Here is a 129,284-nt window from a genome sequence, read left to right on the forward strand (position 1 = left end):
CACATCACTACATAATGTTCTATGTTTTTAACAGGAAAAGACAGAAATATTTGTAATAAAATCAAATCCCTTCAATTTGTATAGCATAGTATGGTTTGGTGTTTCTAAATAATTGGCATTTTGGAGAGTGCTGCTAGCATTGTACTAGGGTGTGATGGATGCATTTAAAACCTAATACTGACAACTTTCAGTCTATTCCCATCTTGCCTAGTAGTCCAACTGTAAGAAGCTTTGTGTTTGTATTATTCATGCTGGGGATAAGTCTAAAGGAACCTGTGGAATTCATTAAGGAATGAGGGTTTTTTCCCCCCATATTTTTCATCATCCAGTGAGATTTTAGAGGACCTGGGTCCATCTGTGCTCAGAGTCATCCCGTCTTGTGTATTGGAGGTCTCACCCGGGTGTCTGAGATGACCTGAGGACACACAACTGGCATTGATTGCATCAGACTGCCTCCGGTCTCAAGCCTCAGTGACCAGAGATCTGGTTGCGGTGGCTTTGCCGAAGGCAGCTTTCTGCACAGGTTTGGAGGGACGCTTCTGCTCCGGGTTCCCTGGCTGCACGCTGGCGGGCTTCGGCTGCTCTGCTGCCCTGTTCCCTTGCTCCTGAATAAACATTGATCAACAGCCTAACAAGAACAGAGGGAGAAAATGATGTGAAAGCTGTCCCTGTGCCGCTTTCATGCATGTTCAGTGTTAAACGGTAACCTGCCTCTCCACTGGATTTGGTTTTTTCCTTTTGCAGACAGGCCTGTTTTCCTTGGCTTTTACTCTGAGCAGATTTAACAAAAACTAGTTCAGAACTGAAAGCTGTGCTGTCGCCTTCTTGTTGTATAAGTTATCCTCTAGTAGCTAGTTACACACAGAGTATTTGTTGTTTCTCATATTTCATGTAGATGTATGTAGACAAATACCTATGTGTGCAATTACATATCTGGATGTTGCACATTGATATACATATATGTGTACACAAACACTTACGTATATGTACCTGTATGCATTAATATGTCACTTGAAGTGAACCGCCGTGGATCTTTATATTGTACCATGAATTTGTTGGCACTTCAGTCTTCCATTTTGAACACTGTAGATACACAGCCATTTGTTTTTTCCTTATTTCTTTTTATTGGTAACAGCTAATTTGGAACAAATCCTTTTCCTGAATTTTTATAAATGCTTCTTAACTTCTGTGTGAAATCTGCCTCTGAGCCAGAATTTTAACTGGCACAGCGTCACCTCTCTACACTGAATTTGGTGGAGGTGTATATGCCCCAACATTAAGCAAAAAGATGATGATTTTCATATATATAGTAGGCAGCACATATAATTATATGGGCTGTAACATTTTTGTTAATTGCATCTCTTTTGACAAATACATGTAACTACTGTCTCACCTAAAATCAGACCAAGAAATGTAGGTATTTTTATCTCAAGATTAATATGCAAGTTTTAAATGAGACAGTTTAATTCTAAATGGTCTCAGAGTTTTGTACCTCGTAGTTAAGGCCTAAATTAGAAGAAGATAGTGGTCTAGACAGTATCTGCTCAATCTCTTCTGGGCAGCAGCATCTGGAGCTAGTTCATTATTGAAATAAGTTTTTTTAAATATCCCTTAAAATACATACATATAAAAAGCAAAACTGTTACTGAAAGTTGATATATTTTTAGAGAAAAAATTATTTTTATTTTGGGTTATATCTCCAGGGATGTTGTTACTGGTCTGTATTATTAATGACCTTCCTTTCATTTTCAAAGGCAACGAGGATGTATTTCCCTCAAGTACTAGTTTCAGCCAAGCATAAGGTTTGCCAGTCAGGAGTGGCAGTACAGAGGTTCTAATCTTAAAATGTAATGATGAGATACAGCTGTAGGATTTTAGTAGATAGTCCTTAAAACACCTGTTGCAGCAACAAGAAAGCAACAGCTAGGGATCGTTTTGCTGTTAGGACTGAGATTTCGGGCACTATGGCTAATTTCGAAGAAATTAATAACATTGGTGGGATCAGATGCTGTTCACTGGCTATTTTAAATAAATTAAAATATGAAATTGCTGAACCACTAGCCGTTATTTAGCTAGCTCTGGCAGTTGTCCCAGAAGACAGGGGGCAACAAATGGGATGCCAAGTTTTTCCAAAAGCTCCAGGGGCACCTGCATGGCTTTGCCTCCCGGGAACACATGCTGCACAAACCTAATAGCATTCTTTCAAAAAGTTAGTGAGCAGTGAGCATATGAATAAGGGTGATTTGGCTTCTGCAGTGTGTACCTGGATTTCTGAAAAGCCTTACACAAGCTCCTCACCAAGAGCTTTCAAAGCAACTAATCAGTCATGAAATGACAAAAGAGGCTCCTTTTTCGATTAACAGCTACTAGCAAGATCCATCAAGGGCTATTAAACATAATTGTCCAGTTGCAACCTCTATTCAGGAAATCCTTAAAATGGTAATTGCTGGAACTGGGATGGCAAAGCTATCACCACCACCTGCTTGTCCTTCACTTACACCCTTTCCTGCAGCATTTGCTGTTGGCCTCTCAAGGTTATAATGCTGGGCAAGGCTTTTACCCTGACCTAGTGCAGCCTTTCTGATATTCTTAGCCAAGTGTCGTATTATGCACTGAGTAATAACAGCTATCTGTATTTTCCTCTTTTTAATTATAAAATGACTCTTCCTTATATAATTTAATAATTTAATTTAAAAATAGGGCAACATTTTCCACATCAATAGCTTCTTTTATGGAGGGTATCAAACTTCCAAAATTTGAGCCCTTGTTGTCATTTGAACTGCGGCAGCACAATGTAGGGGGCAACACAGAAATCAGTCATTCCTCTCGTTTTTAGAAGATTTTGGAGAAGGGAATGTGGTGTCTGCAGTTTAGTAAATTGTGCCATGAGACCTCCTCTTCAGAGCCCTGGGAGACCGGCAGGGACAGGGGTCAGCTGTAATCCTTCAACCTCAGAGCTGCACTTGTGCGGGGAAAGCAAAGGTGGAATTTGTACACTTGTGCTTTAGTAATGTGCACAGCCACAAGCACTGAAGTGCTGAACACGAGGGAAGTCCGGACTACAACATGAACTTTGCATCTGTATAAACTCACACTAAGAGAGAAAATCACTATTCAAGTCAAATTTTGTGAACGTGAGCATTCTACCTCACTACAGCTCCTTTCCCACGGCAACCATATATATGTATGTTAGCAACAGGTTCACATGTAGATGCAAGCAGGCCTGTCCCTTAAACAAAGCTGTTAGGAGAGAAGATTTATGTCTGTGTACTAAAGGGGCGAATTGCTCTCGCAGTCTGTTAAGCTGTCAGTATGATCTCTTGGCAAGCTGGAACCGTTCGCTGCTGTTTTTTGGAGTGGTACAAATTGCCTGTGTGCAAATACAGCCTAACAGTAAAAGACACCACAGATAACACTGATCAATGCATCCAGGGAAGTAAATCAGTGTTCATCTTCACAATCCTTTGACTTCATATGGAGCCAGTTTTTAAACAGAGAGAAAAAGAGTCAAGGTTTTTAGAGGTGAATGCCTAAATTAATATGTAAATAAGTTCTCTGCAGTCCCATTAACTTCAGCGGAACTTGCTGATTCTCTGGACCTCCAGCTAGTAGACCATCCAGGCCACCCAGAAATCATGCCTAACTTTAGGTCCCCATTTACAAAAGAAACTTGAGAAAATGCTTAGAGCCAGAATTAATCTTTAACAATTGCTTCCTTGTGATGATGGGCAGTTTATTTTGCAGAAACCAAAATTAAACTGATTTAAATACCGTGAAAGAAAAAACCACACTGAACAACAAAAACATCTGCCCTGGTTTCAGTTGGGATGGAGTTAATTTTCTTCTCAGTAGCTGGTGCAGTGCTGTGAGTTGGATTTGCGGTGAGAACAATGCTGCCAGCACTGATGGCTTTGGTTGGTGCTGGGTGATGTTTATACTGAGTCAAGGACTTTTCAGTTTCTCAGGCCCTGCCAGCAAGAGGGCTGGAGGGGGACGGGAAACTGGGAGGGGACACAGCCAGGACAGCTGACCTGAACTAGCCAAAGGGGTATTCCATACCCTGTGATATTAATGCTGAGTATATAATCTGGGGGAAGAAGAAGAAGAAGGAAGTGGGGGACTTGCTGGGCATTATGGTGCTTGTTTGTCTTCCTGAGTAACTGTGATGCATTATGGAGCCCTGCTCTCCTGGAGGTGGCTGAACCTGCCTGCCCACAGAAGGTAGTGAATGAATTCCATGTTTTGCTTTGCTTGCGTGCGTGGCTTTTGCTTTACCTATTAAACTGTCTTTATATCTTTTACTCTTCCAGTCCTTTCTCCCATCGCACTGTGGCAGGAGTCAGCGAGTGGTTGCGTGGTTGCTGGCCAGAGTTAAACCACAACAACATCCCACTGCCATTCTTCTTCTCTGGCCTGACAGGTTGCTTTGAAGAACAATGTTGTTTTACAGCTAAATCTGAGATTCATCATTCACGGTGTCCTGCACTGGAGTAATGGTATTGGAGCCGTCATTTTGTAATAATGATGGAAGAGCAATGGGCTAGAGGAAGCGTTCAGAAGCATTGGTGTTTCTGTGACTGCTTTGGAATATGTTCAGCACTGATTTCCTCTTTATGCATATGAAATTACCCAAGCACAGCGGGGGTTTGTTGCATACACTCATGTGGAAGCTAGTTACAGGAATCTCAGTGATTTTCTTTATTTACTTAATACAGACTTTCTATCAACAGAGTCACCACTTATTTCAAAGTGTTTAAGTGCTGTTGAGGGACCAGAGCAGAACCCTTTTTGGTTCACAGACAACAAAAGCCCAGCTGATGGGTAGGTGGGACTGCCAGATATCCTGACCACTCTGTGAAGCTTGGTTCTTGATGGCATGCCCTTCTGCTCATATGACCAGCAAGCTCCAAGGATGATGGTGTCTCAGGTACAAAATTGTGACCTATAACTGCCTTTGATGGTCAAGCATTGACTCACAAGACAGTATCAAGAAAGATGTAAGTACTAGCAGATATTAAAAGTAAAGGTATTTGAGGTATCTACTTAAATACAAATAAACTGTATTTCTTGGCTGAGGTCTACTGGATAATATTCTGGACAATCCACATGGCTTCGCAGATACAACTTAGAAACAAGGAGGGTTTTGTTTGGAGGCACTAACACTTCTCTTTCCCATTTTGTTAACTATTCTAAGTTTTGTCTTTAGACTGACATTTTACCTGTATTTATTTCTCTAACTATGACAAATGATTCTTTTTCTCCTTGAAGCCTTTATGATATGGAGGGACACTGGTCAAGTACCATACAATGATAACGGTGTCAGGAAATGTTCGTGTAGTCTGCTGTGAATTCAACATGTCCCCTGTAGGATCCATTTCTTGTACATAAAAATTCTGATGTCTGAAAACAAGAGAAGGAATGATTTAACCATGCAAGAGTTTAGGAGGGGTCTATCCAGCGTACTACCACAAACGTGGCAATACATCTTATTCATTACTAGTAGCTTCTTAATTTCTTCTTGATCCCAGTTGCAGATTGGTTTGTTGTAACCTAACGCAGGAAAAGGAATCACTGCGACTTTTGTTTCTCCACCAGCACAAGATTTTGTACTTTTTTCACATTGGTGCAGTTTCATCTGTCTCACATAAGTGAATGACAAACATTGATTTTATAAGTCATTGATGATCTATTATATAAACACTGTCTGGTCTAGATTTGTTTTCTTAGGTTTTCCAGGCTTTCCTAGGATATTATCATGGCAAATTTGCTTGATATGTTCTCTATCTTTTATATAAATAATTTATTTTAAATGGATATCCTTTCAGATCCAGATTGAAAAGTATTTTTCTTATCTTGTCAGTTGACTTTGATGGCAACTTAACTTTTATCCTAGAAAACATCTGTCTTCAATGACAACATGTGCCAGTGGCAATATGTGGCAACCATGGAGAAAGTGTTCATTTAAAGGAAATACTACCTGACCTCCCTCCTTTTCTGGGCTGTCAGGGCTCTAGCCTGTGGCAACTGCCAGCTCCTCTGGCTCTCCAGAACCTGCACTAGTCAGCAGCATGATCAGGACAACTTCTGCCAGTTCCTAATTCCACTCTCATCTTACCCCTTACCACAGTCCGTCCCAAGCAGCCATACTGTTTCATACCTACCCTGACATGAACCTTTCAATGCTGAACGAGAATAACTCCTGGTTTGACTCTAGGGCTAAAGCTAAGAGAGTCATGCCTGTGTTGTGCTGTCTCCTAGTGGGGATTTGCATTACGGTTCTCAGCAGCCTCCCACCATTTCTGGAATGCCCCCAGACAAGCTTTGTTTCTGGGCAAAATAATATGGTGAAAGCTGACCAAGTTGCAAATAGCATTTGCCCATCTCCATGTAGCAAACCTATGTTATGTGGGCATGCAAGCTCTCATAAAAAAGGCAATGAGATTTGCTGCCAGCTCTGAGCAGTGAATCAGAGCTTGGGGACAAAAATGTTTTCTTGTCCACCTGCCTGATATCCAGGTAAGAAGAGCTCCAGGCTACTCAACAGTAGATGCGTATTTCAATCTCAGTTCTCCAAGAAAAAGAGTAACATGTAATTCGTTTTCTTTCTGGGGTGGTAAAATCTGTAACAGCAGTGTGTCAAGTGAGGCAGATGATACAAGAGATCTGAAGGAGGTCAGTGGTGGTTTCAGGGTGATGTGGATGGTGAAAGGTCTAAGTGGTACTAGTCCAGGTGGTGTTGCAGGTGAATGAAAGGTCACTACCCAATGTCTGTCATCCTGGGTTAATTAGAGGCTCAGAAATGCCCTTGTCTATCTCTTGCAACATGCCAAATTGAAGGCCACTCTAAAGCTTTCTTAATGCTGTCTTAAATGATGTGCCTTAGATAAACATCTGGTTCCCAAGCTCCCCTAGTAGTCAGTGAGCAGAGGACAGTTAACCTGCTGCCGTTTTTCTCACTGATGTAAGCGTGGAGTCTTGGGGAAGAGGGCTTGGGACTCCAGCATCTTGGTGAGAGGACTCCAAGCCTCAGGACTGGAGGTGTGTTTCAGGAGGCTCACGGTCTCCTTCCTGCCTGTATATCCTAACCCAGATGATGTAGAATGAAAGTGGAGAGCACCCTGCACTCCAACGAGTAGTTGGTGTCAATCCAGACTTGCACTTGCAAGCAGGTGCATTCTGGTGTCCTAGCATGTGTGACCTGGATTGGGCCTACAAATATGCAGCCTATCTTTGTATATAAACCACAGACATTAGTGCAAAAGAAATACATTAAGCTCATGATGAACATTTTTATACCATGCTTATAAATTGAATTTTCAGTGTTACATTTTTATCCTTATCGTCTTAGCTAGTGACAGATGCCATCCTGGACCCCAGGTACCATCCCTAGCTTTCCATTTAGTAGCAGATATTTTCATATTCAAGCAGTATAAATGCTGATCCTTGCTGAAACTCACATTTATACAAGTGTTTATGCAAATCTTTCTAAAGAAAAGGCCACAGACAGTCAAGCTTAGGAGGCTGGGAGCCATTTCATAGATCACTCTGGCATTCTCGTGTCAAGACTCGATATGCCATTAGCAGAAAAAATGTTTTTAAAGCTGACTGCAGGAAAGGAAAAAGGTCAGTCACAGAAACTTTCACACCTGGTTGAAATGAGAAGAAGGGAGCAAACTATAGATCCTATGCTGGCACATCAGTGACCATCTCACAGAGATTTTGTGGAAGGGAGTCTTAAAACAGCAATGCCTCCTTAACTGGCACTGTGTGATCAAGGAGCAAAAGAAAAGCTGGATGAAATAAGAATATAATGAACATGGAGGAGAATCACCTACACCAAAAATGTGTATTGAAACAATCCAGCCTAAGCTAGTTTCACCTAACTTTTACTGTGTATGTTTGGTACCATATATTTTAGTTTCAGCTCCTGATATTTGTAGCATTACCTGGTTATCCAGTTAATGCTTAACCGCAAAATAATTAAAAGGCTGATACACATTTAAATGTCTATAGAAGTTTTTTAAAATGGAGGAAAACCCTGTGGAAGTTATATCTTGCCAGCAACATTTCTCTTTTTTTCTGAATACAATGTTGTCATACTTTTGCTTTGGATGTGGGGCTGTAACCTAATAGATGCTAATTAAAATTTAAAAAGTTTGGAAAATGTTCTTCCCCTATGTTTCAGTGTTTCAGTGAAAATTTTTTTCTTTCTATCAGATTTTCTTTGCCCTTAGTTTTCTATTTAAAAAAAACCACAACCACAAACAAACAAAAACCCCCACAATATCCCAAAACTTATAGGTTTTGCATAATTTTTAATTTTTCAACAAACTTAGAATTTTTTCAGTGAAAGTAAAGGTATAGGCTCAGGATGTCATATTGTTTATCTTATAAAAGCTGGAAAGACAACAGCATAAGATGCCATGTTTGAAATCTCTGCTTTTGTATGCTTCCTTTATGTATTTAATATTGCCAGCATTAACATTTATATTTCATGGGACTCACTATGGAAATCAATGTTCATGGAAAATTAGAAAAGCATTCATCATGTAACCGGTTGTAATTGATTCCCTTTCCAATGAAATGTTGGACCAGACGATCTTTTGAGGTCCCTTCCAAGCTGAGATATTCCATGATTCTATGAATGATGCACTAGCACTAATTTACAGCCAAACCTATATATCAACATTACAGTACCAAGCTCTTGCAGTATTTGTGGGTTTTGTTCTTTTCACTTGCTGGTTCCAAATATTACTCTTTCAAGATCAAATTGAATTGACCTAAATTAACTAAACTCAAAAACCCATCAACCCTAAAAAAATATATTTCAGATTTTCTGATTGGCAACATCTTTTTGCTATATATTTATATATTTCAGATTTGTAGTGTAGTAGAGAAAACTCTGTTTTGTATTCTGTTGTGTTGCACGAAGCCCAAACAGAAACAATTTAAGTCAGTATTTATCACTTTTCATGTAGCAAGGACCACTTTTTCTGTCTTCTAGGTGAAGACTTACTTACAGGAGCAGCTCTATTAAATTTAGAAGTGCATTCAAGTTAGTAAACATTGCATAAACTCTAAACAACATAGCAAATGAACTTTCTGGTGACAGTCCCCTAGATAATTTGGTTTATTAATTTGCAAGACCAGCCATATCTGCATATTGTAAGTAGTCCAGAGTACGTCTAGAACTCTGAAGAGGAAATAATGTTTTTATAGTGGACAATTGTGGAAACATTTCTTTCAGGGATTATGAGAGTGGAAAAAACCTCAGGCTGTGTGTCTTCTACATAGTGATGATTTGAAAATTTTGCATTCTGCAGTAACCAAGCTCTTTACTGTTGCTAAATTGTTGTGGCAGGAACTTCACAGTAAGTTTGAATATGGAAAGACTACATGCATCATTTCTGTAGTCATCGAACGTTTGTGTGAATCATTACAGGTCTTCTCAGAATCACGGGAAGGCTGCAGGCAGAGGTGCTGCTGTGGCATCCTAATAAGATGAATAAGTTGGAGATACACCCATTCATTGGTTCTGGATGAAGATATGATTTCTGATTGGTAGCTTTGGACTACATCCAACTTTTATTTGAATATGATTTTCTGTTGCAACTGTTTTGGTAGTTTTGGTTGGGCATTCCACACTTTAATTACCATTGGGGGAGAAATATTTCAGGTTTGCTTCTTAAAAGCTCATCTCTTTTCCCAACCGTTCACTGATGGTCTTTTTGTGAGGCAGATTCTTGCTCAAACTGCCTGCCTCAGAATTGATCAAATATCTGTTAATCTCTTCCCCTATGGCCTCGTTACCTAGTATAATGTTTTGGACCTTCAAATCCACAGCAATCATTCTCTTAATGCTTTTCTGATTTATTAATATTCCCATTTTACAGAAGCTCAGAGAGTCTTGTATAAGGTTCTTTAAGAGGGTCAGCCTCTATCTTCAAATCCATCATCTATGCCCTAGTTATGTTCTGCCCCCGAGCTTTCTAAGGAAAAAACCTTTTGCTTTCTTAGCATATTCAGAACTATAATTCTGGCTGAGACTAATAAAAACACAAAGTTTGTTCTTCAAACCTTCAGAAGTTTGATCTTCAAGGATGCTTAAATTTGAGATTAATTTTGTGACTAGGTGAAGATTATTTTTTTAGGGGAAACAGTCCTTTTAAAGCAGAGACCATTTAATGAAGGGAGCAAGAATAAGACTATAGGTGATCAGTCACACTGCTGGACAGCCAAATTATAAAGATTAATTCTCCAGTAATGCTGGCGAGCCACTTTTGAGAAACTTCCTGAAAGAAATTAATTCACTGATTCACTGAAGGTTTCTGAATGGTGAATACATAGGAACAGTCTGTTTTGTAAAGCTAACTTGACACACTCCAAAGAGCTGATTCATTCTGAGAGGTTCTTTCATGAAACATCTTCTCTTGGCTTTTTTTCAAGGCAAAATGTCCTTTCACCCCTCTTCAGAACTGGTTTTTGCTGCTTTTCAGTATCCATGTGCTCTCTCCTTGGAGACTCCTCTGAGCCAGCCATGAAATGAGTACCCCCCAGAAAGACACAGTGCAAGTTTATTACTGCTTACATCATCCCTGACTTAATGACCTCTACATTTGAAGTGAGAAGTTGGATTCAAGTCCATTCTATTCTCTGATTTTTTTATTCCAATTTGCTTGTGTTGTGTCTTCTTTATGTGGAACTTTTTAGTCCAGATTACTCAGATACCAAATTAAAAAGACAGCTAATGCCAAATTAATAGATAGTCATGTGCTTGGATGTCTGTAATAATTTTAGTTCCCTGATCACCTAGTGATGACATGCAGATAATTCTCCACAATGCTGTTTCTCGTCTTTTGTCTCTCTACTGGCATGTGCTTCATTCCTCATTAATGCATCTCAGGGCTTGTTTGCTCTTCTAGCTGTTGCAGCCGCTGAGGGACTGGTTTATATCCTTTTATAAGCTCCAGCTCCTTTATGCAGTGCTTACTGAAGAGTGCTCCCTAGTCAAGAAAAGTCTGCGGAAGAAACCATCTTTTTGGAGGTGAGAAAGGTAAGCTGGGTACCTTAACGTGGCATTTGTTTAGCTGGGAGTGGCACTCTGAAAAGAGCAGTGCTCCAAATCCCTGGGAATGTATAGTTGAAAGAGAAGTTATTACTTGCTTTGCTTAAAGAACCCCAAAAACCAGAAAAAAAAAACCCCAAAACCAAAAAAGAAGAAAAAAGGGAGAGAATAATTTTGTGAAACAGTTGCAGAAGTCTCAAATACATTATAAATTGCATCAGAAGTAAGAACTGACGGAGGATGTCACTGCAGCCTATATACTCGTAACACAAACAAATGACAACACAGTGTCCAGTTATTTAATGAGGAAATAAACAAGTGTGTTATTTTGGGATGGTACTGTAACTCTTCTAGCCTTATTTCTTGTGACTGACTCAGTGTATGATGCTATACAAGCTGTCAGTGCTGCTGGTGGAGTTAATGTGCTGCCAGGAGCACTGGCTGCCTGTGGTTGCTGTTAGACTGCATATGCTGTACCTTGTCTGCCGTATCACGCCTGTGCTTGCTGCGCAGGCAGAAGGGGTGTCCGGCAGCTGCTTTTGCCTTCCTGTGGTTTGAGCAACGTGTGCTTGCGACAGGCATGTGCTTTATGGGGGCAGGTCAAACACCCCTGGAAGAGGGAAACATGGAAGGGGAAAGAGGGATGCTATGAACCTGTCCCTTTTCAAGTGAGAAAACTGGAGATTATTCTTTGTATTCAACTTCCCTCCCCCACCCTGCACAAAGTTCTCTGCCTTTTTAGCAGCTTTCCTCAGTAATTACAGCTTGTTCTGAACATCTGACAGGATCGGTTCTGGTAGGACAATTTCCCAATGTTTGCAGCTGGTCGCTATCCTCATCCCATATGATCCTTTTGTCTAACTGCTATGGTGTGCAGAGGACAGATAGCTCAGAAAAAGGGAAAATGTTCAGCCCAGGAATTCATACAGTATGTAACATCACTGCAGCAGCCAGCGTGAGCAGTCCTGGAAGGCTGAACTGACTTCAGTCATAAAGAAACACCTTGCAGGCAGCCCTACAAGTAAATGTCTTCTGGATTCCTTAAACCTTTAGAATGAGGAAAAATGAATAAAAGGATAAATGTAAAAGGATCTGGTGCATTGAAGGTATATTTGTACCAGAATCCCATACCCTGGAGATCGATCAGGAACTGTGTAAATCTTCCAGCTGAGCTGACTTGCTAGATAATTTATATCACCAGGGAGCCTGGGGTCACTGACTAGACAAGATGAAATCATGCACTTCAAAGAGCGTTAAGAAACTATTTCACAAAACAAAAGCAATTTGCATTGTTTTTCTCACTGCTATAAAACAAGCAGGCAGCAATCTTCTGGTGCTTGCATTGTACCTCTCCTGTGCTTCATGCTGCAAAACTCAATTATTAGGAGACAGGTAATGCACAGCCACTGTTCTGCACTGCTTCAGTTGTACTAAGAACTTAGAGATGTATGATGCAAGGAATCAGTGTCTTCTCTTTAAACGCTAGTGCATAAATTGGACATTTTATCCCAGTGAAGGGCAACGTCTAAGCACACTCCATCTAGTCATGCATCGCTCAGCACTGTAGAGGAATGAAGCTGGGTTAATTAGCATTGATAATATACAGCTGTGGGCTGGCTTCAGGGGCGGTGGGTTGGCCAATGTAGACAAGGTGCAGCTGTGGCTGGCTCTGTGAAGAGGCTGGGCGGCTGAGGAAAAGAGAGCAGCTTAAGAAAAGAGGAGGAAGGAGCAGAGAGAGGGAGAGTGCAGCCGGGATGAGGAGAGGCGAGGAGAAGGCAGCAGAGGGACTGGTATCAAGAGTACGCTGGTATGAGATGGTAAAAGACCTTGTTGCAGCCAGTTAGTTTGGAGAGTGCTGTGACACTGCATCATCAACCTAGTTCTAGAAGACACACCGAGTGATTAATTTAAGCGCATGGAGATGGTTGCAGCATAGCAGAGCTTGAGTGGAGACTGTGCTTTTGTGATACTGTTCTGGCAATATTCATTAGTGCCTGTGGCCCACCCTATGCCTCATTTGCTGCTCCAGTTTACAGTGTGACCCCCCCCCAGGCAGTTGTACAGGTCAACTGAGGAGATGATGCCCCATTTCAGGGAGCTAAAATCAGCTGTCTGTGAAGTGGGTGTGGGGGGCAGAAGAACTCCTTAACTCAAATGTCACCAGCACACTCATACAATGAAAACATAGTCTCAGCTGCTTGTTATTTCAGTTGTGACATCACAGTAATACATGATAGGCCTGAAAGATGCTTCACAAAGCTCTAGAAAGGCTCATGAACACCACTGCTTTGGGTCTTCTGAACCTGCATGCAACGCTACTGATTTCCAGAAGCCCAGCAAGTCAAATTTGAGACTCTACCTTGCCTTCATTGTTTTTTTGGGAATGGACTTAGAGCTCTGTTGCTGTGGTTTATCACTTCTGAGCAAAATGTTTGTCTATTTATTGATCTGAAAAGGAGATGTTTCCTCCCCAGCTGGACGAAACATGGGAACAGCCTGGGGAATGACTGCAAACTATTGCGATTCTCTCTATTTTTTGGACATCATCTTTTTTCCCCTTATTTCATATTTTCACCCCAGTTAGCTTTTGTGGGTTAGGGTGTTTATTTCAGAGGTATTCCTTTACTAAGTGTGATGCTTTGTGAAATTGTCAGCTAAGCATTAATCACCGTTTAGTCAGTCATTTTGGCTGTGCCTGACATTAAACTGTACCTCAGGATATACACATCTGGCAATGACAGTAATTCGTTAATTGAATGTGACTTGTAATGAACTTTTCACCCAACAGGCTATTCCAGGGATTTATGGGCAACTGTATTTATTACAAGTGTTTCTGTAATTTTTGGTAGCAAAGGATCAAACAGTGTAGTGACTTTGTGGTAGCTGCTGCAGCATGGAGGGTTGCATGTATTTTGTCCAGTTACCCCCACAGCTACCAGATTCACCGAAGTTATGTCTGACTGGACAAATGCAAACTCCTGAAGACTGGTGTTTCATAGCCACTCTCAAAGGTGTCATCTGAACATGGCCATTTATCACAGCAGCCATCACAGCGAGCAGCCTCCTCAGGGGCAGTATCTATCACCAGCCTGATTTGTCTTCCTTCTTCTCCACTCTTTGAAGAGAAGACTGCTGTTGATGGCATGGTGTATATGCTGCTGGTGAGGCTGCGTGTGTGCCTGTGTTCTCCATAGAGGTGACATGGGAACAGCTTGCTTTCCCTCAGAAAGCAGGAACAGGCTTCAAAGGGTAATGCATATTTTTCTTATGGAAGAAGGGAGGATGACCAAAATGGTATGACGCAGCCCAGCATGTGTATATCTGGCATGCAAAAAAGCAAATTTACAGTGGGAATGGTCCCTTTCCTAATTCTTTTGGTTCTGTTTCTAATGAGGATTTGTTTGTAACAACTTGCTCAAGTGATGCCTCTATCTCAATTTCTGATTGTCATTATTTACATTCCTTTGGAAGAACTGGAGATCAAACACAGAACAGGATGAGGGAAGCTTTGGAAATTAGCTATATATACAGAGACTTGGCAAGAGCATTTATAGATGCAAAAGAAAATTGCAAAAAGAAAGAAAATAATTTAAATGAAGGCAACTCACAATATGAATATCAAAAGAGAACGAGTTTGGAAATAGAAATACAGCACACTTGGAATTAATGTAGACTCATTCGAGGCCTGGCATGATTCATACAGTGCCAACAGGCTGTACAATTTGCATCAGTATCTATGTTTCAATACAACTTTGTAACTAGGCTATTTAAATGCTCTGATCCTTTTATGAACGTGTGTGGGAGCCTGGAGCTGAGGAAGGGTAGGAGGCAAGAGCTGGATATCTGCAAGGGCATATCTCACATGCAGCCTATCAGGGCCAACTCCAGGCTGAAAAAGCAGCATCTCTGCTCAGACCCTGGCATTGACATTCTGATACAAACACACATTTCGGCTGCAGATCCTCTGGGTAGACTTTTCTGAATCTAGGCGATGTAATCTCGCTTCTCCTCAGAGTGCTTTAATTCAAAGCACGTATGTAGCTGTCAGTTCTGACGTTGGTCACCGCAAGATGTGAAGCCTGATACTGTATCACAGACAACAGGCTGCTTGCGTGTGGAGGGTTGCATGTGTTTGGACGCATACATGTAATCTCGTGCGTCAGAAGCTTGGTTTTTTGCTTCATACTTGCTTTCAGCTTCTGTGGAGTTAACTCTTGCTTCATACGAATTTAGAGGCCATCTGCTGGAGGCCAATATGTTGAAGGCCTTCTCCTGGTTTTGATCCACATGAGGGTGTGATGGTAGCAAGAGAAAGATGTTGCCACTTAGAGTAATTGTGCTGTGCAAACTAGGAAGGGCTCCATGCAGTGCTCGTGCTGTTGGTATTTTAATGAAAATGCTGGTAAATAAGTAAATAAAAAATCTAGCATTCCTAATGAAGAAACACCTTTTCCAACTAACATTCTCCCCAAGAAGATTTCTGGATGTCTCCAGGGTCTGAGCTTCCCTCAAGCAAGCACAAAGACTGCAGGCACTGAAGCTGCAGGGAGCTGAGACACAGATGATGCACTTGCTTTTCTGGTTCTGCAGCGCATTGTAAGCCTTGTTGCTTTCAGTCATTTATTAGAGGCTACACACATATAAAGAACTGGAATTCTGAATTTTTGTATTTAATTGCACCTGATGGATATTTCTTTCATATTTTGCACTTCTTTACCCATTTATGATTTTTGTTTCTACATCATTCTCTGATTATGTGGGCAAAATGTCATTTAATAATGTGCTGTGTGGAACAAATACTTCCTTTTATTTGTTTCAAACCCACTGTCTGAGGATTTCATTCAGTGCCTTTTGTGTTGTGACCCAGAAGTTGCATCTGGACCATTTTCTTTAATATCCGGGGGGGGGGGGGGGGGGGGGGGGGGGGGCTTTTAAGCAGTTATTAATCCTTTTCATCTCAAGATGGCTGAGTTTATTTATAAGGTCTTCATAGGTCTTTCCTAAAAGACCTTGACAGAAGTATTAATGGTATTTAGAAGTCCTGTATAAGCTGGATCACTTACATACGAAGGAGCTTGATGAAGCCTTCAGCAGATAGGGAAGAGGCGTGGCTTCCTTCCACAAAAGGTAGGTTGCTGCTTCCCCTTTAGTTCAGAATTATTCACGTACCAATTGATATCATATTCTTTAGGATATTTTTAAGTGGATTGCCCCAAATACAAATACCCTCTAGAGCCCTTTTCAAGATTTGGTACCTTCTGTTTGAATGGTAGATTTACACTTCAGTTAGTGGAACAGCTGTTTAGTATCTGACCTCTCTAGATACTTCTGGGTAAATACAACTGAGGCCAGCTGGTTTTATTATCCATTTTACTTATCTGAGCTTTTTGTTTCTTTTTCTTTTCTTCCAGCCACTGAATGTGAGGTACCTCTTCAGACCTGATTTTTGTACGAAAAATTATGGATATGAACGCCTGCAAGCTCTTTGGTAGTCAACACTGCAACAGAGAGTTGTGTTAGCCCCTCTTCTGTGCCCTTTGTTATGACCCTCCTACTCCTTGATCATCCCTTAGCTCTGCAGAACCTCCTAGTTCTTGTGCTATAAGGTTTTATTAGTAACTTTTACACTTGCCTTCAGCAAGTTGTTCTTTGAAAACTTTATATTTTTAAACCTAATTTGTCTGGGTTTATGATCTGTGTAAGTTCCCTTGTTTGCACACAACTTCCACTTTTTGAAAAATGCCTTTTGCCTTCAGCTAAGGCCTCTTCCTCTATTTAGCTCTGTCATCTTATTTATAGCCCTCTAAGAGTATTTTTTTTTTTTACAGGGAATAATAATTTATGCTGCATCTCTTAAGACAATGCTTTTAAGGAGGGCAAAATGTCAGCTTTCTAAAGACAGTTCTCTAGAAGAAAGGAGAGAATTTGGAAGCCTTTACTCAGGCAAGACTCTGCCTTCAGCTTCAAAGGCAACCTGAGCCTCTCATACTATATCCAGTACTGTGGCTGCTCAGATCCTACGAAAAACCAGCTCAGTATAAGCTCTATTCCCAGTTCAGGAAAGGGGCGTCGGTAGGAGGTTTGGTACGTGGTCCATCCAGTGAGGTGGCCAATGGAGAAGGATCGTGGTCCTGCAGCTCCCCACTGCTCCCCAGGTGTAGTCCCCTTCCTCTCCTGGCTGGCATCGCCAGTGACCCCTGCAGTGGGGGGGAGCACTGCACAAAAAGCAAAATAATCATAAAAGTGTGCATTTTGCTTTTGTTTCATGATTATTTATATCCTGCTTAACTTACAAACTTCAGATGCCAGGTGGTCACAGGACTAGCAGGGATCTGGGCCACTGAGTTCATTCCCTGACTTCTAGGCATCACAGTAAAACATAATCTTCATAAGTTTCTCAACTAGATTTAAAAAGTAATCATCCACAGTATTTTCCTCACTGGCTTGTTTCCTGTGATAGCAATCTATTTCATTAGAAGATTCTTTGGGATTTAATGTTATATTATTTTCTATCGGAAACACTCAACAATATTTACAGTATAATAGAAAGAAAGAAAGGCTTGGCATGAGTATTATTAAAGTACACTAGGATTTTTTCCTAATCTTCCAGGTGTCTAAAAATAAAGAAACTGCACAGAGCTACATGAAGTTTCTCAGCAAGCCTTACAGGTATAAAACCTGTTTTTCAAGTTACACTAGTTTTGCTACAAGGAGGGAAAAATTATACTAAATCAAAGAAATAGCGCTTTATGATAAAGAAAGGGAAGAGAAACGCTGCTGTAGCTCTAAGAGGGATGCTCCAGGTTTCTGTCAAGGCATGGCCACAGCAGAAAATATGTTGATGCCAACTGCTTCAAAACAGCTTTCCACTACTGAACATCACTAAGGTGATTGATTTGCTCCTTTGCAGAAAGGATTTTTCTCTCGGTGCCACAGTGGAAACATGCACATCCCTGAAGGACTTGTTGCCATACAGTAACCATGTCACTTATTGGCATCAGGTGATTCTTCCAGGCGTTTGTGCTGGGTCTAATTCAGAACAGGTGTCTGAAGTGCTCCACACCAAACACCACATGTGAAATCCCACCTGTACACAGCCGACACTGGCTGCATGAGGAAAGGTGAGCAGCATCCCATGCCACCTCAGAAGTGCTACCACTACATCAGCCTGAAGGGGTACACAGGTTGGATTTTCCCTCAGAAGACGTACAGATGGGCTAAAAAGATGTCAAGGCCTTAACGCAGTATTACCAAGCTAAGTCCAGGACTGTATCTTGGCACTAATATCTGTAGTGGTGTTACACGTGGTGCTTGGGTGTATTCTTCTTTCCTCATGTGTCCTCACACCAATGAAACACTGCAGGTGATCAGCACACTGAATTCCAGTTTCTGCCAGAAAGATGAGCTGCTGAAAATGTAAATCTATAGCATAAATACTAGCTTCATGGGAGAATAACTTCAGGTTCATTCTTCTGAAGAAACCTTTCTTAAACCACAGAAAATGAAAGACATCTGCCAGTTATTTCTATCATTAAGCTAAAGATAGTAGTCATAAGAGGGTTTTGATAAATCAAACCATCTACTCAAATAATAAAATAAATGACAAAGAGACTAATCATTAAAGGAGATATAGTAAATTATATGCTAAGAAAAATATTTTAGAAGGAGTATTGGCATGACTCCAGACTACAGCTCTTACACTTTAAGAGGACATTTGGAACAATCTAATCAAAACACAAGATCAACCAATTCTAAGCCATCACCTGAGTTATTAGGTTTTTTAAATTCCCATTGTGAATTGGATTACTATAATAACATGGCTTACATGGTCTTAAAATTAGATCCTAATTATTCTAGGTCACACCAGAAAAATAAAAAGTAAACCCAAGGGATTTTAGGCTCAGGAACACCAACTTCAATTTCAAAATGAAATAAAATTCTAACCCTGTGACTCCCTTTATTTTTTATCATAAATAAATATGATAAAAAGCTTGACATAGTTTGTAGTGTAAGCACTGGAAAACCCAGGTATGATACGCATCTTTAGCTGAATCTGTCTCGTTCTCAGGATATCAGGTATGAATGGAAAACCCCTGTGCTTGCTTCCTTGTCACGCGGCTGTGACTGGATCTAGGGAAATGGTTGAGATAGATACGGATTGGCTGTGGTGAGATTTTCAAAACAGTTTGAAGGGATTTCAGAGTAGATGGTCTAGAGTCCTTTTGGTACAATGTAAAAAAAATATCTTAAAAATCAATGCTAAACATTTCTAGATCTTTTAAGAAGCTTTCAAAGCCTGTTTGGTATAATATGGTCCTACACATCCAGCTGTAGGGAATGTGCTGGTGCCTTGACAGACGCTCAGATGCCAGGTGTTTCCACTGAAATGCAGTAATTAAGACAGAGAACTTGCAATACTCTTCAGAGGGCAACATTTTAAGAGGACAAATGCAAAGACTGCTGATTTCAGGCCCAGGTTGTATTATTTCAAGCTCCTGCATCACGGCACATCCCAGAGGCCAGGAGCCTGATGACAGGCCGGTGCAGCTGTGCCACCGCCTCTGCCGGGCCAACGGAACAAAGCTGCAGCCACGCAGGGTCACATATGGCCACATCCAGGTGCCACCCTTGTGCATTGTTTTCACACCTGAGTCAGGCTGACGGGAGGATGTCCTGTGTCACTTTGCTGGTGCAGTTTGAGGGACTGCAGCCAACACAGCAGGTGTACCGCGGGGAGCTGGGGCTAAAGCCAGCAAAGCTCCAGGTAAGAGCCGTGTCTTTCCCCGCTGTTTTTGGGTCACAGGGCACCGGGACCCGCTCTGGCCACCGCCACCAGTTTGCAGAGGGACAGCTCGGTGCCTCTGGGAGGGCCCCGGGACCCTCGGCGGGCAGAGCCCTCCACCCACGCCTGTTGCGGGGGGGGAGCCGGCCAGGGCCCCTCTCCCGGCTGCAGAGCGAGCTGGGGCGGGGTGGGGGCGAGCGGGGCCGCCCCACACTCGGTGTTTTGGGACGTGGCGCCCCCCGGCCGCCCCCGCCAGGCTCGACAGCGCCCGGGGTGCCCCTCTGCGGCCACCTCATGCGCCGGGGGAGGCCGCGCCCCCCTGCGCCGCTCGCTGCCGGGACGGGCGGCGGGGACGGGCGCGCCGGCCGGGGGGCGGCGCGGCTCGGCTCAGGGCGGGCGCGGCAGCCCGTCGCCTCCGGGCTCGGCCGCGGCTGCCGGCGGAGGGAGGGCTGAGGGCAGGGCCCCGCCGGCCGCGGGAGCGGCACCTCCGGCCCGGGTGAGGGCGGCGGGCGCGGGGCGAGTTGGGCGGGGGAGCGGCGCGGCGGCCCCGGCCGGGCGGGCGGCCCGGGGGGGTGTCGGCGGCGGACACAGCGGCGGGAGCGCGGGAGGGGCCGCCCGCCCTGCGCCCGCCAGCGGTGCGGTCCCGCCGGCCGAGCCCTGCGGAGCGGCGTGTCCAGGTAACGTGCGCGTCCCCCCCGGCCGCCGGCGCAGCGACCCCGGCCCCGCGGCGGCCGCCCGCCCTGGGCACCCCGCTGGCGGCCCGGCACCGCGGGGCTTGGGGAAGGGGCACGGGCAGCCCCGGTGCCCCGAGAGGGAGAGCAGAGAGCCAGTGGCTGCGGGGGGTGCGCCGGGGAGCGTGAGGTCCGGTGCCCGGCCGTGTCCCGAGCGCTTCGGTGGTCGCGGATAAGTCACGGGTGCGCCGGGGGTGGTGCGTGCCCGAGGTGCCTCCGTGCGGCCGGAGCGACCGGCTGGGGTGCGTGTCCTCGTTGGGGGCATCCTTAGGGAGCGCCCGGGAAGCGGGAGCGGGTGCCCCGAGCAGGTGCCTCTCGGCACGCAGGGAACTGGAACGACTTTTCCTCCGGCAGAAACGCCACCAGAAGCGCTCCAGGTGCAGTTTTTATCTACGTCTCCCTTCTGAAATTATGTTTGTATGGTCAGATCAATCCGTAGTAAGAACGTGAAGGCTACAGAGTAAAAACATCGGCTTTATTTACATAGTGACACTGCTTAGTTGTTTAACGTAACTAATACGTTTACGTTAATACATTTCTGAAAAATAACCCTTGTACATCGGGACCGTAATTAAAGTTGTACGGACAAGAGAATGAACAACTAACCTGCAGTTTGTTGATGCAAAGGCTGTTTCTATAAAATCAAATACATCACTGGTTGCAAGGACTGTCCTTGTACTTCGATCACTCACGAGGCAGGAATTTTTCTTTCTGATTGCAACAAAACGTTGGCAGTAAGAGAATTGTTTCATAATTCAGTTATGAATGATGCTCCTCTGCATTTGTTAAAAGTTATTTGTGGACTGAAGAGCAGACAAGTGCTTCGCGTGAAGGAAGAAGTAAAAGAGTACCAAAAATATTTCCGAAGCAGTAGATAAAATGAGCTTCAGTGTGCTGTTTGTCTTGTTGGTACAGATGCACTCAGTTCTTAAAGGTTTGAATTTTGGAAAGTAATGAGCGTTCTGTCATTCCAAGAAAATCCTAGCTTTCTTTGGGAGTATTGTGGTTAGTATTGATAAATGTGAAAATGCATAGGGCGTGTTGAGTTACCCCATATAACTTCATTACCTTTTGTAGCTAGAAAGAAGTTTGGATTAAATACTTGATCAGAACAGAGACCTTGAAGCTGAAGGAAAGAGCATGACACTTTGTTTACCTTTCCTCACTGAAGAAGTCAAGGGAATGAGAATGGTCTGGTTTTTTTCTTGCTTCAGTTGTTAATATTCCCTTTGAAATTATGAACTTCAGTGTTTGTGCTATGATGTGTATGAAATGTTAGTAGTAGAAATGTAGTGGATAAAAAATACTTATATGGAAGTTAGATGAATTGAAGCGTCACTAGAAATACCCAAATAACTTCTAAAGGCAATCACTTTATTGGACTAGTAGAGTGAAATTTTAGTTCTGTAGATTGGTTTTGAAATACACCCTGTTGGAACAGAGACCAGTCGACTTTATTTTTTGTCTTATAACAAATCTAAGCAAAGCAGCATAACATAGATCAGTATGCTGTAAAAATATACATGACCTTCAAAATCTTGACAAATTTAAAAGATATTGATGCAAATCATGAAATGCAGAGAGAGAGAGAAACTCAGCCAGGTCACATTTTTAATCTGTCTGGAAGTGCAAAATTGTTCCCTTGTGGCCATTTATTGATATGCCCTGTTCAAACTGTGTTTTCTGTTAGTGTGACAAGTGTTTTTAATGAATCATTTGGAATGTTCCTGCTTCCTTCGATTTCTAACACCTGGGATGAATCTGTGAAGAATCATACGTGTAGTTTTCTCCATCAGCTAAAGATCACTATTGTGAGAGACTGTACGTGGGACTTCACTGATTTTTCTGGTGAAGTTGCTCCAGGAGCTTGCTCACTTCTCTGGGCATGGATCCCTCTTGGCTGGTTTTGGGGAAAAAGCAAGGGAAATTTCCGTGTGGTCTCCATATCTTGATGCCCAGAGAGCCTCCATTTACTGCGTCTCCCTAGCATGCTCCTTATTCCCTCAAACAGTTTTGTGAGCAGTGAAACAATGCAGGATTTCCGGTGGATGGCTTGATTTGTGCCACTCTGTGGCATCCAGGTCGGCTACTCAGACTTATGGGATAACCACCAGCACTGAAAGGGAAGAATTACAAAAGTAAATCTAAGCAATCTTTTCTGGCAGAAGTATTTGGACAGTAAAACATCAGCATTAGAATGGTTTAAGAGTATGGCTTTGCAGAAATCCTAGAAAGTCAGAAATGGTGATCTGATATGAAAACCTTCCAAATCTGGCTTTCCTCACATGAAATAATGTGTTCTGCACTTGACTTAATAATTCTGGTTTTAGAAAATTTTCCTATTTGAGATTTCTGTTTGTTATTTCTTCCCTTTGGTCCTGACTATATTCTTTTCAACCTGGTTTCCTAAGGAGATGAAGCTAAAATAATAATAATGCTGTTTGACTGATAGCTCCCCTCATTGCCCCAGAGTAATTTTTTACCCCGGGGCATCAATTTCAACTGATATAAATAGAAGAGTAGAGATTTCAAAGTGATGAAATTCTTACAAACCTCAAGACTGCTGGTGACCAGGGAGATGAGAGAGATGAGGTTGATGCCCCCACTGAAGGAAGAGTTGTAGCAAGCATTCAGCTTATTAGACATCAGAAAATTCATCTGGTGATCCATAGGATTCTGAGCTTCATAGCGTCTGCTACTACTCAAGGGTTGGTGATTATATTTTTCAATTTCTTTGCTCCTTGGGAGTGCAGTCTTGGGAAGTTTTGATCATGCTTTTTCTTCTCCAAATAAGCTCTGTTTGTCTGAGATGTTTCTGTATATGAGATACATATAAACACTGTTCCTCAACTTCAAAAACTAACTTTTTGTTCCTAGCCCATAATTTAACACTTCTAGGTACAGGGTTGATAGTCGATGGTGCAGTAATTTTCTTTTGTCATCTTGGCTCAGTGCAAACACTCAGTTACTGTCGTCACAATAAAAACTACTTCCTTCCACAGTCAGTTTCTCTGAATTGCTTACAAGTTTTGGATGAGACTTTAGTTTGCTTCCTGCTGCCACTACTGTTTCTTCTGGTTATGGCTGCAGTCGAATGTCCTCTTCTGCTTTCTCCGCACAGCGGGATGCTCTAACACTGTCCCCATGTCATTACAGGAGAAGGATAATGGAAGAGAAACATGAAAAGGTATTGTGAGTTTATCTAGCAAGACCTTTATAAATACGCACTGCTTTTATTGTCTTCTAAGTGGTGGTTATTGTTCTGATTATTTGTTCTGTTACATAACTAAAGGTAAGAGCTATATTTATGTGTAATTGCACATTTTCTCCTTGTCTTTCCAGCACTAATACCATCACAATACTTGTCATTCTTCTCTCTTTCATTACCTCCCTATAAAATTGCTGCGGGTGGGGTTTTTTTGGTTTTGGTGGTTTGGGGTGTGTGTGTGTTTCCATTTTGTTTTGTAGGAATAGTGTAGTACCTTGATTTGCTAGGGTTTTTTCCTATTGCAGAAATCCTATCAGCTGGACTTGCTCTCTGGGCATGAATGTACATATATAAATGGAAGCAATTTAATAAAGTGTTTAGTAGATAACATTTATTTATTTTAAAATATTTGTTTGCATTCAAGTTGCACGAAGCTTTCCTTTGCGTCTTTTAGAAATCGTTTATATATTGTTAAAGCCTGCATTCCCCACTAAAGACAGAACACTGTGCTTGTATAGCAATTACATTTGACTTTTTTCTCCTGGTTTACATTAGCAAGAGGAGGAATGAGGCGCACAAGAGCATCTTTTTCACTGGGAACAAGCCCATATGCTCATGTAAGATCTTGCCTTGCCTCACCTTCTTGCATTTCAGTGGAGCCAAACATCCTTCCTTCCCTGCCACAAGGACCTGGCCCCTCCTGGCAGTCCCGCTCTCCACACCCGGCGGAGCTGCCACCAGCCAGGCTGGGCTGTGTGCCTCCCAGCTGGTTTAAGAGTCAACTCCCACAGCAGTTTCTCACCCCCCACCCCTCACCAGCAGTTGCAACACTCCCAGAAACGCAGAGTGCAGAAGCATACGTAGGTGCTACCCAGTCTGTTTCAGTTAAGATGCATTCAAGGGATCATTAAATCCTTCCAGGAGAAGTCTTTAACTTGTACCACTGTGACAGATTGGGTAGGTGTGCAAACCCATACTCTTACCTTGGCAGGCTGGAGAAGGGCAGTGACATCCTGCAGAGAGTAGGGTGGCCCCTGCCCAGAGGCCAGGGGGATGGGCTGGGGTGGGAAAGCCACCAGCTGGGCTGAGAGCAGGAGCCCCCCTTAACATGGTTCTGCTGCGGCCAAGGCAGCACATCTGACTACAGCCTAAAGAAACAGGATCAGTGAAGGGAGATGATGATTTTACCAGCTGGGTCAGGTTTGCACTGCCCATGGGAAGATGTGTGCCTTGAGCAGCCTTTGAGTGTGGAGGTGTGTCAGGTGCGAGGTGTTCAGCTAGCTTGCCAAAGCACAGTAAGCGCTGAATATATGCAGCAGAAAGTTTTCTGCGTGTGCTTGCCTGGTAAGTGGCACACACCTTTCTGTGCAGACCCCAGACGGGGGGGAAGTTCAGTGCTAGGTTGTGTTGCAAGGACACAGCTCTTAATTAAAAACCTTCCATTCTCTGTGGTTTCCTTAAGATCCCAGAGAAACAACTGCAGATCAGAGAGCACTTCTTACCTTTTTCTTCCTTAATCCAGATCAGTCAGTTTTTGCTGCATACGTAATGATAGCAGCACATTACTTGCCTCTTCGTTAGCTTTCCCTGTCCTGTCCACATACTGCATCTGACAGGGGAGGGTGAAGTGGTTTGTAGTGCACAGTACTGTTTATGTTTGCAGGTCTAAACACCTGCTGATGCAGAACAGGGGAATAATTTATGCTGCTTTCCAGCCTTTGTGGGCAAATGGGCAGCCTTTTCTTTTAGCCTTTTTCTATTACCGTTGAAACTGTTTTACAAACTTCTGTAGGAAACTCCTAAGTTTGTCCATAAGCTCCTGAGTAACCTGTAACTGTGTTTCGTAATGCAGCTGCAGAGTTGTTAAAATGCCCTTGGAAGATGTACTGCATTCATCACCTCTTGGGTAGGTACAGCTTCCTCCTCTGCAATGAAAATCCCTTCTTTAGAGTCAGCCATGGTTTGGATTGACATCCTGCAACTCCGTTTGTGGAAAGAGAAGCAGGCAGGTCAATAAAAACAAATATTAAAGCGAACATCACTGGAGTACACAAGCTGTTTTTACAAGACTAATGCCTTCACATCTCTGGGTTTGGTCCTTGTGGTTATTATCCCTGATAGAGCAGGCTGACTTGTTGAAGAGTAATGTCACTAGGATACTCTTAACAGTATTTTGAGTTAGTTGTGAATAAAAAACGGTTAGCAGTACCTGTGTGATAAGCCTTAAAAGAAAAGCAACCATCAAAAGTGAATATGAGGAGAATAAGGGAGGAAGGATGTTTCAGTTTGTGTCCCCAGAGCTTTTAATAGTGCTACTTCTTTATACTTTCAGGGTGGTACTGCATTAAAGTGTGAACATTTTTCCCCATGATGTAACATTCTGATAAGGAAACATCTTGGAGTTATCCTATATCCTAGGGAGTGTTTATGTGGAAGCTCTGCGGCTGTGTGTATATTTGTGTATGCTACAGAAAATACCTGGAAGTATGGTATTTCGTGATCTCTGTATGATGTCTAGTGACTGAGGCTGAGATATCGGGCAGACATTAAGAAAATGCACGCAACTATGTGCTCTGTCTGGATAAAGTATTCGCTTTTGCTGAGGCTTGACACCTCCTTTAAATTCTGTTTTGCCTAGTTTTGAATCTTGTATCATTTGTATCCTCTAGCTGAGCACTTCACCCATCGATATTTGTAATTTCATTACAAGTATCTTGCTTTTCTTCAGACAGAAGCAGAATTGTTGGCAGCTGTTATATATTTCATACTAAGTAATGAAAGTGCTCTGTGACATATTGCTGTGTTATGCCAAAGAGATTATCATTAAGGTAAGTCTACGCCCTCCCTCTGCCTCATAAAAAGTAGCTTTAATTCTTGGGCAATATGTGGTATGCTTTGTTCATAAGGAATTAGTATCTACAAAGGTGGATTTTATAGTCCTTAATTAAAAGAGTTTCCATTAAATAGCGTTGGCAAGTTTTGTCCTGTAGGTATTTATATGGAGACCTTGGCAGGTCTCTTCTGTCTGTTGTGAACAGGGTTTGGTTAGATAGGAGGACTAAAGGAAGCAGAAGGCAGGAAGACAATGTCTAAAGCTTCTGTCTTTGAGTGGACAAGCAGTTCTGTAAATAATATTTGAAATGTAACCAGAATTTCCCCCTCGGTACCAAGCAGAAGGATGCGGTTTGCCTAATACCTGAGGTATACATGTTTCTTGGGGCTTAGCCAGTTGTGAATAGCGTTGTTAGCCTTGGCAGATGATATAACAAGGTGTTGAGTGATCATACAGCACTTCATCTTAATTTAAATCCAGGATATAGCGGTAGTGCTGGAGCTTTTCTGCTGCTGTATGAATAAAAATTTGGAGGCTTGGCTTTATAGACTGTCCTGCAAAAAGGGCAAGCCGCCCTGGATCTGAGGAGCCAAGCAGCACTTTGCATTTCTGTGGCCGCTTCTTCCAGAGCGTGAATGGGGTGCTCTTACAAAGATAATTTGTAATTGGAAGACTAGACACTGGTCTAGCTGTAATCCTGCCTGCAGCCAGAGCCACGCTTGGACGCGGGAACGTGGCTCTACTGCTGACGCCAGGAGTCAGATGATGCTGTGGAGCTGCCAAGGGCTGTCAGTGTGACTCACCTTACTGTTCCCCTGTAAAACAGGGTGCACCTTCCTTTGGGGAAGGAGCCATTTCCTAGAGTATCAAAGGCACGATGGTCATGGCTGGAGCAGTTGCCCTGTGAGGAGAGGCTGAGGAATGGGGCTGGCTCAGCCCTGGGGAGAGACAGCTCCAGAGGGGCTGTCCACACCTCCCCACCCCCCCCACCCCCCACCCCGTACCTGTGTAGCTGCAGGGAGGTGGTCAAGAAGAGGGAGCCAGAGACAAGGGGCGTCAGTTGGACCAAGCAGAAGAGGCTCAGATGGTGTGCAAGGAAGAGGCTTTCCCCTGGGCCCAGTGAGGCAGAGGCCAGGCTGCCCGGGGAGGCTGTGCTGGCTGCATCCTTGGGGAGTTTCCATCCCTGAGGGGGCACAGCCCTGAGCAGCCCCATCTGACCTTGGCACTGAGCTGCTGCAGCAGGGCCAGACCAGGACCTCCTGAGGTCCCATCCAGCCTGAGCTGTCTGTGACCCTATCATTCCAAGTTCAAAGCTGAGCCTCTGAAAAGCACTGCAAAGTCCTTGCTACCATCTATGCATGAAAAATATACAAGGGAAGGGAGACCCTTATTTCCCAGACTGGAAGAAGGCCAGTGACGGTACCTTTAGTAAGGAATAACAATTAGGCGCTTACAACAGCATAGCGGTTTGCAGTCCCTGCCTTAAATACCTTGCCAATATCATCTATCTTAAATGTGGTTAAATTCGATGTTGTAAAATCATTTCTAAGTGTGCTGCGCGTGCTCCGTTTCAGGCTCCAAGTCTAATTCAGTTTGCTGCTAGTTTTGTTCACCTAAGAAAAGCTTTCTCCAAGGCATGATATAGTACCATAAATATGCAGGGATGTCGTAAACATGTTTTGCTAAAGTGTTAGTGTGATATTTATGTTCTGTGTTCAAAAACAAAACAATGATCCTGTTGTTTTCTTGGAAGAAGGCATCCATGCGCAATGGTGTGATTTTGATTAAAGAAAGGTCCCTCAGTGAGGATGAGGTTCTTCTAACATATCACAATTGGTTTTCTTCTTGGGAAGCTCAGGTGTTAGAAATTCTATACTACCCTTCTTACGTTTTCTCTGAATGTCTTCTCAGAAGAGCTGGAGTGCCATGAAACCTCATGATAATGAAGTCTCCAGAGAAGACAGCCATTGACTAATGCATTATTAAGGTCGTGGGTTGTTTCTGTTTAACAAAAAAATGCTAAAAATGTACAATAAAACCAACTGCTTCTATAATAGATACCCTCTCAGTTTAACAAACAACAAGTAAAAAGCTCCTCTCTGTGTTGTCAAAGCTTTTTCATAAGTAGTGATTGAACGTGTGTTCCCTAAGTAGTGTAAAAGTGTTTGCATTAAGAAGCCAGTGGTGCTTTCAATCACCTCATCGCTCTTCCCTGTTATTACTCAGAAACTGGCATTAGAAGTGCTTGCTGTTTACCTCGGAGAGCTTACAAAAGCTGAAGAAGATGAGTGTGTGATCGTTGGAGGAGTATTTGTTTTCTTTCCACTTGAACTTGCATTTGTTTGCTGGAAAAAGCTAGAATTGCGGAAGGAATTTAACTGAATAAAAATAAATGTCAGCCGATTCCTAATGGAAACATCCTGTTATTGATGTGGTTGGAAGCTTCCCATTTGAATGTGGAATGCGTACAGCAGAGAGCCAGAGCACAATGCCTGTAGGAAGAAGACTTACTGAAAAGGCAATGCTCGCTTTTCCTGTTCTGAATTTGTAGTTTTGTTATTTGTAGTTTGAAGAGAGCGTACATGCTGTCCATGCAGTTCCTTTTATTAATGGGATAACTCACTTTTATGTTTCTTCTCTCCTTCCAGATTCTCATTACTTGCAGGTAGCTGTTAAGTAGCACTTCAAAGTAAAACAGAATGGGACAATGTGTTTTTCAGATTTCCCAATAAAATCAGTATATTCTTTCTGTTCTAGAAAGTTTTGGAAGTAAAATAAGTAAATATTAATTCATGATGCTAATTCATTTAGCATTACTGATTATTAAAATAATTCCAAATGGGAACCTACTTGCTATAATCACATTTAAGGAGAAAAAAATTCTTGGTTTGAGTGAACTGTAATAATTGTTGCATCTTGACACAGAAATGAAATGTTAGCTATCTTGAGTGGATATAATAAGACATTCAACTGTATAGTCACTGTGTTAATTGAGTGGTTAACAAGCCAGCCTTTGTAGAGAGTTAAATTATGTCATACAAAGAACAACTTTGGATGCCTCTTTAGAAAGAAGTAGTAATTGGGGAAGTGTCTAAAGAGTGTAGAAGAGAGCTGAACAAATTTGCCCAGCTGACCTATTTTGCAGGTTCACATGGAGTGGCATCTGCCTCTTGATTCTGACTACTAAAAAAATCAATTAAAGCTTCACATCATAATGATCTTCAAAGTTGCATGTTCTTTAGATATCTGTGAACCTTAGAACCTGAAGTTCTATTGCTTAAACTTAAATATTTATACCGTGAAAGAACTGAAAGATGAGATTCACACGTGTACTTTTTTACAGAAGAAACCTTTAAGTATACTTAATTGCTTGATCAGCGCTTACTATAAATTCTTTAACTATGTAAGTTTTCTAAGCAAACATTTTGAAAGGAAATGGTAACTATTTAATTCTGTATTTTGGCCTCATTTCTTCTGTACCTTTTCAGAACTTAGGAAAAAGTGTGTAAGATTAGAGGTGAATCAAAGCAGATTAAAAAAAAGGTCAATTTAAATTTTAGACAGCACAGCGCCTCCCCACCACCACTCTCCCCATCCTCCTGATGCTGTTGCATGTGACTAAGGCCACCAAAAAGCTGGGATTTCCAGCCCAGACCTTTCTGTAGGTCTACCTGCATTCCTACCTACAATCCTACCATGCAGGGTAGGATCGAATACATTTGTTCCCACTGTTCCTGGTTGAGAACTGGAGAAGAGAGATAACAGCCGGCGCTGCTGTCTCTGGAGCGAAGGATGTTTCCTGTAATCTTAGTTTCCTTGTTAAGACTTTCCAATGTCGGTATTTCATAGAGGAAGAAAAGTGAGGCTGACAGCCCAAGCTGCCATCTGACGGGAGCCACATTTGATGTATAGATGGCAGCAGATGGCTTAGTTGTGTCTGTGACAAGTGAGGTGGTCCAGCAGTTTAGGCTTCGTAAAGCAGGAGCCCGTCAAAGGTGAGACGTGATTATCATTTGAAATGAAACTTTTCCCAAAATGGGGATATTTGCTCGGATGTCTTACCAGGAGCTGGCAGGATGTTCTGGCTCCACTCCTCTGAGCTGCTCCAGCAGACAATGAGCCAGTCTAGACAGCTGAACAAAGTATGTGCAGGATAAGACCTAGTCCTGTTTTTCCAGTGTCCATGTTGACCTATCCTATGTTTTAGGGCAAAGACCATGGTAGGAGCCTACGTAGAGATATGCTCTTTTGATGGAGGCCTTCTTAAGGCTTGCTCTCTTAAGAGGGAGTACAGAGTTCAAGAGCATGAGGATAGATGGCTCATCACTAAATGGGATGTGTTGAGGGGGAAGATGCTCAGCCTCGGGCAGCGTGGGAGCTAAAAACAGCTTGGTGGTGTTGGAGCTGTGCTTGCACAGCACCAGCACAGCCAGTACCTAACTTAGGAGGGGCTGGAGCTGTTCTGGGTTTGTTCAGAGGAGTGAATCCTCAGGGGAAAAAACCCCTGAAGCTGAGGAAAAAAATATTATGGCATGGTCATGTCTGGTATCGGTATGGGAGTTTCAAAAATTGTTAAGAAAATAAGCATATGGACTGCATAAAAGGCACATAGGCTTATTTTGAGTCAGGAACATAGCAGACACTGTTCTCCATTTTACATCTCTTCAGAAAGTGTCTTCACACATTTTCCTGTAGATTTCTGTCTCTGAATTTAGGGAGGGAGGAAGGTGAGGAGGAAGGGAAGCTGAGGAGAAAGCAATGCTGGGATCTGACAGAGATTAGCACCAGTTTGTTTGCAAATGGTAGCTGCAGAGGAGCTGCAGCGATGTGTTATATTGTTAATTATGTTTCAGTGTAAAAGCTGCCACTCAGGAGAAAAAGGCGTTTCCAGTTACAGCTCTGTAGTTGTGTAGATCCTAGGAGAAATGCCATGCTGCACGAACATGGTGCTTAGCATTTGTTGGTGAACTCTGACATCTTGAAATGATACTTCTCTAAATAAAAACAGAGATTAACTGTGCTAAACATTCAACAAACACTTACTGAGACTCCAGTTTGAATGTTTAAACCGTGAACAAAATACAAGGAGAAAGCCACCACTAATTCTGTAGCATCTGTTTTCTGGAGAAAATTGGACTCTCACTTTCTAAATCAGAGGAACAAAAATAGCAGGGTGTTTTTTTCTCAGATCATGCTGCATTTGGTGATAAATTGCTGAAAAATAGCTCATGAACTGTCTGTACTTCTCGTCTGGGGTGCTGGGTTTGCAGTATGTTCACTTGAACGTCTTGGGAAGGGCAGCCGCCGGTGGGAGGGGGCAGCGCTAGGGTGACAGGCCAGCGGGTGGCTTGGGGGGCAAGGTCTGAGGCACGTGGAAAGGGCTTGAGGGTCCCCCGCTGTGTGCCGTTTGGCCCTGGGGCTGTGCGCTGTGACTTTGGCAATGGGCATCAATGCTACTGGGCAGAAAGTGAGGTAAGAGATCGGGATGGTTTGGTGTTACAACCAAACTGGGCAGGATGAATTTAATGAGACCTGGTGAATACTTCTAGTCCATTGAGGAGAAGGGTGGCTGACTAAATGACTTGGCAACAGCAGTTGTACCTGGGTGTGGTTATCTCATGTTTTGGGAGCTGCAGCAGGCATTCCGGTGCAGGTTACTTTCCTTCTTCAAGGCAGAGGGCACTTTGAATAGCATTTGAAATCTTGGATCTCCCCCTCCTCTGTTAAAAAATGAATGGATACTATAAAAATACCAAGGCTAGTACATTTCCTCTGGTCATAAATTTCCCACAGAAAGATTGCTCCATACTCAACAATGTAATGCTAGAACTGGTACTGGTGCTTGGGTTTCACAGGTTTTATTAAAGTATCTTGACTGTTCAGAAGAATAAAATTGTGCCGGTGGTGTTGCACTATTTTGTACTGTATATGCAGTACTGAATTGCAGTGTGTGAGGTGGCTTCTGTTTTGGTGGTAAGGACTTATTCTATTCTCATCTCCGCTATTTAGGAAGAGCTGTGGTGTTACAGTGTACCAGTGGATCTGTATAACCAAAAAAGATACCGATAATCAAACCTGGAAATCTGTAGGAAAGGTCGTTTTAGTTATCAGATGCACATCTGCCCTTTTTCCATCCACTAACTTGCTGTTTTAACAACTCTAGGGTGGCACAGATTTGTTACTAATCCTTGCTTTGAACCAGCAGTGCCTACTCAGGTAATGCAGGAATTGTACGGAGCTTTAGATTGATGGTTGGTTCAGATTAAAAAACCCCACCCCAAAAGAACAAACAAAAACCCAAACAGATCAAAAGAGCTTTTCTATTACACCACCAAATTGATAATTTCTAATTCAGAAATTCATTTAAACCTTTCTTATCTTTCACAACTTGATGTTGAAAGGCATTTTTACCTTGCAACCCCGATCTTTTATTTGGGTTTGTTTCTCTGGGATTGAATAGCGCGGGGAGCTATCCAATGAATCCTGAATGAGGTTGGGCAAAGCCCGGATGCTGATGTGCGGTGTAGCGGTACCTCCCAGCGACGCAGCAAGTACCTCCTTCTCCACATCCAAGAGTGTGGGAAATGGGGAAGGAGAGAAAGGTCTGCAGCTATTTGTCTGCTGCTTGTCATATCGCATGCATTAAATGTTCATACTGTTGGCTTCAGCCTCATGCCCCCACCTAAGATTGGTGGATTTGTGGCCGCTTGTGGCCCAAACTGCTGCGCAGTTCTTCAGCCTTTTCTCCAGCCTGCTGATGAGCCACATCTGGCTGTCAGAGCTGATCTGTGCCAGGGTCTAGGCTGTGGCAACCCCCAGATCCCTCCACACTGTGGTTTCGTGGTGAGGCTCCTGCCAGCTGGTTATGGGGCACCCTGCACTGGAAGTGTTCCCCTGTGGCTGGAGACCATCCTTCACCTGGGGATCTGTGAGGCAGGGGCAGGTTTTCTTACAGATCTCCAGCTTGTTCTCTCTAAAATGGGGAAATGTTACCTTCGGAGTTATGAGATGAAGCCTTCAAAATGCAGAACAGACAACTGTGTCACCAGGGAAGTTTCTTGAAAGACTGAGGAGTTTATGTTCTAATGAGGCAAATGAGTGAGGTACTCTGTGTTCAGTTGTGCCCAGCAGGTGGTGATGGAAATTGATTGTGAGAAAGTTTATGATCCCAGAAACATTTATTTGGTACATATGTAAAGCATGCTGCACAACACAAGTGTTCTGCCATCGCACCGACCAGGCACTGTTGTTTCACTCAATTTCTTTTTCTCTACAGCCACTGAACTCCTCCAGGTCCATTGAACTATTTCAGGTCACAGCAAGCAACTTGAAACCACACTCTACTAAATACAGCTTCCCTGGATATGTAGGTTCAGCATATTTTTTTACTGCATGAAATCTCAGAAAGGCTATTGGTATATCCTGACTTCGATTTTTCTTTTTATAGTCGTTTACAGCTTCAGAGAAAATTGCCACTTGCACTGGTAAAGAACTTAGTGTGAACTTGCAGCTCATTCTGTTTTGATGATGTTATTTTGTCTGTGACATTTCTTGGTATCTGGTACCCGTTTTTCATCATCCAATTCTGTAGTTGAAAGACCACAGTTCCAGGAGAGCAGTTCATTTGTAGATGTTGCTCCCCTTTTCTTCATACAGATACAGTTTTCATATATATATTGAGTGTTTTGACAGTCCGCTCCCAGCTGTGTTCAAAATGCACATCTCTTAAAGAATCACATATTAGCTCATGGAACTTGGCAAGCATGAAAACTGAGAGGACAGTGTAGGACCGGCTGACTGATGCATCCTAAAAAGAATGCGTGGTAGGAGCTTGAGTGTCAGGCACAAACCACTGACCAATGGTATTTGTGGCAGGGTAGCTTTTGTGCTTCTGAAGACACGATACTGCTGCTAAATACTTGCTGTCTCCTTCATGCTGCCCTGAGGAGTCTTGGAGAAGCAAAAAATTACTAAGGAAAAATAGTGAGAAAACTCAAGAGTACTGTATAAGAAGTTGGCTGTAGAGCTTGGACATCCTTTACTGGCAATAGGCATGCTTGAATTGGTATGCATCAATATTTTTCTGATGTTGAATAAAACTCTGAAAGAAACTTGGCTAAATACACGAAATCTTGAGGTCTATGCTATGCGTCTCTTAATTTCTCTGAGATGTATCCTACCCTATTCTATTTCTGTTGGGATTTTATGCATTTCTTTGGAAGCATTGCATCCTTAGGAGAATTTGGCAGCTTTTTCAAGAACAGCTTCCTGCCTCAAGAGGTACTTTTAGCCAGCTTAGACCCACAGGTCATTAATGCCTAGGTAATGGACCACTCAGGACTTGAAGGGTAGAGTCTTGTATTGGTGCCTGTCTGCCTTCTTGAGCTTTAGCGTAAATGAGGGTGAATTTGGCTTCTGATATAATTCAGAATATCTGTTATAAATTGTGCCTGGCTGCATTGGCCTGTCAGATGGTTCTCTGCAGCACAGTGGTGCGCTGGCTCTGCTTTTTCTTTGGTGATGTCCCCCATACCAAGGGCAATTAAAAAATCTGTAGATCTGCCTGTTTGTCACTGTAAAGCTCCATTGTTGATTGATGTGTGGCCCAAACATATCCTTGTGTAGATATTGACATCTGAACTGTGATAAGAATAAGCCAGTGCATTTGTCCTTTTACTTAATATGAGTAAAGGGAAGATTTCATTATTGGAATGAACAGAGAGAATGCTGTTGCTGTGCATCCCTGAGAGAAAGATGGACCAGGGGTAATGGACCTGGTGAAGTAACATCAGAATTATGTTCACTTTCAGGCTGCTAAAGCTGTCTCCCGTGACTTAGGTGGTATACATAGCAGAGAGAAGAGCAAAAACACCACCAGATTGCCTGGGGTTTGGTTTCACAGCACACTGAATCCAGAGGTGACCTTCAGTTATCATCAGTGTGATATCCTTGGGTACACAGTGTGCCAAGGCTTCCTTCCGTTGTTTTATTTCAGGTTTGATCTCAGTGATACCAGATGTAGAATAACATGCAGTCAGTCACAGCCTGTTAGGTTGAAAGAGAAATATTAGCAAAGGTGATTATGGAGCCTGTGTGATGGAGACCCTTGTGCTAACAAAGTAGTAGTTCTTGTGCAGAACAGTTTTGGTTGAGGGGAAAGGGAGGAGAAGATGCGATGATAAAGTGACATGAAATTGGGGAGGGGAAGATGAATGGTGGATTCAGCGGTGAATCTGGACATAGGACAGCAGTTTTCAAACACGCTTTCTTCTCTTCAGGCTTATCATCCTTATGCCATTGACACCAGTTATATATCTTTTTTTCCTGTTTTTGTTATTTGCTACCTGCAAATATAAACACTGTGTTTTCATGATGTGTAAAATTGCATTCCCCTCCTGATAGCTCCAAGGAGTCTTGCAGGGGGGCTTGCAGAGCAACTGTAAAAATCCCATTTGATGGATGAAGGTATAATGGAGTATGCAGAGATTAAGGCTGGGGTTTAATGATTCCTGCTTTCCCTCCCCTGCTCTCTGCAGAGGTGCTGTTCCCGGGACAGCTAAGAGTGCAGTTCTAACCTTGAGGGGTTCCCTTAGGCTGTGGCTGTGTTTGCCCTGCACAGTGCAAGAACAAAAACTGAAGAAAATGCTTTTCCATTTCTACTGTCCCTCTCCACCTCTGCAGGGATCAGATTATGATTCAGTCTTCCCTGGGACTGCCTTCCCCTCACCTCCAAATGCCATTTAACTTTTGGCAAGCCCTGGTGTGCTGGCAGATTGCTTCAGCTGAACATTGGCAAGTGACCTCAAGCTGCAGCTCGGGTGTGTCTGAGCTTCTGACACCCTCTGTCTTCTAATCATGGAATTTAAAGAGGGATTTTGTTTTGGAACTGCTGACTTCAGCTCTCACATCTATGCTGATGGCTTTATTTATGGCAGATACAGCAGATAAATTGTCATCTCCTGACTGCCCGATGTCAGGGATGTCTCTGTAGACAGGAGAGCAGGTGTTGATTCTTTGGGGCATTTGACTTTTAGATTTCCTCAGCATCACCTTGCTTTAAAGAGCACTGCTTCAGGGATTGATTGCTCCTGTTGCCCTGCAGCACTGCAGGGCTGCCTCTGCAGCGACCAGTGGAGAGTTGCTGGGCTTCGGGGATGATCAATATGCAAAAACTTGTGTGTTCATGTCTGTGTGCTGTGAAACCTCCCATTTTACCATTCAAGCAGAGTTCAGTGCAAGTGGAAGGGTCAGACGGTTTCAACAGGAAGACAAAATTGATATTATGTTCTTTTCTGATTGAGCTCTTTCAATCTTCAGAGTGCTTTTTCATTGTCTAATGCTTCTTTGAAATAAAAAAAAAAAACTGAGCTGAATGAACAGTTAATGGGATCCTTTCCCATTTTCATCGGAAAGCTGTAATGTCTTATTAGCCCGAAATACCCTTGTAATTTTCCACTTTCAGATTCTGCTTTCTACCTCTCCAAAATCAGCAGACTTGTTTGACTTCTTGCCGTAGGAGGAACTAGTCCTTCCCCTCTGCAGGGGATTGCTGTGGGGCTAGTTGGAAGTGGTCTCACACAGAAGCTTCTGGAGGTGGAAATCAAAACCGAGTGGTTTTGTGGTCTTCTTCATTAGAAACTTGATGTTCTGCCCTGCCACAGCACTGGGCAGCAAACACTGGATTAGAAATCTTGGTGTGCTGTGCTGTTCCACTGCTTGGGTGTCAGAAAGGAATCGGTTTTCTTAAATCAGTGTTGACTAAATTATTTGCCCTGCTCTTTGGTATGGGAGGGAAGTTTTCCATTTGCTTTGAGCTGACATAATAAGGATTTAATTTGGGAGTGGGTGGGTATTTTTATTATCTTTATTTTTGTATTCTCCTCCAGAGCATAAGAACAGTCGAACTCGTTCAGATCAAATGGCTATCTACTGCATAGTGCCTTGCTGCTGAGAAAGGTCAAAAATAAGTGCCTAGGAAAAACACTATGAGCAGATGAAAGTACTTCCCCTTGTGTATTCTCCATGTGTCCAGTGCTCAGCAGCTAGCTCATGGGTTACTTGAGCCAGATACAGGATCTTTGTGTTTAATAGCTGTTAATAGATTTTGCTTTCTTCTGTATTTTTTTTAAATGACCTTCTCAATGTTATTAATTACCTCCTGGACCTCTCAGTCATCTCTTTAGATTGAACCCAGTTTTCAGATCCAGGATAGATTTGTCACAGAGAGCCAGAAATTGTTTCCTGAAGCCACCTGCATGACATCAGGCAAGTTCTGTCTTGGAAACAATTGATATTTGTTGCCTGCTGATTCTGAGGACATTTGAAATGCCAAGATCACGTGTCATGTAAAGCAATCCATAAATCTGTGGTGTGGGAATTTGCAGTGTTGGCTTCTGACAGAGATCTTATCCAGGGGAAGGACATCCAGAATGATAGCCAGTCTTCTCAAAGCTAAGCCTGACTGCTGCTGTAATTCAGCTTTCTTTTGGGTGTCACTGCTACCTTTCATTGCTAGCTGGTGTAATTGTCTCTTTATACCTACCCCAGCTGTATCCATTGCTTTCCTGTCCACTTCAGGTATACAGGGGTCTTGCCAGCGCTTTGCAGAGTAAGCAGTTTTGAAGGCAGGAACGTTGCTCATAGAAATAATGTTTCTCATTATCTGAAGGGTGGTGAACAACCTTCAGATCACCTACCTGCTCTTGTTTTCAGAAGGTATACATTGAGATGTCCCAGAAGAAAAGAATGAAACAAGAACTAGTAACAGCTCTGGAAGAAACAGAAACAGTCCTGGTGATTTTTAAGATCCTATTGAGAAGGAAAGCAGAGCTTCTTAACGTCGTATTTCAAGATCCAAAGAAAATACATGTTAACAAAACATGTGAACTTGTGTAATTAAAACTAAAGCCTAATTAAAATAGATTATTTTTACACTGTATCTTTTAACTTAAGTTCTTAGAGATCCCATAGGAGAAGTGCAGATATTCAGCAGTTCTGCAAATCAGTAAGTAATTCAGTAGACACTTACAGCCAGGACTGTTTAGGAAAAAATGCTTAATTAAGCCTTATAATGTAGATGGACTTGTTTTTGAAAAATTGTTTTTCTTTTGCTGAAAACAAGCTGCTTTGTGGTGCTCGTTCCTGAATGTTTACAACAGATTTTGAGTTTGAGATGCTTATCAATAAGTATTAATAACACTGGATATGGAAAATGTTTTTTTCTCTCTGCATCTGTGAAATTTCTTTTGAAAGTAGTAGAATGCTTTTGCTTACACAAGTTACTGGTAAAGAGCTACAACTGTAAGTAGATGTGGCTTAAGCATAAGATAATCTACTGATCAGCTATAGACATTCTTTTAAAATTGATAAAAGAAGTCATGAAATGGCATTTTTAAACATATTTCGCTTCAGGTAATGCTCATGACACAAGTTGTGTAGCTAGTTGACAACATGAGATCAGAAATTAAATTGTCCTTCCTTATCTGTTCAGATGTAGAGCCCACCTATCTCTGTGTCTGGAAATGGTAAAAATGTGCAAATGTATAAACTCCATCCATTTTTGAAAGATAAACTTCTCAAATAGGAGTTTACAATATGGAAATCATGCCTGCCAATATCCTTCATGTTCAGCATAGGCTGTATGAGGAGGATTAAGTCATTGTGCATCCTTTCAGGGTTCAAAGATACTTCACAGAAGGTAGAATTCCTCACTGCTATTCTGAGTTTATACAAAATCCCCCTCTTTGAGCTGCCCTGCATCTAAGATCCTGTAAATGCTCCCCCTGACCAGCACAAATCAGATCAAGTATTCAATCCAAATTAACTTAATATCTATCTTTCTTTAATATAGACACCTTTTTTGCTTCAAAGTCTCCAAGGACTCCATAGGCACCACACTGAAGTGGGGAACAATCACTCGGGTCAGTATAATTATACTGCACCCAGGAGAAATTGTGAGAAAGGATTTTTTCATTGGAGAGACCATGTGTAAACCTCTCACAGAAAGGACAGGGGAATCTCTGAAGCTGCTCTGTGTGCACCTTAAAGATGTACTATAAAATTCAGAAGAAAGAGTAAGTCGGTCCCTTACAGCCAAAGTGATGCTGTACTTGCAGTCACGGGAATAGGTGGGAAGCCTAAGGAGAATGGTTTCTCGGTAGACTGAAGTTCTGGTCCCTCTCCTGCAATAGAGCTGTACTCAGCCAGTAAGCCTGTGCATTTCAATAGTTGGCCTGAAATGCCTTTCAGTAGAGCTCAACACTTTGGAGGCTGCTCCTAACACAGATGCAAACTCACCTGAAGGCAGAAGGAGCCAACTGGGTAAGTATGTCAAGAGCCTAACTGTGAGGGCCTCCATGTATAAAAAGCACTTCTTTAGCAGTGTCTGTAGGCTGCCCCTTTCCATGTGTGATGGGCCAGAGCTGTCTCCTCTGGGTTACCTTTCTGCAGCCCATGGTATGGACAAAGAGCAGATGCACTTGGGACATAGGTTTGGAGGTGCCTCCACCCCTCATTCCAAAACAAGTGGGAGTTAGGAGCGGTTATGCCTTCACTGGAAACAGAACGTGAACAAAAATCAAGAATAGCTCTAAGGTGCCATTTCTTCCTTCTCTGTTGGCATGTCCATTGGCTTTTACATTTTTATCTTGAGAATGATTGGGAAAGGCATGGCTACCTTGGGAAAACAGTGGCAGGTGAGCGTCTGGAGAGTTCACTGGTATTTGCCATGACTTTCTGCGATGCATAAAATCAAACGTCTGGGTCCTTAAGGCCGTACTCACAAGTATTTGTGATTTAACAGCTCTTGGTAAAGATCAAACACACACAGACACACACACACACCCAAGTTTCATTTTACTCCAAATAGGTCAAATTATTTGAGAAAAGACAGAAGTGAGGATGGGGTGGGGAGGTAGACTCCTAAACTGTGTGCACTGAAGATCTAAAGACTCAGGCCCTATAAGGGATGCCCCCACCCCAGGGTGGGCTGGACATCCCCCTTGCTTCACCAGCCAGCTAGCTAGAGGCTTCTGCACAGTGCTCCTGTTTGTGTGTTTCACAGGCGGGGAATGACCACAAGTGAGGGTAAGGACCCTTAGCTGGAGTCTTGGGGGAACAAAGGGAGCTTTGTACAGGGACACAGAGCGTCCTCTCGGGTGACTTGCCCCTCTCCTGATCACTGGGGAGGTGGCTCTCGCTGGGGATGGGTGCCTGAAATCCATTCCTGGTGCCACTGGAGGAGTGGAGCGCTGAGCTGCAGAAGGTAGCAATTTCTTTTACATTTCACAGATAGAAACTAGTGGTTGTTCAGTCCATATTGCAGGTAAATGAATACCATAAATACTGTCTTAGGAGTCAGGCCTCTGTCTTCAAATATTTTTGAGCTTATTCAAGCAACTTCAGACTATGCTACTGACAGCAATGGGCTGAATCGGTGGCCTTCTTCCTCACTGCTTCAGAGGGGTGTTGGTTTTGATGCTTTCAAGTTTAAATTTAGTAGAGCATCAGCCTCATCAATCACAGTATGAAGACTGTCAGAGACTTCAGGCTTTATCTTTGCTTTTTGCTCTTCTCCAAGACGCAGAAAGAGGAGGGGAAAACAGCTGTCAAATGCTTCTAGGAGGTAGTACTGAGACTCAGAAATTAAAACCGGACTAGGGCAAGAAAATGTTTACTGTAGGTGCCAGGGCTGGAAGTCTGAATCTGAAAGGGGAACTCAGACAGCAAACTTGCTGACTTGTTCTGCTTGCCAGTTCTGCTGTTCTGATTCTGTTTGCTTTTTATGGATCAAATTTTTATCATGTATTTATTTGACTACTATTTTACACTAGTACAAAAGGAAAATGTATTATCAAATCTAGTGAACTTGTGTTTGCACTTGTATAAATAACTTTAGCAAGCTATTTATTATTTATTTATACTGTACAGCATCAGAGGATAAAAAACAGTCACAGTGTAGATGTGCTTACATAAGATTGTATTCCTAAGGGAGCACTAAAAAAAAACAACCCAGCCTAAATGGCACCTGCCACGTCCAGTATTGGATATTTGAAGTTCATACACACAAGGACAGTAGTAAATGAAGGCAGCCTTAACAGAAAGCATCAGTTCAGCATACATTTCAAAACTTGCAGTACTGACAGCTTCTACAGCATTGATGAGTCAGCTGCATAAGGGGGAAAGATTTGTGATCTTACTGTCAGCAAAAGCACATGAAGACCTGCTAGAGAAGGTAATGAAAATATTCATGAAGTTGTTGACCCTCATGGCTTTTTTTTTGTTACACCTAATTTATAAATAGATATGGAAAACAAATGAATCATTATTTTCCAGCGGCTCTGTTCCTTGGCTGGGTTTTTCCTGAACTGCATGGTTAATTAGTTATTTATGACAAAGTTGTTTCAGGGCGGGGGTAGACTGGTTTTGTGTTTCACTGCGTGGATTACATTGTTGTCTTTAAACTCAAGCATTTGGGAAGGGCAGATTTTGAGTTCTTTCCTAAAGGCTGATACAGCACAGGAGGCAAGAGGCAGCTTTCTCAATTGCTGTAACAACTCATTTGCACTTTCCTGATCTTCCTTTGCTACTTATCTTTGCAAAAGATACCGGACGTAGTTAAGTATGGTCTCTGATTCTTGCCAAAATCAATGGATCTCTTCTGTTAGTGATTCCCGTGTGGTTTGAAAACTGTAACTGGGCACTGGCATAGCTTAAAACACAATAAAGTGTTACTGCTTTCTTCATTTTGATTTTGGAACGTTGCATTTCTGTCATTGGGGTCTGTTGCCCTGTCAAACGATAACGCCATTTACTGTGAGACGCGCGTCAGAACCACAGCTGCATAAAGGTAACTTCCACACTATGAAAGCAGATTTAAAGCCCAACTTCCTTATGTGTAATAGGACTCCATGGCCACTAGCACTGACTTCTGAAGCACGACAGGCAATACAAATGCCTTGCACAGCTGCTAGGAGGTATCCGTATTGGATGACAACATATTGAGGGCAGAAAACAACTGCCATAAAATGTTTATATATCATCAGTTCCCATTATTTTTCTAGCTCCAATGCAACATACATTTTAGTTCTATCTCTGCTCGGTTTGCTTTTGGAACACTTGCGTAGGATAGAGGCCAATATTATACTAGAATTAGGGGATTTTTTTCCTATCTAAGCAAAACAAGTATGATTTTACATTTCAGTTGTGATGCATGTGAAGTGATTTATATATATATATATATATATATATATCATAACCACCCAATTGACTGCACTTTATTACAAGAATCTTGATGGAACTTTTCCTGAACAGCAATAGTTACAGCTTTTTTCTAAGTGGTCATCTAATGATTTAAGTAGTTAGTCGGTCCTGGATATGACCATCTCTCTGGGAATGTGTTATGGGAGCATTTTCCTAGCCAGTTTTAGTGTACAGTCATCCAGATGAGCTGAAAAAACCTGTGGTAGGAGTTCATGTGCACATAATCTGTTCTGGTGGGTCAGCAATGGCAAAGGAGGGCAAGTTCTAGTGACTTCAGTAAGTCTAGTAAAGGAATACTTATTACCTCCTTGGACTCATACGGTATCTATTCCTGTTGTTTTTACACCCATTTCCAGGATGCCAGAAGAATTTCTAAGCAAATTTATTAGCATTATTATGGCATTTGGATATCCAACTTTTGTCAGTCAATGGCATTTACAAATTCAGTGGCTCTCCTGTTCTGAAATCACATCGAATAAAGGAGACGCACTGTCAGAATAAATGATTATAGCTGTGACTTATTTGAAAAATAAAATATAGATGAGATGGAAGCCATCTGAACAAAACCAGTCTTTTCCAAAGAAGAAGTAGTAGGCTTTCAGATAATGAAAGTAGTGATAATAGATAGATCAAACAGAAGATAATGGATAGAATCAACAGGAGATGTCACAACTGTCTTGGAAATACTGCTGGAGGTTGGTTGAACTTCATGCATGAATTATTTGCTGGGATTATTTTCATCAACCTGTAGCAGTGTCCTTGCTGGGATAACAAGAGGCAGCAGGCTGTTGAAACAGAGGAGCAGGCACAGCACAGATGGCCCAAAGGCTGCTAGGGTATAGCTGAGCTGTAAAAAAAACAGAAGCAGCCCACCAAAAACCCCAGAGACACCAGCAACTTTATCAGCTTTTTGACTACTGGATGTGTCTGGAGGGCTGGTGGCAGAAAGCACTTCAGAAAGCCATGGTGCCAAGCTAAATGCAGATACCATTTCTTTAAACATGCTTTTCTTTTACCCACACACAACTCTAACCAACTAAATTGAATTGCAGACTGGGAAAGCAAAAAGGCAGAAAGAAGCTGGTGAAATTTCTGGTTCTTAACGTTTGTGGGGAAATCTGGTGTCCTGGGAGTATGTTGGTGGGCGTATTTATGTCTTGTTTCAGCAGCCAGAGCATGGCTGTACTCTCAGAAGTCACAGTTAATGCTCTGGGAGACAAATGCAAGGTATCACTTCCATGCCAGCTGTACTTTGTTGTTTGTCACTCTTTTCAGCACAAAGCCATTGCCCTTTTTTATTTTCTATCACTTTTGTAAGCTAAAAGAGAATGGGATTGTATGGAGGGAGAGTCACATGAGAAGATTATAAGGTAATTTTTCCATTTTTGTTATAAGACAGCATCTTAATCTCAGCAAGAAACCTCCATCTGCAGTTTTCCAGGAATCTTTTTCTTTAAAAAGATGTTTTCAGGATTGATTGGGATCAGGTGTGCAGTGCCATATGATTCAGGCGTTACTATGGTGACCACTCTTTTAGATAGGATGTCAGAGACTATAACTGTGCTTAAAAAATCCCATGCACAGTGTGATAACCTGCACGGAAATAAGCTGTGACCTCACTCAGACCTAGGTCCATCTGTGTGAGTTTGCTGACTTGTGACTGCAAGACACTGAAAATTGCATACTGGTGTTTGGGGGAGATTTCTTTCTCCTCTGCTTTTCTGTGTGATAAACAGGCAGGATTTTCTCTATGGTATAAAAGGAGTGACTAAATCCTTTTGACCACCATCCCTCCCCAGCCCCCTTTGAGTCTGTGGCTCTTTCTGTGTCTCAGACTAGCAGATTTGCCCAGTTGGTGCTCTGCTGTTGTCCATGTGGCTCTGCTTGTGTCCACCTTGTGCTAGGGCATGTGAAAAAAGGTGGTTTACTGCCATGCTGGCATCTGTGTGGCTGTACTGTGGACAGTGCCAAGCCCAAAATGCTTTCTCTGCCCTTGGCAAATTTCTGACCAATGATTAAAATCAAATTGCCCTTCAAAATGCCGCTTGCTCCTCACCCTTTGTTTTTCTTGGGTCCTAACACTGCAACCACACATTTGCCTTTTTTTTACAGTGCAGCTGGCAGTAATGTTATACCCGTCCATCAACTTGTGTGGGGTTAGGGGCACAGGTTAATCGGCCCCTTTGTCCATACACTGCTTTTGTCTGTACAAAGGTAGTTTGACCTTTTGGCTACCACAGCCTGTAGATTCCTGTGTTTCTGCTTCAGGCCAAGTAAGTTGCAGTTGACTTGAAAAGTAATAAGCCCACAAAGCTTCTTAGCTTGAATTGTGCACCAGTAAGATGGAAAGAAAAGAGAAAAGTTGGTAAGAAGTGAGGAAGCTATAACATGAGTTCAAGGTCAAGAGACAAGTGCTGAAGGACCAGTAGAGTTAGAGGGTAATGTGCCTTCCTGTTCCTCTGTCCCAGCTACTGCTTCTCAGCAGCAGCAAGGAGCTCCAGGCTCACCCCCTATGGTTGCATTAGGGAAGATGGTAGGAGCAGCAGAGGGGATCCTGGTTTTGATGACTTGCTCTCTTTTTGCTTTGTTGTTCTCCTCAGAGGGCCTAGACTCAAGGCCATGGCACCACAGCATACCTACAGGAATGTGCCTCAGTGTATCAGGCTGTTACAGGAGATCGGATGCCAGGGAGAGGTCTACTGTCAGAAAAGAAAATTTCCCTGATGAAAGAAAGCTTTCTGGTGAAGTCTTGCACATTCCTTCTATTTTAATAGCACTTGATCCTTTAAGTTGGTAAATAATTTCAGCTCTCCCCAATATCTGTAGAAGTCAACAATACTCAGTACTCTTTGGAGTTAAGACTAGAAAGTAGAATATTTCGACCTGTTGTGTCCTGGTGGTCTCTCTTAAGTCTGCAACTGCTATTTTGAAAGATTAAATTAGGAGATGAGATAAAACAAGCAGTTATGGCCCCAGTTGTATAGAGTGCTTAAATATGTGGTTTTAAGCATGCGACTACAAAAATTACACTTGATTTGAGTGCTCCTATGTACTGGCGCTATGCAGTACAATAGTGTATAGTGCTACAACTTGGAGTTAAAGTGGCATTTGCTTGTCTATTGCACTTCAGTTTATTGATTTGACATTGTCCCCTATTGTATTTGAGTTGTCTTTTGCTAGGTAATAAGTGCACTCTAGTACAAGAAATAAATGGAACATAGTCAAATAGCTAAAGGTAAGTGTAGTTAGCAGTCCTTTAAGTCAACTTTGTCATGTCCCCACTGCATTAAGTGTGTGACCTTCAGCTGTGCTGGGAGTCTTTTTAGAAGCCAGAGTTACTCCAGGGGTCGAATTCTTAAACTGAGTTTTCTCATTGACTTTTAATGATATTCATTAATGAATGTGAGATCAGTGAACTGTAAGGAACATTTCCAAAGATGGAAACAACTAAAACGGACCCTGATACAGGCATCAAGCAGTTTGAAAAATTAAATAACAAAAGCAGATAAAGAACAAAAGAAGTCAGACTTTGTATGGCATTGAGCACAAACACTGATGTGGAGACTGAAATCTAAGGGTATGGTAAACAAGAGCATCTGTCCTTTCAAAGACCATGTTTGTTAATAAATAACAAGCATGTTAATTGGCTGCCTTGCATCTGACTGTATAAATAATACTGGAAAATGCCAGCCAAAGGTACTACAGACAGGAGGGTGAAACACTGAATTGCTTGGCATAGAAGTGAGAGCTTCCACAGCTGGTTCCTTATTTGAGAAAACTGTGACGTGGGAAGTGACTTAACTTCCTGCTTATTGCCTGATTCTTTGTGTTTTTACTTCTCTTTCCCTGATTTCTTGCTTCTTTGTGGGGAAGGATTTTCCCTTCTGATTTTGCTGTGTTCCTCTAAGCAACAGAAACACACAACAGAAAACCATCTGGAAACCAGACTCAGTGCCAGCCCTATTCAGAATAAAAAAGCTGACTTTTGATGCCTGATTTGGATTACCACATGGTCTGCTCTACATGTCTCACAGCTGAACTGGAAATCTGTCACCATGCCCAGTTTACAAAAGATGGAGGCTCTTAGAATACCAAGTCCTGCTGGATCAGTCGATAGTTCCCAAGCTTTTGCACCCCTGTCAGAGTGAGCTGCTCAGCCTGAAAACTCTTGGTAACTGTGACCTGTGTATCCCGCTTTCTGCATTGCCTGCAACAAGCTAAACATTACTCACTAAGGCAGGCGTAATGACATACTGGGCTGCTCTCATCAGACCAGTAGGGAAGTCTGTTCAGTTTTGCTCCTGTCCTACCAAAAGGATGTTGATAAAGTGGAACAGGAGACCATCAAGATGGTCAGGGAAAGAACTTTTGCCCTGTGAGGAGAGGCTGAGGGACTGGGGGTTTGTTTAGCTTGGAAAAGACTTTGGGGGGACCTAAGACCAGCCTTCCTATACCTGTAAGGTGTTACTGAGAAGATGGAGCCAGGCTCTTTACAGAGTCGCACAGCAGGAGGACAAGAGACTGTGGTCATGAATTAGAACAGGGCGGATTCGGGCTTGAGGTAAGGAAAAGCCTTTTCTTCATGAGGACAGTCAAGCCCTGGCACAGGTTGCCCTGAGAGGTTGTGAGTCTCCATCCTTTGAGATACTCAAAAGCTGACTGAACAAATCCCCGAGTAGTGTGGTGAGAATGATTGACACTGCTTTAAGCAGGAGGTTGGAGTAGATGATGTCCTGAGGTCACTTCCAACCTGAAATACTCTATGATTTTGTATCACTGTGTTTTCAGCCTTGCTTTATCCTCTACTTGTCGCTTTGTCGCAGACACCTCCAGGTATAGCCTGTCCCACTCCTAGAGGTCTACAGGTAATGCAGGATATCTCTGCTGTTTTCCACCAAGTGAGCCCTGTGTGCTGATTTTGAGATGTTGACAAACTCCTATTTTGACAAAACTCTACATTGTCTTCATGAGAGAGTTGCTTAGCCAGGACTTGTAGGCAACTGTCCCAGCAGGAAAATTTTTGCTTTCCTTTCATGCTGTCATCTATTTTATTTAGAATGATGTTCTGTTGTCTTTAGCATTGCTGCTCATCTGGAAGCTAGTATTTAACTTCTCAAAGTGATGGCTGGCAAGAAGCCATAGCAATAATTAGTAGGAAGGCAGAACTACATTCCAACAAACACTTAGCTGAGGTAGTTGAGTATAATAAAAATGAAGTTATTTCTGCTTCAGCAAATGAAGAAATAATACTGTCTAATGTTCTAGCCCCAAATAAGTTCAAAGAACTTGTACTCAGGGTCCAAAACAAAGCGGAGCAATTTCTGGGAGCGGGAGCAGGAAATGAACCAAAGACAGTGGATTTAATTTAGGCAAAAAGACAGATGGGGGAAAAAAAATTAAGCCGCATACAGCAAAACAGTAGCCATTGGCAAGAGACGGAGTGACTTCCTGCATCAGGGAAGTATAAAATGTGTCTGATGACCAGTCATCACCTTGACTGATTCTGTACCAGAGTTAACTTGTTTTCACTGTAAAAGGGGTGATTGCGCCTTTTCTTGTAGACATTTTAGAATATTCCTAAATTTATTTGCATTTGATATTCTGAAGCAAACATCAGCAGATCGTGGCCTCTGAGAAGCCACCAGAGTCTGCTTCCCCCCAGACCTTTCTTCATGTCTCATGCAGCCCTGTTATGAACATACTGTTCATAAAGTATTCAGGAAAGTCAAGCAGGATTCCTTGCTTTGATTTAATTAGGTTTTTTAGTTGTCTCAGAAGCAGTGACTGTAATTCATTTTCACCTATGCAGAACTCTTTTTTTTTTTTTAGAAGACTAAACAGAATAAAGTTGAACTACTTTGTACTCTTCCTAATTATGCTGTTTGTTCCCTTCCCCTCCTCAGCTGACAGAAAAACACAGCTTGTGGGGTTTTTTTCTTGAGCAGCAGAGTCATGCAGAATGGGCAGATGCAAAGACATCTTCTGAAATGTGCCCATGAATAGTGTGAAATAATGACTTAATAATAAATGTGAAATAAAGTTACAGGAATTATGGAATTTATTTTCTTTCCTAAAATTAAAGGGACTTAAAGGTCAGATTTCTAATATGGATTGGTGACATATAAAGTTTCTAAAATTGTAATAAAGTATATAACAAGGACACTTCCTTTTGGGCCACTGTGGAATGTTTGGTATTGCATCTTTTCCCCAAAATTGTTACTTTTGGAGCTGAAATTTGTTAGATTGGCTGACAATAAGCAGAGCAAAGGGTCTCTCCCAGAAAACACAGGGGCTTAGGTTGACAGAGAGGTAGGATCATCAGTTTGTCTATCAAAAGTAATTTCATTTCATCCAGTTATGCTACCTGACAACTGGTCATCACTGTTTGCAGTTGCTAAGAGTTCACCAACTTCAAATTTAGGGATTAACTTGGGATGTGCCTGAGAACTTCTCCCCAAAAAAGCAATGCAAACAAGCCTTTGCAGAACTTGAGTAAATAGGCTTTCTATTTGGTGAGGGGACCAAAACCAAGGGCCTTTTCCTGATGTATGATGAAGTACATGTTGTCATCAGTTCAGACGTCACTGTGTGATGATCCAGCTCTTGAACTCAGTGCGGCTTGTCAGCATTCAGGGATTGAGGTGGTAGTAGGAGACACACAGGTGATGTAGAAATGATAAACACAGAAATTGATGCTCAGTTTCCAAAATAATTGCATAATTATCTTCTATTTATTTTGGACATGCTGGTGTCCATTTTTCTCGAGTACTGTATGTCTAACAGCTTACGTGGACCTTCTTTACATTTTTCAGGGCTGTAACTCCAGTATTCCTGACAAACTAATGTATACCATGCCTTTAAACTTCACCAAAGGCTGGCATGAGGCATATTTTTTTTCCTGAGTGTGCTTGTGTTAAAACTGTCTAAAAACTCTCCAGAGTAAATAATGACTTTTTGAGTTCGGTACATGCAAATAATACATGTAATTGAAAACTAACTCTTCAACTTTCTTTTAATCCCATTCCTTTCTTTGTAGGTCTGGTAACTCCTCAATGGCAGGGACGAATTCTAGTAACCATTCACCTAGGGGAGTAAAGAAAGTAAAAGTATTAGTTGTGGTGAGTCAGCATAGCATGTAGTAACAGAGGCAGTTAAAACTGCCCTATTATCAGATTAGCAGGTCTGTGTTGTGATTGACTTCATTTACCTTCAGTTACAAAAAATATGTAAATGTCCTAAGATGTTATGCGACTGTTGTCTCCAAGAGAACAGCGTTTTGTTGGGGTCCTCCTTAGTGCTGTCTTTATCGGGATTTTGCTAATGTAATATTGGCAATGCAAGGAAAATATTATTTCGGAGAAATACTCAGCAGTTCCTTGCAGCATGGTCAATGTTTTTAGTATCAAGTCTTACTTAAACATACAGTGTTTTCCTTTACTTTTGTTTCAGTTTTACGCGTGTTTGGTATAACCCCTTTCTAACAGCTCAGTGCTGCGGACACTTTTTATCCGGTCAGTTGGGAGCTAATTAGAGAAGACCAGTAAGGATTTATGGTTTGTAGGGACAAAATGAGCACAGTTTCTACAGTACTCAGCTGGAAAGGTGGAAGTTGTGCATATTGGGCTGACTCCAAGGCCTCTTTCTTCCTGTATAAGAACAGTCACTGCATAAATTACAGAAGCAGTGTTTAGGTTTCAAGCATTTTTTCTCTGTTTCAGGTGTTGGCTTGACTAGTGCCAGTCCTGACCCCAACTTCTGTGACATATTTTTTCTCCACTCTCCAAGAAAGCATTGTATTAGAGGTTAAAGTGTAAAGACTAGGGCAAAACATACGTTGATGTCAAAAGAGCAGAATTTCAGCTACAAAACCTCTGCACAGTGGAAAGTGCTATTGCTCAACTTAATCTCTTCCCTAGAGATCAAAGCATTCACTTAAGAGACAGCAGCTCAAGGCAGTTTTTCTTCAAATCACTAGGTATTCTCCTCTGGGCATGTTTTCGAAAGGAGGAATGAACCCTGCCTAGTGATTTGAAGGAGTTGTTGCAGAGGGTAGGCTGAAGTGAGCTGTGAGTAGTTGTGGGTGCTTGCTGGCGTCCCAGAGCAAGGCATGTGATGGGTAGGATCCCTAGGGATGCCCTTCTCCCAGGTATTACCTGTTGGTTAGTTCCAGGTGGCTCTCCTTTCATTAAATTTGTAGGGTGAAGCAATTTTCTGAAGCATCCAACTTGGCAGAGGAAACTTTGGAATCTAGTTCTTTGGTTTGGTTTGGCTTTTTTCTACTTCACAGGTCTGGTACCTCAAGCAAAGGTGTCATGGAGCCTGTCATACATGCACATGCTCTTGGCCAGAGAGTGAAGAAAAATCCACTCCCTGATGCTATGAAGAATTGCAGTTTGTGGAACAAGAAAAGAGGCAAATGAGGTCCAGGGACAGTAGTGGTCCCTCATCATCACCACAAAAGCTTGACTTCACATATGGCTGCTTGCAGTAGGCTTAACTCCACCTTTATTCACTTTATAGAAAAGTGGGGTTTTATCAGCTGTAGTATGACCCTGAACAGTTCCATATCCAGTGAAATTTCGAGATGTTTCTTTTCATTCCTAGTTGTCTCACCTTAATGGCTATGGCAAGAGCATTCAGCAAGAAAATAATTCGGATGATACGTATCCTCAAACATCAGTGTAGGAGATATGGAGGTATCCATGCCTAATAATACAAAATAAAGGCAACTTAAATAACCTGAAATGCCTTTATATGCATCTTATAAACCTAAGAGCATTCTGGACTTCAACCCAGTAATATATCTCATGGTCTAATTTTCATTTCTTTAAAAACTTCATACAGGATAATTTGGTTGGTCTATAAAAGGTCTTAACTGAGCTTCTCGAATTCACTAAACTCATGTTGAGAAGTTAAAAAAATAATAAATAGAACTTCTTACTATAGGAAAAGTCAGCAAGTAAAGGTCTCAGCAATATTATTTGGAAAATAAATTTCTTGAACTGAGAAATGCAAAAGCGGTTCCTTAATAAATGATGACATGCCAGAATAGACTTTCCACAACCCAAACATTATGTTGTTTGGGAGATCCTGAATGCTGCCAGTGCTGCAAAACCAACAAAGTTTATCTGAGTTTACAGCAAATAGTCTGTCCTTACATATGTAATGGGCAAACTGTCATTAAAGCATCCTGCTGCATATTAGGAAGCTCTTAGATCATTAGTTTATCTGGCACAAAGCCACTTGCCAAAATTCTAAGTGTGAATGTGTGGTTGCTGAGTCACAGTTTTGGAAGCTGCAGCAGCAGTTCAGAAGAATCTGTCCTTTAGCTGGTAGAAACCCTGGAGAGCTGCGAAGATGTATAATATATATGCTTTTGAACTTTAAAATAGAAAAGAGAGAACCCATCAACAGACCTTCTGTATGTGCATGTTGTTTTCTTCCTCTCCTCATCACTTAGGTAACTATAAACCAGCTAAAATCAACACATAAAATGTCAGGTTTGAAAGGGCATGTATGCAAAGAAAGCATTTTGGGCTAAGGATGTGGTTCAGAGCACTGACTGTACCAACAGTTTGTCCAGTAATACCAGCTGAACTAAAAAGCATGCAGTTTGGTCTTCAGGTGAGCGATAGATTTTGAACAAGAGAGCATTTTAACTTGAGATAAGAGTCACAATTTTGTGCTTCCCTGCTGATACCAGGCTTGATTTATTGAAAGGAGGTGGAATAGAGGAAAGAAAATAGGCTGGAAAGGGGGCTAATGGTGCTTTAGCCATTGCATTACCCCAGCTGGAGTGTGTGTGTGTGCATCAGCGTGGTGACAACCACATACTTCCTTTCCACTGCCACAGCACAGGTAGGTGTGACCCTGGTAACATACTCTGTCTGCCTTTATTCACGCTAGTCTCTTCAGATCCTGGTTCTTAATTAGAAACCCATTCTTGCTTTGCCTTGCCAACTATACTTGTAAAATAAATGAAGCATATCTCATAACCAGTGGGCAAGGACAGTTATGTTATTGAAGTTTCTTCTGGATAGTGTTAATTAAGCAAACCCAATAAAATAGACATAATCAACAAGCACAAGAAGATGACTAATTTTACAGAGTGCTAAAAGCTTCAGGGGAAATTGCAGTTCCCTCTGTTGTATCAGCTACTGTTGCAGAAATGTTGAGGTGGAGGTTGAGAAGTGGTACAATTTATTTTGCAGTATTTTGAAATCCAGTAATCTCTCCATGACAAACCCCTATCTGCTTCAAAATGCTGATCTTTCTTTGTATTATTATTCTAATGTCTTTTTGGAGTAGCGTTTTTATAACTAGCACCTGTGGAACAGGCAGGGATTCTCTGAGCCCTTCACAAAGCTTGTACTGGGTTTCATGAAGTATTATCACTTAATATGAAAGTGTAGAGGGAAGAAGAGAGAGAATATGGGGAAGAAAAGATTGTACTCAGCAAGTGCTGAACTGTTGAATAGATAAGTGTAGACTTTAGTGTGGTTTCACACTGTACCCAAACAAATAGTAAGTGATTTGAAGGCTAACAGTGTAACCATTTAAACAAATTGTTTCCTTTTTTCTCTTCTTTTTATGTCTAGGTTAAACATTTGAAATAGAAATGATACCATACCAAAAAAAAGAATATGTATCTAGGCAAATTAATTTCTGTTTCTGCTACCAGACTTTATGATCCCACTGTCATCCACTGAAATATCGCACTTTAACTTCAGTAACTAAGTAGTTGGCTAATGTGAACAGTTTGTGCTAAGACCCCTATTTTTACTGCCCCGGTGTACATCCAGAGGAATGTAACTCCTGTCAGATTGCTCTAGATTTACAGCAGTTGAGTTTTAATCAGCTTGGGTCCTCTGTACTCGAAGAAACCTTTCCAGTGGTACATAAAACCCCACCTTCCCCCCAGTCCCCCACCTGTGAGTGACTGACCCTTGACAAATGTCAGGTGGAAGCTATCTTGACTTTGTACAAAATGTTGAGTCATTTCCTCAACTGAGAAGTTAATTTTTCTTCAGTGTGCCTTTCCTTTTTTTCCTCCTGCTGACGTACGCTGCACACGAGAAGCTTTTTTTACTTGTATAGCTTCATTTCAGCCTTTCCGATTTTTAAAAGCAGGAAGGCTTTTCCAGTGGTGATTTGCTTCTCTGGTAGTTGTGTGACAGCAGGTTATTTTTGAGGAGACAGTAGAAGCCAGAGCTGCTGGCACCTTCCTGGATGTTCCTCTGTAAGATTGTCTACAGCTCAAGTGGTGACTTCCTTCTGTAGCTCGCGCTCAGCCCTGCTTCAAGAAAGACCGTGCTGTGGGGCTGAAGGCATGCCTGAACCATGAACTTCAAGGTACTTAGCATTTTGGGGGGCAGACTTGGGCAGATTGCCAAGAAAACATGCTAGATGACCCTCTTCCCTGCAGACTGGTTGGTTCCCCGTGCAAATCAGCTGATAGCTAATACAAAATTAAGCAGAATAGTTATTTCCAGGGAGCTTTCTTGTGTGCTGTGAAACTCCGTCTGTAGATGCTGAAATATTAACTCTGTTGTAGACATGCTGAAAATGCGGTGGGAAAGTATTATTTATCTTGTAATAGTGTGAAAGCAGCTTTTGTGCCATAGTTACGTGTTGTTGCTTTGGACAGCAGAATGCCCTTGAACAGACACAGCTTGCTTTCTTACTTGGTGTCCAGGCAGCCGTTGTCACCTTTGGGGTGAATGTAGCAGTACTGCTGGTGCAGAGAGATTCACCTTCCTTTATAGGAGGATGAAGAAGTCATTTTATGACATAGTTGTTAGGTACTTATTTTTGTACCAGTAATGCCCTGAATGCAAGGGCTGAGGTCCAAAAGTATACCTGTAAGGCGTGTCCTCCTGTATGTGAATTTGTAGTGTCTTTGTTTATTTTATATGTGTTCAAGTTTTGTTTCCCTCTTGGCAACGGTTCAGCTTTCCCTTAGTGTTTTGCTGTAGTCAGCTGAAAGCCAGACATTGAGATCATGTTCTAGTTGTTTCTGGGTGTCTCTGGTATTCATCGGCCCTTTTTTGCTGTTCTGTAAGTACCTTTTTTCTTATGCTCTTATTCGATCTATTCTAACATTTGTGTTCTCTACCTTTTTTAGGCTGTTTTTAAAATATCTTAACAGGGTTTATAAGCATCTACCATTCCTAATGACCTTTAGTTAAATAGCTGTGCTTGTTTCCATACTGCCTTGACCAGACTAAGCAAACAGAGAAGTTCCCATTTTTTTAAAATGTTTGTAGCCTTGCCAATGTTCTCCCGCTTGCTGGGCTTTACACATTGTAGAAACCATCTATTCTAGGCTTCCTTTGAAACACTAGAGTAAGCATCTTGTTAGGTATATTAAATGTGGATATAAAAAAACCAAAAGGACTCTAGATTAAAAAACAAAAGGACTCTAGATTAAGTGTTCAAATTTTGTTCTTTGACTGTGGCTGTCGGAGTTTTTGGGGGTTTCCTGCTGAGAAGTTCAGAAATGGGTTTGGTTTCTCTGTGGGTGCGTCTCTTCCTTCTTCAGAGGGGAAGAGGGATTCATCAGGTGTCACTGTTCATGTGGCCCTTCAAACGCAGATTGTCAGGTCAGCCCTGTAGAGACGTCTGTATCACAGCCAAGTTTCTGGAGCTCTCTGTGACCAGGAGAAATCTGAGATGGAACACTGAATACAGCTCTGAACGGGGGACAAATACCTGCTTGTGCTTGGACCTGGCCTTCACACAGTCCTCACAAATTTGAGGGACTCTTCACAGTTTAGGGAGGAGTGCTGAAACTTCTAAGGCGGGAATAAATCTTGCTCTTTCTTCCCCCTCCCCCCCATCACAATGAATGAGCAGGGCTTTTGTGAAGGGACATCTGCAGAGGTTTATTTTCTGTCGGCTCTCTCCTAAACCTCTGTTTCATTGAACAAATCTGTAGTGGTTTGGTTGATGTTATAAGGAACAGAAATGTGACCCATAGTTTCAAAATGAGTATAGCATAGGTCTGTTCGGTAAAAGGTCTTGTCTTTTCATCTGCAATCAAGAAAATTCACAATTATTTTGCTTTTTTTTTTGAGGAAAACACAAGAGATAAATAAAGCAGTCCTTTCCATTGTTCATTTTAAAGTGAGCCATAAAAATGTAGCAGAGAAGACCAGAGAAAAATGTTTCCCATGGTACCTGTAGTCTTTTGTAGCAGTTCAAGAACAAGAGGTCATCTGCAGGAAAAGAAAAAAAAAAAACAAAACCCCCTTGAAATCACACCATCTGCAGTTCTCAACCCAGATTCATGCAAGACTCTACGGAGGAGATGTGGGCTCTACTCATGTCCAGTCTTGAGTGGAGTTTAGAAAAAGAGAGAATCCACCATCTCTAAGGATATGCACTCATCAGGAAAGCACAGGAAGCATCCTTCTTATTTTTGACCTTTCAGAGATAATAGGTCTTAATGCAGAAGTAAATGCCAGTATATAAAACAAGGAGTAAATGTTTTTTTAATGCTGCAACATTAGCATAACCCCCCAAAGATCTGCACTTGTCGGTCAGTATAATTTCCAGGTTTTTGTTTTGAAAAGCTCAGCTCCATTCTTCTACAAACAAAACTCCCATGGAGTTTCCGTTAAGCAATGCAATTAGGTCTGTGTGTTGCTGGGAAAGATGCATCTTTGTCGCATGTGTTCTCCAAAATGATCTTGGTGTTGATTTCAGTCTGTGTAGAAACAGAAGTATCAGTTTGCAAAAAGATTCACTCAGTAGTAATGCCTATGTGTTTTTCTCCTTCTCTCCCTTTCTGTGCTTAATAAGACAAAACAGGGGAAAAAAATCCACTTCTGAGGAATTTGCATAGGAAAAAAGGAGAGAGATTAAGTTACACTGCTGGGTGTCAGGGTGTAATATAACGCTGGCAAAGCTAAAAAAGGAAATGTTCAGAGCTCATAGACATTTTTAGAAGAGGTCATTAGTTTAGCTGATGGGAAGATTTTTTTCTGAGCATTCAGCAGTTCCTGAGCTCACACATGTTACACAGGTATATACACACTGGCCAAATGCCAAGGAGGCTGCAAAATCCTAAGAGGAACTTGCAAAGGTGGTATTTCCAATTAAACATAAAATCCAAAGGCTACCAAATGTCAGTGCTGAAAAGTAATCTTTAACCAACTGGAAATGGGTTCATTCGGGTGCCTCGTTCCTCGGCATCGGAGTGCCTTCCATGAGCAGATGAAATGGCAGATGTGATTAACTCCCCTTCTCTGGGTTGTGTTGTTCATTTTTCTGTCTTTCTGGGAGGAGGTTCACGTGTGGAGCTACCTTGGGGAAGAGCCTCTGCAGCGACAGTGTAGGTTCTTGCTGTGGGCAGGGTGGGAGAGGCTGGCACATTCTGCGTGGAGTGAGAGTGTCCTGAGGGGTGTGTGGGGAATTCGGTGCTGTAGAAGGACAGAGAAAGAGGAGGGAAGGTGTTTGCTGTCATGGGAGGGCAGGAGGAGGGGAGGCAGGGCTGGTGCTGCATCTTTCAGGGTAAGGGAGGGAGGAGTGGAGGTGGAGGATGCTCCATCTGCATGGCCTGTGTGGCTGCTAGGGTTTGACCATCTTGGTCTCAGAGCCAGATGAGGGCACAAAGGAACCACCCTCCTGTGATAAAGCCAAGCAAGGTCTGGGCTTTCCTGTCCTCCTGACATTTTAAGAAATGCCCTGTAGCACTGGGGCTGTACACAGGCTCCTTCTAGGGTGAGGACTCCCGCTGAGGTGTTTGTGTGCTTGTGGGGATGAAACCAGCAAGTGTGAACTTGAGAGGTAATGAAGAGCCTAACCATCAGAGCTCACAGACCCACAGAAACTCCAGCTGACTGTCCTCCCACCCTGTGCCAGCCCCTGACTACAGGCAACAACCCTTTGGCGGCAGTTGGTGGGCTTTCTCTTGCTTGGACTTAATAAAAAAGTTGGTTAAAATTGATGTGATTCAGGAACAGCGTGGTTCCAACAGACCCTTTTGCAGTGGAAGTGCAGATTCCTTTACGATGGAAAACAGTTTTCAGTATGAAAATCCTATCCAATTCTGCTCCAAAGGAAAGCAAAGCAAAAATGTTTGTTCAGACAGATCTTGCTTGTTGCTTTTGCTACACCTTGTGGAAGAATGGCTCTGGTCTGACATGGCAAAATTAAACCCATTTCTCAGTCCGAATATAGCAGTCTAAATGTTAGATCAAAAGTAATAGACAAGAAGAAAGAAAGCTGATTGTTAAACTTTTAAAACTAAAAGCTTCACTATGTCAACCCCCCAACTCATGTTGCTTGTATGACAAACAGGAGCAAGAGTTGATGGCTTTCTTATATTTTGATTTCTATCTTTCCACTTTTCCTTAAGCATCAATGGCCCATGTAGATTAAGAAAGCTAAATAACAGTTCTATGCCTGGTGGTATTCCAGCTAAAATAGCTGGAGAGTCCAGCCATACTTCATTCAAGTCATTTATAAAAGGCACATTGTAGCTTTCTACTGTTCATCTTTTAAATGATCCTGTACGTACTGGTTGTTTTCCCAGCCTCATTATCATTTGGCGTATGAATACAGCGGGTTTGGTCCTTATTTGAAGCACTTTATCCAGGTGTTTTGATAGCCGGGCATGTTTACTGAAGGATCATTTACCAAAATGGAAAAGGCTCTCTTAAAGCCATCTGCCTTAATTAGAGATTATTTTAACGGAAATGATTTAAAATACATTCATTCAACTGTGTGGAAATTATCTGACTGGCAGTCCAGTACATGCCTTGGAAATGACTGTTTGGTGTTCTTGAACAACAGACAGGGTATCGTATTTGGAAATAAGGATTTGCTTTTAGGCCTTACTTTTTTGAGAGACAATAGTTTTCCTCAATTGCTGAGCAACCTCAGGGAGACCATAAAATAATTTCCTTAGTATATTTTACAAGAATTTTGATCAAAAAATGTCTATTTTTCCAAACTAGTCTAAACCCATGAAGCTCTAAGATAGGAAGACTGTTTTAATGTCCTAGGCTAAAGGCATTGGAGGGTAATAGAGATGATTCATACTTTCATAAAATAGAAGTATATTGAAAGACTAAAGAAGTTAAACTAAATGAATCCCAGGTGTAATTCTATTAACTTCTTTAGGCTTATAACTAGTATGAATTTCACTTCTTAGACCTATTCTCATAGGAAAAAGAGACACACTGAAATAGCATGACATTCAGGGAGGTTTATCAATCGCTGTGATCAATGGTATCCTTTCAACAGAGACACTGAGGAAACAAATGGAGTCAGCTAAAAATAGGAAGGCAGGAGCAAGTGTAGTACTGCAGATGAACCCTTCACCTGAAGTGTAAAATTGATCTAAAATAAGTTGCAAGGAAAAAGTTCTTAGTGTGTACCATGGCTAATCGTATAGGCTATCATTAGTCCTCAAGAGATTGTGGGTTTGGGGTTATTTTTTTCATTTATTTGAAATTCTGTTTCACCAGTGCTATTCAATTGAGCAGGGTAGAGCTTATTCCCAGAAAATTCAAGGACAAGATGTTCTGAAATATTTCTGCCCCAATGTTCCCTATTCTGTGGAAATTTTGATAAATATTCCCCCCAGTCTCAAAATTTCCTGGCGGCGAAGTAAATCTGAGGCTTGTCTTGTTCAGATTGGTTGTGCCTGTGCGTGTGTAAATACCCTGTGCTCTCTGATCGCTAAGGTGCAGTCAGAGACTTTCTGGTGCAGAGAAATAACCAAGAGATTGTATGGGCAGGTGTCTGATCCACTGGAGACAGCTTTTATCTCCAGATCTGAGTGGGACAAATCCCATCCAGTGAGCTGCTCCTGAACGTCAAAGAGCACATTCCTCATGCTGTCTCCTGTCTCTGTTACCAGATTTCAATGGAAGCAACAGAAGCTTTGCAATTAGATAAAGCGCGGTGCATGCATAACTGCAGGATCAAAATGCAAACCTATACTATAGGATATGTTTGAGTGAATTGTAATTGATTTAATTTATTTTTTTATTTGTAAGTTAAACTCTATTGTAAATATAATTGGAAAGTCTTGTGAATCAAGGTAATTATTTAACTTAAATTATAGGTCTAAAGGAAGACACATTTCTCAAATCTCAGTTTTCTTGGTGAGTCACCATGGGATGGGGCAGATTTTTCTACCTGTATTTTCATTAAATTCAGTAAACAGGACTACTACCAAGATTGAACAGTTATGCTCTAGAGGATGTGACCTGAGTGGAATTGTATTAGAGTAAGCATGAAGTATGTTGGAGAATGAAATGAAAATTAAAATGAAAAATTACAGCATTTCTTCAATATTAAATATATATCTGAAGCAAAAATATAGGCTAAAGCATAAGTAAAATATAAATGGAACATACAGAAATGGGAACTGAGGGTCCAGATTTGTATCGGAATTCACATGCCAAATGGCTGTTTTCTGCCTGGGCTCAAAGTCCTATTACTGTGAAAAGCACAGTGATCTCTGTTGGTTCATCTTCTCCTGAGGGCAAACTGAAATAAAATTATTTCATAGAACTTTTAAGCACCTGTGGTGGCCCAAGAACATGGTCAAGACAAAGTTTTTAAGGAGAAAAAATACCTTTTATTAATTAGAAAAATGTAATTGGAAGAACGTTTGGGTATACCAGCTTTTCCTCAAGCTGAGATGGCTTTATAGAACTATACTACAATAGTTCACTTATATTTGCAAATCCAAACACCTTTTACTACCCTTGAACTGAGTTATAAAATAATATTTTATTAACTAACTAAAAATTTATTGAGTTGAGCAAACACAATATTCTTTCCAACATCCTATCCAGTGAAGAATGCCAAATGAAGTATTTTGGACTGGGTTTCCAGAAGCATTCATGGATGAGCCAGAAGAATAGTTCAGGAAATCTAGATAATTTGTGGAGTAGAATCATCTAAAGCAAAAGATAGAATAAATAAATATTGGGGAAAACTGTTATGCAGAGCTTCATGATGAAAGCAAAGAAAGCTGAGACCCCAAGAACCATGTTTGAGTGAAGTGTTGGGGTGATGTCTACAAAACGTCTTGGCAGCTCTCAGACTGGTATTTGCTGTTTGTGGATAGGGTGGAAGAGATGCTCAGATCAACAATAAACCCTAGTGAAATAGCTTGTTACCAACTGCTTTATCTTTCAGGCTGGTGCTTAAGGAAACTAGTTGAATAATAAAAACTTGGAGCGTTAGGTTTAAAATTCACTCTTGACAAAGACAGGCAGGCTTTGTTGCTGTCCTAAAGAAAATAAAATTAGCTTTTAGTGGTACTTAGTACTTTGAGTGCTCAGTAAAGAGTTGAGGGTTAAGCTAACTTTGCTTTAAATGCTATATCCAGATCTCTGTGAGTAAGTAGCAATTAATTACTGTTTCACCTAAGGTTTTTTGTGGTTTGGTTTGTGTTGGTTTTTGTTGGTGGTCGGTTTTTTCTTTTATTATTAGAACAGACTGCTATGAGTAATATTTGGTCTGGAAATAGTGACTTCTCCTTGTGTGTGCTTGGCACCATGAAACCAGAATGCAGAAATGAAAAATTGAAATAGGAAAGTTTTACTTCAACTTAAGGAGAGTGGTGGTTTGATTTGGTTACACTTTAGCTTTTCCAAAATGTTTATCAGACATGAACCATACCATTACAAGACGGAGTATCCTCTCTTCTCTTCAGGCCAAGAAGCACTAAGGGGTGTGACTGCAAAACTGGCTAAACACAAGTATTTCCACATCAGTAAAGTGCAGCTGAAGCTGATCAGGGAAGAAGTCCACGCATAGGGCAGGATGCTTCCCAGGTCTGATCCAGGACATAAAAAATACAGCTCATAGTTTTAAAGGAGGAAGAGTCATAGAAATGCAGAATATATATAATTATGGAATGTTATCTGGCCATGAAAAAGACAATAAAATCAAAAGTCAGCTTTCATTTACATAACTAAAACAATAACGTGCTTCTGAGAGCTTTTCCTGGCTTTTTAATGGAAATAGTTCCATGTTTTGAAGGCTTAGGGATTTAGCAAGGTGCCTGCTGCTGTTGACGTGCAATTGCTGCTCACTGCCAGACTGTTGCCACCCAATGGCTAGATGGAGAGCAGCTCTGGCTTATGTCTTCTGAGTTTCATAATGGCAAGATAACCTTTTCACCAATCCCACTTCTGCCTCCAGGGGACCCTTTGGAGGTCTGAATCTGAAATAAACAGGGACTTTTCCCCCTGGAAGATTGCTGCTGGCAGGGTGAAAAAGAGGCACGTCTGTGCAGAAGCTCGTCTTGCAGCTGCTTGTTCTTTTGAGGGTTCCAAACCAATCAGTCTGTAAGAGTCATCACAAATACTACGTACTCAGTTAACAAGGTGTTGCAGCATGTGTCATATTAACAAAATAGTTTATCCCCCTCCAAAAAAAAAATTAATCCTTGGTGTAGTAAACTGTCCTTGTAGTTCTCTTGCAGGCTCTTCAGGTTTCCTACATGTGGGCATATTGTGGTAACTGCACACATATACTTTTAAGCCAAAAAAAAAAAATCCTGTTGTACTGCTACCTAGCTAGTTTGCTACTAATCTATGGGTTCTGTGTCATGCCCATCTCTGTGCTCTTCCTCCAGCAGAGCTGGTCTCCTGAAACATTCCCCAGACTTTACCAAGCCTCTCTTCCTCCCCACCTCCATCCCGCTTGCCCTCCAAAGACACTCCCTATTACTGATTTCATTTATCTTCCTCAGTAAGCTTCCAAAGCTCTCCTTTCTTCCTGTGTCCCTTTAGCTTGCCATGTAATTTATCTCGCATGAACCGTCATTTAATCTCTCCTTCTCTTTACATACAAGCGCAGTTACAGACTCCCCATGCCTTTCACTTCTCCATCATTTCGCAATAGGAAATGAAAACTGTGAAGCTGAATGGCCAAAATATAAGAGGAAGAATTAAGTTTGTGGGTTTGATACCTTTGAGCTTCATTTCTTGTTCCACAGTAGGGGATGCATTTGATTTGTTTCCAGCATAGCTGACGCGTTAAGAGTTCTTCCCTGTTGAACTGTGTTTCCTGTGAAGTCAGCTAAAGCATAAGTCTGTTACTGCTTTTGGTCACTCAAGAGACATTTGGAAAGTGACTTGCTCACTTGCATGGTATTGACTTCCTTCAGCTAATGTCACTTCATTTATTACTTGCTGCAGACAACTTCTGATTAATTTGTCAGTATCATGACCCCTTGTCCTCTCTTCCTTATTTTCTTTCACAAGGGAAAAATAGTACCATTGCTTAGAACTGCTGTTAGCTTTGTGATGTGTTCCTCTGTGCATCAGAGCTCTATGTGTACTCAGGGTCAAACGCAGTAAAGCTGTTCTACCCTGTACAGGTTTGTAGAGGGTGGACCTCACCACGGCATCTGTGCATTCTCCAGAAGTGTAAAAGCAGCATGACTAATAAGTTTTTTTCTCTTGTCCTTTCCATGAGTATAAAATTTGCTTTATGGAAGTGATCAGAAAATTCAGCTGCAATTTTCAAAGTACCAGTCTAAAGAAGAAAAAAGTCCATCCCGTTTCATTTTTCTAGAAAGCGGTTTCATGCCATACATACCTTGTACTGCTGATGTGGCATACTGGTTTACAACAGTCCTTTCAGCTGCAGTATCTATGCAAGTGCACATATACACTTTTTAGATATTGTATACAGGAGACAGCAAAAGTTAAGATATACATGGCATTTGAAGCTGAAGCTTGGCGAGGTTTGTGATAGTCCTTAATACTTACTAAAATTAATTCCCCATCTTCAACCATTCCTCAAGAAAGCATAGCCAAGATTTATCTAGAAATTGGACCCACCAAAGGGCAAAATTCATCAGCTCCTGTCTCTATACTACAGCTTTGGTCAAGGTTTTCAGATTCTGTGCCCCAAACTGATCGAGTGTGTGAACATGATCAAGATCTTGGACCTTCATTCAGTGCTTCTGAGAGCACTGAGGCAGGAAATGGAGGAATGGTGTAACCTTGGTATCCCAGACTGACCAGTTTGGGACTAGGAAAATCATGTATGGAAGCCATTTTTGCACGTTATCAGTATGGGTGTTGCCACTGGTGCAAGAGTGTAGAGCAGGTCACGTATCTAGAGCAGAAGAAACACAGAAGACATATATGTTAAATATCTGTCCAGCTGTGTACACTGCAAAGAACCAAAAGTGAAAACCTGTTATAGAATATACCAAACTTTCAAATATAATCCAAATAATATCATGTGTTATATGGGCTGTAACATTCGGACTGAGACAGAAGGTGTAGGACTCAGATATGCTTCTGCACTGTAGATTTACTGAGATGGCATAAAATTTAGTTTCCCTGTATGGGAAAACAACTCATGAATTTTTCAGAGGACATGCACTAGAGAGGCCATCTCTGTTGGTACAGGAAACGCACATCATCTTTCTAACATGAAATAATAAAAGGAACTCTTGTTTCAACTTCCTGATGTATTGAAAAATCTGAAAGCTAACAAATTTACTTTTTTTCCTGAGTGATTCACTTCTAACTTTCATATAGTTAGCTATATTGCTTCTGTGTATTAAGAAATGTGTGGTCTCCTGTCCTAAGCCCCGAACAACCGAGACTCCTTGTTTGATATAGATATGGTAAAGACTGCTTCCTTATCTTTCTGTGTGCTTCCCAGCACTAGGTTTACAGGTCTGTTACAAATGTTATTGATGTGAAAACATACGTAACAGAAATTTTTCTCACAAAAATCGTTATGCGAGTGCCCAGGTTACTGTTAGTCATCATCATAATCTCTGGACTGTCTTCCTTAAAAGCATGAATGTTCCTAGCTTTTTTTTCTGTGGTCCAGTAATGCCTTAGGATAAAGTGTAAGGATGACATGGGCAGATATAATGAGAAAGTTCCTATCCTGAGATTTTTGGGAAGAGGAGGTAAATCTATCAGGATGCAGCCACAGCAGAAGAGGATTTGAAAGCATGGCAACTGCCTAGCAAGGAGATGTGATTTTCATTTCGATTGCGCAGTGGGAAGCATTTAATTCAGTAAGTTTTCTGTTCTCCTTACTTAGAAACTTAGGAACCTACAGGCTTTTGGAGTAAAGGTGCTTGGAGAACACATTACTTACAAGTAAATAAAAAACAACTAAACACAACTGAAAGGACTGAAGTACTTTCTGAATATAGTAAGATGCTGAAATGCATCTTGCAGTAGGAGACCATCAAGACATAGAATCAATCAGTCTGGCTCTAAAAGTCCTACTTGGCTATTGTATTTTTCAGGTGTTTGTGAGAAGATTTCATGCTTTCCAGTTTGTTCCTACTAAGGGGCATTCAAAAGGAACTGTTTGGGAGGTGTAGCTTTCTCTGATAGTGCAGACGGAGACTATTTGTAAGACCTAAGAAAAAGGTTTTTGAGAGAAGTGCCTGAGTGGCAAGGAGTGATGTGTTTGGTCTTTCAGTCTCCCGCACAGAGTTGCAACAATAGTAATGTCAGAAACCTTTTGAAATTTCCTGAGGAATAGTTTGTCCTTCCAAGCAGAACAAAACCAGTATTTTGTCTCTGTATAAGACAGTAGAAGATCAGAAGATTTATCTACTTCCTAACAGATAGGGTGAGGAAGAGACAGCACTGATGTTTAATGTGGACCATGTGGGTGGGCTGTGGCACCTGCCACAAGTGAGCACCTTAAAACATTTTTTCCCTTGCTCCTCAACACAAGTTGTTTCAGGAGACTTGTTTGTTCTTTTCCGTTGTCATTTATTTAAATAAATTCTCACCAGCTTCTGTGATTCATTTCCCGACAAGGGGCTGGCTATGCTGCCAACCAAAGAAGATTCAAAGATAAAAAAACTGTCTCCTTCAGAGAAAATCCCACTGGTAGTTTACCTGCCATTGCTTTGTCTGAGGACACTTAACTTGAATGTCTCATAGATACAGTAATAGAGTCTCACTTCTGTTTGTAGCCAGTTTTCACCAGCAGAGCATTTCTTTCCCCCTTGCACACCTGAGTGATCTGTTGTGCATTGTGGGTGGTCCTGCAGGGATTTCAGAGGCCTAGATGAGAAGGTTAACCTAGTACTCCCAAAAATCCCTTAGTGCTATGGCATGGCCCAAAAATGAGCTGCAAAGTTAGGCTGGTGCCATGGAGTGCTGATGGAGTACTAGCTGAGATGCCAGTCAAAGCCTTCGGTCTCCAATTTTAGTGCGTGAGCTTTTTTGGGAGGTCCACTTGCCTTCCTGCTGTAGATCCTCTGCAACCAGTCTACATTCCTGCTCAACTCTGTTTTCCACCCAGTCCCCTTCTGCTTTTAGGTGGCCTGGGTTTTGCTATGGAAAAAAGGGAGCCAGAGATCTGCAGAACCTTCTGCTCTGGAAATCTGTCACTATTCTTTTAGAGCTGCACACCATTATTGTGGTGAGCAGTGACATGGGAGAAGAATGACAACAGTAATTTGGAAGCTGAGAGAAGCTACTGCATGCAGGCATTGCCAAGGTGTAAGTATCTTTAACTTGGATAAGGCTACAGAAAAATGAGTTCAGTGAAGCTGAAGATGTTGGCAGTGGAAGGAGGAGTGGAACTGGGAAAATAGATGCTGTGCACACTCTGTTACTTTCTGAGGAAGCATGAAAACTACTACACATAACAGATGCAAGAAGATGCCAAAAAGATAGGTATATCCTGATGGATATGTTAAAAAAATTAAATGTAGAAAACAGATGAAGAGTGAAGAAACTCTACATCCTTACTTGGTTGTAGGCCTTAGAAAATGCTATTATAAGAGAGCATCAGAATGAAATTAAAGAAATTTCTTACATCATTAAAGAACAAAGTGCCATTTATCTGAAGTAGAGCAGCAAGCTATTTTGAATACGATCTGTATTATGTTTGGAGGTAGACTTAGGTTTTTATTTATATGGACCTAAATGGACTTAAGTTTTGATTTGTAATGTCAAGTCTAAGCCTGCTGGGGTAGTCCCTCATCTTTAAAATATACTTAGAGAACATCCTGTGCTAGCACAGGGGTAGCCCTTAACTTTTGAACGCACTCTTCCTCTCAGCCTGTAATACCTTAAGTGTAGTATAGAAAAAACAAAAGTGAAAACTTAGTGATAACTGCTACATGTATAAAGGGTGGTGTACTTTTATTATTATTAGATAGCTACATTTGAGTTATGGCCACTGGACTGATGGATAACGATCAGCTGATTTTCTGTCTGACAGATGTTCTAGGTTTGTCTCTGTACGCTTTCTTAATCAAGTGCATAAATCAAAATTCACCAACATAAAAGCATGTCAGACTGTGTCCATCATCCTCCTTCTGGGTTGATCTAGTATTATGCAATGAAAGGAGATGCTATCAGTGGAGAAAAAGATGATCTGGAGAGGAAAGGGAGGGATTTGAAACAAGCGCACAAGGTGGATAAGAGGAAACTGTACTTCAGAAGTGAGTAGTTTCATATAGCATAAGTTGCAGAGCCAATTTTCTGCATTTAAAAAGTAACCATTTAAGGACCAAAACATCCATGCAAGGTGGGGCGGGGGTGGGGTGGGCATCCACAAGACAGGCTTGAGAAAGTTTGGTGTGTTTTGATGTTAATGTAATTCTGTAGATCCTTATGTGAACAGCAGTCAGCTTACAACAGTATTATTGTCTCACCAACTAAATGGCTGAAATGAAATGGGCAGGTACTGCAGCAACACTAGTATTTTGACATTGGGAATAAATTTTAACATAAGCAAAAGGAGATCCTGAGTATTTTCTGAAGTGTAATTTACAGTCTCTATACTTGTTCTGGTGAGCATGAGGAGAAACATATTTAGGACACCTACAGTTAAGTAAATATGAACACCCACAAAAAGCCGTGAGACTGGGTCTGTAAATATGGATTCATTTTCTTTATTTTGATATTTCTTGTCAAGTGGTGACCTCACCCATTTTAATGCATACATAGTATAATGCTCTATGTAACTGAGAATGTTTACCCATACTGTGTATACTTTCTCAAAGTTGCATTTTTGAATCTCCATATATAGTTTTTATATTTTTGCTACTTATGGAGAAGATTCATTTGGGCTTCATGTGACTGTTTTCATGCAAGACAGCAACTTCCTGCTAAATCTCCAGGTCAGAACTTTTCAGTTGCTGACTTTGGTTAAAGAAAGTGGTTTATTTGCATGTTCAAGTCATCTTTCAGAATTGCAGATTTTACTCATGCCTTCGTTTCTTGCCAAGAAGGATTCATTTATTACAAAGATACAATGAAGATTAAGAATATTTATTCTTGTTGGAATGACATAGCTGAAAGGCATTTTGAGGGAGAAAAGGAAAATGTTCTTTGCAGTCGAAATGCCAGGTCAGCATCAGTAATCAAATTTCTACGCCTCCCTTCCTGCACATCAGAGCAAGTCATGTTTGCTCTCTATTTGCCTCAGTTTTTCTATCCCTGAAATGAGAGTACTGCTATTTTCCAACCTTAGCAGAATTTTAGAAGGGGGGACTATGATGCTTTGCTTCTTGTATGAGCAACACTAAAATGACTGAGACTTTCCTTATCCAGTTCTTAATCTAATACAGCCAGTTGTCAGCTGAAAGCCGACAGCCTTCCGTCACATTGGTCTCCAGCCCCATCTGTAACCTCTCCTGCACAAAGCACTGACTGTATTTACAGAGAGACAACCTGCCTGTTCCCACATTGCACACAGAACTGCATTCATAAAGAGCAAGTAAATATTGTTTTTAACTAACAGTTTGTGTCTAATTATCCGAAAATACTGTTAATTATCAGAAATTATTGGGTATTATTCTGGTATGATAGTATTTAGTGATTCTTAATAATACAACTGCTAATGGCAGTTTTTTCATGCACTATCCCCGTGTGCTACTTGCAGCTAAGTATCACCTCCTTCTGCTCCAGGTATTCTCAGTCAAGCTGGTGCCCTGGCATGTGGTCCTGCAAACACCTCAATGCCTGGTCCAAAGCTGTCCAAAGCAGCAGTTTTCCTGTTCAATTCAATGGGCTTTGAGACAGGGATTGAGGGAGCAGAACACTGTTGGTTCTGTTATTTTCAAGATTCAATTATTTATTAGGTAAAAATCACATACATAAGCTAAGGTTGAAGCTGACAAGGAGCAGAGGAAAATAAATGGTTTGATATCTGCAGGATAAAGAAATGTTATGAAGAGTTTTTGTTCGTATTTTGAGAGGTCTTTTTAATATAATTTTCTCCTCTGTGAAAGGAGTTTGTTCAAAAAAGATTCTAAATAAGAATCTAAACAAGATTCATAATAAAGAAAACATGCTTTGCTTCACAGAGACAGTATGACAAAATAGTTTCGGTTCCTTTCCCAGTGGCTGTATGGCACAACCACTTAAAAAGAGGGATCAGGTCACAAAAAGACATACAAGTAGCCTGCAGGAAGGGCTGTTGCTGACCCTGGCCACAGGTTTCTTGTAGGTACAGAGCAGTTCATTGTGCTAGTCTGATGTGCAAATGGCAACATAAGGAAATGCAGAGAGATTCTTTTATCTTCTTCTGGGGTACATATGAAGCTTGAGCACTCAGCATTGAAATACATGGCTTTTAATAACAAAAGACCCCTTATGGCTATTGTATTGTTGAGCAGGTGATAAGCATCCATCTGGGCTACAGCTGTTTTCTTCCTATGTTTGTTCCATATGCAGATGTTGCTATGAGGAAAGGAGTCAGCAATGACTGATGTAGAGCCTGTGGTCACAGATTTTGCAGCATCAGGACGGGCAGGCCGCCGGAATGCCTTACCAGATATTCTGGGCTCTCCTGCTGGTGCTGGGACTTCAGACCTGCCACACAAACTGGCTGAGCTCTCCGTTTCAGAAGGTAATGGCTGCACATTCAAGAAACTGACATTTTTATGCAGTTGTCCTTTGCTTTCTCCTTAAGATTTCTGCCACCACGCAGTTTTGATGTCAATACTAATATTTCTTCATTTAGGATTAACTTCCAAAGCAGTTACCACTTCTACCTACTGATGAGACACGTTAATTTTAACCAGACTAAGTCTGCCATATCCACCCACAGATTCAGTGTTTAGCAGCCTGGGGAAATGTGCTGGGAACTGAATTCCAGTTCCTCTGAGGAAGAACAAACACAGTTGCATTGCTGGGCAGCTTAGAAAACCGTCACTCCAGCTATAAATTAGTATTTAGTCCTGCACTGAGGTCATTTAGAACAAGACAGCAAGCTGTGCTGTTAATCCAATTACAACTATTTTAACTCAGGCATATACGTTAAAAGTTGGGTTTTACAGTGATTTATTCCTGCTAGTAGGGTTTCAACTTTGCTGTCTAAGACCAGTGTCCTATTTTGGCACATCCTTTAATTTGATAAGGTGCTCTGTTAATTTAGCATAGGTCTAATCAACACCAGCTTTATATTTGAGTTCTTTTTACTTTTGGGGGATTTTCAGATTCATAAGTCTGGTTTCTAATGCCTATGAAGTGAGAATTATAGGTTGGCCCTAAGCATGAATTGCACCTGTTTCTTTAGGTTCTGGTGTGGAAGTGACTTTTTCTTCTCATGCCCATCACTGTTGCTGCTGTGACAAATGCCACGATAACTGGTGGTCCCACATCCAGGAGCAGCAATGGTGTGGGTGCAGCACAGTGGGAGGCAGGCCTGTGCTGAGGAGTGGAGGGTCTGTTAATCTGAACTGAGATAGATTGTAGGAGGGATTGTCAGGCTCTGAGGATGCGCCCTGCATGTCCTGCTTGTACATTGCCTGAAGCAATTACAGGATGTTGAGTTTACAGCCTCATAAAGCATCATAAAGGCTCTGTGTGTGTGTGTGTGTGTGTTTTGATTACAAGTTGTTCTTGCTTTGCTGATTTAATTTATATTCATGTGTTGGGGGTTCTGTAATGTAAATCCAACATGGGCCCAATGAAGGACTGCTGGGCAAGCAGAAAGAATGTTTCCAGGAGTGAGAAGGGACCAAATGACCACATCCTGGCTTGAATCTGGGACAGAGAGGAAAATAACGATCTGAATGGGTGCTGGAAGGATGCATTACTTTTGCAAAAGGAAGGCACAAAGTTTTGTGAAGGAAAGAGGGTGGACATAAAGAAGAAAAACAGAAAGACAACAAGATTAAATACCCTCAGGCTGCAGGGCAGGAGTGAGGAGAACTGGGAGAATCTGGAAGAACAGGTGGGAAGGATGGTGGGCACTGTGTCACAGTACATTCAAAGTAAAGCGGGGAGCCTTGTGAGTCCAGTTAAAAGTCCTTTTTTTTGATGAGAGATTTTCCCCTAGGAATATGAAAAGTATGTCCCTACAGATTTTCTTCTTCTGGTGTGTGCGACTGGAGCACTGGAAATCCATTCCACAGTACAGACACTTAACATTTAATGCTTTGGTTTTCAAGTATTATGGGGTCTTTTATTCCAAATAGCTCTTCCACCTGGCATAGTCAGGCTTCAGCAGGAGAGAACTGTTTCCCTTATCAAAGGGGAGGTAGATGGGAATTTACATCCTTATTAGCGTCAGGAGCTACGGAAGTGGAGTGACCAGTGCAACCCACTGAAATACTCATTGCTATGTTATGTGAACTAACCTTTGTATTGTTTAGAGCTGTGAACCTGGAGGGAGCTGCACTACATTAACCATGTTAAACAAAGCACAAAAGAATACAACAGCTGTAGATAAGTTTGTCATGTTTGTTCAATTTTGGCCTCTGGAAAGTTCAGTAGTTGGAATAAATATACTTTTTAAAGCATGCAAAATTTCTCTCTTCAATGTTTCCCCCCGCCCCTGGATAAAGTCTTGTTAAAAGAAATGTTACAGCACAGCATAAAATAAGTACTTAGTCCTCCAGACAGAATAATTCTCTCTTGGTGCCCATCCAATGCATTAAGAAGAAGAAATGAAACACAGCTACATTAGTTTTAGCAAAATGTACTGATGCTTTCTTACAAATACAAGGACTAGCACTGCCAGCATTTGAAGAACAATTAAGAGCATGGAATTATCTTTTGCTTTTGTCATTGACATACAGCTGTGCCAGAGTGTGCCTGGAAGGAGCAGTTTCTGTTATCAGCTGTTTGCAGTAGTGATAATAGGAAATGAATACAGGATACAGTTAGGTCCAATCTAACTGCTTGGATGCTTTTTTGGGTTGGGAATTCCAGGAGTATAGACGGAAATTACAGCCTCATTGTGTTGTAAAGTTAAACTTCTGATGAGACAGCAAGCAAAATGAGGAGAATTCATCAAAATGGAAAGTAAGTTTGGAAGTTCAAATGCTGTGACAGCAGAAGAGTTTGTGAAATGCTTAGGGCTCTAACAGGCATCTCCTTTTGCCTATTTCTGCCTTTAACAATAAGCTGTTACAAAAATGAAAGTGATTTCCAGCTCAGAACAAAGAAGCTGGATAAATGAGAAAAGTGGAGAAGATGGAACATGTGGCTATATAAAGTATGCCCTATTTTTTTTCTACTCTGAAAGTTTCAGTGAAGTTTATGGGAAATGGTGAGGAAGACTCTCCATCTTGCTTCGAATTTAGCTAATGCTCATTGGATCATACATTTCCTCTTTCTAAAATGCTGTGAGCTGCTGTCATAATGAAAGGTCAGGAACAGGATGTACTAATACCTTTTGTCTGGTTTAGAAGAGAAAAGAGACTTTGCTTTATTCTTTACGAGTATACAAGGATCATAGCTATGCGATATAAATTTCCACGTACTCTGCAAGCCACACCAAATTAACATTCTCATGAGAAGAGCAGGGGAGATTTTGGCACCAGCAGTTTGTCTGAGAGCCTGACTCTGAAATGAAGACCATCTGTATCCTGTCTGATCATCCTCTGATGGTGCTAAGTTTTGAAGGGCTGAGACCTTCCACAGGTGGTCTGGCAGAAGGCCATACTGGAACCATGTTAAAAACAGTCAATTGGTATCACTGGTGGTCCAAAGATTGAAGAGGAGTCTGCAAGAAGTTTCAGAGCAAAGAGCCAACTGGTCTCCCATGTCTGGTAATCTGCATTCTGCCAATAACTGTAGAGGAATGAAGCTGGGTTAATTGGCATTGATAATATACAGCTGTGGGCTGGCATCAGGGGCGGTGGGTTGGCTGACATAGACAAGGTGCAGCTGTGGCTGGTTCTGTGAAGAGGTTGGGCAGCCAAGGAAAAGAGAGCAGCTGAGGAAGAGAGAGGAGGAAGAAGCAGAGAGAAGAGAGAATGAGCACTCTGGATGAGGAGAGGTGAGGAGAAGGCAGCAGAGGGACTGGCATCAAGAGTACGCTGGTATGAGATGGTAAAAGACCTTGTTGCAGCTTGATAGTTTTGCTAGTGCTGCGACAAATAACCTTTATTATTTGTTGAAATTTTTCTAGGTGACTGTGTATAACTATCTTGATACGTAGCAAATTAGCACCTGTTGCACACCTAAGTGCTACCAACTATGAGATTAGATTTTCTCTGACAAACTGTTTTCCTCCACCCTGTCTGCAAGACTCCACTAATACTAGACTTCCAACCCCACACAGAAATAGCCAATTGAGGACATTGCTCTGTCTTCCTTTCCTCACAGTGCTGTCCTACATAATGCTGAGGGGTATCAAAAGTAGAAAAGTCCCTGGAGAGGGACTTTTTACAGGGGCTTGTAGTAGTGATAGGACAAGGGGTAGTGACTTTAAACTAAAAGAGGGTAGATTTAGATTAGATACTAGGAAGAAATTCTTTCCTGTGAGCATGGTGAGGCACTGGCACAGGTTTCCCAGAGAAGCCGTGGGTGCCCCATCCCTGGAAGTGTTCCAGGCCAGGCTGGATGGGGCTGTGAGCAACCTGGTCTAGTGGAAGGTGTCCCTGCTTATGGCAGGGGGCTTGGAACTAGAGTCTTTAAGGTCCCTTCCAACACAAACCATTCTGTAATTCTAAGATTCCATGAAATAACCCAGTTCTTAATTTACCAATATAAGATTACGAAGCCTCTGGGCAGACTTGCAACATCAAGCGGTTTCTGCCAAGAGCTTTAGATGGTAAATTGTGTACAGTGTTATCTATTTGCTGTGATATGTAGAGAGCAAAATATATAACTCTTTTGTCTGATTTTGATAATTTATGGCAAGTCTCCAGAGCAAATAGCTGAAAATGTACCACTGAGATTACAACTATTAAAGTGGGAGACTGCACAGCCAGGTATGCTAAATAGACCTCTCCTTGACCTTAAAACCTGTTTTACATTTGGGTATTCTGTTAGAACCGGTAAATGCCATGTGAGACTTGAAGGTAGTGTGAAAATTATTGTGCTTTGCAAGGAGATGGAGGCAAGTGTAGTTCCTGTTTCTCAGTGAGACAATTTGAGCATCAAAAGCGACAGCGTGGAACTCTCCATCTAATGACCGCACACGATAGGCAGCTTTTACTTATATTAATCAGGTAAGCATTCAACTCTAACCTATGGAAGAGTGAACTTCCAAATCAGAGTAACAAAAAAATCCCCTTATCTTACGAAGACGGGGTGAATTTGCCTAGGTATTTCTTGGCAAAGGTGGTCAGCCAGGTATCTAGCATTTTTTATAAACTGAAATGTTATGTACCTGAAACCAAGCAGTGCTCAGAGGAATGCATTATTCTAACTTGACTTCAGAAATGACCCAGAAAAAAAGAATAACAATAATAAAAAGTCATCTCCAATCTGCTTCTTACAACCAAAGGCACATTGATCAGCATGTGCAAGGAGCAGGCAAATCAACCTCAATAGGGAATTGCTTTTGGAAGATGCTCCTGCAAGTTCTTTAACTTTCAAGTTAACCTCTCTTTCTAAAGCACCTGTGAGTGTGGTAATAAATAGGCAATCCAAACAGAGATAACCAGTAAACCCAAATATTTGACTGCATTAAAAAAACTAAGAATGTGTGTGCTATAAATGTTTTAATTCTGGTTTGTTTGGGTTTTTTTTAGATGAAGGAGCAGAGGGTGGAGAAGTGCCACCATCCAAAGCCTTCCTGGAAAGTCAAGAGGCGGAAGGAAAAAACAATGATTCCTAACACCTGAGGACTGCTGGATTAATGAAACCCATCGACAGACTTTCCAGTTTCCCTGTGTCACCTCTCTGAAGTGCAGTAGCAACTTTAGCAGCACAGACAAGATTTTGCAACGCACTTGTACCTAGATAACATTAATGTGGAACTACTATTTTTTCTACTGTTGTCCTTCAAAACCAATGTTCTGTACATTCAAATGGGAAGAGAACTAAAGAATATGTCTCTTGTTTTGGGTTTCCTCATGGCTGTAGTATTCATCCTAACTAATCTTCTTTGACAGTTTTAAGTAATACAGCTAGCAGATGTTCCACCAACTAATGATTACTTCAGAATAAAAATCCTGTTTCTTCATTTCCCAAAACACCTTCTTTCTCTCTGACACAAAGGTGTATTCGCTTTCCCCACCTTAAGGCAGTATTAAGTTTATATTAGATTACAGACATTATCTGTAATTTATCTCCTGAGATTTTTGTTCTCATTAGGCATACGTAGGTGGGTGTGAGAAATGAAAACAACTTTTTTTTTCTCCTCCTCCTGTCTCCAAAAGCTTTTTTTAAACTACTTAAAAAGTAGTGTTTGTTTTCAAACTCTCTTTTGACTCTGATTATGGAAGATCATCAGTTCTCCCACACTTAGCAGTCTTGCCACTTCTGTCATTTCTGTTTTCAGGCTGAACATTGTAGCTGTTCATGTGTAGCTAAAATAAAGTAGCCGTGTTTGTAAGTGATTAAAATTGTTTAATCTTACTGTAGAAATTAAATAACTATCATCTTTTCTGTCTTCTATTGATTCCTTGATGTTTCCTCTATATGACAAGACTTAAAATCTCATAATACATATTCCTTTTATTTCATTTGGGTTTTGCTTTATTGTTTTCTGACAATGAAGATGTTTCAGTCATTGTGATTTTTACAATGATTTTTAAGCAAAGGTTTTTCTCTGCTGAAAGGAATTGTTTTGTTATGGAGGTCATGCTCCTGAAAATACTTAGCATTCACTCCTTTATTGTAGGAGACCTAAGATTCAGGTACAGACATGCACCTTTACAGCAGCCTAGGGCAGCAGCCGTTTATGTACTGCTTGAAACCTAACCGACACTGACAAGTGAATGCTTTTATTTGCCCACACAATCCCCCTGCTGGGCTGTAGTCATACCATCTCTGATGGGTACATTCCACGTTTGACTGGTATTCCATCCATAAAATATTTGTGTCTTTTATAGCTGGCAGAGAGCTTGTAAGAGGCCTTTCCACACAGCTACCATTTCTACTGTGTGTTTACTCACGCATGTCTTTGGGGTCTTTTGGGGACCATTCAGTAAAGGATTCAGTTTTATCCAACTGAACTGACACTCAGTTCCCTCCGTTTACATGTTTTCATTTAACAAGTGCAATGTCCCAGAATTACTTTCAGGTTTGGAAAGGTAAAATAACTTACTCCACTGGAGCAATACAGGTGGCTTTAGAAAGTCTGAGACTGAGCTACCTGACACTGCAGGGCCAGAGCTGAAAACCACAGTGGAGAGGGACTTGGAGCTAACTGTAGTTGTGGTACACACTCTTGTTCTGGGTTGCAGTCCTATTCTCATATACCAGCCCTCTTTATAGCATCACAGTACCTAAAATTGTTCAATTTTAAGAAGTTAAAATGATCCCATGGAAATCAAGTAGCTGAGTATTGCCGAAACAGAATTCCTTATATGCATTAAGTGGAGCATATGCTAAAGTACTCTTCTGGGTCATGGCCTATATTGAATTCTTTTATTTCACAGTTGCAGCGCTGGATATATTTAGACTCTTCTCTCACAGAATACAGACACTGAAATTTGGGTTACAGGAATAGATAGTTCAAGTAGGTATTTTGTTAGCCTAAGATGCTTTGATGTTTTTTACTATTAAAACACCAATTATGAACCAGCTGAATTTAGCGCAAATTACTCATGCTAAACTCTGTATAAAAACCATTCCACAGTTGTATACATACATGGAGTTAGCTGCTCACAGACATACAGTTTAGAACTAGTCAGTGATCAACACTGCAAAATTGGTGCTTACTTTGTACTTTAGCTGTATGAACCTGATTGAGAAAACACTGCATAGAAAGAAGAATTTTAATGGAAAATCAGAAAAACTGCATAAGAAGACTAACAGGCATATTTAAAATGCAAGTCAATTACAAGCAGGATGACCATGTTTGATCTATAAGATGTGGGTCACATACTACACAGTCCTCATTTGCCTGTGCATTATCTAGTTGCAGATTAACCAAGTTACAGATGCAGAAATACTTGTTTGCCACATGCATGTACACTTTGTGTCTAAACAATTATTAGTCTAGGCTGCGTGGGAGAGCTCTTTTGTAGTTAGTTTAGATATAGAAGAGGAATATCTAGGTATGCCCTGGATTTTGTCAAATAAACCTTTCCAGTTCTGAGGCAGCTGTGTATATCTGAGCAGTGTAAACAAATACTGGTTGGTGCAGGAGACATTGTGCCATATAATCTTTGGTCCAGAAGGATTTATTAGTTGTGTATTACAGTTGACTCAGCCAGACAGGAGCTAGCCCCTTCAGAGCTGCATGGGGGTCTCAACGCCATGCTGTCAAGTACTCTGGGATTTAGGTAGGGTTACTATCTTAAGCATAGCTAAAGCTAGGAAAGGTCTGGTTCATTTTTTTTGTTAGTATCTTGAAGACAGGTAATAGTTCTACTAAACTTTGGCCAAGCCTGTAAAGAGCAAATTAAGTGCTTCTGAATATATTTCTCACAGAGACAGTTTATCCAGCTTCAACCATTATCCAGGCTATACCACCCTCCCATTAGCTCAGCTAATGGGTAATTGATGACAGTGCATTCTCTTAATCCACAGGGTAAAAAAGTTATGGCCCTGAATCAGCAGAGTATTTTAAACCATGCTTAGCTTTAAATGCAGACTAGTCTCACAGAAGTCAATAGAACTACTTAGTGCCTAAAATTAGGTACATACTTAATTACCTCGATAAATTACAGCAGCAAACTTCTATTAAGGCTAATCTGGTATTATAATGCATTAATCCCAATTTCCATTCCACCAAGTGTGGCACAGGTAATAGCATCTTTTTCATCAGTTTACAACACTATCCTGGGCTTTTATAAAGCAAAGAAATTCATTTTAGTGCCAAGCAAAAAGGGTAACTGTTTCCAAATTTTAGAACTTAATGAAGCAATTATTCATTCTTAGCCACTGCATATTAAAAAAAAAAAAGACAGAAAATACACTTGTAACTTCATTGTGCATATATAAAACAATTCACATAGTTTGAGCATACAGAGAATTGGCCTCAATCTTTTCCAGATGTCATTAAGAAGGTAATTTTCTTTGGGTCAGCCCTTCATCAGAACCTTCATGTAAGAGGCGGATGAACATGCCGAGGCACATCTTTTGTTCCTATAAAACAGGAAAGTTCAATTTGTTATCTGGAAGGCAATAAAGGACTAAATGGGTTTTGAGATAGGGGACTGATTATTAGAATGTTCTCATTTAGAAACATTAAGCGAAGTAATTAAGCATTTTTTTAAAATGAAGCTTATTTGCTATGATTCCTTATGCAGCTATCTCCCCTGTGTCATACACCATCATTCTGATGTAATACTGCACAGGCTGATCTTGGATGGATGAAATGAGTGGGAAACAGTTTGCAAAGTGGTATATTTTAAAAGAAATTTCAAAATCATTGATAGTACAGTAACATACAAGTTAGATCTAGTTGTCACTGAAGACAAAGATTGGTGTTATACCAACTACAGCGTGAATTATATCTAACTTCATGAGTTACTTATCATACAGAAAATTTCTCCCAACTCAGAAAGTCCATGAACACAAATGCTTGGAGGCAAGGAGGCTAGTCTGTGGAAACATCATATGTTTGCACTATTCAAGACATCATATTCAGCTATAGAGACCTACAATCTGACCTAGAGTGGCCATTTCTCTGTTGTGTAGCTTTCACACAGTGGCAATCACACAAAATAATATAACTGTACCTGCATTAGTTAAAAATGACAACAGAGCAGTGGCTAGAAGAGGTCTAAACTACATTTTACCATCAGTATGTCAAATGTCCTTTATGTATCACACATACAAAGAGGAATACTTCAAGATTTAGCAAATTACTTAGGGCTAGTTCATATTCATCTCTTTTGTCTGCTGGTGCTCTGTGTGTGATAAAGCCTGTGAAAAAGAATTGAACAGAGATTTCTGCATGGATTTCTCCACCTGGTTGGCACAGGCTATATTTCCTGTGCTCAGTTGGCAGAAGCCCCAGACCCACCGTGGTGCATGTGGCTTCCCCAGGGTCCACACAGAACGGGCCAGTGGTGTCCCAGGGCACTTCCTCTGACACGGTTTGGTCAGAAATAACAAGGGCTTAAACTGCCCTGCCATCTAGTGGGATTCTCAACCTGCCAGGTAATTTGTGCAAAGAAACGGACAGAGACAGTTTAAGAGACCTCAAAACTAGCTGCTTGACAGCAAAAGTACAAAGAGGATGTGAGCTGGCCTCCTGAGAGACTGTCTCCAGCCAACCTGAGACGTTCACTTCAAGGGCTTCGCTAAAGGTCCAGTACCTTGGTGTCTCTGTATTCAGAAACTTGGGTGATCACAAACAGGAGACATCTCCTGTTGCTGAGAACGCTGTTCCAATGGCTTAGGTTAAGCTTGGGAAAATAATGCCAGCTGAAGCTTCCCCACTCCAGTGGGCTGCCCTTTGGAGATGCGCAGCACTCCTTCCTGGTGCCCCTTGCAGCTTACTCCTTGCTCAGCCACCAAGAGCTCATCGTCTCCAGTCTGGAGGCCCAGACCTCTCAGTGGAAACACACTGCATGAGCAAAGGAAAGATGCTGGACTTGGGCACCAAGGGTGAACTAGCCAAAAATATTTTCAACCTGTAGACTCTGTCATAAAACAGGTGTCTAAGTCAGGTTTGCTAGCCTACCCAGATTTAAACGCTCGCGCTGCGATTTGGGCTGGGGTACCAATACTGCCATAGATGACTGCTTTTGACCTTATTTAGGGACAACTCAGTTTTATCTTCCCCACCTGAAGCTGTTCTACTTCAGAGAGTAATTAGCAATAAATACCAAAAGCTGGTATTTTATTTCATTATTTTGGTTGACTTTCTCTGCTCAGCCCAGTGGAACCAATTCATATCCCCAAGACAGCTGGAGCAACAGTAGGCCTGAAAGCCACCACTCTGCCCTGTCCTGTGCCATGTCCTAACACCTGACCTCCTGATTTTAATGCAAGACTTGCATTTGATAGAAAAATGGAAGTTTTTTTGGCTGTTAATACAAAGCCTGGGTGCCGTGGGCTTTTCTGAATTAAACATATATTCAGCAATTGCCTCCAGTGTAAAAGGCCCTGATGTGAGGATTTAAGCAGTCCTCACCAGTGCTGCATTCCTGGGACTCTGCTGTGCAGTGGCTGATGCTGTAAATCCAGTGCTCATCATAAAACGTGCAGAAAAGCTAATCTGTGAGAGACTGGTTTAACCTTCCTATAAATTTTATTTTTTTCCAGAGCCTTTAGGCATGACTGGAAATGATATATCAGCAACGTAAACAAAAAGAAGGAGCACGTAAACTGCTGTTAACTCCGAGCAGCATTCCAGAAGTAGTTTTCTCATAACGCACCCGGCTTCCTGAGGGGACAGGCGCCCCTTTGGCCCGGGGGCGCCGCCACCGCCAGGCCCCAGTGCCGGCACTTCCCGCCCGGCGGGCACAAGATGGCGCCCGAGCCCGCGCCAGGCACAGGGCCGAGCCTTCGCCCTCCTCACAGCCTCGCCCCTTTCCGCCTCCCGGCACGCAGCGCCTCGGAAACGGCAGCGCCTGGGCCTGCCTCGGCAGGGATCGTAACGCGAAGAAGAGGGGGAGCTGTGGCAGCGCCGCGGCCACGGGGCGCCCGCGGGACGAAGGACGGGGCTCCCCGGCGGCGCCCGGAGCTGCCCGGCGAGACAGGGCGCCCGAGACCCCGCTCACCAAAAGCGTGCGGGGAGCGGGTGTGAGCCGGGCCGCCCTTCGCCCCCGCACCCCTCCGGCAGCCCCTGCTGCGCTGCCGCGCGGGCGGGTGCGCGCCCCTCAGAGGAGCCTGCCACACGGCCCGCGCCGGTGTCCCTCTGGTCAGCTAAATACGCAGTTTATTCACAGGAACGTTAATTGCTGCTCTCCAGCACAGCTGTCGCTCCTGCACGTCCCCCCGGCCCCCAGCAGCCCCTCCACGGCCCCCAGCAGCCCCTCCACGGCAGCAGCCCCCCGCACACAGACGCGCAGCGCCCAGCCAGCCGGCCCGTCCCCGGCAGCCACCCAGGCCACCTCCGGCTTCCAGGCCAGCAGGGGCTGGGCAATACTACCCTGCGCCCCATGGAAGAAAAGCGCTCTTGAAGTGAAAAACGGGAAAACTGCCATACACACATTCACGGGAAAGCTACGCGGTGTGAACCCGCTTGGTCTTACCACCGGTTATGTACTCATCTTCTGCTTCAACTGTTCAACAAACCCATCCCATTCCTTCCATCCCTCTGAATTTCTCGTCTAACCATTCAAAGCTCACATCCATCTACTCCCTTTCTCTAGTGCTAACACCTTGCTTCACTCGCTTGTGTCTCCTTATGTCCAAGATCAACTGTTAGTGCTTTAAACACACAATATAAGAAACTAGTCTCTTTAATTGCCTCTGTAGTTCTGTAAAATGAGATGATAGAAGGACAGTTCATTGCTATTCCTCCCAGCAAATACCAGGTAGAGATCTTACCTATCCGACAGACTCATTAAAGACCCTTGAGCCTGTCCCTGAATAGTCGTTGTCTTGAGCACTGTGAGATGGAAAGCTTCTCTAGAAAAAAAAATAGCATGGTTTTATGCAAATAGAGGTGGTGTTGCAATATAAGAAAGTGCTGAAATAAGTTTCTTTCAGGCAAGTTTCAGAGAGCCTTTGAACTCTTTGCTTTTTTTTTTTTTTTTTCCCAGCATGCCTTTGAACTCTTTGCTTTTTTTGCTTTTTTTTTTTTTTTTTTTTTTCTTCAGCATGGGCTATTATGAGTAGAAACTTCTAGGAAAATTTATAACGGATAAAATGAAATGCTGACATGTAAGGAGTGTATTTAAGGGTGGGGGAGAAAAAGGACAATGAGTCAGAGTTAAGGGTGTGAAAGTCATGCCATGTTTCCTCTTCATAGCTCTTCTTTTAGCAGAACAGCTGGGCCAGCTGTGGATGTGAGCCTGCCTGCTCCTGTACCCTCCACTGGCTCTGGACTCTGGGTGTCCTGAGCTCTGGCTGCAGTGCTGATCAGCTGCTCAAGAAAGTTTCAAAGGTCTGGAGGAAGATGTGATTAGAAGCCTTGTTTAACTACTACAAGATTAGTTAAGGATTTTGTGAAACATAGAGGGTCTGGGTTATGTTCATCACTGCCACACTGAGGGGAAAATCTTTTGAAACATGTACACATGGATGTATAGCATTAAAGGAATAGTGGATGTACTTATACTTCCCCACTGGCACTTGCTGCAGTACAGTTTGGAAAGTGAGTCCCATGATTATCCAGGCAGGGACTACATGCCTGTTTTCCCTTCTGTGCATATCTGCATCTTCTCCCATAGTAGACTCTAGATTTGGCAAAGTACAAACCCACACTCAGCAAGTGGGATATATTTTTAAGTTTCCTGGTTTAGACTTGCCCGTTGTGACCATCTCATGTGATTTCTTGCTTAATCCAGAATCCAGAACTTCTTTGAATTACTTCCTGCATTATGTCTAATAGCGTGGTTGTTAGCAGTTTACAGCTTGTAGGGATGGAAAGTCTAGTTAAGGCAGTTTGAAAGTTGGTCAAGGGATTAAGTGTCCTCACAGGTAATATGCACTTAATTTTTAACATAAATTTCTCTAGACTTAACTTGCAGTGACTGGAGTTTTGTATGCCAGACTGAAGAGAACACTCTTACTTCTTTTTCTGTAGGATTGTCTCCAAGCAGACCAATGCTTCCACCAAGTTTGTCTTGGCACTAGTCCCTATTTAGAGCTAGTAATGAGCTAATTGAACACAGCAATGCTTCAAGTTGTCCTAGAATTTTGTGTTCCAGGAAGTTTACATGTTTCAACTCATGAAAACTCAGAAATGACTCAATGCTTGGTCACAAACAAATATTTAAAGCAGGGATATAGTTGCACTCTTGAATTAATCCAGTTAGGTGCATAATTCTATCTAGGTCACCCAGGAGAGATTTCATTTCGAAAGCACCTCTGCCTGATCTCTGTCAGGCATTTTTTCATCAGCAACAGGCCCATCAATTGATAACCTAATTACATTATTTGTTAAGAGTGTGGAATTCAGACATTTCTTGGGGGTGCATTAACACTTCCTGTAACCCACTGCTAGTTTAGAACTTCGAAGGGGAGATGGCTTGCTTCAGGTGAGAGATTCTGATTTAGAGGAGACAAACCCAGAGGAGCATGGCTCCAGCAGGCTGTGATGCTGTCCTGTCAGTCCATCGCTGAGCAGAACAGAGAAGAGCCCTGGGAATATCCAAATGCAGGTAGTTAATGAGCTGAGTTGTTACTTTGTATCTGTTTTCCAAATTCAGTAGTTATTTTATTAAATTTGTAATTCAGTCAAATGAAACTGATTTTACTTTTTGTCTAAAACTCAGCTGGTATTAAGAGTGATTTCAGGATATCGCAGCAAATGGAGTGCTTCAGTATGGATAATGAGAATGAAGGTACATTGAGCTATTCCAGAAGTTTCTTAAATCCAGGCCTGCAGACTGCAAAGTTGTCTTTTGCTATGCTGATTACACTGAATTCCAGATGGTGGCACTTAAGTGTTAGACAGCCTCCATGGTGTATACTAGGGCTACAGAAGGAGAATATGACATTGAGAGATCACCTATACCTTTAATACTGTCAAATTTTATTGATGATAAAAATCTTTCCCTACCTTCGCTATAATACTGAATCCTTGGACCTCAATACGGAGTGTGCTTCTGCTCCACTAATGTTATCATTGGGCTGCTCTGAACACCAAATCTACACAAGTCTTCCAGAATCAGTTGCAGTAAGACAAATGCAAGTCACCTAATCTCCTTAAACCTCTGCTATTTTTCCATTTATGCACATAAGGATTATTTTAATTTAGTGTGTTCAGCTTATTCATATGCCTTCTAAATTTCTCTGAGTCATTGTTACCCCTGAAATAGTCAGTTACTTATTTGTAAGACTGTATTTCTTTCTTCCTCAGTGTATGACCTTACATTTGGCCATGCTGAAACTGAAAGTCTGGAAAGCTGATTTCTTGTATTGATTTTACAATAGTCAGACAGCTATGGTAATTGACACATGGTATCAGACATTTCTGTTACATTTTAGATGCTTTTAAATATTTTTCTGCTCTTAAACAGAAAAGAAAGCAAAGACAAATATTAAAATAACAAAGGCCTGATGTTACAAAGTTAAAATAACTGCATCTTCAGTAAATAGGACTGGGAGCCAGGAGGGTGGCTGGCTTTGGCACAGGCTAATTCTTAGGGGACAGCCTCTGACTGGAGACCTCTAAATGGTAATATTAGACAACAGGTAACAACCCCCCAAATGCCTTTAAGAAGCAGAAGACAAACCTGGACATATTTAGTAGTATTTGCTTCCTTCTTCAAACCATTGTAGACCAGCTGTCCTCTCAGCTTAAACCAATTTGAATAAATGTCTAATAGTTCATAATAAGGTATTAGCAGGCGCTTACTTTCCAGGACTCTTGTAATCTCATGTCACACCAATTTGTATCTTAAGAGAGAGTCTGCAAGAATGAAATGCATGACCACTTTGTTTTCACCAGTTAGCAAGAGACACCATAGGTAGACCTTAACATGACAGGTGTTTTAATGTTAGCCTGTCCTGGCATTATTTTGGTTGAGCTTTTTCCGTGGCAGGAAGCCTGCTGAACATGCTCCTAACCATTGCCTAAGGTATGCCATATTCTTAGAAGAGGTATGATATAAACACGTCTTCCCTGCTCCTGCCTGCATTACCTTGCACGTTGCCTATCACCTGACCTGCAGTTCCAGCAAAGCCCTTTCCGTGGTATTTACACAGCACAAGGCTGGATTCATACAGCTGCTTTGTACCTGGGGCCATTCTGTGACCACTTGCTTGTGCAGCTGTATAATAAGATGTCTTATCCATAAAGCATTTATCTCTTGTTTAAACTGGGATTTCTAAAGACCTGGCCATCAACAGAGTAAACCTAGTGATTTTCTGTGACTCACCGACAGCACTGAGAGGGTTTATTTTTATTAGGGGGATCAGCAAATCTCTTAGACAGCTAGAGGACATGTGATAATTTTAGTTAAGGACATTCTACTGCCCTGTTTGACATCAGTTTTTTCTGCAGCGCCAAAAATCAAATCACACACAGCCCTGAAGCAACATCATCCCATCTGACACAACAGCTACTAAAATCTGGTCTGTATTACACTGAGATCAAAGCTGCCCAGAGTTTCACAGCAGGGCTTCAAACAAGGTTAAAATGTGCTGAGAATACCCTAGTCTGCTGTCCATAAATGAAGAAAATATCTTCTACTTTCAGCTACACATTATTTTCAATTTCTTTAATTCAAAAGTAGACCCCTATATGTTTCAGAATGCTAAGAGATTACCAAAATTCCTAAGTGAGTTAGAACCTTGAATCATGTGGGCTTTCATTGGGATTCAATACCTCAAATGCCTTTGAGTGCCTACATCTGCTTCCATACCAGGGCAGTCAGGCCCTGGTGTCACTGTTACCCTTTGCTGCACACATGGGTACAAGATGCTCTGCAGTTCGATTGCCCTGAACGCAGAAATGTTTGAGTAATACAGTCACCACTAAATTATCTGAAATGTTTGAATAATAGTCACCACTAAATTATCTGAAGGTCTTGTAGCATAGTACCCCCCCCAACTACTGATCAAACACTACAGAGTAATATGTTAATCTTGGCTGTTGTACTGCAAGGATGGTGAAAGGATAGGTTTAACAGAATTGGTGTAAGCAAGAGTGCCTCTCCTGTGCTAGATCCATAGAGGAACACAGCAGAAGGATAGATAAACCTGACTTCAAACATTAGCTACACCAATTTCACTACATTTCTGTAACCAGAGTACTAAGCCCTACGTGACTGGCTGCAGTGATTAGATGCTCAAGCAGTTCCTGGCATTGATTATGAAGAATCCACACATGAGAGAACCTCTTGGTCAGACTTTTCTACCACAGGAGCCTGGTGGCCATCCAGTGGTGGTTTGTTTGACTTTATTTTTTTTTTCTGAACAAGTGATATTTTTTTGCAAGGACTGAACGAAGGCTCAGTGAGGCTGAGCGCCTCATTCTCTGAATGCCTGAGAGCATGTGAAGCAGCGATAGAACAGGGGGAGAAGGTAGCCAAGGGTAGTTTTTGTGTCCTGTATTCAAAGGCTGAAGGTTAGAGCGGTCTCACATTCACCCTGGATGGCCTTTGGAAGCAAGCATTACTCATTGCACAGGGATGTCTTGCCACAGCATTTTCAGCATTCAAGCAGGCCTTGCATGGAGAATGCAAATGTGCCTCTACGCTTACACTGTTCAGGTGGTGTAAAGAGTTTAGTGTAAAAGAGAATGAGTCCCTGGGTGTTCAGAGAGGAATCTCCAGAGATATCTTTTGTCACACAGACTTTTTACAGGGGACTGCACGGTCTGTTAAAACCTTCAAACCCTACTGATAGCCTAAAAGAAACTCCAAGCTGGTCTCTTGTGCAGAAACCTAAAATCCACACCAGGTCAGTGTATTCCACACTGCTATCTAGGTTCCAGCTGCAGCAAAGCATTTATATAGATCAGGATGACTTGCACTTGCTGTTGACATTAACACAACTCTCACATAAGGATCCACAAACAAATACAGGGCATAAGATGCCATGGAAAATATTTTTGGCTTTGGCTTGTCACCCCACAAAGTGTCAATAATGTAGCATTTCCTACTGTTGACTTCTCCTGCTCCCAGATCATCACTAACAGACAGGTGGGATCTCACTATCATAAAACTGGGTGTGATGACTTTGGCAACCTGCCTAAGAAGCAGAAGGAATGTGCACATTTTAACAGGCTCTGTTTTACATCTGAAGCATGGTGCAAAGTGTTAAAGAATATATTTTTCTTAAGATGAGGTACTTGTCTTAGCTAAGTATGTTGAGAAATCCTGGTAAAGCTGAGCCATCATGCTTAAATGATGAAGGGACCTGAAAAGGCTGCCTCCCAAGGGCCAGGTTGCAGTGTCATCTGGAAGAAGGTGCAAGGGAGAAGTGTCCTTGAGGAGTCCAGCTACCAGCAGTGGTGCCAAATCACTTTCAGAAGTTTTATATCAACAAAGTCCATGAGGCTGGTTCTACACAACAAGCCCTGGTAAGCATAGAGAGCAAGGAGCTGTCCTGCTGCTCTGTGCACGCATCAGCACCAGAAGGATCAGCAGAAGCTCCAGGGCTTCTGCAAATAATCTATGTGAGCAGACAACAGTCTGGTCAGTACTGGGAGAGGAGACACTGTTCAGTTCATAAGGGTATCGGTAAAATCATTTAGGGTTTAATATGACACATCTCAGATGAAGTAGGCAAGTGGCAAGGTCAGTTTGCATATACTTGCATGTCCACTGCCTGGGTGCCAGTGATGAAGCTCCATGAGACCACGGCTGCAGAGTTTGGCTATGGGTGGCAAACACTACTAAATACTTGATAATGTTACTGTATGGAGGAAACACAATTCCCAAATAGAACTGGAGTCATGGATGATAACTATGCACAATGTCAACCCCGTCTGCCCCGTGCCATGGCAGTGCCAATCACAAAGCATATTCCTCATTCGTTGAAGAGGGTTTGACTGGCTACAGACATTAGGTTAATGGATATCTGTATGAGACACACTGGTAAGGCTGGTACTCTCTGCAAACTGGAGACACAGCATTATTCAACTTTGAAAAAAAAAATGGACTTGATTCAGCCTCATGAACAGCAATTGGCAGTCTGTTATTTCAAGCGATACTTTTACTCTCCCTGGCTTTCCGAGAACCAGCTGAAAAGTCTCGTAAGTCAGACGTAAGCTGAGCAGTTGCAGCAGGGCACTTTGTGTCCCTCTCTGTACTTCAAAGCAAGTGGATGGAAGGTTAAAAAGAAATAGATACACTAGTTATCCCCTTAGGTTATCAAGACTAATAAAAATTGTGTGGTAAAAGGAATTAGGATGATATTCTTGGGGTTAATTCAGAGAGGGACTAATTATTTCTGAGGACAAGTGAAAAAGTGGCAAATTAAAATCCCATCAGAAGCATCACTTGCCCTACACCCAAAGAATGTGCCATACCACAAGGGACTGAAAGAAATGCAAATGTCAGTCAAAAACTAATTTTTAAATATTCATAATTATTTATATTTCATATGGCTGGACCAGGAAGAAAATTGTTGAGGTTTTGCTCCAAAAACACAGGAAGTCTCTTTTACTTAGTCCCTCCCTGACTTTTGTTACGAGAGCTGAAGAGCTACAGTCACAACTGTGTCACAACAATCCACCCAAGCTGCAGCTCCAGAAAAGCCGAGGCGGTGGTGTCCCAGAGACAGGCAGCTTTCTGCAAAACACTCAATAAGCAAGGTGCCTACCTAGCGCCTTCACTGAATTTCAAAGAACAACTAGAAGAAGGAAAACATTACCCCTCTAGCAGGGAAAAAAATAAAAAATCATACTAGATGAAACCAGTTTTAAGCTCTTTTCCTTCTTTCTTCATTCTTAGTTCCCAGACGCTGCCAGTTGCAGAGGCAAGACGCTGTTTCCCGCCAGCCGCAGCAAACGGCAGTTTTGCACAGCATCTGTGCGGATGGTGGGGGAAAGGCACCTGCACTTGGCCAGCACCAAACCGCGCTGGGAAATCCGCACGGGAAAGCTTTTGCAGGTTCTGCCGTAGCGTTGCGGTCCTTTACTTCTATTCAGTAAAGTATTTATTTCACGTTTGGTGCCCGCTTCATTTTTTGCCCGTGTTACGCTAACAGGGGACAACCCAACAGGGCGGGCGGGCGGTGGGTGCCCCGGGGCGGCTGGGGTGAGGAGGGGTGCCGCAGGCGCGGCCAGCCCCCTCCCTTCCCCCTCAGCCCCCGCTGCGTGCCCCGGCCTGGGGGGCGGCTCCGGCCGGGGGCCCCCGCGCCCCTTCCCCGGCGCCGGCGGGGAGCGCCCTCCCCCGGCGGGGCCGCCGTGCCCCCCCGGCGCTGCGGGCCCGGCCGGTGGGGGCGGACCGCGGCTGGCCCCCGCCCCCCGGCCCCCCGCCGGCCGCCGGCTTTAAATGCGGGGCGGCGCGCCCGCAGTGGAGCTCTCGTTCTCGCACTCGCCGGCGGCCGCCATGGTCGAGGCTTTCTGCGCCACGTGGAAGCTGGTGGACAGCCACAACTTCGACGAGTACATGAAGGCGCTGGGTAGGTACGGCCGGGCGGCAGCGGCACGTTTAGGAGATCCGCAACTTTGCACCATCCTAAAAAAAGAAAATAATACACAATTTAAAAGCCCCCCCACAGCCGGAGGTGTAGGTGAGGCGTTCGCAAGGGCAGGTTTGGGCGGCTGTGCCCCGATCGGTACGGTCCATGGGGCGCACCCAGCCCGGGGGGCGGGCTGTGGTTGCGTGCGAGCCGGCCTGCTGGAGAGGGGCTCCGGGGGATGCCCCCCGGTTAGGGAGCGCGTGTGCAAGAAGGGCAGGTGCTGCCTGCAGGTAAACTGCAACCAACCAAACGCAAAGCGAATCGCTGTGCTGGGACGGTAAGGAGCTGACACCCGGAGAAGCAGGCGCTGCCGGGGCTCGCCGTGCTGCGGGGCTGGGCGACCCGGGAAGGCGCAGAGCTGCAGCGGGGGTGGGGGGTTACCTATGGATACTGCAGGTATGAGGGCACCAGCGGGGCAGAGAGCAGCATTTCACTGGGGTAGCTTGAAACAGTAGAGCGGGGGAAAAGATAACTTCTGTAACTCGGCGCGTGGCAAAAAAGATGTAAAAACCCGAATGTCTGATGGATTTCTCGTTTCCCTTGATGGTGTAGGAGTGGGGTTTGCAACGCGGCAGGTGGGGAATGTGACTAAACCCACTGTGATTATCAGCAGCGAGGGGGACAAAGTAGTGATCAGGACTCAGAGCACTTTCAAAAACACAGAAATCAGCTTTAAGCTTGGAGAGGAATTTGATGAAACTACCCCCGATGACAGAAACTGCAAAGTAAGTGAGCTCTGGGGCTGCAGTACTTTCTTTCCTCTTTCTTCCTCCCCATCCTTGCGGCTGTTATCTGCGGTAGCGTTAAAGAGAAAAAATGAACTTGCCCTACTGTTAATTGTAGCACTGTGAAGGACTGGGGGAAAAAAATAGACAAGACTGCATCTTACTTGCCTGTCTGGTCTGAAATCATGTGTTACGTTGCAGCCCCGGTCTGTCCTCCAGTGTTGGAAGAATTGTTAGCTGCCCACTTTTCTTTCCAAACATCATTTGGCTTAACTTTTTCCAGTCGAAATGGGGAAGTGCCTTTTTCCCTGCATCTCACGGGCTTAGCACAAACGTTATCCTAAAGCACATCTGAAACAGTGGTTCTTGAGAGATTGGAACTCAAAGGAAACAACTATTTTTTCGTCCTTTGACACCAACCAGAATTGTATGGAGCTCATGCTTAAAACGAGGATGATTCATGGGCTTGGCTTTAAAATGGCTGGGACTACTTTATCATTCTAGATCCACATCCATCTATTGAAGAGAATTCAACAGAATACTGCATGCTGCATGTGTGAGCAGAATCCCAAATACCCCAAATGAATGAATGTCTTTGTGTTTCTTGGTATCTTCACAGTCAGTTGTGACCCTGGATGGAGACAAGCTAGTGCATGTACAGAAGTGGGACGGCAAAGAGACAAACTTTGTGAGAGAAATAAAGGATGGCAAAATGGTAATGGTAAGTATAAAGCTCACTAATGCTCCTTCTTACATTTATCTCAAGCTTTATGAACAGATACTGTTACTTATACAGAAGCCCTTAAACTAATTGGTGGGGAAAGCTGCCAGAGATTTCTTGAATATTTGTTTTGTTTTGCATCTTTCTTTAGTGACGCCTAAAAAATCGCTAGTGGTTTTAGGCTGGCCAGCCTGTGGATTTCCAGAGTGTATATGTTCTTTCTAGAGTTTGTGTAAAAGCCCAAGAAAAAAAATAAATCCTGGTGAGCTGGAAAAGATGAAGTTCTTTATTGTATAGGCAATGAGTCTGTTGCCAGTGCTAACTTAGATTTCTTTAAAAACTTGTTTTATGTATATCCATGCATAAATAATACATAAATTACACAGAGCAAGTATTTCCCTAGGAAAATAAAATTACAATATTGTAGGAGGCAATAGCATTTTGATATTTAATAATAAAATGTGTATTCATCCTATCCTGTTAAACACTATGATAAACAGCAATTATATGAAGAAGAGTCTTGTTTTAAATTCATACTCTTTTCCTGACTCTTCGGGAACAGGAGTCTGGTGTGAATAAATGGTCTAAATATCTTATGTTGAAGGTGGCACTTCTCATGCTTCTTTGTGGCACAGATATGTAACTTTCAAAAATAAAACCTCTTCAGTTATACTAATCTATGTGACTTGATTGTCAGAGAAAACTAGTTAGCTTGTTCTCTAAATACTTCAGAGAGTATCTGTATGGATGGAGACTTCCAAATAATTAAAACCTTCAAGCATACAGCCAGTGCCACACAACGTGACAAGTGATTCAAGGGAAAATACATGCTTTGTTTTTATAAACAGCTACATGGACATATAGAAAACCTTTTCCTCTGGAATTTGAACACTCTTGAGATGCCCTGTTCCGCTTCAGGAAATACCTCCAAAACACACACTGTAGTTAAGTGTTCTGCACAACTGTAGCGACTAAAATATTTGGTAGTTCTAGCTACATAAGTGCACAGCATGCACTTACTGTAATAGAAGGTTCTCCTTAAGTGTATGGCTATGCATTATAGAATATGGTATAGAGGAGCTGGAGTTTTCGATTGCATGTTTTAAGAAATTAGATTAATGAAAATTAGAAAAATTAAACAGTCATTTCTAGCCTCGTTTTGGTAGCCTTGTAAATGTGCACTATGTGCTTCTTGGGTCTGAATGCAGCAAGGAGAAAGTTAGGTTTATTATGGGAACCATAACTAAGGTTTAAAATTTAAATTCTTTTAAAATCTCAATAATTTAGACAAATTCATTTTTCTATAAATGACATGATGTAAAACAACCTTGCTTTAGCGTAGGCTTCTTAGTATGTGTTAAGTCATTACAGAAAATGGTCCAGAATCTAACGTGTCTTGTCTTTTCCTTGGACTTGCAGACTCTCACCTTTGGTGATGTGGTTGCTGTTCGCCACTATGAGAAAGCATAGAGCTTACCTGACCTCTGTCCAGGTGCTACTTCTGCTGGATGGATTAATGTACCTGTCCGTAATTGAACGTAGCTAAAATGCACATTTATGGGGTGAAAGGTTAAAAAAGAGGGGGTTTTTTTGGGGTGTGTTTTTTTTTAAAAAAACTTTATGCCATCAAATCGGCAAGCTTGTGCTGTATAGTGAAACAGGTTAAACTTGGCATTAAATTTCTGAAACACTTGCCTTTTTTTTTTACGGTAAATGGAACATTTGAATTGTTTTGGAATGCAGATTAAATGGAAATTAAATGATTTTTTAAACCTGTGCTCTTTTTGCATTTATCAGCTAACATTCCAGTGTTCTGGAGGGAGTTGTTGAAAGTTCATTTTTCTGAGTTAAACAACCGTAAAGCATGTGTTACACAATGCTGCAGCAGCCTCTCTGTGCTGTAGAGTACACAGAGAAACAAAAAATTGCTTTCAGTCTACTTCAGTGGCTGCTTTTTGCTGGAGAAATCTAAAGCCCCTGCCTTCATATCTGTAGGCAGAGAAGAGAGAGGCTCAAGCTAGTTTCGGCACCTCTCTTCACTGGGAATTTGTTACCCAGTGCATGCTAAGGTCAATAGCTAGCCTTTGATGTGTGAGTGGGGGAAATCCTGTAGTTCTGCTTTTAATAGTTATGAGATTGATTTGCTTAAATCTTTTGTATATAAGCAAAAAAATCCACCAAAACAAATGAAGCAAAGATTAAAGTGTTTCACAAGATGGGAGGAAGGGCCAACATGATAAAGGGCAGGACTAGAGGAACCTGAAGTAAAAAGCTTATCTTTCATCAGTCTTTACTGTGGTGGAGGGAGGGGGTCACAGATGACACAAACAGTGCAAGACAAATCTGAGGCTCCCCTCCCCAAGCTGTAGTTTTATAGCTAATATATACAGGAGATAACAATTTTCACTGAGCCATTTAAAATAAAATGCTGCTTAAAAGACATAAATTAAAACCTTTAAGAGTATTTTCCTAAAAGACCAGGGTGGGGAAAACTGCTTTATGTGTCAGATTTTAGGAAAATTGAAACAGCTTGTGGGCAGCATGAAGGCTGTTTGGAGATTCCAAGTTTTCTGACACACTCAGTGGACCACATGGAGATGTAGCTGCCTACAACCTTTCAAACAAAAGCAGAGCTGGAGGTGTGGCTTTAGCTGGTCAGTACTGGGCTGGGGGTGGGTGGGGGTAGCTGCAGAGGGAGGTATGGGAAGGGTGTCCTGCCCAGCTTCTGGGCATAATGCTGTACTGTGCCATCCTTCAGATCTGGTATGTGGTGTCATGGTGTACTGGTTAAACCATGACACATGGGAAGTGGCTTCTTGCATCTCTGGATAGCTAAGATAACATGGGTAGCTCATCTCTCAGAAATTCACTCTTAACTATGGTACCTAACAAACACAAATACAAGACTTAATATTACTAATTTTATGTTTTCACAAAGAGCTGCCTGAAAGGAACATCCAAGTCTGTTTTCTCTTGTGGGGAACACTATACATCTAGAACCATTATCAATATATTTGGTGGATATTGATAGCTTTTAAAATCTGGAGCTTTTTAGCAGAGAAGTGAAACATAGAACTTGTTCCAGTGGTGTGGGGAGCTGCAGTCTCTTACGTTTTGGGCTACTTCAGCTGCTATAGAGCAAGTTATGTTTAAACAGCATCTTGTGGCCTTTGGTTTTATTAGCTTATTTAATCCTCAGCCTCAGTACCTAATATGGCTTTTATCTGCCTCCCCTCCATTGCTGCCTGTTCACCCACAGGTGCATTCACCACATGACTGTCCTCCCCAGCCACCCCTTCTCAGGAAGGTGGGAGCAGCTGCTTTTCCTTCATCGTTGGGGAAAACAGACTTGGGTCCTCAGTACTGGCATTCATCCTCACAAGTCATTTGTGGGGTCATGACTTAAATAAGGTTTTTATTAAACACGAGGAAAGGAATGCAGAGAGAGATTGTTAAGACTTGTACAAATAAATGCTGAACAGCCAGTACTTTACATTGCAGCCACTTTTAAACAAAGGCTACTTTTCCCTGCATATCTGTTCTGTAAGTCACATGAAACCATCATGACGCTTACTGGAGAAATCTTTTGCAGTTCTAAAGATAAAACAATATGAATGTCAAAGAAGGGAATGTGGAGAAACTGCCTGTGAAGGGCCTGTGGCAGTGCTCGGAGGAGTGGAAAAGTGAGGCAAGTACCCACACAAGCAACTTCCAGTTGCTGATAAAGTGGCTTTGCAAAGCCCTGGAAAGCAGATCTGAACAGCGCAGCACAGGGAGCAGTGAGGTGTTTGGGGCAGTTACGGGACCCATGAAGTTACGACACAAAGACTTCTTCCTCACCAGAAACTGACTTTGCAATAAACAGCAGCTCCACTACCATAAAGCCTTAGCGATGGAGCAATGTATTTACAATAGGCCTCAGCATTTTCCTTAAGCTGTATGAAAGGTGCACTTGACGGCATACTTCATCAGCTTTTTGAATTTTAAAGCATGTTAGGTAACTAGGATCCATTTTCACGTGTACACCGTGAGAAACCTTCCCTCCAAGAGATACTGGAGACTCCTGCGAGGTGCCCGAGTGCAGCCCGCTCGGGGCAGGGTTAGGCTGTGCGCCAGGGCTGCCGGCACAGCACCGGTGTTTCACGCCCCAGCTCCGCCGGACAGTAGCACTGGCGGGGCCACGGCTGCTTCTGGTGGAAATGATTTTCAGCCACTGGTCCCAGCCCTCCTCACTGGATCCCAGGGCTCGAATGGACTGCCCCGCTGGGTGCCACAGGCCGAGCGGGACGGGGACTCCCGCCCTCCCCCCTCACCTTCCTTCGAGGCTGCCTCGAATCTGCCGGGGCCCCGAATGCCGCCCTGCCCGCGGGCAGGCTGGCTCCTGCGAGGTCCTCAGCGTCTCAGTGCTGTCCTAGGGATGGCACCTCCCGAAGGCCACCCCGACCCCCGGCACGGCCGGCTGAGACGACAACAGCTGCCCCGCTGACCCCCAGGGCGGCGGGGCCCCGGCCCGGGGCGGCTTTAGGGTTCCCGGTCGTGCGGGCGGGGCGCGGCGGCGGCTTCCGGCAGCCCCGGGGAGGCAGCGAAGGGCCGGGGCAGTCACAAGCCGCCCCGGGCTCGCCCCTTTCCTCCGCGCCGGGGCGGTCACATGAGCAGCCGTCGACGGGCAGGGCGCTCCCGGCACGGCCAACATGGAGCTGCGGGGAGGACGCGCCGCCCTCTCGGCCCTCGGCCTGGTGCTGCTCTGCTCCGCGCTGCGGGCGGCGCCGGCCGGGCCGCAGCCCCGCGCCGCTGTGGGTGAGTGCGCCGGGGCGCAGCGGCCGAGCGGAGCCGCCCCCGCGCCCGGTGACGCTGGGCTGGGGCCCGGCTGGGGCCGCCGGTGGGGGCCGGGCAGGCGGCTGACGCGCTGCCCGCGGGCAGCAGCTCTCCCGGCGGAGGGGGGCACCGCCCGCCCCTCCCGCTGCCGGCGGCGGGGAGGCCCGCGGGAGCTGCCCCCCCCCCCCCCCCTTCGCGCGGTGGCCCGCACGTAGGCTGCTGCGCCGGTATTCCATGCCCCACACGGCAGCAGCTTCACGTCCCTTTTAGATAAGTAAATACATGGCTATTCTGGCGTGGGGTGACGTGGAGTTTATATTTAGCTAGCCGGGGCAGGCTGGTGTGGCGGGCGAGGTGAGCCCTGGCCGGCCGGGACTTGGGTGTGACCACCCGGGCCGTGGGCTGCACACGGCAAACGGGGCAAACGGGGCCCGTGGCTTCTGCGCGGCCAGCGCTCGCACACATGCCCTGCACGCTGCAAGCCATCTGTGGTGCGTAGTCCGAAGCGGTTCCACAGGGTGTTCATTCCCCGTGACTCGTGCGTGCCTCGCACCAAGTACACGGCAGTGTCCAGGAGTTTGTCCATCTCCTGTTGGTAGAGTCACGGTTTTGCAGATTTCGAAGCTCGCTGCTGGTCATTGCTTCCTGAAATAAAACTCCACAGGGTCCGGCTGTGTGGGAAGTGAGCATGTGACCTTGGAGAAAAATCAATTTGTATCTGTCCTGGTTTCACAACCCTAACCCCCTATACACTGTGCCATTCCCAAGCACTTTGAAACTGACAGAAAGGAATTACTTTTGTTTTACTTGAAACCTGAAGACTGGTTTTTCTAATAGGAGCTTGTTCCCCATGTTTCTATAGTTCTCGACTCCTTGCAGTGGTAAGTAGCAGTGGCTGAGAATGTGCCAGCCTGAAAAGTAGTGAGTAGGTAAGGCTGACACCTCTCTCTGGTGAGAAGCCCAGTCCCTTTGCTGCTACAGCTGCTGGCGATTAGAAGAGCTTTGAAATTTTTGCAGGCATGCTGTTTCTTGCCTTTCTTTCTAGACCATGATCTTTTTGTAGTAGCTTCCTGCCAGGGGAAGTCTAGAGAAATAATTAAAATGCAACTCCCTCTCTTTTTCAGGTGAAGTGGAGAAGTTCTTCTACCACCTCTTCTACTCTCCAGTTTCCAGACTGCTATTAAGGAAAAGGAGTTGATATTCCAGTCCCTACCAACCTCCATTTTTTTTCCTGCTGAATAGCTTAAACCTATGCCTCTGCTTTCAGTTTTTCTAAGCAGACTACGCAAAGAACTTGTCAGGAATGCAGAACTTTCCCACACTTACCAGAAGGGCTAATCAGCAATTTGTTAAATTTCTTCTCCTTTTCAAAACTTGGAAGAGGAATAGCAGTAGACAAACTGAAGCGAACTTTGCATTACCCGTGTATATCCAGTTCAAATGCAAATAATGCATTTTCTTTAATCTTTGTTTTCTGAAAACAGGGCAGTTCTGGCATGTATCTGACCTACATTTAGATCCGACTTACCACATTACCCCTGACCGCACCAAAGTTTGTTCTTCTTCCAAAGGAGCCAATGCCTCCAACCCAGGCCCTTTTGGAGACTTTTTGTGTGATTCTCCATATCAACTTATTTTGTCAGCATTTGCATTCATGAAAGATTCAAAACAACAGGTTTCGTTCATGATTTGGACAGGGTAAGTGTTCAAGCCACCCTGCAGTTAAAGCTTTTAACAACTGAATAACCATATAGTGCAGTGATTCACAAGTTTATATTTGCACCAGCCATTCTGAATTCAGTATCTCACAAATGCTACTCTTAAATAGTCCACTATTTAAGTATTAATAGACCACTAAAGTGGTCCAAATGGCTAATAAGCAGAAGACTGAGTGAGAGTATAGGACCTCAGGAACAGATTTTGATCTCTGTAATCATTTCTGGATCTCATTGGACTGTTCATTAGGACATTTACCACATGACTGTATTGGTGTAAGTTAATAGAAATGGTGTGGGGAGGGTGGGAAGTGGAAAAAGCAAAAAGAAGGGTCAGAAGAATAACTGGCTGGAATGAATTATTGTGGGAGGTATTGGATTTTGTAGGTCTTAAGGTTATTACATTTAAAGCATGTCCCTTTTTAGAAGATACCCTTTAACTATATTTTATTTGGCTCTGTAAGAGGTAACTAGAATCAAGCAGTACTATAGCTTGTGCTTTTTTTAAAAAAAGTGTATAAAATTACCTTTCGGGTTTGGTGCCTGTATGAATTCCAGATCAGGGCTGGGGCGGGGAGGATAACAGTGTTACAGATGTTGATTACTATACTCATAGCTGCATGTGTTTCTAAAGAGTGTGGTTTCACAGTCCTTCATTGCAGTATTTTGGATGTGTGCAGTCCCACTGTTGAATAAAATGTTTTCCTTATTAGAAAATGGGTGTAATATTACTCTCTCTCAGACACAGGTGTTACCTGTGAGGCTTTTTATGCCTTAGCAGTGGGACTGGAGAAGTGTGAAAGGGAGGCACAGGAATAACTTGATAATACCATGCCCTGTTACTTTCTAGGTATTCAGAAAAGATAGGATTAATTTACTCGTCTGCTATAGCAAAATTCTCCATTCTACCATCACATAATTTTTTATGGTATACATTGATGGGTAATTTATCAAAGTGTTTGTGAGAACTAGTTTGTTTATCAATGATGGGGTCTCTTTTGCTGGAAGATTATGCATGTTATGCCTCTTAATTTTGATGGGGAAAGAGTGTTGAGAAATACAAATATGAAAACTAGTGATTAATTTATTTCACATACCTTATTGTACTTCATTTTCAACAGGATGTTGTTAAAAGTGGAAAAATAAACTTGTAATGTTGTGCAGATGACAGAAGATATATAACCCAAACTGCACAGGACCTCAGAATGATGAAGTTGAATTAATTTAATTTCTAAGAAATCTTAGTTATGATAAATGTGAATCATAGGATATACATTAGTCTATTTGTGTGTGGTTTTTTTTTTTTTAAAAAGCCTTTGCAGAGAGCCTTTCAGGCAATTCTGTGATTTTAGTTAAGTCTGTGGTCATATTACATGCTAGAATGTAGATGTGTTTGCAGAATGTTTTGCCTTTCCTTGTCCTGCTAATAAACCTTCGTTAATAAAGCCTTTTCCTTTTTCAGAGATAGCCCTCCTCATGTTCCTGTAGGAGAACTCTCCACAAAGTTGGTCATTAACATCATTGGCAATATGAGTTCTACAATTCGTAATTTCTTTCCAGATCTTCAGGTTTTCCCAGCCTTGGGCAATCATGACTACTGGCCACAGGTGAAACAAGTTAGAAAGTTGTTTGTATTTCATACTGAGTGTGTTTCTAACCCCCTTAGAAAGCAGGTGTTAAAAATAACTCCTGTTAAATTTGTGTAACTATTATTCTCGAAACAGTATTCTACAATTCTCCACTTAGCACTTTAAAATTATAAATAGTTTCAATCAAGAACAGAAAGTACATCTCTCTCTCTGTGTTAAGTTACCCCAGAAAACGTTGATGGCAGGTGAAATCTGTACCTTGCCTGAGGCCATGCAAATTTACTGCTCATGGCTTAGAACCACCAGGTCTCATCACAGTTAGTACACTTGTTTTTTTGTTGCTGCCTGTCATGCATGTGTGTACGATAACTTAGTCTAACAGAAATTACATCCTTAATGGATCTGTGAGACCGTGGTAAGATTCAAGGCCAGCTGAAAGGCCTACTGGAAATCTGTCTGCTGACATCACTGTGTTTTTTTAATCAGACTAATGGCAGAGTTTTTGTAATGTCCCATAGTTTTGCCACAATTATTAAAAACGTATGTTTTTTTTCTCTCCTTATTGGACACTTAAAATATTTGCATTGATGATTTACTGGGTATATGGGCCATTGCAGCTGAGGACAGTGCTTTTATTACATTCAGTGTTCTGCGAATATTGTTTTTGGCGTAGCTCAAAAGTAAACAGTTGCTTAATGTGTCCTTTAAAGCGTGTTGCAGGTTGATCTGGCAGCACACAGGACTGAGAAGCAAAATCTGTCATTGGATCTGAGGGGATCGGAAGGGATGTGGAATGGGCCAACTGAAATCTTTTGTTTGAAATGCCTAATGGGAATTGAGTAACACCCCTTCACAGCCCCAAAGACTTCTACTCCAGCTTTCTGTGTTACTTATTAGGCCTATCAGTGTATATCTTGGTGTAATAGGTGATTGTATCATTGCTGGAGTAAGTGATTCCCAAATCGGGGAGTAACAGAAGTGCTCAGAGAGGGGAAAGGGAAATGTGGGAGACAAAGTATGAGTTAAATGTATCGTGGAAGTGTGGGTGTGCAAACCAAGCTGGGATTTCAGCCTCTTGTGTTCTTACTCTGGTAGTACAGCTTCAGCTTGTCATATGCACTGACAGGGGGCCAGGCTGGTTCAGCAGTAACCACTGGTAAAGTTTTTGATAAGCAGCAACTTAACTGAAGTCTCATTCAGTGTTTTGTTCTACTTTTTTTTTTTAAATCTTAACAGATCATAGTTGTCATTCAGCACTCTGATACAAAAGAAAAAAACCTGTATACAGTAGCCTTGTAGGCAAAGAACGTAGTGACTTTTCCAACAAATATGAGTTTTGTTTGTGAAATTAAACCTGATGATAGAAGTAAGGTGATACGGAGAGGCAGATGGGCAGCAAATCGTATTTTGAAGCAGGCTGCTGTTTGAATTATTGTGATAGTTCTCTCTGCACAAAACCACACAGGCGTGTTTCTGTCATACTTTGCTTTGAAGTGGCAGGCTTTACCAGCACTCAGAACTGGCATACTTTTCTGTTACTGTTTGAAAAAGACCATGGGATCAGAAATTCCCCACTATGGGGTCATTTCAGGTTGTTGGGTTATGTGTTGGGTTTTTTTGCTGTTGATGACATTTCTGTTTTTCATATGGATGTGCTTGGCAAATGAGTGGAAGTGGTGTGCAGCAAGCCACACACTGTAGGGTGTTCCAGAGCAAGTGTGAAAGCTGTGCACTCACCGTGCACCAAAGAATTTTATTGCTTTCTATTGTGTTCTGACCTGACTGTCTTAACAATTTAACGCTCTTGGGTGATTTTTCCTGCAGAGCCTATTAAAAATACTACCCAGATTAATCAAGCATTGGGATACCTTTCAGATCTTATATTGTGACCTCAGTCTTTCTGCATAGTCTTACTTTGTTTCACATCCTTGCCGCTGCTTAAATTCCTGAATTCCAAACCACCTTCAGTCCATAACATGGCCTCTTATCTGAGATTAGGTTTTGCTGTGTCTGTTAGTGACTGTTAGCTCTGGCTGAACTGCTATGGCTCAAAGCTTTCTTAATAACTGGTATCTGCGCACTGCAAGCAACAAATGTCTGAACACACTTCTGATGGCACTGCTCCTAGACAGAGGCTTAGCGCCTAAGCCTCTAATAACACAGGTTTAGTTTCAAAGATCTTAGAAAGGTCAAATTTTATGTTTAGGAAAACATGCAATGTAATACTGTTCCTATTTTTTTACCTCTTTTTTTCCTTCAAGCACCAAGAATCCAAGCAGGTATTTTAGGAAACACAAGGACAGCCTGGGATCTTCCTGTGAGGGTTAGATGAGAGCATGGCTCTTACCAGTCTGTGGTGCCTGAGCATTGCTTGGCTGAGACAGAAGAGTGCTGCAGTCCTAATCGGAGCTGGTGGGAGAAAACACTGAAAAAACTCTTCTGCTTTAAATGCTTTGTTATTAGAACTGCAGGACATGGAAATACTTGTGAATTTCACTGGCATGTTTCTGAGGTCTGTAGTGGAGTTTTGGGGATCTGCTATGAACCCCCAAGTTGTTTGAAAGATTCACCTTCTGTAAAAGAAGCTTATGTTCAAGCTTTTCCTCCAAGACACTTTATTTATAGACTTTGAGTCTTCAGTTTACATATTTATTATTTTTGCAGAATGTATCGTTTTCCACTCTGCTGTGCTTCTAAGGCTTGAAATGTTTCTGATGCTAGTTTATCGATGCATTAACAAGGCCATGCCATCAGTTCTGACTAAGTTCAGGCATTTGTTTCTGGTCAGCAATACTGGATGTTCATAACATTTTTTGTTTCTTGAGTTCCTCCTGGTGATGGCTGGATACACTCACGTGTTCTGCAAGAGGTCAGGTGGGATAATTTAGTGACTTTTTGTCTGTACGTGTGAATGCTAAGACTTAGGCAGGTTCTGCTCCCTCACAGGATCAGCTTCCTGTAACTACCAGTGAAGTTTACAATGCTGTAGCAGATTTCTGGAAACCTTGGCTAACAGATGAAGCAGTCAACACCTTCAGAAAAGGTAAAATATGCCAGTAATGCCTTGTAAAGCTCAGGCTTAGAGAACTAATGTCTCTATAGATTTGTACCGTTTGTTTAGCAAAGCCTTGTAGGGTGAATCACCACAATGGATTATTTGTAATGCTTCTCTTGGAAGAAGTTACGTGTCTTTTTGAATATCAGTGCTTATCTTCAGGGTACGTTTATTCTTTTCTGATGCAATAGTTCTTGCTTCTTGTAACATGTACAGTATTATTTGCTTTGTACCGATGCATGTGAAATACCTTCCTGCCTTCAAGATCTTATAATACTTTTTAGGTAAAGGCATATGATGCACATGAAAACTTAAATTTGGTTGTAAAAAATTGATGAAATGTTATTTTTCTTTTGACACTATATTTGATACTGTATATTGAATAGGCACATATTTGTTCAACTTACGATAGCACATAGTCTTGGTGATTATACTGTTAATTGCATCATATTTGTGCCCAACTTACTAAACTGGGAGAATATTGATATCCTAATTATGATTTTTCTTTTTAGCAAAGGCATGAAAAGTCCAACCCCATTTCCAATCCACTCAAATGTTAGGGATTTGGAAGTTTAACTTGTATTTTTGTGTCCTGAATGAGAAGGAACTCTGTCTAAGAGTGAAAGTAGAAACTCAGACAGGAAAAATAAAACTCAAAAGGGCAGACCTTAAGTTAAGGTATATTGTTATAGCGCTGTTGCTATGGCTCCTTTGAAGTCTGTGAACTATGAAATTGCACCCATTGAAGAAGCTCTGTATGTCATGGAGAGTTGTAGGAGCTTGGATTGAAAAACTTTATTTTTACTTTTCATCATAATTCTGGTCTGAAGTTAAATGACTTTCAAAGTACAAGGCTGCTAAATTCAGACATTTCTTCCTGGAGGAACCTATGTGTTTGCAGTATTTCAAGAAATGTGGACTTTTTAACAATTACTGCATTTCTCGGTGTGGAAGAGATGTTACAGGGCACTTCTTGCATGTCAGTTGAATAATTACGTCTGAAAACTGTCACATAAACAGACAAATTACAGGCAAAAAATCAGTGTCAACTTCTACTAAAATGTTGCTAAAAAGAGAATCTTAAGATCTTCTGTTATGATGAGGTGGTGCATGGTTTGAATAAACATGTCGTATTCTGTTTTACTAGAAAGAATAAGGCTGGGTATTTTGTCAGTGCTGTACATTCATTCTAAAGTTGTGTTTTGAAGCCTTTAATTTTTCAGATTGTTGGTCTTTTTTTCACAGGTGGCTTCTACACACAGCTGTTTGAATCCAGTGATAGCTCTCAACCACTCAGGATAATCAGTCTGAACACAAATTTATATTATGGCCCCAACAGTGTAACTGTGAATATCACTGACCCAGCCAACCAGTTTGCTTGGCTGGAAGGAATACTAGAAACCTCTTTACAAAAGAAGGAAAAGGTAGGGGCTATGAATGGAACCCATCAGCCTTATTTGTCTAAACTTTGAAAATAAAAGAAGTAAGAGACGATGAAAATACAAACTATTCTAAAATAATATTAATGCTTCCAAAGACACTGCAAACCCAAAATTTCATTTTTTAGTAAAACTTTCTTGAATATGTACGGTACACTACAACAATTAATAAAATAGTTGAATGCAGTTTCTCAAATTACACAGTAAAATGTCTTTTCTTTCCTACCATGTAAAACCACAAAACTTAGCCAAGCTGCAGCAATTGCTATGATTTGAGTGATATAATAAATTGTCATATAATAATCAGGTTTGGAAGTAAGGTTAAAAATTGTTGGCTTGTGTTTGCTTGATTGGTGCAGTGATCGGATCTTTATCTGACTAGAAGAAGTATTTATTTGGAAACACGTTTACATTTTGCTATGATGTTGTAATTTTAAAAAAATATTATATAATAGTTGTGAGAAAGGAGAGATTTCCTTTCCTTATAAAATCCTGCAGCATAGCATATTAGTTGGTGTGTATGTTTAGAACAAAGTCTTGACCTCAGACAGAGGGGTTTTAACCGGTTCTTCTGTGTTTCTGGTGACTGGCCATGCAGACTTTGTAGTATTCTAACGTAAGTTTTACTTAGTCTCCCTTCGAGATGCCAAGTGATAAATCTCATCCTAGTAACTGATTTTTTCAATTGCAATAATGGATCAAATTTTCCTCTGGCCTAAAATTACACGTAGATTTATCAGAACTTTTTCCCAAGAATACAGTGAATTTGCTAAAAAAATAAAATAAGTAAATACATATTATTTTTTCTCATTATGAATTTAACATTCTTACTCTTTGTATTTTGTGTAACAAAAGTGTTGTGATTCTAAGACAGCATTATTATGAAATTGTGGCAACCATTTCTGAGGTACAGCTAGAAATGTAAGTTTCAAATGAAGGTGCTAATTGTGCTTTCTGTATCTAATTCCTTAGGTATATATAATAGGACATGTGCCAATAGGATACTTGCCATATGCAAGGAATACTACAGCTATCAGGGAGCATTACAATGAGAGACTGGTAAAGATTTTTCGCAAATACAGTAGTGTTATTGCGGGGCAGTTTTTTGGACACACACATAGAGATAGTATCATGGTCCTCCTGGATGAAGAAGGTAATGATGCTTGTTGAATCCTTCATCTTTTTGTTCTTGATTAAAAGCAAATTAATACTTTCTTGCATGTTGTTACTAATCAGCCTCTGTTATAAATAATTGGAAAAGCGAAATAGGAAATACTGCTATTCATCTACAAGAGTTCAAGCCTTATGCGCTCCCTTTTTTTTTTTTCCCAAAGAGAACCTTGCAAGGCAGAATGTCTTGTTTTGTTGAAGTTAGAAGAGACTCCCCAAGCTTCCTATTTTTTTTTTTAATGAATGCTTATGCCTAGACAAGAATTTCTAGTCTTTCCTCACTGCTCCCTCAGTGACATGGGCAAATTATACTAGCCAGTTGCTATTGTGTAATGTGTCAAAGGGAATGTTCTCAGGCCAACTAGACATGCTCTATGTTCTTGTGTTTCCTGCATCATTACTGTGCCTCTCTGCTGAGTTCCCTGCTGCTTCAAAGTTAATTAAGATAAGGGTAGCAGGAGGCAGGGGAAAGAAAGTCTTTGCCTGTTGCATCTCTTAGATCAGCTAATTTTTCTTCAAGAAAAGCACCCAGGTTTGGAAATGCTGTTTGTTGCTTTGAAATCCCTTAATTTTAAGCATGGACATGGCCATGTAGAGCACTCTTAACATCTCTAATAGAAGATCTCTAACAAGTAACTGGTTAAATATTTGTGTCTGTACCATAGAACAGTGAGAGGTCCATTGCTTTGGTTTGTGTAAAACACCCAAATATTAATTGGCTCTTTATCTATATTTTATATGAACTCATAAAAGCAATGGCCAAAATGCTGACCGAGGTTACTGTATTCTAAATAATTTACCTTTTCACATGGCATTATCATGGTATTAATCTTCAGTTAAAAGGACTCCAACCCCAGTGAAAGAAGTGGCTTTTTTTTTTTTTAATGGTATTCAAGGCAGTCTTATACCTATATATTTTTTTACCTTGTCCCATTTGTCCATGAAATCATCACTTCTACTGCAAATTTCATTGAAGACAGAGTGATCTTGGTACTTTTTCATTACAGTTTGCATGTGCAAGTAATGGCTTCCAAATTGTTTTAATAATTTTACATCTTTTGACAGAATTTAAACAGTGACATTGCATGCAAATGTATGTAAATACAGTTTGTGTTTATCTGTACAGCTTCAGGCTGTCTTCTACTTGTACCATTTTCCTCTTGACAACATTCTAGACAATTCAAGATAAATATAATATTGTAGCCAACATCAGTGTACTGAAATACAGAGCTCAGTTTTATCTTCTCCAGAAGAATCTACTGATTTCCAAGCTTTCAAAGCTTCTGCTTGTATGTGGAGACTGACCTTGTGACTTCACTGCTGTGATGCCATCAGAGAAAGGAATAGTTAGGGCTTCTTTTTTGTTCCACAGAGAGCCTTTCAATATACTTACCTGCATATTCTGGCTAATTAAGACCTCCGTATGTCCTCATGTTTCAGTTGCTGTAAAGATCGGTGTTCACATACTAGGTGCTGGGCTAGTCTAGATGTGTGAAGTCAGGGTCAGGTGATGGTATCCTGGTGTTTCTAATAACATCATAAATACATAAAGCAGCATGTAAAATATAACATGGAGACAGCAGCTAAAAGTTTCGAATATTTCTTCAGTAGAAATACGCAAAATACAGAGACCTTACATATAGGCAAGACCATTTTGCACAGGTAGTTGAATTAGTGGGAAGCCTCTAGTATAGACAGAACGATACACACAGGAATCTGTACTGTGGTATTTTATGCAGATTTTATTCTATCCAGTGGATGTGTAGGAGGACTTCACAGTAATACAGCTAATCCAAGGAAAATAAATACTAAATGCACCTAAGTGTGGTGCTTGCTGTGTTGGTTTTCTACAAAAACAGTTGTTTGAGAAAGAAATGATTGAAAGGAAACTGTGTCCTCACCTTCTCTCTTCCTGCAGAAAAGCCAATAAATTCCTTGTTTGTGGCACCTGCTGTAACCCCAGTGAAGAATGTATGGCAAATGGAATCCAATAACCCTGGTGTCAGATTGTATCAATATGATCTTCTTGATTATAGCTTGCTGGTAAGTAAAGATTTTAAAGCATTGTTTAAGACTTTATATATAGTATCACTAAAAATTACAGTGAGATCTCAGCCTTTGTAGTATTATGGATACTGGGGGAACTTCGGTGCTTACTCATGTTTTTTTTCCTGGGCAGAGGAAAGGAAATCTGAAAGAGAACTTGGTCAGTCTTTATGTACCTGCAGGACTACTCAGTACTTCCTGTTCTCTATGGGATATTCTTATGATGTAGAATCAAAGATAGTCAGAAATTTTCTGGGCAGAATCTTTAAACTATTTGTAGGGAGCTCTTCAAGGGTGAAAAACGTTCATCTAGTTCTGGGCTTGTTACATACCGGTGTTGTTCGCTGGTAATAGCCTGAGCTTTGGGATGCAGTCCATGAAATGCTTCTTAAAGGGTGTAGAAGACCAGATGAAGAAAAGCATTTTTAACCATGTGATGTCTTTCATAATCATGCACCTTCCAATATAGAGTTTATGCTATTTATGGGAAATTACAGACAAATGTAGAAGGAAAAAAGTAGAGTACTTCTATTCTGTGGTCTCGTGTGATTTTTAGAGATAAATTGAGTCCTGTATGATTATTTTGGCTGTGAATGACTTGGATATTCTCTCTGTAGTTCGGGATAAAATCTTGACCTGGCTGAGTTCAATGACAACATATCCTGCAGCTTGACTGGGTCTGGGGTTTCTTTCTGGAGGCCTGTGCTAATACCAGCTGCTCCTTTCTTGTGCAGATTTTACTCCTGCATCTCCATCTCTCCCTTTCCCTTGAATTCTCCCTGAGCAATTCTTTTTCTGTCCATTCTGCCCCTCAAGCAATGCTTGCAGAAAAGAAGGTTCTGTTTCTCGCCCTTTTGCCCCAGTCCTAAAGCAGACATGAGCATAGTGGAGTTTGGTTTACGGTTTGGACAGGAAAGACCTCTTAACACTGCCAGTGCTGCCTTTTGTGGCTCCTTTTTCTTCTCCTCCCCATCCCCCCACCATTACCGCACTGCAAGTACCAGCTTTGGGTGTAAGCCCAGCTCTTGGGGTGGGACGTGACCTTCTATTCAGTTGTGAATAATGAGGAGTGACAGCTTCCTAATCAATAGATCACTCTAGAGACTTAATGAAGCAGGGAAGAAAGCAATACAGCCGTGCCTATTTTTTCTTTCTTTTTTTTTTTTTTTAACTGTAGGATCTTTGGCAGTTCTATTTGGACCTCAGAGACGCCAACGAGAAAAATGAATCAAACTGGAAATTAGAATACGTCCTAACTAAAGCTTATGGCATTGAAGACTTGAAGCCAGAAAGCCTATATGAAATGGCCAAGCAGTTGTCTGTGCCACATAGCACACTGTTTGAACAGTATTACAGTAACTTCATTGTGAGTTATGACAAAACCATTGTCTGTGAAGAGGGGTGCAAGACATGCCAAATATGTGCAATCCAATATTTGGATTACCTCTCGTACACAGATTGTATCAATCGGGAAGCAACGTGGAGATGAAGTGTCCGTGCAATTTATGCTGATACTGACTCTAGCCTGTGATTTAAAGAGACTGCTCATCCTGTCACTCAAGCACTGACGTGCTGACAGGCACTCTGTGGGACTTCTCTGAATTTCAGGGGGACAATAAATCTCCCTAGACCTTTCTTCCTGTAAAAATGTATTCCTTCAACATCTACATAAAAGCTCATTGGCTATGTAATAGTGGCCAAATACTTTGCTGTTGTATCAAGTGTCCCATACCATCCACAACAGGCATCCCAGTATATGGGAACAGAAGTTACTCAATTCTTTGGAAATCCAAATCTCTCTTCTCAGGGTCTGTAAACATAGGCAATCCCATTTCAGGCATGGGATTGGTATAGGGGCAGGTTTCAACCATCTGCTGTCACAATTTTCAAACTTTAATCTGCAAAACCTGGATTTGCTGAGACTGGAGTGCAGTTATGTTATTGATGTGATGCCAGTATTTGATATCTCCCTGTGCCGAGATTCCTTTTCCTTCTTAACCCCTTAAACCCGCCTCAGCTGAAACCTGCCTCTGCTTGGGGGCATTTTCTAAGGATGGCATGAAAGTGACATAATGGAATACAAACCTCCATCCTGTAAATACTTAATGCATTTTTGTTCAGAATGTGTGTGTTTTTCCAGCACAAAGTGCTTTTTTCTTATGTTAGAGACATACACTTTGATACTGGTATCAAGCAGTCTCCTGGTACGAGATTTTGTGGCAGGCCATAGATCAGGTTTAAATTTATCAGTGTCACTAATTAGACGTAGCATATACATTCTCTATGCAGCACAGGTAAGCATGCCCTTGTCATGGTGTGCCTCAGGTTTCTTTTTTCATAGAGCAGTCTAGTTCTTAACATGAAGATTATCACATGTATGAATTCACAACTGCAGCAACCACTTTTTCCTCTTCTTGTGACTAAATGTGTGCACAAGATGGTAACATGAAGAAGGCCTTTTATCTAGAAGGACCTTTACCCATTTTTCTGTCACGTCAAGAAATACACTTCTGGAACCTTTGGTCAATATAATACTATACGGACTCTACTCTAGGTAATATTGTTTCAGAGTTCCTGCAGCTGTAGAAATAGTTATGTGACAAATCCAATTGCTAACTGTTTATTTTCATGAGATTAAAGTATTTACTGTAGCTGTTGAGGAACTTTCTGGTTTTGTTTCTACTTGAGCATGAAATATTTAGCAGAATATTTCCGGACAGATTTTCTAAGTCTGCAGTATTCACAACTGTAGATGCAGATACCTCAGATTTGTCATGCATCAATCATCCACAGAGGAAATGGTTGGTTTGTTAAATTTGCATTCAGAAATAAATCCTCCAGTGGCACTAATACTTAGAAATACCATTAATAACACACTGTAGGCAGTCCTGTATTTTAAATTCTGTGCTTGGAGAGAGTATAGTGGGCATGTGAACCCTTCAGAGCTATTTGCTCTGGCTGATCTCCAATGTATCTGGGTTGTAAATAACCTGAACTAACGTGGGTTTGGTACAGACTGTGACTGTGAGGAAGTACCAGAAAGTTTCAGTGTTGAAAGCTGATGATTCCCTCTGTGTTGGATGTATTTCTTTGTTGTGTTTTTATTCGTTAAAAAATGCTTATGTTACCAGCGTCTGTTTTCCGAGGGCAAGCGAAGTTGTGGGCGGATAGCGTAAGGGCAATTGCAGGCAATAGGAGAGATGGGCTTCCTCCAGTTTGCCAGATGGGTTTTGTTCTATTCAGTCTTTTCCTTTGAACAATTCCTTCGTTATACTGCTTTGTTTCTGTGAGTTCTGCGACTTCTGTTTAAGCTTAATACCTACAAGATGTCCTGGAAACACTATATAAGGATTATCTAGTTCTGTTCTTCCATTAAGGACTTCTTTATTGCTGAACTTCAGAGAGAGCTGATCCATGTCGCAGATTAATAGCTACAGAACTCTAGCTGCTGATGGGTTATTGGATATCTTGCTTCCTAGATATCTCTATTTTTTTTTCTTTTTTTCATTTGTGTCAGTAGATGTTATTTAGAGAGCATGAACAAATAAATGCCTACAAATGTCTAAATAGCAAGCTATGATCCAGACGTACTTTTTTTTTGATCTGGATTTCAACTGAAGCCAAGAGTTGGATGACATCAGCCAAGGAGGTTGTTTTTGTTTCAGCCAGAGGGATATATCCACCAGGGTTACATTTAGCCAGGGTATATCTTCCAAGGTACACCCTATTATGCAGGCTAGCATTCTCCACTTCTTCGGCACGTACTATACTCATCATGCAAGTGCAAGCCTAACTTGCCAAGAAAGATCCAGGAGTATGACTGCACTGTAACTCAAACATAAATCAAGGAGAGAGCTTCTAGGAACGTTACACTGTAAAAAAACATGAGCTAGATCACATGAACAGCTTAGATGGCACCTGGCTGTAAGGGGAAATAGAGGGCAACTGTGATATTTTTGTTTCAGGTTCCTATTTTGTTCTTTAATGGATCTAGGGATGTTGTAAAGGTAAGTTATACTTTTCTGACAGAAGCTTTTTGAAGGAACCATAGAAAACACCGAAGAGGCATGACCTGGTAAAGTTGCTGACTCCTGTAGACCAGATTCACATTTCACTTTTCATATGGTACTTTGTGGCCCCATCTGGAGTTGAAGGATTAGGGGGAATAGTTGTACGGCTGCACGTGCCAGAAAGACAAATTACACCACCTAGTGGAGTAAAAAGCTTTTCATTTATGTACAATTAAACTTGAGGCATAAAAATAAGGTGAGTGATTTCTCAAATATGCTAGGATTTGACTTCCAGTTTTTGCAGGTAAATAGTTTTGAAGGAAGTACTGCTACTTCTTTGTAGCAGTACTGCCATGTAGCACACACTGTCTGGGTATTAAGTGGTTGCTGGCTCCTAGAGGCCGTGTGACTTGATGGATCCTGAACTGTGTGGTAGGTGCCGGTCTCAGTCCACATCCTGGGGAGAACTGGAGCCTACAGCAGGGAACCTCAGAGCCTAGCTCAGCTAGCCAGCAGAAAAGGGATGCGACGGAAATCAAAGATCTAGACCTAAGCAGACTGGTGTCTCCCTCCATTTAGTTTCTGTGCTTTAATTCTCTCCTGGAGTTAACTGTCTGAGCTTGTGTCTACATTAGCAGGTACTGCAGCTGAACAGGAGTGCCGCCTTTAACAAGAGAGCTGGTACTGAGGTGCTGATGTGACTGCTGCACATTTCATTAGCAGTTGGATTAGAGGATGTTAGAAGTACCCTTGACATGCAGCTGCCAACTGCATTGCATCTGAAAGAGCACTCTGCAAGAGCACTTTGCAACATGAATAAAAGCATGTGGGGATGACCAGTAAACTCCATTCAGAGATGTGCCGATGCAAACTAAAGTGAAGGTGGCCCAGAGGCCAACAATAATTGCTTTAGATTGGGACTCTTAGAAGTGCCTGAGTGTGATCTCATCATTTCTATTGTTTTTCACTTGCCAGCCTGAAGAAATTGAAATGACTGGAGGAGATGGGCAGTGAGCAAACATATTAGTAAAACTGAAGTGATGAACTGAAGTTGTCTAAAGACAGAAATAGGTAACTAAGTACATGTAGTCCCTTGTGGTCCATTTCCTGTGTGGACAAATGATGAGCACATAGCAGCTTCAAGGATAAGTATCTAGTTTAACACTGTCATGTAAGTTCCCTCTGTGGAAACAGTGATCCAAAGAAGGTGAGTTGTCATAATGGTCTAGGAATAAAACCTCTTGGAAGCCTCTCTCATGCTTGCATCAAGAGGAACTATGACAGTGAAGACAGGGACTGTAACTGTCTAAACAAGATCAGTTGCTCTCCTTCCTTATTTTCCAAAAGCTGAAGACTAACTTTTATCTGATTACCCCTGGAGCTTTCAACAAGAAAATACTGCTATAGATAATTCACTTGTTTGTCAGCCCCAGCTTTCTTGTTCTCCTAGAGGAACTTCCTACCTGGGAATTCCACTAGTATTTTTTGTTTGCTGGTCTGCAAAGAAGCCTAGTGTAAAATGAATGTTGTTTTCATACTGTGAATATCACAACTGTAGAAATTAAACACATAGAGAAAAAAATAACCAAAATTTCTAACCGTCGTAGGTATGCTTAATTAGTTTCTGATGGTTCTGGGAATGGCAAAGGCACTGCACTGAATGAATACTGCCAGTGTGCTACTGAACACTGTATGTACATCAATTCCTGCAAAAGCAGGTATTGGGAGAGTTGTCACAAGTAAGATGGAACATGCAGTAGGTGCATGACTGAAATCATAACAAGGGAATCACTTAAAACCAAAAACATTGAAAGCAAACCCACTGGAAATATGGCAAATCTCAGCCCCAAGCATTTAGTGAAGCAGTGGAAAAAGCACTGATGTGCTTACAAATGTTGCCAAATTGCAGCTTTTCAAGTGCAACTCATGTTGCCTTCAGTGGTAGGGCTACATTGAAAGACTGTCTAGAAGGTTCCTTCTATTATTTGCATTTCTATGGTGGTGTGATCTGAATCTACCTGTCAAATGTGTTACAGCTAATTACTGAAATATTCCTCCATCATGTCTTCCAGCTTGCATTGTGTAAGAAAATTGGACGCTCTGTTCTTGTACCCTATAAACTCTTCATTCTATTTTAAAGCAACCACTCAGACATCAGGAATAATTAAGCTGGGGAAGTTTCCAATGTGGAGCTGGGCAAAAAGAGTTTTTCCCATCCTGAAAAGCATCCTGAGATTTCAGTATTTCCCATTGGAAAAAAACCAAGACCCTGTTGAAGTTTCAGGCAGGGAGATATGCAAAGTGGGGAATTGCACCTGAGCCTGCCACCTTCCCCCTCAAGCACTGGCTGTGCATCTGTCATGGTGCTGACTATACCTTCTCCTTCTACCCTGGAACTGAACAACTTTCTAAATTAAAATCTTCATTGGAACTGTTACATCTATGTAAAAAAGTCTTGTATTGACACAGCATTTTCCACTGAAAACTGTTGAGCAATTCTGAAGAACTTTTCCCACATGGATAAAGCTTGACACCTTCCCAGTCCAACACAGTACATGCCAAGGGATATACACTGCAGCAGCTTTTTTTTGTTTTATATAATCTAAGATTTTTGATGGTTTGTTGGGGCCAGATGATCAGCTGGTAAAAACTGACTTTGGAGCACTGAAATTAGTGAAATGATGGATTAATTAATAAAGTAATGACTAATCCTACTTGACATTCAGGAATGGGTTTTCAAAAATACCCAAAACCATTTCTGTGTGGCATAATGCAGTCCCACCTGGAACCGAGCAAGCAGATTCAGGTAGCAGTAGTAGAGTAGCTGTGTCAGCATACTGCTTTTCCTGGAATCATTCTCCCTGTAGCCCAGAGTGATGTGATAACACAGCTGTCCTGCTTCCCATTCCAAGGTACCTTGGATGTTTGCCTTTATAGCATTGATTTATGGCATGTAAATACATACTGACAGACTTAAGTGTACAAACCCAAATGAATTGTGCTCCCAGGTCTTCTGGTTTGATGTTTGTTGACTACAGATGGACAACCCTTACACAGTGTTTCTAGGGAGGTGGAGCACTCTGCATCTTGTGGATTTTGGATTTTACAAGTCAATTTAGAAATCCCTGAGGCTGTTGAAGGATGACAGTTTCTCTAGGCTCTTGTATAAGCATTGAATGCAAACCCTCCAATATTCAGTCTAGCAGGATCTTCCTTCAGTTGGGGGTGGTGATAAAAGCCTGTAGTTTGTTGCTTAAAATACATGCAGAAAGACTCTTCTTCCAGATGGGTAGGGTACCTTAAAATTCTTGCATGCTGCTCGGGCTTTTTTATGCCTTATAAAATGGGAAGCATCCATTTTTAGACATTTTGAAAAGCCTTCCCTGGCCAGCTTCTCATTCCTACTTGCTCAATGTTTCAGGCAGAACTCATCCCATATATTAGAATATTTTACAGCTATGAAAACTGCCATCTGCCACAAAGCATTTTTAAACCAGTTGAAACTTGAGCCTTTGGTGAAATATCCCACTAAAAAGATTCTGATGTTGCAGCTGATTGCAATGAAGCCTGCATTTTACCTAGTCTTAAGTCACTGCAAAGAACATTTAACTTAGTCTCACAGGAGGGGATATTTGATGCTGTTTTTACATCAGCCTAGCTTAAACCTTCCAGCAGACTTTGTTGATAGCTAACAACACAGGTTTCAAGCTGTCTATTCTTAACAAAATCTCCTCATTGGTTTTGTTGTTGGTTTTGTGTTTTTTTGTGGTGTATTTTTTTTTTTTTTAATCTGATTGGAAGTATTTATACAGAGCTTGAAATTCTAGGCAGGCACAGGATTTTGCTCAGAATAATTGCCAGTGTACAATGGAGGACTTTTCTATAGTATTTTTTGTGTTTCTTTCCTCCTCCAATCCCCTTGGCCAAAGCAAATTTCTGCTAAGCAGTGTCAAAAAACCATAGCAACTATCTTGTGAGAGAGCTGAGGAGGTTTTGTTCTGCAGAGGATTCATTAATCACTTATATTGCCCCCAGCCCACAGTCCCATCCAATGTGATTCTGGGAATTTTCTGATGAAATCTGTTGCTAAATATTTGTATGGGTGAAGCACCCCCCCTCAGAACGACTGATGGGGGAAGCAGAGTGTGTTATCTGTATGTGTGTGGCCGTCTGAAGCTCTAGGGATGGATGGGGGGATTCCTATTACCAGGAGACGGGAGTTTTCTCTTCGGTCCTGTCAGGGGAAGGAGGAGTGGGAGCTGGGAGTTTGCCTGGGGAGTGGGTGGGAGGCAGGCTGGTGGCGCAGCAGGGGAGAGCAGAACACGTTCCGTGGGCTCCTCATGGCGTGCATCCTGGTGGTTTTCTATCCAGTGTGGGCGCTGGTGCTGGAGACCTGCTGGTTTCTCAGCAGGTGCCCCTGTTCGTGGCCGTGACAGAAGCTCCCCACCATCAGCAGCTAGCTGGGCAGCCACCATGCCTCTCCTCAGCACGTCTCTCTACTTAGGATTTTTCAGTGACACCTCCAAGGCCCATTTCTCCCTATCAGTGAATTGTATTTCCTCTTTTATTTAATTGCTAAATGTCAGCTATTACTTGTTGGGTTTTTGTGTGGGAAAAAAAGCAAGGTGTGGTGAAAAATGTGAATTAACCAATGCTAATTGGTTAGGTTGACACCTAGGTTAGCATGCTTAGAATCTGATGCAGCTCCAGTGAGGTCAGGGTGAAGCCGGCACCTGAATTATTTAACCCAGGGTATGAGAAAGCGAATAATATGTAGACTGCAAACTATGTTTTGCATTCATTTGTTAGGGTGAGAAAAAAGCCTTCACATACGTGCCAAATGTAGAACTATAAATAAAAATTTAATTTTAAACTTTTTCATTGTGTAACAAGACAAGCCCTACACTTGTTAAATTCATTGCTTCATTCAGTGCCTGCCATTGTGGTTTTTACTGTCTGGCTGGCTTTTCTTTCAAGGACATCCTCATACTTTTGTCTAACCAAACTTAGTGAGACTTTGTCACCTGCTGGTTTGCAAAATTATCAACCACTTGAATTTAGTGGTTAGGGAATAGATTCTAAACTTTATATATACTATATGCAATGCATGTAAAATCATGAAAAATCCCTTCTCTTCCAGTGCAGGTCTCCAGGTGCTCAGAATCAGTAAGAATTTCAGTTTCCTTGTACAGCTGTTACTAACGCCCTGATCTCACTTTTTGACTCTGGCGCTCCCTATTCTGCCTTCATCCCTCTCCCAGTTATGAACTGCTAGTGTTATGAAGAAGGCACACTCTTCGTTTTGTTGAATGTTGTAAAATATTCACTAGAATCATATAAGAATTTGTCCTGCTGCTGGCAGAAAGCAGCTCTACAAACAATGTGCTCCTTTGTTTGCCCAAAGCATAGTAACAAATGGATTATGTGTAACAGCCATCTATAGGGCTTTTATTTCATCTCCATTCAGGCTCTGCGTGTTTTGCACTGCTTTTAATGAGGCTGCCTGAACTATGGTAACCCCACCGTACATTTGTAAGCAAGAGATATTAGATGAATCAGCCCCTTCCAGGACTGCATTATGAGGTGATCTGCTTTCATTACAGGATTTATTTTATAGGTGATGGACCTCAGTGAGAAGATACTGCTGGCACAAGCAGCACTTATCTGCTCTGTAAGGCCAAGTTCAGGGTCTGCATGGATGTGAATCTGCTTTCCCACAGCCAAATATCCATTCATTGTGTGGCTTGAAACAACCTTTTTTGTGGATGACCTCTCCTTTGCTCCCCTTCTGCTTCAGACTCATACTGGAATGATTGATAGTCTATTATAAAATACTCCATAAAGAACTGTTTTACTTCCCCATCAGCATGAAAGCTTGTGTCCCCACACATGAAACAAGTACAAAACCCAGCGTCCTGCAGCAAAATGAAAAGCCTCTTCTTCCTTCTGCCTTTCTGAAGTGTGAAGGTTTCCCTTCTAGAACTGGAGATGTTTATTCCCTGGCAATAGGGCTCACTGTTGTCAAAAACAACAAAACACTTATTCATATAAGTACAGATTGGTGCCTTCTTTCTTCTCTGGAGGTCTATGAAGAGTTCATTTTTTTCCTCTTTTTTTTTTTAACATTGTTTACAAGTTTTATGAATTACAAATTACAGGGCAAACCAGGATTCACAAGTGATGTAATGCCCTGTTTAAGTCTTTTGTGCTTTGTTTGAATATAATCTGTTCTCAAGACCTTCCATTTGTTTCCATGCTGCTCTTCAGTCATTATCAGAATCAAAACTGGGTAGTTTTTTTGTAGGAAGTATTGTTACAATACAGAAGGCAATTGTGAGCAGGATAACAAAGATAGAAACAAAGCCACGCGGCAGCTCACAGGCCTCATCTTCCTCCTCTCTGGACACATTTTTTGTATGCTGCTTGAAGTGTTTTGTTGTTAAAAATTACAGCTCAAGCAGTTCCTGACTTTGTAAATAGAGGACCTGGTGAAAGACAGGATGGTGAAAGAAATACAAGGAATGCCATTGCTTCGGATAACTCCCGGAACAGGACTAGAGATAGAAGTCTTGAAAAAATCACTGTTGTTAAGTTTTCATATTTCATGGTTGGAAGGTGGCTTTGGAAAGGAGTTACTGGCCATAAGGTAAAATTAGGTTGAACTGTGAATTGCTAAGTCTTAATGAGAATCCCAACAGCACAGGGCTGCAAGTAACACCTTGTGCTAATTGCAGACTTTGCTAGCTAGCAGCAGTGAAGAGCAAAGCCCTGAGATTAAAAGTACCATGAATTAAAAGAGAGGTCATATAACATAGCTTGTTATTATAGGAAAAGAAAGAAATCTAATGACAAAGGCAAATTAATTAGCAAAGAAAACTGCTTGGGGGAAGACACTCAAATTTTCTAGGTTGTGGGGTTTTATTTTCTTTCAATAACAAAACAACACCAAACGTTCCTCTTTCCAGCTCCATTTTGGGTAAAAACATACAGTGGCAGGATCAGGGAATTTTATTTTTAGTTTTACTTTTCATAGAGACATCCTTTCCAAGCACTTGTAATTTCTGATTTTACTAGTGCAATTTTAGCTCCTCTGCTGTGTACTTTTGTCACTCTGTCATGAACGTGCATGTTTGTGTCTGCATGTATGAGATATACCGAGGTAAAGAAAGACAGACCCTGAATGCACTAGTGGATGCAAGGGTTTGCTGTAATAACTCTGTTTTGGCTTCATCATTGTTTATCTGTCAATCTCCAAATGCCAATACTGGGAAATGAAAGACTGAAATGCCTGGAAGGCAACTTCTGATCATCTGAATGAAAATGTTCATTACACTTTATGTGTATGAACTGTTTGTCATTGAGCTGCAGAAACAGGCAGCATCTGCAAACTCTTGAGAAATGGACTGTAACAGAAAGAACATTACAAATGTATTTGGAAGCGCTTAAAAAGGCTGATGAAAAACCCGAGGAAAGGGGTTTTTTTAATGAATATTTGTGTTGCTGGGTGATAAGCTTGGGTTTACTCAGTAGGACTTTACAGTTTATTTGTACTTTGACTCTGTGTTTTAATGAGTATAAAGACATGCAGATCAAGTATCTGGGCACTTTTGCATTATAATTAACAATTAATTAATTTATTTCCAACCTTTAATTAGACTGAATTTAAATACAACACGTTTCAAACTCAATCTAGAAGGCATTTAAAAAGGACGAAGCTGCATGCTGTTGGACACCTATTATGCAAGTTTAAATGATACTATGTCTTGGGAAATTGCTCTGAAAAGTAAGTTGACTGGTACTTCAGAAGCTGATCCAGTTCTAAGGTGAGACATATATTTCAGATAAGTGGACGGCTTAAATGCTTTCCGGTCTTCCTTTTCACTTAAGGTCTAATGTTTTCTTAGAAAAACCTGGTTATAGGCTTTCAGTGTCTTGCCCATCTGAAAACAAGCTGCAAGTTTCCATTGCTTTTCATTCCCCCTGGGTCTGTCAAGAGGCTGTCACTATTGTGAGCAACAAAATGTTTGGATGTGTCACCCCAGGAGTCAGTTTTGATGGGCTGAGTGAAGGCAGAATGAATACTGAATGAAAACTAAAGCTAGTTAACAAGTTAGTTAATAAACATAAATCCTGTATTTACTACCTTCTACTGCGAAGGAACCTCAAATATTTAATAGGACCTTTCTGTGTCAGGCATCTGGCAAGATCACACAACAAGCACCAGTATTAGTGCCTTTCTGTGGTAACCTATTACTAGTTATAAGGAGGTAACTAATTTTCAAAATTATAACTGAAGAGTCGATCATGAGCAATCACCAAAGGATTGACTAGGGATTATTTTTTTTTCATTGAGGATAATGAGTACTTTTTAGGCAAAATGAAACCGCAAACTAGTTTTAAACCCACTGCCTAAACGTTTCTGTTTAAATAGATATTAGTAGATATTTAGCTTAGTAATTGTCCAACAAGGAACTGTGCAACAGTTGTGAACTGCGTTTAGTTATCCAACATCACAGCCCCTTTTGTGCTGATACGTATTTAAATATATCTGCCACCGAAGGCAATGAGACTATGCTGACTGACATCACTTGAGATCTGGCCTTGGATCTGGTGAAACAAAAAACCAAATTTGATTTTCTTCCTTCTGCACTTCCTTCCTCCGGCAGCCCCTGTTTCACAAAATCCTGTTCCACTAGCTGATAATAATCACCATCACCACCACCATCACCATCCCTGCAGCCCCAGGCAGGTGCCCCCGTGTGAGCCAGGGAGTGCGCGGCAGGCATTTGGGTGAGGGCTGGGAGCCATCTCTGCGTCAAGGGGGAGATCCCCTTCAGCTTTATGCTTGGCTGGTGCTTTGTTCACCGTTGAATGCTCCCCCCTCGGAGCCTTTGTGCGGCGGTGGGGGCCGAGGTGTGAGGCGGCTGCCAGCCGATGGCCGTGCCATGCGTGGACAGAGCATGACCAGTTTGGCTGCAGCCAGTCACTGCTGGGCTTGGCGTTACATCACCGTCAGCCCACGGCTTGGCCAGACGGAGCCAAACAGGCTTCTCCTTGTTTTTCCTCTTTTCATGGACAAGAAGAAAGCCTGGGAAAAGAGCAGGGATCCCAGACCTTCCTTGAGAACAGCCGAATATTGTCTGCATGGTAATGAAGGGAACAAAACCACAAAACACACAGGGCTTGCTCTCCCCTGCAAGCCGAGATGCACAAAAGCGGGGCGTGTAATCGGAAGGAGTGGGTGAGGGCACCGCAGCGCGGTGAGGAAATAACCCGCGGTGCCCCCCCAGCGCTGGGGGGGGTGGCAGGGCTGCGGAGCCCACTGCGGCTGCTGGCGAGGCCAAGCAGCCCGAGCGCTGCCCTCCTTTCTGCTTTTCATGGCGATGTCCTTACAATTGATTTGGGGAGTCTGTGTCGATCCGTTAACACAGCGGCTGGATCTCTTTTTTTAAAAAAAATCATTGTAACACATGGTGTGCGTTTGTGATTCCAGTTTTCTGTTCCACCCACAAAGCCAAGACGGGTACAAATGCACAGCTCATCCTTGCTTTTGCAAGCTCCTGGTATTACTCTTCAGAGAATATCTTGTTTATTCTGATTTGAAATTCAAAAGAAGTTGAATTTTTCTGTTTGCGATGTGTCTTCACTGTTGTTTCTTTCAAAAGTGGAAAAATGGATTGGCTTTGTGTATACTTTGGGCACCACAAGCACCCAAACCATTCCCATCTGCTGCGGGAAGGTCCAGCTCTTGTGAAATTTCTGCACTCACAAATATCCATCTCTTGGCAGTCAGGCGTAGTGTCCCTATGGAGAAACATGGTTGTCATGGGAAACTGCGATCATGGAGAGAGAAACAAGTTTTGTGAGCCGTTAGGAGACTTGTCTGTACCATGAAGGCAGGCAGCAAGCTTTTGTACTCCTCTGGAAACCAGCAGAGCCTGGCCATGGGGCAGTGAGCTCTTGGAGGGCTTCTGCTGCTGGATCTTCCACTGCACCTTTGCATGGGCTGGGGTCTTCTAGGACTCTCCAGGCAGGCACGCTCCTCCACGCCTCACTTTGGTCCCTAGCTCCAGCTCTGCTGTGTGTAATATTTCTTCTAAAATGTCAATAAGGAGGATTTCATCCAGGTGGCTAGGACGAACAAGGGCATCTGGTGTTGCTGTTATGCACTTGTGCGAGTGAATTGCAAACATTTATTTGGGAATTGAGATCACACGCTGCACACCTCTGAGAATTACCAGAAGCTGTCTTCTAATTTGCAGCCACATTTTCATTATCATCAGTCTTCTACCGTATGTTTTTGTGACAACATTGTCACCTAAGTTAGTCTGACCCTTTTCCAGTGTTTAGCCTTTTATTTTTTGCATAGGAGACAATTATTCCTTCCCAGACTTCTCTTGGAGACATACAAAACCCCAGCCTCTTCCTAAACCATTGTTTAATATGGTTCTTGTCTAGCCTATGCACACGGGTTTCCTTTTAGAGAGAACTACCATGTGGAGTTGGATGCATATCAAGGTCAGGCCCAAGCATGGGGTATATATTTGTTCACTGTGTACAAGACATCCTGCAGCTCAAGTGTTTCACAGCTCCTTGATAGCCTTCCTTTGATCTGCTCCACTTATATCTCATCTTTTTCATCAAAGCTGACCAGAACAGTGGACCAGAACTGCATCAGTCACCTGTAAAGTGGCATTCACACCTCCCCACCTCTGTTAGAATTGCTTTTCCTCATGTGTCCTAAAACTAACAGACAATGCATACTGTTGCCTCATAACTATCCTGTGAATGACTAACACACCTACGTTTACTCTTTTATTACATGTTGTGTGCTATGGAAGAGTATAAAAGGTCTCCAGAAAAACACAGAACCTTGTACCTCCATTGAACATCTATTCATAAAGCCTTCCTGATCTCTGCAGTAATAATTTTTCCCACTAATGCATGAGGTCTGATTATAGCCTTGCCATTATGAATGTTACTACTGGTTACAGAATTATCCACTAAAACAAAAGTTGTTATAATTAAAACAGAGTCTTCATTCAGATGTGCTTTTACAAAGAAGGACCTCAGTGCATGTTCTCAGTTGTGATAGTACACTCTGACAGGCAGAAAATGGGAAGAATTGTTTCAGCTTCTTATGCTACTGTGAGCTTGATGGTAATTAATTATGTAAATAGATGTGTGTTGTTCTTTTCTGTTGACAAAACACACTCCCTTTGCACATGAAGATGAATTGTTGCTTCCCATAAGCAGCCAAATCCTGAGCAAGTGTGGTAAATTTGCAAATAAGCTTGCAGGAAATTTCTTGGAAGTGCAGTGAGGGTTGCAGTCCATTATCTAAGTGTGTCAGTTCTTTAGTGGTATTAGCCCAGTTAGAGCAAGGACCTTATAAACGTATTGTTTTTACCATAAAAATTAATTTGACTGACTAGAGACAAACAACACTAATGCCTAAACATAGTAGTCTGGTTCACACAATGTCTCCATTTCTCTCAGAGACCAATATACTCTTAGAAAACTATTGTAAAGGATCTGTTTTTCCTTACTTGGATGAAAGATGATAAAACACGAAAGCAAGGCTTGGCTTCAGCAGCTTTTCCCAAAGACGAAGGAAGTGATTTAATCAATTGAAATAGGCTCTATCAAAGTGTCTTTTTCATTCAGATATACATGATGAGCCTGAAATAATTCTAGAGTCAATTTACTTGTTGGATAAAGCGTTTTCTTCGGCTTTCAGATCCATGTGTAACTCTGTAGTGCCCTCCCCCGTCCCAGTTTGGAAATGCCTACGTCTGGTAGGGAAACTGCCTATGGTTAAGAAAATAATATTGTGACTTTATTCCTAAAATTAAATATTACTGTTGCTTATTTTCTTTCCAAATTCAATCTCTTTGTTTCGGAAGTGGGGAAGGGGGCATTTCATTCATTCAGAGAAAAAGAAATCAAAGAGCACTAAAGGAGTGTGCATGTGCCTTTTTTCTGTTTTGCATATTATTTTCCAGTGGTCATAATGGTAGTAACTTCTCAGTGAGGTATGTCAGAGAGGTAAGTAAGTGGAAAAAAAAATTAAGGTAACAGTTGAAACTCACCACTCTCTAGGTCAGTCAGGTATTCTTTCATCTGTGTCATTTAGCAGCTAATACGATGTGTATTTCGTGTGGGTGAGGCAGAGGATAGCTGTGCTATCCAAATTAACTCATTGATCAAAGAAAGAAGGGATGTAAGGGTGGTGGAGGCAAGATACAGAAGAATGAAGAAAAAGATCAATTGTGTTTGCAAATGCAGGAGACTCACCTTATAGGTACTTTAAGATGGCTGGACTGGCACTGTGGACAGCCAGGGCACCACCTCGGCTGCCTGTCCGGCCTGGGACTGGCTCCCTGCAGCCTCACCATGTGCCAGTCCCACGCAAGGGTAAGAAGTTCTGAAGCAGAAAGATACTCAGATTTCCTTAGACTTTTAGGAGAGGTTAGCTGAGCTAGCTGTGGTCCTTGGCTGCAAAAGGATTATTGCTTCACAACCTTGGACCAGTGCTTCAGCTTCAATAATACTTACACAACGTCCACCTCATTTCCTTCCTAGTAAGGAACACTTTCCCCATGTGTTACTCTCATCTGTCTGTCACATCCTCCCTACAGGAAGTAGAATTCACTGACAAATTAAGCTGCCACATTCTGGTCTGTCCTTTCTCCTTGATAATATGTTAAGTTCATAGCTTTGTTGAGCATTGTTACCAACACTGATATGAGAGGTAACAGTATAAACAGCATGAAGATTTTGTTTGTTAGTTTGTTTTTTGGTTTTCTTTGTTTTGTCTCTTTCTTATTTCATCAGAATTTTCTGGGATAATTCTGTGATTGTAATTTTCTGGGGTAGCGAGAAATGTAAGTCCTGCTTTCCACTGGTTTCCTTCTGCCATGCAATATGTGCTAAAATAAAAATCTGTCCATCTGTCTTCCTTTGGTACACAGGTACTTTTTGCATGACTAAAATTGGTTCTTATATTCTGCAAGATATTTATATGGGTTAGCTTGTCTTAATATGCTTTAAAGACAAGTAAATGGAAGAAAGAAAGTAACTGGAATATATAGGTCAAAGATTTCTTCATCCTTCAGATAATCCAGTTATTTTAAAAAGGAGCAGAAAGTAATCCTAAAAGCTGAGCTTATCCAAATCAATTATAAACATTGCTTCAAAATCCCTGATGGATTTTATTTTATATTTCAAAGTATTTTTTGTAAATATTACATATCTCATTAAAGAAACCCCAAAACAACAGAAATAGATAGTTTGTTTGTTGGCTACTGGCAGTGGATGTTTTTAAATGGTGATTTTAAGATGTTCTGTTTCCAAGTATTTGGATTGAATATGCCAAACCTGAACTGAAGATTTGCCGTATTTGTCAGAACATCCAAAAAAACCAGGAGCTAGATTATATTTTGGCATTGAGTAACCACGACCATCTCTACAGATGAATTGGTGCAGAGCTCACTTGAAGATCAAGGCTTCAAGATATTCACATGCACTGCAGACATACAGACATCTAGATAGATGTCTGCCCCGTAGTATACCAAAGCTTCAGAACTAGAAGATAAGGCTAGTTAGGAAAAGCGTGTTTGGTTGGTTATTACACAACAAAGAAAACAGTATTCCAGCAATGCACTATGAAAGACAAGTAATATAATGTTTCAAGGTTTTTCTAAGCATGAATCAATACTACTGTTTGTTGTATATTTTATAGAGTTCATCCATTGACAGGATTTCCAGAGACAGCACTACTAGCAAGCTTGCCTTCCTCCAGCACCCACAGTGTCACGTTGTGCTGTCTGCCCATGGCCACTCTAAGTCAATTACTTTTTTATCATGGCACCACTCTGTGGCTGAAGCACTAAAACATATGAGAACTAGAACGCTGCCATTTCTTTATCTCCAAAGAGCAGGATAATTTATCTTTATCTGCCTTTTGCTGAAGATAAATGTTGGAGGACGGGGCCATATATGGCTGCTGTTTGCAGCAATGGGCAATTTTGTAGTTGTTGCTAAGTGTTCAAAACCAAGATGTTGTTATAATTGGGTAAATGTTATTAAAAGCTTCTGGATTTAACAACAGGTCTTTGTGAGGGATGAAGGCAAGAAATGATTATGCTTTTGTAGGTGTTCAGAGAGCTGAAACCGCTTCCATCTAAAATAAAGACACAGCACAAACGGGTTTCTCTGTATGGTGGTTTTCAGATCTGTGGGATGCAGAATGACTGAAATATGTGAGAGGAAAGTCTACAAAAGGCAATTAGGAATAGGCATGGGTGAAAATGGAAAGAGAATTTTGGTCTAGTTGTTGTTCAGAAAGGGATGTTGACCTGTGTGCTGAGAAACCTGCCCTTGCTATTTAATTTCTCTTGTTTTCAGGAAAGGTAACTTCAAACACTTTTTGTAATAAACTGATTTGTATCTAAGATATGCTGGACTCTGCCAGTTTCTCCTCCATTTGAAATAACTATAAGACTTCAGACTCTTGGCTACCTGCTCAGGCCAGAAAGAAGTAACATCATCTTTTCTTTGAAAGAGAGAAATTGGTTATGATGCTGCATTTGTAATGAAGTACTATAAATTGGATAGTATTAGAGTGTTCCTCACTGAGCTGGAGTGAATTTCTGTACCGCATGCTAAGTGGATGGCAAGCAGCAAACCAGTGTCTTGCCTGTGCCTCACTAGACACTCAGCACACACAAATCAGAATCACTATTATCCTTTCTGGTTCCAGCTGAAGGTGGGAAAGATTAACCAAAATCTCCCAGCAGATGACTGTGATGTATTCTAAAGCAGTGTAGAAAATACTGTGAATTTCTAAGTGTACAAATATCTTCTTGTTAGGATTTAAAAATTAGATTCCTCAGTTCTACTGGGAGCAACTTAGATTCCTCAATTGTACTGGGAGCAGGGATATTTCCAATTGTAGGGTTCTTAGGTTATCTCACTTCTACAGTCTCTTTGAATTTTTATTAGGACCATGTTTTTCAATTGTATTTATTTATATTGGCAAAATACAGCTTTGCTTTCTTTTCTGGCAAGACGTGCTTTTGACTTGTTGAGCTGCAGCCTGTAGCTATGAAATTTCACACAGGTGCCTAAACAAGTCTAATGCAATGGTGTTCCAGCAGTGGCTGTGAAAGGGCAAGGCTCTATCAGTTGCTAAATTTCTCTGCTTTCCTCAGATTTTTACTTTTCTAGAAAGAGACGTTACTTTTGAACCACATGCTTGGGAAAACCCCATGTTGGCTTCACAAGGCAGAAGCCCCCAAAGATCTCTGATGACATTCAGATCAAGGCTTGCCCTCAAATCTGGTCTATTTCCCATTCATCACTTGTTACTGGTATAGCTGACGTCAACTGAAACTGTCAGCTTTTTGGGATGCTGAGCTTCTCTTCCTTAAAAAGGCATAGAGCTTAATACCACAAACTTTGTTTCAGCCTTCATTTGCTAGGAAAAAAAGCCCTTTACTTTTTCAGGTGACACTGCTGCTTCTAGGTTAATGACTAACAGTATGTTCAACAACATAAATACAAATTAAAAGAATTCAAGCAAACAGGTCTACATTGGAGCCTTTGAGATGGAGTGTATTTTACTCAGTGAAATGCACAGAAATCCACCTCTCCAATAACAGGATTGCTTTTTTTCTCAAAAATTAAAGGCTAGTTTTATATCTGGCATTCTCTGAATGTTATAGTAATTCAACTTTTCAAAATGAAAATTAAACATACTGCAAAAAATAATTTACTGAAACTCAATATAAATCATATAATAAGAAAACACCTTTGCAATGAATCATCTAATTCACTGACCCAACAGTTTATAAAACTAGTTTTCACTTTAGCTAGTGTATTAGCTAGCTATATGTTAGATTAAATATAATTGCATTTTTGTTTTAGGACTACTAATTCTTCTAGCTTGAGAAATTACTTGAGCATATATCTGCATTAATGTTGCATTACTGAGGCAAAAACGTGACAAATATAAGCAATTTATTCTCCTCAAAGCTGCAAAAGTTAATGAGAGGTAAGAATTACTTGTGGAGAGATATCTATTTATTACATACCTAAATCAGATTATCCAGTGCAATTTCATTAAATATATTAGAATTGTATTTTAATTTTATATAGGTAACATATATTTATATTTCATTATAAATGATTTATACATTAAAATATATTTCATCGGAATGTCATACAACATAAATCCTGTCTGAAAAGGAGATATTAGCAGTGTAGCAGGGCGTTTGAGCTGCTTTGGAAGTAGATGGTACAGATGCACATGTCCTCTTGGCATCATGATTGCCTGTGCTGCCCTGGATGTGCTGCCCTGGATGTACACGTCACGCAACCAAAGCTATGTGGAATGAGTGGGTAGTGTTGATCATGCAATGGGCTCAGACAGGGAACTCCAACTACCCAGGAGTCTTGGAAGAGATCATGGACTAGCCAGAAAGCAGAAATTTTTGAGCACTGCCCAAGGAGATAACTTGTACCAAAAGGCCCCACAACATGAGCAGCAATATGTTCTGTTTACCAATTAATCCTGTCATGTTGTGGGAAACCATCAGAAGTGGAAAGAAGCTGCTGTGTGGACTTTCACACAACGGGTCGTAGAAGCTGCTGAAGGCAAAGGCAGATCAAGTCAGTCTGCAGAAGTGAAAGCCACCTGTGTGGCCCTAGGGACTGCTGAACGAGGAAAGTGGCCAGTACTCTGTCTCTGTACTGACTCCTGGATGGTGGCAAATGTCTTGTGGTTGTGGCTATGGCAATGGAAATGGAGCAACTGGCAGTGCAAAAGTGAACTCGCCTGTGCAGCTGCATTGTACCTGCTGCTTGCTGTGGCAAGACATTGGTATGTCATAGATGCTCACATGCCCAAGTGTCATGCCACTGAAGAACATCAGGAACAACAAGCGGGTAGGTCAGGCTGCCAGAACTGAAGGTGATTGGCATATTCATTGGATGCAGGAAGATTAAAATGAAACCATTTTAGTGTGATACAAGCCAGAGCTCTTGCCAAATCACAACAAGAATAAATTGCAAGCTATCTTTTAGGCACAAAAATAGCCGTAATCTTTCTTTAAGTCTTAAGAATATCTGTACTGTAAGAAACATTTGAAGCCATCTAGTCATTTGCTTAGCTATTCATCAGTTCTCTCTTTGTCTCAGGCCATAAGATAATCTGGGTATTTTTTCTAACTTTTTCTCCAACAGATTCCTTATCTCTTAACACTAAATTGTTTCTCTGATCTCTTCTTCTGATTGCTTCTTCTATTTCCTGTAGTTGACATTTTTCATCACCATCAAGGTCTGTTTCTGAAAGTGGGGTTTTCTTTCTTTCAGTCAGTTAATTTCCTTGACATGTTTTATTTTCTGTTGGATATTTTTGGCCAGCATTTCTGGGGCTTGCTGAATTTTCCTCTCGGCTATATTTAGCAACATAGTTTTATGTCTTATTTTCTTGTTCTCTTTCTCTTTTGCTCTAAATTTGGACATAAAACTTTGTTTTTCTTCCTTTAGAGCTTTTTTTTTTGATTCCCTAATCCTTTCCTCCATCTGCTGATCAGGGATAATCTTGAGATCCTTGAAGCTTTTGTTCCGCAGCAAGTCTATTGCTAAATCTCATCAACTTTGACCTGGTGATTACTCACTTCAGCTCTCTGTGTCTTGTCTTTTTGTACTGGATCAACTCTTGTCTCTTCTTTTTGCCTTCAGTTTCTTTCAAATGCCTTTTCTCGAAAGCCCATGCAACCTTGCCTCGGAGCAGATTACAGTTCCAGTCTGTAGCATCCTTTTCCATGATCTGCTTCTTTCTCAGATGTTTTTCATGCAAATGTTTCCTGTATTCACCTTAGAGCTTGGATCTTTCAAGTTTTGCCTTATGCTTGTTTTCTTTCCTCTGCACCAGCCCCTGCCATCAATTCTCTCTCATCACCATTCCTTTCAGCCTGGCCTCCAGAGATCGCTCCCTGTCCAGACTGCCTAGGGCCTTCCCTTTGTGCCACCTCTCTGGGCTTTCTGCCAGCAGCTGCCACCTTTCTGTCTCCAGTATTTGTGTCTCTTATCCTGCGTTCCCCCTGCATGCCAAAGCCGGGAGGCCTGCAGCTGCAACCCCAGTGGAAAGGACTGTGAGAGCCTCACCCAGAGCTGGGGTCATGGCCAGGTGACTGGGAAGATCCCCATCGCGGAGGAGCACTGCAGCCCTTGCAGTGGTAGGCACCAGGCAGCCCACCCGGCACTGTCTGGTGAGGAGCCTGATGCTGCTTGAGCTGGTCCCCAGCCCGGTGGGATGCACCTGGCTGTGGGGGTGAGACAGCTGGGCTGGGGCCCTGAGCGGCCGGTGCCACAGGCAGCACCGCGCTGCTGGCCTCTCACAGGCTGCCGCCGCAAGGCCTGCAGGGTTCTACCAATGCTGCAACCCCTCGCCCTCCCTTTTTAAAAAGGAAAGAGCGGGGTTGAGGAAAGAAGTCATTTTAGATAGTAAGGACCATCCTATAGTAAACATAGTTGGGACTAAGGACAATCTTAATACGGCAC

General features: G+C 41.9%; 3 protein-coding genes and 1 long non-coding RNA gene across 16 annotated transcripts; 3 read left to right on the forward strand and 1 right to left on the reverse strand.

Annotated features, from left to right (window-relative positions):
- The first annotated feature begins 19,694 nt into the window (after positions 1–19,694).
- Positions 19,695–75,742, forward strand: PKIB (cAMP-dependent protein kinase inhibitor beta). 12 transcript variants are annotated; one of them, XM_055810207.1, is made up of 5 exons: positions 20,194–20,343; positions 23,735–23,765; positions 26,515–26,614; positions 69,549–69,723; positions 74,807–75,742. In XM_055810207.1, exons 4-5 carry the CDS (start codon positions 69,576–69,578, stop codon positions 74,890–74,892), a joined length of 234 nt encoding a protein of 77 aa, XP_055666182.1. In that variant the 5' UTR covers positions 20,194–20,343; positions 23,735–23,765; positions 26,515–26,614; positions 69,549–69,575; the 3' UTR covers positions 74,893–75,742. The 12 variants fall into 12 exon arrangements, with proteins under 12 accessions (XP_055666183.1, XP_055666177.1, XP_055666182.1 ...); XM_055810210.1 differs by lacking the exon at positions 26,515–26,614; XM_055810205.1 differs by lacking the exons at positions 23,735–23,765; positions 26,515–26,614 and adding an exon at positions 66,177–66,359 and having other exon boundaries at positions 20,195–20,343.
- A 2,398-nt stretch (positions 75,743–78,140) lies between these two features.
- LOC114013487 (uncharacterized) lies at positions 78,141–81,749 on the reverse strand. The gene is made up of 2 exons (XR_003556491.2): positions 81,675–81,749; positions 78,141–78,314 (listed from the first exon to the last, which is right to left on the reverse strand). It is a non-coding gene; the product is annotated as an uncharacterized LOC114013487 (long non-coding RNA).
- A 7,465-nt stretch (positions 81,750–89,214) lies between these two features.
- FABP7 (fatty acid binding protein 7) lies at positions 89,215–92,652 on the forward strand. Its single transcript, XM_005242156.4, has 4 exons — positions 89,215–89,369; positions 89,982–90,154; positions 90,774–90,875; positions 92,295–92,652. The coding sequence occupies exons 1-4, from the start codon at positions 89,240–89,242 to the stop codon at positions 92,343–92,345; spliced, it is 456 nt and encodes a 151-aa protein (XP_005242213.2). The 5' UTR covers positions 89,215–89,239; the 3' UTR covers positions 92,346–92,652.
- A 2,781-nt stretch (positions 92,653–95,433) lies between these two features.
- SMPDL3A (sphingomyelin phosphodiesterase acid like 3A) lies at positions 95,434–109,355 on the forward strand. Of its 2 annotated transcripts, none has more exons than XM_055810472.1 (8): positions 95,434–95,672; positions 97,175–97,388; positions 98,868–99,012; positions 101,941–102,037; positions 103,295–103,473; positions 104,461–104,641; positions 106,577–106,701; positions 107,882–109,355. In XM_055810472.1, the coding sequence occupies exons 1-8, from the start codon at positions 95,567–95,569 to the stop codon at positions 108,191–108,193; spliced, it is 1,359 nt and encodes a 452-aa protein (XP_055666447.1). In that variant the 5' UTR covers positions 95,434–95,566; the 3' UTR covers positions 108,194–109,355. The 2 variants fall into 2 exon arrangements, with proteins under 2 accessions (XP_055666447.1, XP_055666448.1); XM_055810473.1 differs by having other exon boundaries at positions 95,537–95,672; positions 96,815–97,388.
- Positions 109,356–129,284: the final 19,929 nt, after the last annotated feature.

Source organism: Falco peregrinus, chromosome 7 (assembly GCF_023634155.1).
Source record: "Falco peregrinus isolate bFalPer1 chromosome 7, bFalPer1.pri, whole genome shotgun sequence".
Lineage (NCBI taxonomy): Eukaryota > Metazoa > Chordata > Aves > Falconiformes > Falconidae > Falco > Falco peregrinus.

Coding starts and splice junctions, on each gene's coding strand:
- PKIB (XM_055810208.1), top strand. CDS start 69,576: ATGACTGATGTAGAGCCTGTGGTCACAGATTTTGCAGCATCAGGACGG. Junction 69,724..74,806: donor TGAGCTCTCCGTTTCAGAAG/GTAATGGCTGCA, acceptor GGTTTTTTTTAG/ATGAAGGAGCAGAGGGTGGA.
- FABP7 (XM_005242156.4), top strand. CDS start 89,240: ATGCGGGGCGGCGCGCCCGCAGTGGAGCTCTCGTTCTCGCACTCGCCG. Junction 89,370..89,981: donor CGAGTACATGAAGGCGCTGG/GTAGGTACGGCC, acceptor TTGATGGTGTAG/GAGTGGGGTTTGCAACGCGG. Junction 90,876..92,294: donor AGGATGGCAAAATGGTAATG/GTAAGTATAAAG, acceptor TTGGACTTGCAG/ACTCTCACCTTTGGTGATGT.
- SMPDL3A (XM_055810472.1), top strand. CDS start 95,567: ATGGAGCTGCGGGGAGGACGCGCCGCCCTCTCGGCCCTCGGCCTGGTG. Junction 97,389..98,867: donor TCGTTCATGATTTGGACAGG/GTAAGTGTTCAA, acceptor TTCCTTTTTCAG/AGATAGCCCTCCTCATGTTC. Junction 104,642..106,576: donor GGTCCTCCTGGATGAAGAAG/GTAATGATGCTT, acceptor CTCTTCCTGCAG/AAAAGCCAATAAATTCCTTG.